This window comes from Coregonus lavaretus (assembly GCF_964263955.1).
Source record: "Coregonus lavaretus genome assembly, chromosome: 7".
Lineage (NCBI taxonomy): Eukaryota > Metazoa > Chordata > Actinopteri > Salmoniformes > Salmonidae > Coregonus > Coregonus lavaretus.
The window spans coordinates 43,225,004-43,369,182 of NC_139994.1; the positions used below are offsets into that span (position 1 = coordinate 43,225,004).

Consider the following 144,179-nt stretch of genomic DNA (forward strand, 5'->3'; position numbering starts at 1 on the left):
TCCTTCATATACAGTGGGGGGAAAAATTATTTAGTCAGCCACCAATTGTGCAAGTTCTCCCACTTAAAAAGATGAGAGAGGCCTGTAATTTTCATCATAGGTACACGTCAACTATGACAGACAAAATGAGAAAAAGAAATCCAGAAAATCACATTGTAGGATTTTTAATGAATTTATTTGCAAATTATGGTGGAAAATAAGTATTTGGTCACCTACAAACAAGCAAGATTTCTGGCTCTCACAGACCTGTAACTTCTTCTTTAAGAGGCTCCTCTGTCCTCCACTCGTTACCTGTATTAATGGCACCTGTTTGAACTTGTTATCAGTATAAAAGACACCTGTCCACAACCTCAAACAGTCACACTCCAAACTCCACTATGGCCAAGACCAAAGAGCTGTCAAAGGACACCAGAAACAAAATTGTAGACCTGCACCAGGCTGGGAAGACTGAATCTGCAATAGGTAAGCAGCTTGGTTTGAAGAAATCAACTGTGGGAGCAATTATTAGGAAATGGAAGACATACAAGACCACTGATAATCTCCCTCGATCTGGGGCTCCACGCAAGATCTCACCCCGTGGGGTCAAAATGATCACAAGAACGGTGAGCAAAAATCCCAGAACCACACGGGGGGACCTAGTGAATGACCTGCAGAGAGCTGGGACCAAAGTAACAAAGCCTACCATCAGTAACACACTACGCCGCCAGGGACTCAAATCCTGCAGTGCCAGACGTGTCCCCCTGCTTAAGCCAGTACATGTCCAGGCCCGTCTGAAGTTTGCTAGAGTGAATTTGGATGATCCAGAAGGGGATTGGGAGAATGTCATATGGTCAGATGAAACCAAAAGATATGTACCAAAAAATATGTAAGAGTGTATCGAGGGATATAGTGGGGGAAAAAAGTATTTAGTCAGCCACCAATTGTGCAAGTTCTCCCACTAAAAAAGATGAGAGAGGCCTGTAATTTTCATCATAGGTACATGTCAACTATGACAGACAAAATGAGAAAAAAAAAATCCAGAAAATCACATTGTAGGATTTTTAATGAATTTATTTGCAAGTTATGGTGGAAAATAAGTATTTGGTCAATAACAAAAGTTTCTCAATACTTTGTTATATACCCTTTGTTGGCAATGACACAGGTCAAATGTTTTCTGTAAGTCTTCACAAGGTTTTCACACACTGTTGCTGGTATTTTGGCCCATTCCTCCATGCAGATCTCCTCTAGAGCAGTGATGTTTTGGGGCTGTCGCTGGGCAACACGGACTTTCAACTCCCTCCAAAGATTTTCTATGGGGTTGAGATCTGGAGACTGGCTAGGCCACTCCAGGACCTTGAAATGCTTCTTACGAAGCCACTCCTTCGTTGCCCGGGCGGTGTGTTTGGGATCATTGTCATGCTGAAAGACCCAGCCACGTTTCATCTTCAATGCCCTTGCTGATGGAAGGAGGTTTTCACTCAAAATCTCACGATACATGGCCCCATTCATTCTTTCCTTTACACGGATCAGTCGTCCTGGTCCCTTTGCAGAAAAACAGCCCCAAAGCATGATGTTTCCACCCCCATGCTTCACAGTAGGTATGGTGTTCTTTGGATGCAACTCAGCATTCTTTGTCCTCCAAACACGACGAGTTGAGTTTTTACCAAAAAGTTATATTTTGGTTTCATCTGACCATATGACATTCTCCCAATCCTCTTCTGGATCATCCAAATGCACTCTAGCAAACTTCAGACGGGCCTGGACATGTACTGGCTTAAGCAGGGGGACACGTCTGGCACTGCAGGATTTGAGTCCCTGGCGGCGTAGTGTGTTACTGATGGTAGGCTTTGTTACTTTGGTCCCAGCTCTCTGCAGGTGATTCACTAGGTCCCTCCGTGTGGTTCTGGGATTTTTGCTCACCGTTCTTGTGATCATTTTGACCCCACGGGGTGAGAACTTGCGTGGAGCCCCAGATCGAGGGAGATTATCAGTGGTCTTGTATGTCTTCCATTTCCTAATAATTGCTCCCACAGTTGATTTCTTCAAACCAAGCTGCTTACCTATTGCAGATTCAGTCTTCCAAGCCTGGTGCAGGTCTACAATTTTGTTTCTGGTGTCCTTTGACAGCTCTTTGGTCTTGGCCATAGTGGAGTTTGGAGTGTGACTGTTTGAGGTTGTGGACAGGTGTCTTTTATACTGATAACAAGTTCAAACAGGTGCCATTAATACAGGTAACGAGTGGAGGACAGAGGAGCCTCTTAAAGAAGTTACAGGTCTGTGAGAGCCAGAAATCTTGCTTGTTTGTAGGTGACCAAATACTTATTTTCCACCATAATTAGCAAATAAATTCATTAAAAATCCTACAATGTGATTTTCTGGATTTTTTTTCTCAATTCGTCTGTCATAGTTGGCGTGTACCTATGATGAAAATGACAGGCCTCTCTCATCTTTTTAAGTGGGAGAACTTGCACAATTGGTGGCTGACTAAATACTTTTTTTCCCCACTGTAGCTATGAACTATAAACTTCTTTATACTTAAAATCATTATAAATAACTTTCACATCCTTATTATAAATTACCTTAACTTCATCAGTCAATGTCTCTCGGCTTTCCAGTGAGGGTGATCATACCACACTAGAAAGTCAGGACAGAGGTCAGAGGTCATTCAAATCCCTCAAAGAAGTGTTTCATTTCATAGTAGTCTAATCACCAAAAATAGTCAAACATTTCATACATTTCGTATCCCAGGTGTACAGTAAGTCCTCAGTACAGTTCTTATCAAAATAAATCACGTTTTGAAATAGAACTCACACAGAAAATGTGTGTGCCCCTTTAAGATACCTCGGCACTAACCCGTGAAAACCCACTAAACCAAATGAAATAGTCCACTCAGTAAGTCAAACACGTTTTAACACCACTACCAAATATTAATAACAAGTGTGTTGTGTATGGTTATTTGCAAACCATATGGTAAAAACAAACAAAAATGGCCAGGCCTTATTTAATTTGATAGCTCCCATTTACGACCTAATCCGGATATCTTAATACTTATAAAACTGCCGAATTTAACTAACAGCTCTTCCCAAGACCACATACACAGGAACATCTGAAAAAGAGATAATGAAACCCCATTCTCCTGGAAGAAAAAGTATACATGTTGTTAACATTAACTCTTAATCAGCAACAAGCATGACGACAATAATTCCACTGTCTTCCCTCCAATCATTAATCGTTTGTTTCAATTTAATTCCTCGTGAATACTCCAGAATAAGATTACATCAAATCTCTCACAAGATGAAAACCACCCAAGGTTCTCCGAGTTTGCAATGAGTATTTTTAATTGATTACCCTTTAGACTCCATTGTCTGTAATTCTCGCAAGGATTATCCAACCCCTAAATAGGCTCAATTTCTCCTCATGTCAAACTATCGTGGTATCGATACTGGATCAACGACATAGGTAATAGCTGTTTCTAAATGTAATACCTTTTCTATCGCAAATATAGTCAATTTCTCAGTGTAAGGAATCAGTGATATTTGATCCCAGGCATCTATTAAAAAGTAGTTTGAGACGTGGTCTCCTATGTCTCCCTTAACATACTGTAGGGGACTTCCATCAGTCCTGGAAAAAAGAATCCTACTCAAGACACCTCAGATAATACCGTGTTCCATTAAGGGGAATAGACACCTTATAAAATAAACAAACCCATAACCCCTTTCCTATACCTGAATGCGGCTGGTCTTCGTTCTAATCTTCGTCTTGATATTTATTCCCAAACTTTTCTTTTATCTATTTATATACTTGCTTACATACTTGTTTATATCTGGACGGCTAGTCTATATCTTAAATTCTCCTACCCAGATTTCTATTATTACTATTTCCTGTTTTAATAACCGTGGTTTAAATGTTGTTTTTTCTCCCTATCTATGCCCTCTTCTCCTAATTCTCACAAAGACAGTCAACGAGTTAAATCCACATTCATTGATTTGGAAATAGATCTGGCGAGTTTAATCAAACGGAATATGTTTTCCCTTGCGACATAATGAAATTCCTTTACTACATCACCTTAGCTCTACAATGATAATTAGTTTAATGGAAACCCTAAATTGGCTTTGTACTATGTTATAAGTTACGTAGATAATTTCCAGGCCTTATGGGCAGCTCTTTTCTTAACCTTATCTCTATCAAATGATCCATAAACGGCACCAAGTCAGAAAACGTTTAGTTATTGTTTCCCATCCCTGACGTATGTCTACATTTGGGTGCGCAAGTTAGTATATGACTATTATTCTAATTATTACTTTATCAAATCTCTAGTAATCGATTACACACACATAAAATTCATCACATTTTTATATATTCACAGAATCCATATAGAACATTAGAAATTCTTAGGGACTCACATCAACCAATCCATTCGCATATTTAATTATTCTCCATCGCCACAAATCAGCTTCTTCAAACATACTCCCAGCGGAACCAAAAAAACAACAACTTTAGTTTCCCGGACACTGCCCGTCCTGTCATGGGATCCTCAACGGTTCTCTAACCTTCTGGAAACCGCTACTTTCTAAAATAACATCCCACTCTCAATACCACCCCGTGATATTCTATGATGGGCAGTGATGTACGGAATCCCAAGAGAACGTCATATCAAAGCTTATTATCCAAATCTCAATCATCTTATCATACCCATTTCTATCTCTTCTTATCCAAACTTCAGATTAAGACTTATTTCCATATTCACACCACTCTCATATCACATTCACACAATGCTATTTCCAAACATATTTGTATAACCTGCAAGTATATTTTCTTCTATCAAAGGGAAGCCAAACTTGGAATGTCAATTCTATCACATTAACATTTTACTATAACTGATTTTAGGATTACATATTTTATTAGCCTGACTTCCATAAAATTCTATAAATAACCAATCATATATGTCACTATCATTGTCAAAGTTGTCCTCCGTGCTATAAGCTGGAGGGTGAATAGAGTTCGTTAACTGTGGATAAATTCCTTTCATATTGTCAGATCCTTTTATAGACCATGTGGGCTCACTCTTTTCATAAGGTAGACTATTTTTTTCCATTGCCAAATTACTTAATTTCTTAGCTGATTTTTACTTACGGCGGTATTATCAATTATATATTTTCCCGCTATCTGTAACTTATCCCTTTTAAAACTACCAGATATGGTTCCACATAGAAATATCCTAATTTACTTAACATCCTTTCGCGCTGTGTCTGATTTTCGATACTTTTAATAGAGACATGTTTTAAATGCATATTTGTCTGTAATAATCTTGTGATTTCCCTTTTTTCTCTTCGAGGCAAATCAAGCTCTGATTAATGTTTTAATTGTGATTGTCTTGCCATATTCAGTTCTACTGAGTTGGCTCCCCATTTTTTTATATTAGTTCATGCAATGTTAGTAATTAAATATTTGAATCAAATCCCGACCTTGATCTTTATTACAATTTTATTTGTCTATTTAGTCATTGGTGCCATGATTCAATATGTTTAATTGTAGCTGCTCGAGTCTTAATGCCATATGATTTATTGTTTTCTCTCTCTCCTGACCGTTTTGAATAATTCACAAAGGACTAATTCTGTCTTTGTAATGCTACAACACATTAAGGGACTCAAACCCAACTCTTTATAATGCTTTTACACATTAAGGGACTCAAACCCAACTCTTTATAATGCTTTTAAACATTAAGGGACTCAAACCCAACTCTTTATAATGCCTATCAAACATTAAGGGCCTCAAACCCACTCTTTTATCCTTTGTTTTTCCACTCATTAATCTGAACACACCCTAATTTGAATCACATCACCATGTCATTTTTAAAATGTAATATTCTCCTTATATCCCATTACATAACTCAATACCGCTCATCTTTCCCACTCAAAAAATATTGATTTTTAACGTTCTTTTCAGCTCAGCTTTTCCACAGATAAGCAGATTTTAACACAATCCGAAAAACATGAAAGTCTGCTTACCTGTTGGTTCGGCCGTCAACTGTATCCTGTTCATTAGACGTCAATTGTTATGATGAGTTCTCTGGTATCAAGAAATTCAGATAATTAAACAGTTAGATGGAGAGTTGATACAATGTATTTAATAATACGGTACCGGATTCAACATAGCAAGCTGCACGTGAGTTGCCCCTGCTATCAGAATGATAGACACAGAGATTTCACAGTTTATATATTGCAGTGCAAACAAGTTCTAACCAACTGTTGCCAACCATCTTTGGGTGACACTCCCAACTACAATGGTATCATCTTGCACCCCAGTCAGGACATTCCATCACGTACTCATTCTAAGATTAACACCAGTTGCCCCCCAGTCTTCCTTACACTCAGACTTTTTGGCACCCACCAGTGACATAAATAAATGGCTTGAACACATTCCCAAAACCCTGTATAAACACGTCATATCAAACATTACTCTTTTTTTAGTTTTTTACATTTGATTAATAAAATATTCAATCTGTTGTCTTCCTCAAATGAAGGGGATGATGACACAATATTTTTGTTGTTGTTGGGGGGGAAGATATATCAGCTTTAATATTGCAGATAGATCATAGGTTCTATCAATTTAATTGTTTGCATAATTTCTAATCCCTCTTTTAAAAATTCTTTTAAATCAAATCAAATCAAATTTTATTGGTCACATACACATGTTTAGCAGATGTTATTGCGGGTGTAGCAAAATGCTTGTGCTTCTAGCTCTGACAGTGCAGTAATATGTAGTGTCTAAACAGTTTAGACTTTGTTGATGTTTGCAAATGGTGTGTTAGAGGAAGTCTGTTAGGTGGCCTCCTGGGATTGGTTTATGGGAAAACACCCATATTATGTTACATAGGGCATAGGATATAAATACCATGGTTGAAACAAAGGACGGGTAGTAACAACATATCAGAGATTGGGCCGGTTGTTCTCCAGATGTCAGCAGAAGTCTGTAAATTGGCGCTGAAATCTTCAATGTAATAAAACTATTATAATCGAGGACAGTGTCAGTGGATTCCTTGTTCTCACAGCATAATTAGCATCATTAGTTACAACAGAATGGCGACGAGGACCTTTGGGATGTGTTGCGTCTCTCCAGCGTTCCATTCATGAGCGACGAAGTGACTCCCGCTCAAGACGCCGGCACATAAGGTGAGATTTCTCACAATTTTGTGCGCTGGTCGGTTTGTTTGCTTATGTGGGTGTGTGCGCTGGGGAGATGTACCGTTTGAAAGACTTATGTGTGCACTTTGCTGTTATTTGCTGTGGGATAAGAGTCCGTTCTAAACTTCTAAATTTGTTTGCGCTGGTAACAACGCAAACAGGGGGGAGTGTCTATAAGATTTGATAATACTGGACACAGGGATATTTTGCTTGAATAAAATTCAAAAAAGAATACAATGAAGGAATAAGGCCAAGGAAAAATGTATACAAATTAGGACGTCGTTGATCTATGGCAAGCCCTCAAACGAGGCGATCATTAGGATGGGCCGAAAATCCTGAAAACTCACTAGGTTGTTTTTAGGTCAGTTCCGGGGACTGGAGATTGTGGTAGATACATTCGGTTGCAAGTTACCACTCAACTTATAGTTGACGAGGTATATGTTCGATGTAACCTCTCATTTGAATATCTGCTAACTCGAGGTAGCATACATTTAGGAAGGAATAATGAGAAATAAGGAGCGACGGTAGCATGCTTTAGAGGTCCGTAGGCACGGATACAAGCCTCTTGAATTGTGTGTGTGTGGAAGAGAGCCTGGGTGTGTGTGGGAAAAAATATATAATAATAATAATAAAATAAAGACGTCTCTGTTGTGTTTAAACTGTGTGTCGACTCATGTTAGGATAAGATTTATGTTAGAGATATATACATATATATGTTTTGGTTGAGAACAGGGGTTTTTGTTTTTTGTAAGGAAATATGTAAGTTAAGGTTAAAATCTTATGAGTCTCCGTTGGTGAGAACGCTAATAATTGTTAACTATATATGAATCAAATCAAATCAAATTTTATTGGCCACATGCACCGAATACAACAGGTGCAGACATTACAGTGAAATGCTGGAAGGACGTTAAGGTTAAAATATTATGAGTCTCTATAAAAAAAGAGAATGTTTAATAACGGTTAGAAGAGCATGAGCCTACAGGGAGGGGTTTAAAGAGTGTATAGAGATGTTTTGTAATGGATAAGAAAATAACTATAAATCTGCAGATTAGGATAAGTGAAGTTAAGAAACTTCAAAGTAGGATTTGTGTTCTATGTTTTGTGTTGGTTTGTGAGTTCTGTTAAGTGTTACTGTTTGTCTGTATTGGGGAAATAACGGAGGGACAGCTGGTCTGTCTACTTTCTGTTGTTTAGCTTGGAGAGAGGTGCTTGGGAGCTCCTTTTACTCTGAAATCGCACTGGTGAATGAACTGCGCATGTGTGGGATTTTATGAGTTTAGAGTTACGTAGAGCAAATATGCCACTCCCCTGCCTGCACGGAGCTGCTGTGACATGCAGACAGAGAAGAAGGGGGAGACTTACACACAAATAAAGTATTCTGTTTGTTAAATCGGCTGTTGCTTAGCGATGAAACTATTTGATTGAGATCTATTGAATTGATAAATGAGAGATATGTTAACGGATTAAAAGTAAATAAAATAAAATGTTATTGAGCTATTTATGATATTCCTGAGTTAAGCTGTTTGCTTATTTCTTAGCACGAGTGTGAAAATAAGTATGACTAGAGGAGTATTGCATGGTTGAAATAACCCAGTGAGTGCATAAAATACTAAATTCTTGTCTGTTCCTTTGTTCTTCTGTCATATGAGAGACGAGAAGGAGGAGACAGAGAGAGAGAGGAGGTGCTGACAAGTGCGTCACGCGACAGTGTGGGCTGCAACGGATCCAGTCAAATTAAGGCCAGTACTGTTCTGTTTACAAAACTTACCTTCCCATAGAGGATATTTTGTGTGCCTAGCATATTTCATTTCAATTTGACAGGGACTTGGCAACAGACTGATCAATTCATGTAATTGAGAATTGCATATTGGAGTTTTTTGTGCATGAGTTGGTTTGATTAGAGTTGGGTTGGAAATCCAGCACTGACATTATTCTGTAAAATTAAGGTAATTGGGTGCTTATTAAGCAATTGGTTTGTGAGTGCTGTAGTGTTGCTGGATTACAGGTCTTTCTTTTTTGGATTGCTCTGAAGTTGAATACTTTCCTTTACTTTTCCTGATCGGATGTGGTAAGATTGCCACTAATTAATAATTTGGTAAAATAAATTAATTAATAAAAAATAAATGAATATATTGATTGATTAATTAATTAAGGGAGGGAACCATAAGCTACATAGTCTAAAATAATAAAATAATTCACAATAAAGGAATATAAAATAATTGTTACAATGGGGAAAAAGGACATCAAAACTATGAAAGTATTTACTCCTGTTGATGTAGTAGAAAATAGTAATCCTCTAGTTAATGGTATTGCAAGGTTATCTGGAAAATGGAATAAACGTTGGCCTGACATTGAACAACCATGGCCAGTGGAAGGGACTCTTAACCCTGACGTCATCAACATAATGAAAGTGCTTCTGTCAATTTATAAGGCAGATCAAAAGAAGGGGAAAAAAAGGGAACAACGTAAAGAAAAGAGACAAAGAGAGCTGGGTGTTCTTAAGCTGTTTGAAAATTAAGGACAAAAACGGATAAAAGATACCAACGATAAAAGAAACAGAGGTATAGAGAAAATGGTAAAAGAGGTGAAGGTGACAGAAAAACTAATGGCAGAAGTCAATACACCTTTCTCACATACGGATTCAGCAAAAAGACCCCCACCTTACGAGAAAGAAGTAGAGTTTAAGGACGTCTATCCTCAGCTTCCAATGATCATTCAGGAAGGTGATTATTGCATCAGAGATGAAGATGAACGAATAATAGAGAGAGGACAAGCAGAAACGACCATAAAGATGAATCCAAACTCCAAAAGTAAGAAGAAAACGAGATGTCTGGAAACTAAGGGTGGAGTGAGGTTCAGGAGGATGGAACTTGAAGATGATGATGATGATGATCAGAGTGATTCAGAAGAGATCATGGGTGGATATGACCCTGTGATCAGACGGAAGTTGGCCAGAGCGGAAAGAAGGGGTGATGGATGTTTGAAGGAGAAGGATACTAGATATTCGAGTTCTGATGAAAGTAAAGATGAAGACAGCGATAAAGATTTGGAGATTAAAGGTGCTTTATATTCAAGAGGATTTGATCCTACAATGATTAGCACAAAATAAATAGAAAGAGATATAGACCGATGCGTATCATGCCTGGATAAGGCGAATAATTTAGAAGAAGTAAGAGAACTGGAAGAACAACTCAAGAAGAAAAAACTGCTGAGAAAAGGATCCCAAGAATTGGAGAAGAAGTATACATTGAGGCCAAGGAAAGAGAGCACAAGTAAGAAGATGATGCCAGTGATAATTCGAAGACAGAACCTAGAGTATAAGCTTTTGCAGAATACCGATATGTCAGATATATTTGAGAAGCTGCCTACCCTTCAAGATGGAGCATATCCTTGGATTTCAAAATTGGAAGAAATTACGGTGGGAACACAGTCTGCCATAGGAGACATTAAGAGCATTTTGGCTAATCTCCTTGGGATTCCAGATATGGAAGAAATATTTCAGAGAGCTGGACTTGATAGATATGTGGGGACTGCGGTGAATGACCCTGAATTATTGGCTGCAAGTAGAAATCGGCTGTGGAGAGCACTGAAAGATACGTTTCCAACAAATGTGCATCCTGACAACATTCTGATTGACCCACTAGTACAACAAGAAAATCAGAGAGCCTATGTGTCAAGAGTTCATCAAGAGTGGAGAAATATTACCGGAAATGATCCAGATGTGAGTCAAATTGAGCAGTCAATTTTGAGAGCTAAACTGCAGATGGGACTGCCCTCACCAGTAAGGAGCAAACTGGCAGAGGTGGTTGGACTTGGAAGCATGACAAAAGGTGTCTATACAGATCATATAGCCCATCAAGTGAATCTGTACAGGAAAAAGGAACACAACCAGAAAGAACAGGACCAAGAAACTCTCAGAAAACTCAATCAAATACAACTGGTGGAGAATAAGAAGGAGAAGAAACAAGCTTTGGTTATGCAGAATCAGTGTGCACCAAATCAACAATCACTGCCACAGCTTCAACCGGACCAGTTCCAACCGCAATTGTACCAGCCACCAATAGCGGTACCAGTTGTTTCACATCCGCAGCCAGTCTCTGGACAGACACAGAATTGGAGAGGAAGAGGACGAGAAGACTTAGGAAGAGGAAGAGGAGGAAGATTTAAGCCATACTTCCAGCAATCTTCAGAAGTGTGTTATAATTGTGGACAGGTTGGTCACTTTGCCCGTGAGTGTAATGGGCCAGGAGGAAACATCAGAGGGAATTTCAGAGGAAGATACAGGGTCCCGGAGCAAGGATTTTAGGGGTGCCGAGAAGATCCGAAAGGGGGGTGTCAGCTGGTAGCATCAGGACCGGAAAAAGATCCAACAATTGAGGTGAAAATAAACAACCGACCATTGGAAGTGATGGCGGATAGCGGAGCTGCTTTTACCTGTGTTCGGCCTGAAGATGCTACACATCTCCCTATGTCCAATCAACTAATTAGGACAATCGGATTTGAGGGAGTGAAACAGCTGATTCCTCTTATGGAACCAATTGAGCTCTGCTATAATAATCAGAAAATTACAATACCCATACTGGTATCAGAACATACACCTATTGCATTGTTGGGAAGAGATGCATTGTGTAAGTTGAACTGTACAATAAAATGTACACCAGACGGCTGTCTGGTAGAAGTGCCAAAGGAAAAGGTTTGCCAATTGGTGATGATGACAGAGATGGATTCGTCTTTATTCTGGATTGGAAATCTCAGTGAAGATTTTTTGAAGCAGGCTAAGATATGGGAGAAATATATATTGTGGCAAATATGCCAGATGCGAGGCTTCCGGAATATCCATTTCATTGTACGCTCAAGTATTTCAAGAATGCTGCCCAATTGAATTCAGAGGAATGGTTGAGTCATCAAACAAAGAAAGTTCAACTCAGCTCATGTTGCATAATTTTAGGACCACAAGGAGCAGCTATGAAGATAAACACAGACGATTATCTGGATAAAGAATTGGAGATTGAGAAGAGTGTGCCACATGTGACCTTGTTGGTTTCTGAAGGCTATGAGCAGAAGCAAATAGGAGAAATGATGACAGAAGCAGAGAAAGCTGTTTTCGTACCGATGAAAGAGAATTTGGGGATTTGGAGGAGTGAAGATCAGCGATTTCTCAAAATAATGATTTAGGCTCAAGGACAAGGAGAGCCACAAGCTGTACGGATGACACATGAATCTATTTGCAGTGTGAAGATGGATTCAGACCCTATGAAAGAGGAGATGTTGCAACAAGTTCCAGAATGTTTGTGGTCTCAACACAGTACCGATATTGGACTTGTGAAATCAGCCCAATTGAGGTGAAAGTTGAACTTCGACGAGGAGCCAGACCTCCTTGGAAGAATCAGTATCCATTAAAAGATGAAGCAATCCAAGGGATTGAACCACAAATTGAAGGACTTTCAAAAGCAGGTGTTTTGAGGACAATAAAAAAATCCTTAGAGTAACAATCCTTTGTTGTCTTTGGAGAAACCATGAGGGGTTGATAGTAGCGCCTCTAGACCTATTAGGTCGGATGATTCAGGAAGCACATGGGTTAGCTCATGTTGCAAGGCGGGAGGTTAGGAGAAAGATCACAAAGGAGTATGGTTTTTGGGCACCATATTTGCTTGAACAGGTTGACTATGTCATAGGCAGGTGCACAATCTGTCTGAAAAATAATGTTTACAGGGGTGTGACTGTTATTCTTGGTTACATTCCTACACCAAGAGGTGCATAGGATGTCCAACTAAGCTAAAAGATGCTCAATCGGTTGCCAAGTTCTTGTGTAAAGAAGTCATAAGCAGGTGGGGACTTCCCGATCAAATATCCTCAGATAATGGGAAGGAATTTGTGGATAAATCAGTGAAATGGTTTTTGAAAAAGTTAGGAGAAAAGTCAGACTAAAAAAGTTACGAAAACTAGGGTTGAAGTAACTCTATGACAGTCAGCTCAGCTCCCATGTAAGTGCACGAGAGAGAACAGTGGTGAAGGGAAATTTAGTTCAGGAGAAGTATATTACAGTAGCCACTCCAACAGTAAATAATACACAGAGGACATCTGTCACTTTCCCACTGGAAATAATTAAGAGTGTTAATACATCAACTAAAGCAACTATTTTAACAGTAACTTTGAAAGAGATGAATGTTACGACGGCAATAACAAATGTAGGTAAATGTGACACAGACACCAACAACAACTTTTCTGAAACTAAAGGATGTAGTAAGAGTGACTCAGGAGTTTAGGATACGGATGGAGAGTGCTGTGAATGGTAGTAAGGATAGTGTTGAAATAGGAGAGCAGATGGTAGTAGAGAATGAGGTAGATTCATCTGAAATAGTGCAGAATACTATCATGGAGGTACAGGATGAGTTCTTTGATTTTAATGGAAGACAAGATGATATATCTAATCAATACCGCTCGTTAGGGAAGAGAGAAACTAAATGGAAGGCATATGGATTTGATTCTTCTGTTTTGCAAATTAAAGATGGATGGGCAGGTAGGAATCTATGGTTCCAGCAGTTAACTCATTCTGTAAGATCAGTGAGGAATCTTGAGGGTCCATGTCTGTTGAGAATTCCAGCACCAGGCACATGGGGTTCAATCTTAGAGACGGTGGCTCAACCTCTATCAAGTACGTGTTAATCTTATGCTTTATCATGGCTGTTGTATCAGCAACAATCATTAACAGATACAATAATGTCGTTGTCGAAGCATTTGTTTAGGCCTAGGTTTAAGTGTTATTGGTTAAATGAATTACCCTATGTGAATTTGTTAGATCTGAAGGAAAATCAGTTAACAGCGATTCCTGAAGCATTGGAGGTGAAACCCGTGAGGGCTAAAAGCTGTTTTTGTTCAAATAAAACATATGATGGAAAGGGTATGTTTATGGGAATATCAGATTGTGATATTTATATGATGACTTTGGGTAAGCATGAACATAAGGTTAGTAATGAGAAATATAATGTAACTTTTTATGTTCCAGTTAGTAAGAAGAGCAGGACTTTGATGGTGAAAGATCAGCTTTTGCCTGGTAATGTGACTATTGGGAATTTTAGAGATATTTGGTGGGTTTGTGGTGATAACGCATATATATTCTTACCCTATGGATGGACAGGATGTTGTTACATGTCGACGTTGAAGCTTCCATATGAGGTTTTTACCATTAAAAGAGGGGAAGCACCGGAAACAGATAAATCTGATTCTGAAAGAGAGAAATGTCATAGTCTGGAAGCCTACCATTGGAGGATAAGTCTTAGAGAGAAGTGGGGACTTGGACTTTTTCCATGGTATGGTGTAACATTTTTGGCAGATCACATTGACAATATTACCTATACTTTGCAGGGTTTTTGCAAATGAAACGATAAGAGGGTTTAACCTTCTGTCAAATACTCAAAGAGGTCACAGACTGACACTGTTGAAACATGACATGGCTCTTGACTATATTTTTGCAAAACAAGGTGGCTTATGTTTGGCTATGAACTTAACGGGGGATGATTGTTATACTTTGATTCCCGATAGTTCCGATAATATCACTAGTGTTATAGATGCATTTAAGAATATAAGGGATGCGTTTGGTAGATCTGAAGGAGCTGGATGGTCAGCGAAGGCTTGGTTGCAAGATCAGTTAGGCTCAGTGGGAGCAGTGATAGTTCAGATTTTAGTGGCAGCTCTTATAGCGCTGTGTGTGATGTTTTGCTTTTGTACTTTGTTATTGACTTTTGCGAAGGCTATGATATTGAGATGGGTTGGGGTTGTGATGCCTGGAGAAAACACTCAGATGCCGTTGTTAACTGTTACTGATCTAGATGGAGATGAACAAGTGGGACTGGATGGAGTATTGATGGATAGATATCCATTTTGAATATCCGATCATTTTTCACATGTTTTTACGTATTATTGTGATAGTTGGTATTTTGGGATGAATCAAAGGGGGGAAATGGAATGTGATTCATTTTATATATCAATTTTATATATCATTTTTGTATTATTGTTGATATTGATGTTTTAATTTGCATGTGTTGTTTTGCAAAAGATACTGTTTGGTCTTTTCTTTTCTTCCAGAAGCATATGGGGAAATGTTTAGAGGGGATTCAAATACTCAAACATGGACAATATGAATGGACTGGAGGAAGTGGAACAAGGAAGGTGTGGAAATGTTCAGATTCCATCATCGACGTTTCATTGAAAGTCGACACTGCTGAGGAGATGCAGTGTAGTGGACTACATTCCAGTGTCTGCAATGATATATAGACATATTTGCATGTATAATACATAATTTGTGTCATATTCTTTCTGTATTAATTTTTGAAGAATGATATTTGCTGTTGTTGGGTACATGTGGGGATCTCAGATGTTTTTGTTTATTTCGTGGATGCTTAGGGATATTGGGTCTAGGCAGGGACAGAGAGAATCCACAGGAGGATCCGATGGGTCGACCAGCCTGAATGTGGAAATGTTTTGATTGTATTTTGTTTTCTGAGGCTTTCATGTGTATTCAATTGTATCATAGTTTCAAATGCATTGATAAAGATTCATGAATTGATCTGGAGTACTTAGGGGGTCGCCTGGGGCAGAGGGGCTGTGAGAGAATTTTACTGTCTTGATTGATTGATGGATATTTGGAAAGAAAGCTGCCAGACAGGTTTTTCGCTCTCACACTCCATAAAGATTTGTTCATATTTCATAGAAATGTATTTACACTCCATAGAAAAATGTGTTTACTCTCCATACATTTTGGTTTATTGCTAAAGTTACTCAATAAGAAAAATTGTTATTTGTCATAATCCTATTCTTTTTGTTTTCGAGACTTAATTAGTCTCGAAGGGGGGAAATATGTAGTGTCTAAACAGTTTAGACTTTGTTGATGTTTGCAAATGGTGTGTTAGAGGAAGTCTGTTAGGTGGCCTCCTGGGATTGGTTTATGGGAAAACACCCATATTATGTTACATAGGGCATAGGATATAAATACCATGGTTGAAACAAAGGACGGGTAGTAACAACATATCAGAGATTGGTCCGGTTGTTCTCCAGATGTCTGCAGAAGTCTGTAAATTGGTGCTGAAATCTTCAATGTAATAAAACTATTATAATCGAGGACAGTGTCAGCGGATTCCTTGTTCTCACAGCATAATTAGCATCATTATTTAGTTACAACAAATATCTAACAAGTAATATCGAACAATTTCACAACATATACCCAATACACACAAATCTAAGTAAGGATAGAATTAAGAATATATACATACAGTGGGGAGAACAAGTATTTGATACACTGCCGATTTTGCAGGTTTTCCTACTTACAAAGCATGTAGAGGTCTGTAATTTTCATCATAGGTACACTTCAGCTGTGAGAGACGGAATCTAAAACAAAAATCCAGAAAATCACATTGTATGATTTTTAAGTAATTAATTTGCATTTTATTGCATGAAATAAGTATTTGATCACCTACCAACCAGTAAGAATTCCGGGTCTCACAGACCTGTTAGTTTTTCTTTAAGAAGCCCTCCTGTTCTCCACTCATTACTTGTATTAACTGCACCTGTTTGAACTCATTACCTGTATAAAAGACACCTGTCCACACACTCAATCAAACAGACTCCAACCTCTCCACAATGGCCAAGACCAGAGAGCTGTGTAAGGACATCAGGGATAAAATTGTAGACCTGCACAAGGCTGGGATGGCATGTCCAGGCCTGTCTGAAGTTTGCCAATGACCATCTGGATGATCCAGAGGAGGAATGGGAGAAGGTCCTGTGGTCTGATGAGACAAAAATAGAGCTTTTTGGTCTAAACTCCACTCGCCGTGTTTGGAGGAAGAAGAAGGATGAGTACAACCCCAAGAACACCATCCCAACCGTGAAGCATGGAGGTGGAAACATAATTATTTGGGGATGCTTTTCTGCAAAGGGGACAGGACGACTGCACCGTATTGAGGGGAGGATGGATGGGGCCATGTATCGCGAGATCTTGGCCAACAACCTCCTTCCCTCAGTAAGAGCATTGAAGATGGGTCGTGGCTGGGTCTTCCAGCATGACAACGACCCGAAACACACAGCCAGGGCAACTAAGGAGTGGCTCCGTAAGAAGCATCTCAAGGTCCTGGAGTGGCCTAGCCAGTCTCCAGACCTGAACCCAATAGAAAATATTTGGAGGGAGCTGAAAGTCTGTATTGCCCAGCGACAGCCCCGAAACCTGAAGGATCTGGAGAAGGTCTGTATGGAGGAATGGGCCTGATGCTCTCAATTGTGCATTTATAATTATTTCCCTCTACCCTACTATCCCTACCCTAATTGGAGTAAACTAACGGACAACAATACTTCTACTGCTACTTACAGCTATTGTTGTTTTATATGTCAGTTCATAGACCCGTTATTGGGACATCAAAAACTGACTTGAATTTTGTATGGTATTGCTGCTGTCAAACCTTTTGACTTTAAGTGAGACTGATACATTTTTCAATTTATACTTATCATTTTAAGCCATTTATGATTTTTAATGGGTGGCAGACACATTAATTATTTAATTTCTTCTTTAAGTAATTGTCTCTTCCAATTTTGTGGCAGTTGTGAGTTGGTTATAATTTTGTATTGAGCATACACCTCCATACACTGTTGTTAGATGCTTGTGTGACATCATTTTACTGTTGTTTACAATGTCCTTCATAAATATTATACCCTTCTTGTACATTTTTGGAGAGTTTTGCCATATTATTTGCTGTAATATTAGATCTGCCTTTTCTGAAGGATTAAATTTAAATTGTAGCCAACTCTGTATGACTTGTAAGGTTTTAATCTGCAAAAGGGCAAAGAGCCAACACTTAAACATAGGACTGGCCTCTCATAGTAGCTTGCTAAAAAAAACTATTTTGATCTAGATACAATGGAGGCTTTAAGAGAGAGTTTTAATGCCTTAATATTTAATAGTTTTAACCCTCAAAACTCATGTTCGTAATATAAATATGCTCGTTTAACTTTATCTGGTTTGCCATTCATAGTTTTTTCTCACATGATTTGAAAAAGGATTCTCCTGAAGTCGGTAGGCCGTGAATAAATATGTTAACTAGAGAATTAATCAGGGTAATCTACCCGTAAATTGATAGGTGTTTCCCGCCTCACAGTTTCAAGATTCTGTCTATTTTGCTAAGTTTTCGGTCAAAGTTAATATTTGTAAGATCACTCAACTTTTCCGGGATATGTACACCAAGCACATCGACTTCACCATCCGCCCATTTAATTGGGAGACCACACAGCAATTTAAAGTTTGTATGTTTTAGAGACCAAATCTGTAATATACAGTCGTGGTCAAAAGTTTTGAGAATGACACAAATACTAATTTTCACAAAGTCTGCTGCCTCAGTTTTGATTATGTCAATTTGCATATACTGCAGAATGTCATGAAGAGTGATCAGATGAAATGCAATTAATTGCAAAGTCCCTCTTTGCCATGAAAATTAACTTAATCCCCAAAGAACGTTTCCACTGCATTTCAGCCCTGCCACAAAAGGACCAGCTGCCATCATGTCAGTGATTCTCTCGTTAACACAGGTGAGAGTGTTGACGAGGACAAGGCTGGAGATCACTCTGTCATGCTGAAAGTACTAAGCTTTAAAAGGAGGATGAGGCTTGAAATCATTGGTCTTCCTCTGTTAACCATGGTTACCTGCAAGAAAACGTGCCGTCATCATTGCTTTGCACAAAAAGGGCTTCACAGGCAAGGATATTGCTGCTAGTAAGATTGCACCTAAATCAACCATTTATCGGATCATCAAGAACTTCAAAGAGAGAGGTTCAATTGTTGTGAAAAAGGCGTCAGGGCGCCCAAGAAAGTCCAGCAAGCACCAGGACCGTCTCCTAATGTTGATTCAGCTGCGGGATCGGGGCACCACCAGTGCAGAGCTTGCTCAGGAATGGCAGCAGGCAGGTGTGAGTGCATCTGCACGCACAGTGAGGCGAAGACTTTTGGAGGATGGCCTAGTGTCAAGAAGGGCAGCAAGGAAGCCACTTCTCTCCAGGAAAAACATCAGGGACAGACTGATATTCTGCAAAAGGTACAGGGATTGGACTGCTGAGGACTGGGGTAAAGTCATTTTCTCTGATAAATCCCCTTTCCGATTGTTTGGGGCATCCGGAAAACACCTTGTCCGGAGAAGACAAGGTGAGCGCTACCATCAGTCCTGTGTCATGCCAACAGTAAAGCATCCTGAGACCATTCATGTGTGGGGTTGCTTCTCAGCCAAGGGAGTGGGCTCACTCACAATATTGCCTAAGAACACAGCCATGAATAAAGAATGGTACCAACACATCCTCCGAGAGCAACTTCTCCCAACCATCCAAGAACAGTTTGGTGACGACCAATGCATTTTCCAGTATGGTGGAGCACCTTGCCATAAGGCAAAAGTGATAACTAAGTGGCTCGGGGAACAAAACATCGAAATTTTGGGTCCATGGCCAGGAAACTCCCCAGACCTTAATCCCATTGAGAACTTGTGGTTGACCCTCAAGACATAAACTTAATGTAATTGTCAATAAAAGCCTTTGACACTTATGGAATGCTTGTAATTATACTTCAGTATACCATAGTAACATCTAACAAAAATATATCATAACACTGAAGCAGCGAACTTTATGAAGACCAAGACTTGTGTCATTCTCCAAACATTTGACCATGACTGTAGTACACTTATCATAGTTGGGTTTTAGTCCAGAGAAACTGGAGGATTTATCCAGGTCCTCAATGAGGCCCTTCAAGGTTTAAGATTGAGGATTCAAGTGAAAACATGACTCATCGGTATACATTGATACTTTTGTCTCTGGTCGTTAAATTTTTGGTCCCATAATGTTAAACTAACAATTCAATGGCCATAATAAATAGGTATGCTAACAGAGGGCAACCTTGTGGTACGCCTCTTGACAATTCAAAGTTCTCAGAGAAGTAACCGTTATTTATTATTTAACATAAAGGATTGTTGTACATTACTTTTACCCATTTTATGAAAGTTGAAAAAATCTAGGCACTAATAAACAGATTCTTTCTTTTTTTAAAAATCTGTTATAAATATCATACCTGGTTTCCCTGCATTCTCATGGTTTTCCATTATTTCTGGTAGTTGTCTAATGTTGTCTCCAATATAGCTTTCTTTAAAGAATCCCATCTTTTTTATTCTATGAGCAATACATTTTGACAATATTTTTGGGTCACAACACTGAAGGGTGAGGGGCCTCCAATTTTTTTAAGAGACTGGGTCTGTGACAAGTACTGAGGATACGAAGAGGCAGGACGCAGACGCAGGAATCAACAATGTAAAGGTTTACTTAACACTGAGCAAGAGAACAACAAAGAGCGAGTACACGACATGACACTAACAATCACACACAACACAACACAACACTGAACAGTCCAGGGCTATATAGGGGTGGTGATGAGATGATGAGGTGCAGGTGATTAGGGTGCGTTGGGTTTCCATTCCGGTGTTGCCGAGGTGGTGCGCTCAGACCGGTGGCTCAGTAGACCGGCGAATCAGAGCGCCGGAGGGGAGCAACGGGAGGAGACGTGACAGGGTCTTTGTATTGCCCCCCTGGCTCCTGTTTCAGTTGGAGAAAGATTAGTCCCTCTTTTTGTGTGTCCGAGAGTTTGCCATTTATATATGAGTAACAAAGGATCTTATCGTGAATTACAAGAAACAGAAGGCTGAACATGCCCCCATTCACATCGACAGGGCTGTAGTGGAGCAGGTTGAGAGCTTCAAGTTCCTTGGTGTCCACATCAATAAGGACTGACACTCAAAAAAGTAGGGGTTCAACAAGGGTTATTCTAAGATCCTCAAAGTTCTTCAAAGAATTGTAGGGTTCTTGGCACTGAAAATTGCCCCCAAAGGGTTCTTCCAAGAACCCCATAGGAGGTGGGGTTCATCGAGGAACCTCCTTAGTTGGTGGGGGTTCTTGCAGGAACCTAACTGCCCAAGTGAAACATTTGGATTTGAAAGGACAGCAGGTGCAGGCACTTAACTGATTTTTTTTTTTTATAATTAGATCTCCTAAATTTAAGGGAAGGTTTGTCCCTTAAAAAATTGATATTGTTTTATGATATTTGTGTAAATATTTCTAAAACAGAAAATGGACACAATTCAATGGATATCAATCAACAAAGAGGTAAGAATATGTATGCTATAAGAATATGTTGAAGGCTAGCTGTATTGGGTGCAGATGAATGAACTGCTCACTTTTGTGTCTGTGTCTGCAGGTATACAGACGAGGAGGCATACAAAGGTATACCATCCTCCCCCCTTACCTCTTCAATGAAAATCCCATAAGCCTCTACATTATGGACAAGGTATGTGTATGAAAACCATTATCAAAACAGTTTTTTTCATTCACATTTACCACAAAAACCAAGGTATGAATAATGTTTTGTTAAACATCTGTATAATTACTATTTTTTGGATTCACAGACTTCACCCTCCCTGCACCTCTGATGAATATAACAGGAAACCTGTTCGATCACCATGCACTGCAAAATCATTATGGCTTTGGATATGGAGAACATCAACACAGTAACGTCAACACACTAGAGGATATACCCATTGGACTTGGGGCTCTGCTGGGAGGTTACCTCATATTTAGATTTTTATATTCTGCTTTGCCACTAAAATCGTAATAAAAATGTTATTGCTGTTATTGTTATGCATATTATTATTATTATTATTAATAATAATAGGGGGGGGGGGGGGGGGGGGGTCATAAATTAACCCCAAAAGGTTATTCAAAAAGTTATTTGAGGATCCATTAAGAGGGGTTATTTGAAGAACTTATAGGGGTTCCCCCACAGTTTCAATTTGAAGAACCCCTAAATGATCCTCCACAAACTTTTACTTTTTAGAGTGTATCATGGTCCAAACACACCAACACAGTTGTGAAGAGGGCACGACAATGCCTCTTCCCCCTCAGGAGGCTGAAAAGACTTGTCATGGGCCCCCAGATCCTCAAAACGTTATACAGCTGCACCACTGAGAGCATCTTGACTGGCTGCATCATTGCTTGGTATGGCAACTGCTTGGCATCCGACCACAAAGCGCTACATAGGGTCATACTCCCTGCCATCCAGGACCTTTATACCAGGCAGTGTCAGAGGAAGGCCCTAAAAAAAGACTCCAGCCACCCAAGTCATATACTGTTCTCTCTGCTACCGCCCCTGAACAGCTTCTATCCCCAAGCCATAAGACTGCTGAACAGTTAATCAAATGGCTACCCGGACTATTTACATTGACCCCCTTTATTATGTATTATTTTATCTTAATTTTTTGCACTGACTCTCTTGCACAGGCTCTATGCACACGCACTAGACTCTACCTACACACACACACTACATTCGCTCACACACACATGCATATTGACACCACACACACACTCACACATAGACACACTTTCACACTCTTCACATATGCTGCTGCTATTCTGTTTATTATATATCCTGATTTACCCCTACCTATATATACATACTGTATTACTGCAATTACCTCAACTACCTCGTTCCCCTGCACATTGACTCGGTACTGGTACTCCTTGTATACTTATGGGCTCATAAGTAAGCATTTCACGGTAAAGTCTACACCTGTTGTATTCAACGCGTGCAGTGGTGGAAAAAGTACTAAATTGTCATACTTGAGTAAATCTAAAGATACCTTAATAGAAAATCACTCAAGTAAAAGTGAAAGTCACCCAGTAAAATATTACTTGAGTAAAGGTCTAAAGGTATTTGGTATAAAATATGTAATTGATAAAATATACTTTAGTATGAAAAGTAAAAGTATAAGTCATTTCAAATTCCTTATATTAAGCAAACCTTTTTTTGAAGGGTATCCAGGAGCACACAACAAAACTCAGACATAATTTACAAACTAAGTATTTGTGTTTAGTGAGTCCACCAGATCAGAGGCAGTAGGGATGACCAGGGATGTTCTCTTGATAAGTGTGTGAATTGGACCATTTTCCTGTCCTGCTAAGCATTAAAATGTAACAAGTACTTTTGGGTGTCAGGGAAAATGTATGGCGTAAAAAGGACATTATTTTCTTTAGGAATGTAGTGAAGTAAAAGTAAAAGTAGTCAAAAATATACATGGTAGGGCCTCCCGAGTGGTGCAGCGGTCTAAGGCACTGCATCGCAGTGCTTGAGGCGTCACTACAGACCCGGGTTCGTTCCCAGGCTGTGTCACAACCGGCCGTGACCGGGAGTCCCATAGGGCGGCGCACAACTGGCCCAGCGTCGTCCGGGTTAGGGGAGGGTTTGGCCGGGGGGCTTTACTTGGCTCATTGTGCTCTAGTGACTCCTTGTGGTGGGCCGGGCGTCTGCAGGCTGACCTCGGTTGTCAGTTGAACAGTGTTTCCTCCGACACATTGGTGCGGCTGGCTTCCGGGTTAAGCTGGCGGGTGTTAAGGAGCGCGGTTTGGCGGGTCATGTTTTGGAGGACGCATGACTCAACCTTCGCCTCTCCCGAGCTCGCGGGAGTTGCAGCGATGAGACAAGATCGCAATTGGATATCACGAAATTGGTGAGAAAAAGGGGGTAAAAATAAAAAAATAATAAAAAAATATATATGGTAAAGTACAGATACCCCAAAAAACGACATAAGTAGTACTTAAACATATTTTTACTTAAGTACTTTACACCACTGCTCACTGGTACATATACATTCGCAGCACTCAAAATCAGAGAGGTCACAGAGGCAGCACATACTGTACATCAACCGGCCTCTCTAAAGACAACTCTCCAACAGCAATGATCCCCAAACTTCTCCCAGTCTGCTTTATAAAAGCACCATTTTCTGAATGGTACCCTATCTGGAATAGTAACATCCAAGTTCATTGTACACAAAATCGGGAAATTATCACTTCCAACAGTAGAATCATTAATTCCATTCCATTCACACATAGATGCAATAGAGTTAGAAGCCAGTGTGAGGTCCAGGCAGGATGTAACCCCTCTAATAACATCAACTCTTGTACCACATCCATCGTTAAGACATACTAGTGCTCTTGTTTCCATCATATCTTCCATAAACTATTATGTGCATTAAAGTCGCCGCACCATATCTCTCTAGAGCCCAATTCTCCATATATTTCATCAAACATCGCTACAGATAGTTGACGACAAGGGTTGTAAAAATGTTGTAACTTAATATTACTACCTGCACTGTAGATTTCCACCATCACACATTCATATTCAGATGGGACAGGTATATTACGATATACAAGACCGTCCCTTATGAACGTAGCAGACCCACCACCCTGTCCAGTTGATCTATCAGATCTGATTGAACAATAACCAGGAATAATAAAATCAAGATGTGCTCTAAGCCATGTTTCTTGAACACATATCACATCAGGTTTGATCTCTAAATCAATTACACTACCAGTCAAAGGTTTGGACACACCTACTGTTATGATGAGTTTCTCGGGTATCAAGTAATTCATCATGCAAGAAGATATTTAACACTTAGCTGGGGAGTTCATATAAATATTTAATAGGTACCATGGTTCGCATAACAAACAGACAGTGCTTTGCCTCTTGCCATTCCAAACTACTGAACAAAGAAACCCTCTCATTTATATACCCTCCGTTACACGTTTCTTCAACCACATCTGGTAACCATCAGTGGGCACTCCCTTCTCTGATGTTATTCCCCTGTACCCAAGTCAGTATATCATATCCATCAATCATTCTACGATAAACATCAGTAATCTTCCTTGACATAATGGAATGCAGACTCTGTGGCACCAAGCCACTTATCTACTAACTTTAACCTGGTTCACACAACACTATGACCTAACCTCATAACACCTACTCATTCAAGGGTTTTTCTTTATTTTTTACATTTTAGAATAATAGTGAAGACATCAAAACTATGAAATAACACACATGGAATCATGCAGTAACCAAAAAAGTGTTAAACTGTCACGATCGTCTAAGGAAGCGGACCAAGGCGCAGCGTGTTTAGCGAACATGTTGACTTTATTAAATTAAAGCAACCACGAAACAACAAAACAAATGACGATAGTGAAGTCCACAGTGACAATGACTGAACATGGAACAAAAACCCACAACCACAAGGTGAACACAGGCAGTTTAAATATGGCTCCCAATCAGAGATAACGAGCCGACAGCTGACACTCGTTACCTCCGATTGGGAGTCACTGACCAAACACGGAAAACAAAACCAATACCAAACACAACAAATGAACACACCCTATACCCAACACAACCAAATGAATACACCCTGGCTCAAACAACACAGTCCCGGAGCCAGAGCGTGACAGTACCCCCCCCTAAAGGCGCGAACTGCGACCGCGCCTCAATACGGGCTAAACAAGGGAGGGCTGGGCGGGCATACCTCCTCGGCGGTGGCTCTGGCTCCGGCCTTGATCCCCACCTCCTCTCCAACCCCCCAAAGTACCCCTGGTCCTGTCTAGCCCCGCTGGCCGGAGCCGGACTGACGACACGCGCCCCTGGCTTGGTGCGTGGAGGACGAACGGGCCTTACCAGGCTGACGACGCGCACCACTGCCTTGGCGCGGGGAGCAGGAATGGGCCGGACCGGGCTGACGAAGCGCACCCTTGACTTGGTGCGGAGAGCGGGACCGGGCCGGACAGGGCTGACGAAACGCACCACAGACTTGGTGCGAGTAGCAGGGACGAGCTGAACCAGGCTGACGACTCGCACCCTTGGCTTGGTGCGAGTAGCAGGAACGGGCTGGACCAGGCTGACGGCTCGCACCCTTGGCTTGGTGCGAGTAGCAGGGACGAGCTGAACCAGGCTGACGACTCGCACCCTTGGCTTGGTGCGAGTAGCAGGAACGGGCTGGACCAGGCCGACGACTCGTACCCCTGGCTTGGTGCGAGTAGCAGGAACGGGCTGGACCAGGCTGACGACTCGCACCCTTGGCTTGGTGCGAGTGGCAGGAACAGGCCGGACCGGGCTGGCGACGCGCACCGTAGGTTTGGTGCGAGTGGCCGGAACAGGCCGGGTCGGGCTGGCGACGCGCACCGTACACTTGGTGCGGGTGGCAGGAACAGGCCTGACCGGGCTGGCGACGCGCACCGTAGGTTTGGTGCGAGTGGCAGGAACAGGCCGGGTCGGGCTGGCGACGCGCACCGTAGACTTGGTGCGGGTGGCAGGAACAGGCCGGGCTGGGCTGGCGACGCACACCGTAGGCTTCGTACGTGGAGCAGGAACAGGCCGGGCTGGGCTGGCGACGCACACCGTAGGCTTCGTACGTGGAGCAGGAACAGGCTGGGCTGGGCTGGCGACGCACACCGTAGGTTTAGTGCGTGGAGCAGGGATAGGCCGGGCTGGGCTGGCGACGCACACCGTGGGCTTGATGCGTGGAGTAGGAACAGGTCGGGCTGGGCTGGCCACGCACACCGTAGGCTTTGTACGTGGAACAGGAACCGGCCGGGCTGGGCTGGCGACGCACACCGTAGGTTTTGTGCGTTGAGCAGGAACAGGCCGGGCTGGGCTGGCGACGCACACCTTAGGCTTAGTACGTGGAGCAGGAACAGGTCGGGCTGGGCTGGCCACGCACACCGTAGGCTTTGTACGTGGAACAGGAACCGGCCGGGCTGGACTGGCGACGCACACCGTGGGCTTGATGCGTGGAGTAGGAACAGGCCGGTCCGTACTGGGAACACACACCACTGGCCTTAACCGGGGATCAGGAACGGGCCGGACCGGACTGGTAACACACCTCAGTCTCTTACGCCGTGCCTCAACTATTTCCCTCCCTCTACTCGCCAATGGCTCCCGTAATCCGGTAGCCTTCTCTCCACGTCTCCCTGTGGCAGCCTCCTGCTGCCCAGCCGCCCAAGCCATGTGCCCCCCCCCAAAAACTTTTTGGGGTTGCCTCTCGTCCTTCCGACGATGACCCTGCTGACGCCGTTGCTCCTCTCTCGCCAGGGCCTTGATCCTCCCCCAAGGTCCCTTGCCCCCGAGCATGTCCTCCCAGGACCACGATTTGCCCACCTGGGCCATCGCCAGCCTCTCGATCTCCTTACCCGGCGCTTCCTCCCATGTCCAGTCTCCTTGCTCCTGGACACGCTGCTTGGTCCTTCTTTGGTGGGTTTTTCTGTCACGATCGTCTAAGGAAGCGGACCAAGGCGCAGCGTGTTTAGCGAACATGTTGACTTTATTAAATTAAAGCAACCACGAAACAACAAAACAAATGACGATAGTGAAGTCCACAGTGACAATGACTGAACATGGAACAAAAACCCACAACCACAAGGTGAACACAGGCAGTTTAAATATGGCTCCCAATCAGAGATAACGAGCCGACAGCTGACACTCGTTACCTCCGATTGGGAGTCACTGACCAAACACGGAAAACAAAACCAATACCAAACACAACAAATGAACACACCCTATACCCAACACAACCAAATGAATACACCCTGGCTCAAACAACACAGTCCCGGAGCCAGAGCGTGACATAAACAAATCAAAATGTATTTTATATTTGAGATTCTTCAAATAGCCACCCTTTGCCTTGATGACAGCTTTGCACACTCTTGGCATTCTCTCAACCAGCTTCATGAGGTAGTCACCTGGAATGCAATTCAATTAACAGGTGTGCCTTCTTAAAAGTTAATTTGTGGAATTTATTTCCTTCTTAATGCATTTCAGCCAATCAGTTGTGTTGTGACAAGGTAGGTAGGTAGGTAGATACAGAAGATAGCCCTATTTGGTAAAATACCAAGTCCATATAATGGCAAGAACAGCTCAAATAAGCAAAGAGAAATGACAGTCCATCATTACTTTAAGGCATGAAGGTCAGTCAATACAGAACATTAAGAACTTTAAAAGTTTCTTCAAGTGCAGTCGCAAAAACCATCAAGCGCTATGATGAAACTGGCTCTGATGAGGACCGCCACAGGAATGGAAGACCCAGAGTTACCTCTGCTGCAGAGGATAAGTTCATTAGAGTTAGGTGCATGTGACTAGGGTTGTGGTGGTCACAAAATTTCGTCAAGCAAATAACTGTCGGTCTCACAGTAATTGACCGTTAATTAACATAAACACATTTAGCATCACCTGGCTTCCACACATAGCCTACAAGCCACTGATGCAGACCTTTGGAACATCTACATTTTACAAGTATAATAAATCCATGTAATATAGCCTCCACCTTCACAATAAATCCATTTTTTATTTTAGACATGTCTAAAGAAGCATGGTATGAAGACAATGTAGTCTATTTCAGAAGAACAGAATAGCATACTCTGAGTTGTCCTTATGTTAGGTCCTGATCTGGCTATGCCAAATGGCTGTGGGCTACACTAGTTCATTTAACAGACAAGATTTGCTTAGAATTCCGTGGCATTATTTTATAGTATGAAGAATACAATTGAACAAAGCTGAATAAAGTGCGCACATGCGGCTATTCTGTGTTGAGCAGTTAACAAAGAAATAGGTATTCCTATATGCTTAATTTAGAGTTATTAATGTAACTTTTGTTATTCTACAAACGTTGGGGCTAAATGTTTAGATTTTTTATGCATTGTAAGGCTGCATGATGCAATTCTAATGATGATTTGAAAAAAGTCGCTTGAAAGGCATGAGCTCTGCTTAGTTTTTTTTGCGCAGGCTGTACACACTTCATCAGTCACTCATTCACAATTTGACAAGCACTTGATAATGCCTCGAATTTCACGGCGGCATCCCCTTTGTGTGACCATAATGCACCCTAAAAAAATCCATGCCTTTTGCGGCCAGTGGCCATTGTGCCCTTCTCCCTGAGTGCTGCGCGCTCGGCCGCACCTCTCACTCACATGGCTCTCCATCATGTGATCGGGTCTTTCTCACAGGCTACAAGGGAAGACAGACAAATCCGTGACGCAACTGCGGCATCCTTATCCAATTCCGAGGTGCATATTGAAGATATTGGAAGAACTGTCCACATTTACTTTTCGTCAGCCAACAAGATGAGTAGGCCTAGCGAACAGCAAAAGCACTAGCCTATGTCAATCTACTATCTCCCATAGTACAAAAGTCAACCTATTCTATTCTGTGCGAGAAATTAATATTCCAAACATAGTCTGGGACAGTTGTGGGATGCGATAGATCCCAAATTAATACAACCGCTAGCATCAAAAAACCTTTATTACGCAATGTGGCTGACTCAACAGATCAGAACATTTAGCTTAAAATGTTGATAAACTATGAGGCTATTTCTTTACATTATAAGCGCAGCAATGCGCACAAGGCAGTAAGCGCGAATGTTCCGGAAAACACCATTATCAAAAGTGACCGCAAATGCAATTATGCATGTAATGCTTTTATTAGAAAGGTGCATTTTTATGATGAAAAGGATCTTTCCCAAACCAGAAACTCACGCGCTGCTTATGTGTTACACCCTGGCTCTGGGACTCATTATGTTGAGCCAGGGTGTGTTCATTCTATGTGTTCTGTTTCTATGTTGGGTGTTCTAGTTCGTCATTTTCTATGTTTGACTGAGTGACTTCCAATCAGAGGCAACGAGTGTCAGCTGTTTGCTGGTTGTCTCTGATTGGGAGCCATATTTAACTGTCTGTGTTTCACTTTGGGTTTGTGGGTTTTTGTTCCGTGTTCGGTCATTGTCACCGTGGACTTCACGAGTCGTGTTTTGTTTTGTTTAGAAACTTAAACTAATTAAAGTCATGTTTGTTTCTCACGCTGCGCCTTGGTCTACTCATTACTACGACGATCGTGACAGAAAAACCCACCTTACCAGGACCAAGCAGCGTGTCCAGGAGCAGGCAGACTGGACATGGGAGGAAGCGCCGGGAAAGGAGATGGAGAGGCTGGCGATGGCCCAGGTGGGCAAATCGTGGTCCTGGGAGGACATGCTCGGGGGCAAAGGGCCATGGGCAAGGATTAAGGCCCTGGCGAGAGAGGAGCAGCGGCGTCAGCAGTATCATCGTCGGACGGTCGAGATGCAACCCCAAGAAATTTTTAGGGGGGGGCACACGGCATGGACGACGGGGCTGACGGAGGCAAAGATGGGGCGGATCCAGGAGGCCACCAGGCCAGGGGTACACCGCCCTGTACGTCCTGTGCGGATGCCTCACACAGAGTGTGTGAGGGTAGGCATTCAGCCAGGACGGGTTGTGGCCGCTCTTCACTCCAGGCCCCCTATCCGTCTCCACAGCCCGGTTCGGCCTGTCCCTGCTCCACGCACCAAGCCTACGGTGTGCATCGACAGCCCAGCCCGGCCTGTCCCTGCTCCACGCACCAAGCCTACGGTGTGCATCGCCAGCCCGGTCCGGCCTGTCCCTGCTCCACGCACCAAGCCTACGGTGTGCGTCGACAGCCCAGCCCGGCCTGTCCCTACTCCACGCACCAAGCCTACGGTGTGCGTCGCCAGCCCGGTCCGGCCTGTCCCTGCTCCACGCACCAAGCCTACGGTGTGCGTCGACAGCCCAGCCCGGCCTGTTCCTGCCACCCGCACCAAGCCTACGGTGTGCGTCGACAGCCCAGCCCGGCCTGTCCCTGCTCCACGCACCAAGCCTACGGTGTGCGTCGACAGCCCAGCCCGGCCTGTCCCTGCTCCACGCACTAAACCTACGGTGCGCGTCGCCAGCCCGGTCCGGCCTGTTCCTGCCACCCGCACCAAGTCTACGGTGCGCGTCGCCAGCCCGACCCGGCCTGTTCCTGCCACCCGCACCAAGTCTACGGTGCGCGTCGCCAGCCCGACCCGGCCTGTTCCTGCCACTCGCACCAAACCTACGGTGCGCGTCGCCAGCCCGGTCCGGCCTGTCCCTGCTCCACGCACCAAGCCTACGGTGTGCGTCGACAGCCCAGCCCGGCCTGTCCCTGCTCCACGCACCAAGCCTACGGTGTGCGTCGCCAGCCCAGTCCGGCCTGTCCCTGCTCCACGCACCAAGCCTACGGTGTGCGTCGCCAGCCCGGTCCGGCCTGTCCCTGCTCCACGCACCAAGCCTACGGTGTGCGTCGACAGCCCAGCCCGGCCTGTCCCTGCTCCACGCACCAAGCCTACGGTGTGCGTCGCCAGCCCGGTCCGGCCTGTCCCTGCTCCACGCACCAAGCCTACGGTGTGCGTCGACAGCCCAGCCCGGCCTGTTCCTGCCACCCGCACCAAGCCTACGGTGTGCGTCGACAGCCCAGCCCGGCCTGTCCCTGCTCCACGCACCAAGCCTACGGTGTGCGTCGACAGCCCAGCCCGGCCTGTCCCTGCTCCACGCACTAAACCTACGGTGCGCGTCGCCAGCCCGGTCCGGCCTGTTCCTGCCACCCGCACCAAGTCTACGGTGCGCGTCGCCAGCCCGGTCCGGCCTGTTCCTGCCACTCGCACTAAGCCAGGGGTGCGAGAAGTCAGCCTGGTAAGGCCCGTTCCTCCTCCACGCACCAAGCCAGGGGTGCGAGTCGACAGACTGGACCAGGGGCACTATGGGGGGTGTATTGGAGGGTGGTGGTCAAGGCCGGAGCCAGAACCGCCGCCGAGGAGGTATGCCCGCCCAGCCCTCCCCTGTTTTGTTTAGTTGAGGCGCGGTCGCAGTCCGCGCCTTTAGGGGGGGGTACTGTCACACCCTGGCTCTGGGACTCATTATGTTGAGCCAGGGTGTGTTCATTCTATGTGTTCTGTTTCTATGTTGGGTGTTCGTCATTTTCTATGTTTGACTGAGTGACTCCCAATCAGAGGCAACGAGTGTCAGCTGTTTGCTGGTTGTCTCTGATTGGGAGCCATATTTAACTGTCTGTGTTTCACTTTGGGTTTGTGGGTTTTTGTTCCGTGTTCGGTCATTGTCACCGTGGACTTCACGAGTCGTGTTTTGTTTTGTTTAGAAACTTTAACTAATTAAAGTCATGTTTGTTTCTCACGCTGCGCCTTGGTCTACTCATTACTACGACGATCGTGACATTATGTATGCCAGTTAGGCTCTACACCCCTTGTAAAGCGGATTAATATGCTTAATTTTAAGAAGTTATTTGGCCACTTTAGTTGTGATGCAAACCTTGTCAAAACATAAAGTCTATGGGCTAGGGTACATGAGGTGTGCAAATATGATTAGAAAAAGTAGCCAAAAAAAGGCATTATTTCTTATATTCGGCATCATTCACAAGTGATAATATATAACTCACAAGTGATAGGCTAATATTGTCACCCATCAGAATATTCTTGATTTAATCTTGTCTTTACATACACTAAATAATATTTGTGTGAAATGTGTTTTGATTTAGAATGGTCCATTATCATGCACCTATATCGAAACAGGGGCAGCTATGCACTTAAATAGTGAATGGAGGACGCTTTTCCCGTGGGCCATTTTCATGCCAGCCAGGTAGGCTATACTCCTGTTGTAAATATAAGCAATGTGCTTAATATTAGGAAAGTTGAGAAATAAATATAGTAGGCCTAGCCTATAGAAAGCTGATGGGATCCTCCTCTTTTTAGTAGAGGCCATCACTCTGTTTTCTCACGCAATTGCATAGCCTATAGAAATGTTGCGCAACATGAGCTCATGGGCTCTCATTAAGTGTTTAATTAGATTTTCAATAACATTTGCATTGATGTCAGAGTGATTAGAGGGACAATAGAGTGCTGAGTACCAGGCAGTTAGCAAGTTTAGTAGGCTACTAATGACCAGCAACAGCATCAGCGGTTGGAGAAGCCTAATTACCGTGACTAAACGGTCACATGGAATTTGACTGCCTTCATGACTCGTGACCACCAGTGTGGCGGTAATATGGTCACAGCAACAGCCCTACATGTGACCAATAAAATGTGATTTGCTTGCTTTTTCAGTTCTGCCCACAAATTTTATATAGGATTGAGGTCAGGGATTTGTGATGGCCACTCCAATAACTTGACTTTGTTGTCCATGAGCCATTTTGCCACAACTTTGGAAGTATGCTTGGTGTCATTGTCCATTTGGAAGACCCATTTGCGACCAAGCTTTAACTTCCTGACTGATGTCTTGAGATGTTGCTTCAATATATCCACATAATTTTCCTTCCTCATGATGCCATCTATTTTGTGAAGTGCACCAATCCCTCCTGTAGCAAAGCACCCTCACAGCATGATGCTGCCACCCCCGTGCTTCACGGTTGGGATGGTGTTCTTCGGCTTGCAAGCCTACCCCCTTTTTCCTCCAAACATAACGATGGTCATTATGGCCAAACAGTTCTATTTTTGTTTAATCAGACCAGAGGATATTTCTCAAAAAAGTACGATCTTTGTCCCCATGTGCAGTGGCAAACCGTAGTCTGGCTTTTTAATGGCGGTTTTGGAGCAGTGGCTTCTTCCTTTCTGAGCGGCCTTTCAGGTTATGTCGATATAGGACTTGTTTTACTGTGGATATAGATACTTTTGTACCTATTTCCTCCAACATCTTCACAAGGTCCTTTGCTGTTGTTCTGGGATTGATTTGCACTTTTCGTACCAAAGTACGTTCATCTCTAGGAGACAGAACGCGTCTCCTTCCTGAGCGGTATGACGGCTGCGTGGTCCCATGGTGTTTATACTTGCGTACTATTGTTTGTACAGATGAACGTGGTACCTTCAGGCATTTGGAAATTGCTCCCAAGGATGAACCAGACTTGTGGAGGTCTACAATTGTTTTTCTGAGGTCTTGGCTGATTTATTTTGATTTTCCCATGATGTCAAGCAAAGAGGCACTGAGTTTGAAGGTAGGCCTTGACATACATCCACAGGTACACCTCCAATTGACTCAAATTATGTCAATTAGCCCATCAGAAGCTTCTAAAGCTATGACATCATTGTCTGGATTTTTCCAAGCTGTTTAAAGGCACAGTCAACTTAGTGTATGTAAACTTCTGACCCACTGGAATTGTGATACAGTGAATTATAAGTGAAATATTCGATCTGTAAACAATTGTTGGAAAAATTACTTGTGTCATGCACAAAGTAGATGTCCTAACCGACTTGCCAAAACTATAGTTTGTTAACAAGAAATTTGTGGAGTGGTTGAAAAACAAATTGTAATGACTCCAACCTAAGTGTATGTAAACTTCCGACTTCAACTGTATATCTATTTGTCTTTTCTGTATTTATTCTTTCTTTATATTTGAAAAATGAGACTAATTAAAAATATATACAAGAATACTTCAAAAGTCCAGAGAGGACAAATTAATTAAAACAATTATTCCCTCGTTTTGTCCAGATCACAATAAACATTTCTCGTGATCACTACATAACAAAATATTATTTTATTTTTCGAATGGCAGCCAAGCATCGATTATCATGTAACCAGAATAAGACCCTAGACATTGATTTATTTATCAATATTTGCGCATAAAAGCATTTCCACCAACATTTCTCGCATAATATATTTTACCAACACAAAAAGAGCTCACCTTGTGTAGCATACTTTGTTTTTTTTTACATTTGGAAACATTACAGAAAAATGTTCTGTTTCCATCAGGCCTGTCATTAAATTTTTTATCTGACATGTAGGCTACTTTACTTACATAAAAATGTTGGATGGAAACCTGGTTTGTGTTTCCATCGCATTTTCAACAATACCAATAGTTTTGTCACAAAATCGGTTGCTTAAATAGCATGAGATTATTATGGATAAGAGCAATATTGTTTGTATTTATCAAACGGCAGCCAGGCACTGTTCATCATGTCAACAGAATAAGACCCTCAATATTTAAAGGAGCACCAAGTTCATCACGTGCATTTTCCCCACCCTGTGAAGTTCATCATAATTTATTTCATCGGTAGCCTATTAAACTGCATGGTTTCCCGAGTCGTAGTGACATATCATCGCTTGACTCCAAGTTTTGTCACGGTTTCGGCCGAGGCGGCCCCTTCTCCTTGTTCGGGCAGGCTTCGGCGGTCGTCGTCTCCGGAGTACTAGCTTTTACCGTTCGATGTTTCATGTTTGATTGGTTTTGTCTGTTTGTCACACCTGTTTAGTGTTTAGTCTCATTAGGCACCCTATTTAGTTCCCTTGTGTTAGGTCAGGTGTTGTGTGTAATTGTTCTACTGTCGTGTGGTTGTTTGGTCCTCTGGATTTTGTTCTCTCTTATTTCGTGTTGTTATAGAGAGTCCTGCACGTTGTGCACACTTACTTTGTACAGTTTAGTGTGCGTTTGTTTTCGCCTGTGGCCTGTTGCCGTGTTTGGCGTGTACTACGGACTTCACTAAAAGACCTTTGGATTTATATCTCTGTGTCCTGCGTGTGATTCCACATCCCACTACACTCCACCCCTGACAGAATTACACACCATCTCATGGAATCAGCAGGAGCACCCGCACCCACCGAGATCATGGAGGAGCGCCTTCGTGGTCAAGAAGATCGGATCAACCAAATCGGGTACGCCCTGGACCGGGTGATGAACACCCTCCATCGATGGGAGACCAGCGGGGTACCCACACCCCCACCTACCGCACCATCACCATCGGTCAGCCCGCCCGTACAGCTACCGGAACCCAGTGGGATTCGGCTCTCGCTCCCGAGGGCGTACGACGGCACCGCTGCCGGGTGTCAGGGGTTCCTGTTACAAGTGGAACTCTACCTTGCCACCGTACACCCGGCGCCCTCGGGACACGAGAGCGTTTCCGCCCTCATCTCCTGTCTCACCGGCAAGGCGTTGGAGTGGGCCAACGCCGAATGGAGGAGAATAGACGCCGCCACTATCACCTATGCGGAGTTCTCCCGCCGCTTCCGTGCGGTCTTCGACCATCCACCAGAGGGGAAGGCGGCGGGGGAGCGTCTATTCTACCTCCGGCAGGGGATGAGGAGCGCTCAAGAGTTTGCGCTGGAGTTCCGGACTCTAGCGGCAGATGCAGGGTGGAATGAGCGGGCCCTCATAGACCACTTTCGTTGCAGCCTCCGGGAGGACGTCCGCAGAGAGTTGGCGTGCAGGGATACTACACTCTCATTTGACCAGTTGGTGGACATGGCCATTCGGCTGGACACCCTGCTCGCTACCCGTGGACGTCCCAGGTGGGGGCCGCCTATTCCACCCTCCAGCGCCTCCGAGCCGAGCCCGATGGAGCTCGGAGGTGCTGGCGCTAGAGGAGGGAGAAGAAGGAGCCCGAGGGGGGCCGTCCCCTGCACCAACTGTGGCCGTGGAGGGCACACCGCGGCTAGGTGCTGGGGAGGGTCCCCTGGTGGAGGAGACGGCAGGCCACACAGTGGGGAGTCCTCCCAGGTGAGTAGGCGCCCCACTTACCCAGAGCTTTCTGTCGTACACATAACTATACCTGTTTGTTTTCCACAGGTTGCACCTCGTTCCCAGCATAAGGCGCTAGTAGATTCAGGCGCAGCTGGGAATTTTGTAGATCGTAAATTCTGTGTTGAGTTAGGGATTCCCCTCCTTCCGGTTGATAATCCTTTCCCTGTACATGCCCTAGATAGTCGTCCGTTGGGATCTGGGTTGATTAGGGAGGTCACAGCGCCACTTAGGATGAAGACGCAGGGGGGTCATGAGGAGACGATTCAACTCTATCTGATCGACTCTCCTGCATATCCGGTGGTACTGGGGCTTCCCTGGTTGATTACCCATGATCCTACGATTTCGTGGCGAGAGAAGGCTCTTAAAGGGTGGTCTGCTCAGTGTGAGGGGCTATGTCTGGGTGTTTCCGTAGGGGCGACCTCGGTGGAGAGTCCGAACCAGATGCCCGCACTGCACATTCCACCTGAGTATGAGGATTTGGCACTCGTGTTTAGCAAGACAAGAGCGGCACGGTTGCCGCCTCATAGACAGGGGGATTGTGCGATAGACCTCCAGGCAGGAGCTGCGCTCCCGCGGAGCCATGTGTATCCTTTGTCACAGGAGGAGAAGGCGGCAATGGAGACATACATTGCCGAGTCTCTGAGACAGGGATACATACGGCCCTCCACTTCTCCCGCGTCCTCGAGCTTCTTTTTTGTGAAGAAAAAGGATGGAGGTTTGCGTCCGTGTATTGATTACCGCGGTCTCAATCAGGTGACTGTGAAATATAGTTATCCACTCCCGCTGATTGCGACCATGACGGAGTCCTTACACGGGGCACGGTTCTTCACAAAATTGGACCTCAGGAGCGCATATAACTTGGTGCGCATTAGAGAGGGCGATGAGTGGAAGACAGCATTTAGTACTACCTCCGGTCATTACGAGTATCTCGTCATGCCATACGGGTTAATGAATGCTCCATCAGTCTTCCAATCTTTTGTAGATGAGATTTTCCGGGACATGCAGGCGCAGGGAGTAGTGGTGTACATAGACGATATTCTGGTGTACAGTTCTACTCGGGCCGAGCATGTAGCCCTGGTGCGCAGGGTATTGAGGAGATTGTTGGAGCATGACCTGTATGTCAAAGCCGAGAAATGTCTGTTCTTTCAGGAGTCGGTCTCCTTTTTGGGTTATCAGTTGTCTGCATCAGGGGTGAGGATGGAGGTTGACCGTGTGTCTGCCGTGCGTAATTGGCAAACCCCAACCACGGTTAAAGAGGTGCAGCAGTTCTTGGGTTTTGCGAATTACTACCGGAGGTTTATCCTGGGTTTTGGACAGGTGGCAGCTCCCATAACGTCCCTTCTGAAGGGGGGTCCTGTGCGCTTGCGGTGGTCAGCTGAGGCGGACAGGGCTTTTGGGAGACTGAAGGACCTGTTTACCTCGGCTCCAGTGCTGGCGCACCCGGATCCCACCTTACCATTCCAAGTGGAGGTGGACGCGTCTGAAGCCGGTATCGGGGCTGTTCTTTCACAACGGTCCGGCACACCACCTAAACTCCGCCCCTGTGCCTTTTATTCTAAGAAGCTCAGTCCGGCGGAGCGGAATTATGACGTAGGGGACAGGGAGCTGTTAGCCGTAGTACAGGCCCTAAAGGTGTGGAGGCATTGGCTTGAGGGGGCTCAACACCCTTTTCTCATTCTGACTGACCACCGTAACCTGGAATACATTCGGGCAGCTAGGAGACTGAATCCTCGCCAGGCTCGATGGACTATGTTTCTCGCCCGGTTTGTGTTTAAGATCACTTACATCCCTGGGTCCCAGAACGGGAAGGCAGATGCCCTGTCTCGGCGGTATGACACAGAGGAGAGGTGCGTGGAGCCCACTCCCATACTACCTGAGTCTTGTCTGGTTGCACCGGTGGTATGGGAGGTCGATGCGGAGATCGAGCGGGCATTACGCACCGACCCTAGCCCTCCACAGTGTCCGGTGGGTCGGACGTACGTCCCGCTCGAGGTCCGGGATCGGCTTATTTATTGGGCTCACACGTCACCCTCCTCTGGACATCCAGGTATTGGCCGGACAGTGCACTGCCTTAGTACAAAGTACTGGTGGCCAACGTTAGCCAGGGATGTGAGGATTTATGTCTCCTCCTGCTCAGTGTGTGCCCAGTGTAAGGCGCCCAGACACTTGCCCAGGGGTAAATTACAACCCCTGCCCGTTCCACAACGACCCTGGTCTCACCTCTCGGTGGATTTTGTTACCGACCTTCCCTCCTCACAGGGGAATACCACCATCCTGGTCGTTGTGGATCGGTTCTCGAAGGCCTGTCGTCTCCTTCCCATTCCGGGTCTTCCTACTGCCCTACAGACCGCTGAGGCTCTATTTACTCACGTCTTCCGGCATTACGGGGTACCCGAGGATATAGTGTCTGATCGAGGCCCCCAGTTTACCTCCAGAGTCTGGAGAGCGTTTATGGAACGGTTGGGGGTTTCGGTGAGCCTTACCTCGGGTTACCACCCGGAGAGTAATGGGCAGGTCGAACGTGTCAACCAGGATGTGGGTAGGTTTCTGAGGTCATATTGTCAGGGCCGGCCGGAGGAGTGGGCGAGATATGTGCCCTGGGCCGAGATGGCACAGAACTCTCTCCGCCACTCCTCCACTAAACTAACCCCTTTCCAGTGTGTGTTAGGGTACCAGCCGGTTCTGGCACCTTGGCATGAGAGCCAGATCGAGGCCCCTGCTGTGGATGAGTGGGTGCGGTGCTCGGAGGAGACGTGGAACGCTGCACACGTCCATCTGCAGCGAGCCATCCGTCGACAGAAGACGAGCGCCGACCTCCACTGCAGTGAGGGGCCAGTGTACGCACCTGGAGATCGAGTCTGGCTCTCAACCAGAAACCTGCCCCTCCGCCTGCCCTGCCGGAAGCTGGGTCGGCGGTTTGTGGGGCCTTTTAAAGTCCTGAGGAGGTTGAACGAGGTGTGTTACAGGTTACAACTGCCCATTGATTACAAAAATATTAACCCCTCGTTCCATGTGTCTCTCCTCAGGCCGGTGGTAGCTGGTCCACTCCAGGACTTTGAGATAGAAGAGACTCCTCCGCCCCCGTTGGACATCGAGGGGGCTCCGGCGTACACGGTTCGGGCCATCCTGGATTCGAGACGCCGGATGGGGGGTCTCCAATATCTCGTGGAGTGGGAGGGGTACGGCCCGGAGGAGCGGTGCTGGGTGCCGAGGAGGGACATCCTGGACCCGTCCCTTCTGACCGAATTCCATCGTGGTCATCCTGCGCGCCCTGCTCCGCGTCCTCCTGGTCGTCCCCGAGGCCGGGGGCGGCGCACGGCTATAGCCGCGCGTCAAGGGGGGGGTACTGTCACGGTTTCGGCCGAGGCGGCCCCTTCTCCTTGTTCGGGCAGGCTTCGGCGGTCGTCGTCTCCGGAGTACTAGCTGCCACCGTTCGATGTTTCATGTTTGATTGGTTTTGTCTGTTTGTCACACCTGTTTAGTGTTTAGTCTCATTAGGCACCCTATTTAGTTCCCTTGTGTTAGGTCAGGTGTTGTGTGTAATTGTTCTACTGTCGTGTGGTTGTTTGGTCCTCTGGATTTTGTTCTCTCTTATTTCGTGTTGTTATAGAGAGTCCTGCACGTTGTGCACACTTACTTTGTACAGTTTAGTGTGCGTTTGTTTTCGCCTGTGGCCTGTTGCCGTGTTTGGCGTGTACTACGGACTTCACTAAAAGACCTTTGGATTTATATCTCTGTGTCCTGCGTGTGATTCCACATCCCACTACACTCCACCCCTGACAAGTTTACTTCTATTTTATGGTTATTATATCAATATTTGCACATCATTAATTTTACAGACACAAAAAGATCCCACCATGTGGAACGAACAAATTATAAAATTGTACCGGCATATCTTGTTTCCATCAGCCCGGTCATGACTTTTTTTATGCGTCAGGAAGCCTAATTAATCTGCATGAAATGGTTGGATGGAAACCTGGTTATAGAGGCTCACTTTTCTACCATTAAATGAAATAAACCTGTTACTTGTTTAAATGGTACTGATTTATGTTTGATTGAAATGGGCACAAAAATGCTTCAGAAACACAAAGATAAGCTAATTGGTAGTTCAGAATGTATTTTATAGGCTACATGATTTATAGATTTTCCACATCAAATTATGGATACATACCTCAAATGTTATTCTTTCTACAAGATAGAACAACAGACAGCGAACGCAACGTTAAACTATGATATAAATTAGCTATCTATGGTCGGTAGGGAGAATTGATTCCCAAAAGTTCCATACTATTTGATATTACCTAACAGTTTGCATATTTGATCAAGTAAAAAAAGACTAATACATGTTTCTTCTTCTTCTTCTATGGGTTTTATGGCGGACTACATCCAAAAGTTGTATTGCCGCCACCAACTGGACGATTTGAAACCAAAAATTAAATTAAAATAACTAAATCCATACTTAATAGTGATTTTAACAATCCACCCTACTAAAAAAGATATATATAGTACATTAACAAAACAAACAAAACTCCCACTTCTTCCTTCTTTTAGTTCTCCATATCTCCCTTCTCAGGCTCTAGGCTTTTGCTAATATTCCATGTAACTCCTTTGCTGTGAAATCTTTCAGCCCCAGGAACCGCTCCGCTGCAATCACAATGATTTCAATCTTCCTAGATCTTTTCTCCAAAGTCCACCTTTTTAACATTGAAAATGTCAGGATCATCTTGGTGAAAGGCAACCCCTGCAGCTTGCATTGAAGTCCTATCCACCACCATGGACTCTTCAGGGGCACCATTCAAACCCTCAACCCTTTTAACCGCTGCTGCATAGGAAATGCTCTGTACAACCCTAACTTTGGCCACCTCATTTTCTTTCACCCTTGTCGGGCATTCAAAAGACGTGGCTTTATGGTTCCCACCACAATTGCAACATTTCACTTTTATAACACATTAAATGATATTTTCCACAACTTGGACATCTAGGTTTCTCCCTTCTGCAAACCCTTGACACATGACCAAAAGCTTTACAGTGATCACACTGTATTGGTCTTGGAATAAATGCTCTGACTTTGTAGTTTATATACCCCAACTGCACTTCAGTAGGGAGAGACTCCATATCAAAAAACAAAAGAACAGATAAACTTTTTCATCATTCACCACTCGATTCATCCAACGTGCATCAATCACTCCTGGAATATTTTTCATCTCTTTAACTCGACTTCCCACGAGACGCCAGATATTACCCCCTTGAGGGGTGCCCTGTTCCGAAGAGACACACGCCACGTCAAACTTTTCAAATCGGGAGATCCGCAACACACGTTCCTTCTACAAAAAATCAAAACAAACCCGCCTCTCGTGATCCTCACATCCTTCACTTTACCCATCACACTCTCCACCGGTTTGGATAGCTCAAAAGGATTCTTCAAGATTGGTATTTCGATAAGCTGCTCCTCATTAACAAACCTTACTCCTACAAGATATATAGGGACATTCTCCGCACTGTACCCTACTTCGCTCCTTTTTCCATTCTTTTGAACTATACTCCAATCCTCCTTGATTCTACCGCCATTAGATTCACAATCCACTTCATCATCCGCCTCCGCCATCTTTTCGAATCTGTCGTACCCTCAACTGTCATCTCATAATTTATCTTTAGACAATCACCAAAAAGCCTACCAGTATGCACATTTAGTAGCCAAATGAACGGCTCTCTTACCGATGCCTAATACATGTTTCCATACGTGTTTCAGTAGTTCAAATGATATTAGTTTAGAAGTGGCCCAACTCGGCGGAAATTCTGTCTCCCTCCAGTAGGTGGCGATGTTTTGCCCACCAAGCAAGCAGTTTTTATCTGGAGATCAATGAGTGCCGGATTTGATTAACAAAAAAATTAATGGCTTATTTGCTACGTGAGGTTTATTTGATCAAATAGACGTTTCGTAATGCTTAAGTTGCTACGTGTGTACTGATATAAGTAGGACACGTGACATCGACAAAAAACACTTTATATCGGCATTGTCTATTCATAGTATGAGGCTAGTAGCATAGCGTCTCTCTTCATTGAATACAGGCGGTTGACGTCTATGGAGGACTAAAAGTGCCACAATTAAATAAATAAATACACCATTAAATAATTACTTAAATGTGTCATTAATTAATTAAAATTAGAATTAAATACATAAATGTGTTATTAAATGTGTCATTAATTAATTCAAATACCGATTCATTTTATGTAAAATACATATATAATAATTTCACTATTTACATTTACATTTCATGGTCCTGCGTTGGAGTGCTTCCTGAATTACTTAAAACTGTCAAACTGATCCATCAAAAGTTGGTAGGCGGAACCTAACGCCTGATTGGTTACCCTCTGCATCAAGCCAAGACAAATCAATTCCGGCTAATGTCAGCAGGTCCTGCTTCTACATCCTCTGCTAAGTTTAAAATGTCTCTAACCAACTCCCTGGAAAGTTCACGGAGATCCTCCATTGTCTCTATCCAGGTTGGCCTACTCTACTTCAGACCAAAGCAATGGATCAGACTAGATTCGCGTTAGCCCCGCCCACTGACTTTGATGGGTCAGTTTGACAGTTTTAAGTAATTCATGAATCACTGCAATGCAGGATCATGAAATGTAAATGTAAATAGTGAAATAATTATATATGTATTTTACATAAAATGAATCGGTATTTGAATTAATTAATGATACATTTAATTACACATTTATGTATTTAATTCTAATTTGAATTAATTAATGACACATTTAAGTAATTATTTAATGGTGTATTTATTTATTTAATTGTGGCACTTTTAGTCCTCCATAGACGTCAACAAACCTTATCAAATATTTAAAAATAGATTACAATAATGAGATGTATCCACCATTCCAAAGAAAGGATAGGCGGGAGCTAGACAGTCCGCCGTACCGCTTTGTTGGACAACACCTTTTGTGGTCCTCTGTAGCTCAGCTGGTAGAGCACGGCGCTTGTAACGCCAAGGTAGTGGGTTCGATCCCCGGGATCACCCATACACAAAAATGTATGCACGCATGACTGTAAGTCGCTTTGGATAAAAGCGTCTGCTAAATGGCATATTATTATTATTATTATTACAACAACTCCCATTATTAGGGCGGAGAGACATGTATATTGTCAGTATATCCATAATATTTGGTTTAATTAAGCTTTTTATTGAAACATAAGTTCCGGGTAGCACGGTTTCCGTTTTGTCCGGGGAATGTTGATAGTGGGACACCATCTGCATTTGTGCAGAAATTAGCTCGCAAGCTAGCAGTCTCGTACACATTTTTACTTATTTCAAGCGTTTTATCCACAGAACTACACTAACTAACATAAATGAGTTGTAAAGGAGACTCCAATGACTCTCCTTCCAAACGCAAAGTTGTATATGTCTATAGTCCTCAATACATCGAGACATGCGACTCGCTATCAAAAGTCCCCAACCGGGTGAGTTGAATGGAAATGATAGCTAGCTATGGATGCTCGCCAGAGAGGCATTACTTTTGTCATTATTTACAAGTACTGAACGATTTTTTTTTATTCCGTTTCCCTAGGCAAGTATGGTACATTCACTCATAGAAGCTTATGGTTTACTTCAACACATGGGGTAAGTTAACGTTAGATGCTTGTCAAAAATAAGGGAATGAGCTAGTTAACTCTGGCAGGGCGTTGTTCACTTGCCCTCCACTCTCGCACTGGGGAAGTTTTAGTGATTTACTTGACTGTAGAGTGCTGACAAACAGTAAGCTGTATAATGCAGTGCACTGGTGTCATTTCTCCAAAATACGAAACACACAACTTTTACCCCCAGTCTAATGCTGGCCCACGCGCATTATATTCGCGTGCAGAACGCATGCGTCTGGACCAGAGCTAGTGCGCTGTCTATGTTGGCTAGCTAACATTAGTTAGCTAAACCATTCCCTTTATTTAACCAACTGAGCTTGGTGCTTGTTTTACCTACATTATATGGACGTTTAAGAAGTTATAGCTATTATTTTAGATTAGAATAAACCAACTAGTTAGCTAGCTAACGTTACCATCCTGCTCCAATGCCAGTACCACATTCTGAGCTCTTTCTACAGTTCTCGAACAATATGGATTAGAACTCTGTAAAGTAACTAAGTACAAACCTCTAGAACAGTCCATCAGTATCTATGTTCCATTCATTCTTTCAGTGTTGTGAAGCCCCGTGTTGCGACCATTGAGGAGATGGCCAAGTTCCACACAGACGCCTACCTGGAGCACCTCCACAAAATCAGCCAGGATGGAGACAACGATGACCCCCAGTCCGGGGACTTTGGCCTGGGTAAGAGGAGAGGGAAGAGCAGGCTCTCTGGAGCTAGGGAGAGAGAGGGTGGTCGAGAGAGAGTGAAAGAAAGAGGTGGGGTCGAGAGAGAGAGGGGGTCGGGGGAGAGAGAGGGGGTCGGGGGAGAGGGAGGGTCGAGAGAAAAAGGGGGAGAGAGAGAGAGAGAGAGAGAGAGAGAGAGAGAGAGAGAGAGAGAGGTAGTGAGGGAGCGAGAGAGTGTGGGGGTTCGAGAGAGGAGGGTTGAGAGGGGGGGTTCGAGAGAGGAGGGTCGAGGGGAGTGAGGGGGGTCGAGAGAGAGAGTGAGGGGGGGTCGAGAGAGAGAGTGAGGGGGGGGTCGAGAGAGAGAGTGAGGGGGGGTCGAGAGAGAGTGAGGGGGGGTCGAGAGAGAGAGTGAGGGGGGGTCGAGAGAGAGAGTGAGGGGGGGTCGAGAGAGAGTGAGGGGGGGATCGAGAGAGAGTGAGGGGGGGATCGAGAGAGAGAGAGGGGGGGTCGAGAGAGAGAGAGAGGGGGGGGTCGAGAGAGAGAGAGAGAGAGAGAGGGGGGGGTCGAGAGAGAGAGAGAGAGAGAGGGGGGGGGTCGAGAGAGAGGGGGGGGGTCGAGAGAGAGAGAGAGAGGGGGGGTCGAGAGAGAGAGAGGGGGGGTCGAGAGAGAGAGAGGGGGGGGGTCGAGAGAGGGGGGGGGTCGAGAGAGAGAGAGAGAGGGGGGAGGGAGGGAGAGGGGGGGGAGAGAGGGGGAGCGAGAGAGAGAGGGGGGGTCGAGAGAGAGAGAGGGGGGGTCGAGGGAGAGAGAGAGGGAGAGAGAGAGGGGGGGAGAGAGGGGGGGAGCGAGAGAGGGGGAGAGAGGGGGGGAGCGAGAGAGAGAGGGGGGGAGAGAGAGAGAGAGGGGGGAGCGAGAGAGAGAGAGAGAGGGGGGGAGCGAGAGAGAGAGAGAGAGAGCACCAGACAGCTAGGATCTGGGCCTTCAGTGTTGGGCAACCCTAAAAGAATACAGACTCTCAGAACAAAAAAGAACAACACATCAGACACCAACTTAATTAAATTGAGGAATCCATTGATTCAACAACTATTTAGAAAATTGGAACTCCCTAAACCAGGGATCATCAACTTCATTAAGCCGCGGGCCGATTTTTCTTGGGCGGATGGTCAAATAGTTTGACTAAAACATAATCATTTCAAACCTTGTTTACATTTATATACTATCGCGTGTCTCTCTATTATGCGTGGGAATACTTGGGAACAGATGTCTTAAATAAAAATCACTTGGAGATGATTTCCTGATGTTTTTAGTTTTTTATGTCCAACAATGAAAAAGCCCCCCAAAATAAATATAAATAACTTGCGCAAATAAAAGAACTATATAGACATATTAAAATTAATTCGGAACAAAAAGAAATCTATGAAAAACTGCAAGTTCTTGAATCGGCCATTAAAGACAACCAGAACCGTTGGATTCCCCAATAACACAAAAATAACTAATGGAAAACATACAGGCCCTGCGACCCAGAAAAGCTTGTGGTACTGATGGAATATTGAACGACATGATAAAATACACAGACCACAAATTTAGCACTATCTTACTCAAAGTATTTAACAAAGTTTTGAGTGTAGGCTATTTCCCTGACATTTTAAATGGAGACATTTGATCCAAACAATTAACATGGCATTTGTGTCAACAGCATCCTGGTAAAAATATTCTGCACCATCATGAACCGCTGATTACTGCACTTTCTAAGTGAACACAATATCCTGAGCAAAAGTGAAATTGGGATTCCTATGAAATTATCGAACATCAGATCACATTTATACCCTACACACACGAATTGATAAACGTGAAACAAAACAAATTTTCTTGTGCTTTGTGGATTTCTTAAAAACCTTTGATTCAATTTGGCATTGCATTAAGGCATTTTTCTCTAATTAATTGAAAATGGTGTGGGTGGGTGGAAAAACATACAAATGTCTTCAAATCAATATATAGAAATAACACATGTGCAGTCAAAATTGGAAATAAACATACACATTTATTTTCCCAAGGGCACGGAGTGAAACAGGGGAACAATTTCAGCTCAAGTCTTCTTAATATATAGACTAATGAATTGGCAAAAACGCTAGAACAATCAACAGCCCCGTCTCACTCTTAACAACACAGAAATAAAATGCCTCCTGTATGCAGATGACCTGGTGCTGCTGTCCCCCATAAAAGAGGGGTTACAGCAACAATTAGATAATCTGCAACAGTTCTGTCAGACCTGGGCCCAGACAGTCAATCACAAAAAGACACAAATGACGATATTCCAGAAAATATCCAGATGTCAGGGAAACCGATATCAATTTTTACTGGGCTCCACTCATATACAGTGCATTCGGAAAGTATTCAGACCTCTTGACTTTTTCCACATTTTGTTACATTACAGCCCTATTCTAAAATGGATTAAATAAATTGTTTTCCTATCAATCTACACACAATACACCCATAATGACAAAGCGAAAACAGGTTTTTAGATTTTTTTGCAAATTTATAAAAAATTGAAAATATACCTTATTTACATAAGTATTCAGACCCTTTGCTATGAGACTCAGTTGAGCTCAGGTGCATCCTTTCCATTGATCATCCTTGAGATGTTTCTACAACTTGATTGGAGTTCACCTGTGGTAAATTCAATTGATTGTACATGATTTGGAAAGGCACACACCTGTCTATATAAGGTCCCACAGTTGACAGTGCATGTCAGAGCAAAAACCAAGCCATGAGGTCGAAGGAATTGGTCGTAGAGCTCCGAGACAGGATTGTGTCGAGGCACTGAAGGTCCCCAAGAACAGCATTGAACGTCCCCAAGAACACCGTGGCCTCAATCATTCTTAAATGGAAGAAGTTTGTAACCACCAAGACTCTTCCTAGAGCTGGCCAAACTGAGCAATCGGGGGAGAAGGACCTTGGTCAGGGAGGTGACCAAGAACCCGATGGTCACTCTGACAGAGATCCAGAGTTCCTCTGTGGAGATGGGAGTACCTTCCAGAAGGACACCCATCTCTGCAGCCCTCCACCAATCAGGCCTTTATGGTAGAGTGTCCAGACAGAAGCCACTCCTCAGTAAAAGGCACATGACAGCCCGCTTGGAGTTTGCCAAAAAGGTACCTAAAGGACTCTCAGAGCATGAGAAACAAGGTTCTCTCGTCTGATGAAACCAAGATTGAACTCTTTGTCCTGAATGCCAAGCGTCTCATCTGGAGGAAACCTGGCACCATCCCTACGGTGAAGCCAAGAGTTTGCAAAGCTGTCATCAAGGCAGGGTGGCTAGTTGAAGAATCTCACGTATAAAATATATATTTTAATTTGTTTAACACTTTTTTTGGTTACTACATGATTCCATATGTGTTATTTCATAGTTTTGATGTCTTCACTATTATTCTACAATGTAAAAATAAAGATAAATCCTTGAATGAGTAGGTGTTTCCAAACTTTAGACTGGTAGTGTATGTAAATGTGATGTTTTTTTGTGTTTTTTTTATACATTTGCAAAAAATTGATAAAAACCAGTTTTTCCTTTGTCATTATGGGGTATTGTGTGTAGAAGGACGAGGGGAAAAAAACAATTTAATCAATTTTAGAATAAGGCTGTAACATAATGTGGAAAAAGTCGAGGGGTCTGAATACTTTCTGAATGCACTGTAAAAGAGACACACACCTACACATTTTTGGGAGATAAAATCAACTCCACAGGGAACATCAACATGGCTGTGAATGAACAAATAGAAAGCAAGGAGGGCTTTCAATGCCAGTAAAATATCTCTCAAATTAGACGTACCAATTAGGATCTGGCTAAAAATATTCTAATCAATAATAGAACCAATTGGACTATATGGCAGCGAAGTGTGGGGTCCTCTTACAAAACAAGTATTTGACAAATGGGACAAACACCCAATTGAAACCCTGCATGCTGAATTCTGTAAGAGCGTCCTTAGAGTACAGAGAAAAACTCCAAACAATGCATGCAGAGCAGAATTAGGCCAATTCCCTCTTCTGATTTAATATCCAAGAGGTGACCATAAAGTCCGCTCAGCCAGCTGGTCCTGAGGCTCAATTCACTAACCACTACCAACCCAACGAAGCCTCTGGACAGCACTCAGAAAATCTGTCCCAGCGTAATTATCACAAAGCAAAAATAAAAATATATCACCTATTGGAAAGAAATCACAAGAAAGTCGAAGTAAACTTCAATGTTATTTGGCTCTAAACAGACAGTACACTGTGACTGATAAAAAACAGAGGAAAAAACTAACTACGTACAGACTCGGTGAGCACAGCCTGGCCATAGAGACCGGTCGTCACAGGCAAACCTGACTGCCCAGAGAGGACAGGCTGTGCTGATTCTGCCCCCAGGAAGAGGTGGAGACAGAGCTGCGTTTTCTGTCAAACTGTGACCGATATTCATACATAAGAAATACATTCTTCCCCCAAATTATAAAACAATACAAATAATTAGAAAACCTAAATGATGAAGACAAACTTAAATACGTACTTGGTGAAAAACCAATATGTATTTAGCAGCCAAATTTGTGGCCTCCTGCCACATCCTGAGGGATCCTGAGGGAGCCAGTGAGAAGTATAGTGTGATTATTCATATTTGCCTATTCTTTATTATTGTTGTAATTGCTATTAATATGAGTGTAATTATTGCTTAATTACAAACCGTCTAGTATGTTCCTGTCTTTTGACCATCGTCGCTATATTTTTACTTTGACAATGTGTTTGCTTTCCATGTCAATTAAGTATATTGAATTGAGGGAGGTCGGGGGGAGGATGAGAGGTCGGGGGAGGGGGAGAGAGAGCGCAAGGTCGAGGGGGGGAGAGAGCGCAAGGTCGAGGGGGGGGGAGAGCGCAAGGTCGAGGGGGGGAGAGAACGCAAGGTCGAGGGGGGGAGAGAACGCAAGGTCGAGGGGGGAGAGAGCGCAAGGTCGAGTGGGGGAGAGATCGCAAGGTCGAGGGGGGAGAGAACGCAAGGTCGAGGGGGGAGGTCGGTCGGTCGAGCGTGAGAGATTTACATGGTTATCAAAACGTCACGCCAGGGTAAGCCTATACGAAACACATCCCTTATTTGAAGTGTTTCTAAAATCCCATATGGGAATAATGATTGGAACCATTTCCCTGTTTGACCGCTAGGTTTTATGGGTATTATGACACCTCCACTCTAGGGCTCTATAAGGAGGCTTGTGTCTTGTGACCGTAGTGTACGTGTAGGTATTTATGGCAGGACCAAATTGGAGAGATGTGTAGGAACATGTCCATGTAATGGTTTGTAGGTTAACAGTAAAACCTTGAAATCAGTGACTGAGGGAAATGGGAGGACTTTCATGCAATGGTGTTATGCTGGCAGTAGAGGGTGCTTTAACTCTGGATAAAAAAACGACCCCCCACCGGGCATAAGGTTTACAAGGCTGTTTTTGGCAACACATTAATATGGTTACATAATGAATTTACATTAGAAAACCTCCATTTATGCTTAAATATATAAATGACAGATTGACATTCCTTCTTCCTACTGTATTTCCTTTATTGTATTGATTCCCTGCGTCCTCTCTCCTTGTCTCCTCAAAGCCCATTGGAGCAGAAGATCTGATGTGTTTTGAGAGGGAGGCGAGGAGAGATTCAACCTAGGTCAGCATGTTATCAACAGTCTAGGGCTGTGGGTGGGAGACTGGAGAGATGCAACCCCTTTCTGTTGTTATTTAATGGGTTATCACTCCTCTTCTGCCAACCTTTCTATTATAAAAACGTCTTAATCTCACCTTATCTCCGTCTTTTCATCGATCCCTCCCTTCCCCACCTTTCCTTTTCATTGTTTCTCTTCTGCTTCCTTCTTCCTCCCTTTGTTTCTCCTCAACACCTCTGTCTGGTCCTCTCTCTCTCTCTCTCTGTCTTTGTCACACTCACTTATCCACCCTCTCACATTTTCCCCCTCTACTTTACTCTCGTCTTTTCTTATTTACTTTTCTACTTTTCTGTCTGTCATTTGCTTCTCTCTCTCTCTCTCTCTCTCTCGCCACCCCTCCTCCCTTCCCCTCTCCTTTCGCCAGGTTATGACTGCCCGGTGGTGGAGGGTATATATGACTATGCTGCAGCGGTGGGTGGTGCCACCCTGACGGCCGCCCAGTGCCTGCTGGACAAGAGGGGTGAGGTGGCAATCAACTGGGCAGGAGGCTGGCACCACGCCAAGAAGTAAGAGTGAACTGTGTGTGAATGGTGACCGGACAAGGACCAGGGTCACATGTTGATGAATGTGTTACCAAACCATTCCTAACAGGAGGACACAATGAATTATGTTAGACATATATGATGGTCTACACAGAAGGCCTCTAAGTCATTGAAAAGACTAGAATGCGTTAAGTATTTTCTGTCTTTCTGTCTCTCTCCTCTCACTTTCATTCTCTCTGTCTCTTCCTCTCTCTCTCGTTCAGGGATGAGGCATCAGGCTTCTGTTATGTGAATGATGCTGTGCTGGGGATTCTCAAGCTGAGAGAGAAATACGAGAGAGTTCTATATGTGGATGTGGACCTGCATCATGGAGACGGTACACACACACACACACCCTTTTCCCCGAACTCACATCTAAATGTGCGTTGATATTGTAAATATTGTGTAGATATTTTCACCAAATGAGTACTGTATGTGGATACAAATGTTTTGTCAAGGTTGCTAAATTATTTGGTTTGTCAATGAAATAAATCATTGTGTGTTTTTAGAGAATAATGTAATGTTTCTCAGGTGTGGAAGATGCCTTCAGTTTTACCTCCAAAGTGATGACTGTGTCTCTACACAAGTTTTCCCCCGGATTCTTCCCAGGTCAGTGGTGGCTCCTAATGCAGTACAAATGACCGTTCTACTACAGTTGGCAAACTTCCAATCTTCTGTGTGCGGGCCTCTCATTCTTTTATTTCAGTATTATTGTTTATCCTAGCACTGGTATGCTCACGTTTAGGATGTACATATCACCCTCCTTTTCATCATAAACTTCCTTTACCTGTAGGGACTTGTATACTATGGTCCTTCCTCATTGGGGGACCGCTTGCATTAAAACTTAAAACTGTAGAACTAAATCAGTGTCAAATCAGCTAACAATCTGAGAGATTGGTATAGTCCATGAACTGGAGTTTGAGAAACATTGATACATAATACACACACACACTGTCATAGTAACCCTACCATCCTGTTGTAGGTACAGGGGACCTGTGTGACACAGGGATGGGTAAAGGAAGATGGTATGCTGTCAACGTCCCTCTGGATGACGGCATCAAAGACGACAGATACTTCCACGTCTTCACCAGGTACATGGTTGTTAAAGCTAGTACATTTTTATTCATCCAGGTTTATTCACCCAGGTTATGACATACGATACATATCTCATCTTTTAATGGTTAACACTGTCAGAAACATCAGAGACATGCTGCATGTCCTCTGCTTTCTCAGTAACGGACATTTACAGACATAATAAGCTAGAATCGCATGTTAGTAGTTTTGTTGATACTCTGCAAACGTTTTTCTTGTTGCAGAACCGTGATATCGTCTTTGTAGATCTTGCATGTTATGTATGTATGTATGCTATGGAAACAAACATTTTCAAAGTCAAATGAAAACATTATCTGTTGTGTTCACTACATAGTCAAAACTGTAACCGTCTAATATTATGATTGTTGTGTTCATCTTTAACCTCTAATGTTTTGATGATTGTTGTGTCCATCCATAGTGTGATGCAGGAAGTGCAGGCGTTGTTTAACCCGGAAGCAGTAGTGATGCAGCTGGGAGCTGACACCATGGCCGGGGACCCCATGTGTTCCTTCAACATGACCCCTGTAGGGGTGGCCCAGTGTCTTCGCCATGTACTAGACTGGCACCTACCCACACTGCTGCTGGGAGGAGGTGGGTCTGACAACACACGCACACCAGGGTTTCTGTTAGCTGGTAATTGCCGGCTTTGTGACGTTAAAATAAATGAAAAGCTGATGAATAAAATAGTAGCCGGCCATCAAGGCAGGGTGGCTTCAGCACCATTTTCTCACTCCTGCCCGCTGCCTTACGTCCATGTTCATGCTACTGAGGAGAGAGAGAGCACGAGAGAGGAGCCTTGGGCTACTGTTGACTGTGATGATGGAAGCCTTTTTCATTAAAGTAAAATGAAAGTTAGAGAATATTCCTATAGTGAAAAGCCTACTACGGAACAAGTTTTAATATTGTAGTGGACAAAGATAAGAAGAACGTTGGCGCTGCCAACTTCAGGCTACTGTGCAACTCGCTATTCAGGTAGGATGCAATTTTTGAACTTTATAAATTTTTTCGTGTTTATAAACATTTGTTTTATCATTATTATTATTATTGTATACCATTATTATTATTGGAGGCTGAACTGTGAGGTGGACATTATTTCGTATTTATAAACATTTGTTTTATCATTATTATTGTATACCATTATTTTTATTGTAGGCCTATTTATTAATCCAAACCAGTTCTTTAAATATGCAAAATATGTTTTGTTTCATTTTGTGGAGACATTTTCGTTGGCTATATTACAGCCCTCTAACCAATTGTACTATTATGTGTGTTTTTTCGCATTATTTGTAATTTATTCTGTACATAATATTTCTGCCACCGTCTCTTATGACCAAAAAGAGCTTCTAGATATCAGGACAGCGATTACTCACCTCGTATTGGACTAAGATTTTTTTTCAACGAGTTGGACGCAAAGGATATCCTATAGACACCCGACAAGGCCCAAATCCCCGTCATTCGCATGAGAAAGAGACAGAGATATCGTGGACGTGGGTCGGGGTGCCTTGAAAGGATCCGACGGCGAGCGAGAAATCTGCCTCTTCCATCAATCCTATTAGCCAATGTTCAATCATTTGAAAATAAATTAGACGACCTAAGATTACGGTTATCCTACCAACGGGACATTAAAAACTGTAATATTTTATGTTTCACCGAGTCGTGGCTGAACGACGACATGGATAAGATACAGCTGGCGGGATATACGCTACATTCGGCAGGATAGAACGGCTGACTCCGGTATGACAAGGGGTGGCGGTCTGTGTATATTTGTAAACAACAGCTGGTGCATAAAATCTAATACTAAGGAAGTGTCAAGGTTTTGCTCGCCTGAGGTAGAGTATCTCATGATAAGCTGTAGACCACAGTATTTACCAAGAGAGTTTTCATCTATATTTTTCGTAGCTGTATATTTACCACCACAAACCGATGCAGGCACTAAGATTGCACTCAATGAGCTGTATAAGGCCATAAGTAAACAGGAAAACGCTCATCCAGAGGCAGCGCTCCTAGTGGCCGGGGACTTTAATGCAGGGAAACTTAAATCCGTTCTACCTAATTTCTACCGGCATGTTAAATGTGCAACCAGAGGGGAAAAAAACTCTAGAGGAGCGCTGCCTCTGGATGAAGCACCAGTGACTCGGTTAATAAGGAAGTGGTCAGATGTCGCAGATGCTAAGCAACAGGACTGTTTTGCTAGCACAGACTGGAATATATTCCGGGATTCTTCCAATAGCATTGAGTAGTACACCACATCAGTCACTGGCTTCATCAATAAGTGCATCGATGACGTCGTCCCTACAGTGACCGTACGTACATTCCCCAACCAGAAGCCATGGATTACAGGCAACATCCACACTGAGCTAAAGGGTAGAGCTGCCGCCTTCAAGGAGCAGGACTCTAACCCGGATGCTTATAAGAAATCCCGCTATGCCCTCCGACGAGCCATCAAACAGGCAAAGAGTCAATACAGGACTAAGATTGAATCGTACTACACCGGCTCTGACGCTCGTCGGATGTGGCAGGGCTTGCAAACTATTACAGACTACAAAGGGAGCTGCCCAGTGACACAAGCCTACCAGACGAGCTAAATCACTTCTATGCTAGCTTCGAGGCAAGCAACACTGAAGCATGCATGAGAGCATCAGCTGTTCCGGATGACTATGTGATCAAGCTCTCTGTAGCCGATGTGAGTAAGACTTTTAAGCAGTTCAACATTCACAAGGGGCCAGACGGATTACCAGGACGTGTACTCTGAGCATGCGCTGACCAACTGGCAAGTGTCTTCACTGACATTTTCAACATGTCCCTGACTGAGTCTGTAATACCAACATGTTTCAAGCAGACCACCATAGTCCCTGTGCCCAAGAACACTAAGATAACCTGCCTAAATGACTACTGACCCATAGCACTCACGTCTGTATCCATTAAGTGCTTTGAAAGGCTGGTCATGGCTCATATCAACACCATTATCCCAGAAACCCTAGACCCACTCCAATTTGCATACGCAATCTTTATTGCACTCCACACTGCCCTTTTCCACCTGGACAAGAGTTACACCTACGGTAGAATGCTATTCATTGACTACAGCTCAGCGTTCAACACCATAGTGCCCTCAAAGCTCATCACTAAGCTAAGGACCCTGGGACTAAACACCTCCCTCTGCAACTGGATCCTGGACTTCCTGACGGGCCGCCCCCAGGTGGTAAGGGTAGGTAACAACACATCTGCCACGCTGATCCTCAACACGGGGGCCCCTCAGGGGTGTGTGCTCAGTCCCCTCCTGTACTCCCTGTTCACCCATGACTGCATGGCCAGGCACGACTCCAACACCATCATTAAGTTTGCCGACGACACAACAGTGGTAGGCCTGATCACCGACAATGATGAGACAGCCTATTGGGAGGAGGTCAGAGACCTGGCCGTGTGGTGCCAGGATAACAACCTCTCCCTCAACGTGCTCAAGACAAAGGAGATGATTGTGGACTACAGGAAAAAAAAGAGGACTGAGTACGCCCCCATTCTCATCGACGGGGCTGTAGTGGAGCAGGTTGAGAGCTTCAAGTTCCTTGGTGTCCACATCACCAACAAACTATCATGGTCCAAACACACCAAGACAGTCGTGAAGAGGGCACGACAAAGCCTATTCCTCCTCAGGAGACTGAAAAGATTTGGCATGGGTCCTCAGATCCTCAAAGTTATACAGCTGCACCATCGAGAGCATCCTGACTGGTTGTATCACCGCCTGGTATGGTAACTGCTCAGCCCCCGACCGCAAGGCACTACAGAGGGTAGTGCGTACGGCCAAGTACATCACTGGGACCAAGCTTCCTGCCATCCAGGACCTCTATACCAGGCGGTGTCAGAGGAAGGCCCTAATAATTATCAAAGACTCCAGTCACCCTAGTCATAGACTGTTCTCTCTGCTACCGCACGGCAAGTGGTACCGGAGCGCCAAGTCTAGGTACAAAAGGCTTCTTAACAGCTTCTACCCCCAAGCCATAAGACTCCTGAACAGCTAATCATGGCCAATAATGCATTGCCCCACCCCACCCCAACCCCCTTTTTTACGCTGCTGCTACTCTGTTTATTATTTATGCATAGTCACTTTAACTCTACCAACATGTACATATTACCTCACTTACCTCAACTAACCGGTGCCCCCGCACATTGACTCTGTACCGGTACCCCCTGTATATAACCTCCCTACTGTTATTTTATTTTACTGCTGCTCTTTAATTATTTGCAAATTTAATTTTTTTCTTAAACTGCATTGTTGGTTATGGGCTTCTAAGTAAGCATTTCACTGTAATGCCTACACCTATTGTATTTGGCGCATGTGGCAAATAACATTTGATTTGATTCTTTTTTAATTGTGTGCTCCATATTTACAGTGGGGGAAAAAAGTATTTAGTCAGCCACCAATTGTGCAAGTTCTCCCACTTAAAAAGATGAGAGAGGCCTGTAATTTTCATCATAGGTACACGTCAACTATGACAGACAAAATGAGAAAAAAAATCCAGAAAATCACATTGTAGGATTTTTAATGAATTTATTTGCAAATTATGGTGGAAAATAAGTATTTTGTCAATAACAAAAGTTTCTCAATACTTTGTTATATACCCTTTGTTGGCACTGACACAGGTCAAACATTTTCTGTAAGTCTTCACAAGGTTTTCACACACTGTTGCTGGTATTTTGGCCCATTCCTCCATGCAGATCTCCTCTAGATCAGTGATGTTTTGGGTCTGTCGCTGGGCAACACGGACTTTCAACTCCCTCCAAAGATTTTCTATGGGTTTGAGATCTGGAGACTGGCTAGGCCACTCCAGGACCTTGAAATGCTTCTTACGAAGCCACTCCTTCGTTGCCCGGGCGGTGTGTTTGGGATCATTGTCATGCTGAAAGACCCAGCCACGTTTCATCTTCAATGCCCTTGCTGATGGAAGGAGGTTTTCACTCAAAATCTCACGATACATGGCCCCATTCATTCTTTCCTTTACACGGATCAGTCATCCTGGTCCCTTTGCAGAAAAACAGCCCCAAAGCATGATGTTTCCACCCCCATGCTTCACAGTAGGTATGGTGTTCTTTGGATGCAACTCAGCATTCTTTGTCCTCCAAACACGACGAGTTGAGTTTGTACCAAAAAGTTCTATTTTGGTTTCATCTGACATTCTCCCAATCCTCTTCTGGATCATCCAAATGCACTCTAGCAAACTTCAGACGGGCCTGGACATGTACTGGCTTAAGCAGGGGGACACGTCTGGCACTGCAGGATTTGAGTCCCTGGCGGCGTAGTGTGTTACTGATGGTAGGCTTTGTTACGTTGGTCCCAGCTCTCTGCAGGTCATTCACTAGGTCCCCCCGTGTGGTTCTGGGATTTTTGCTCACCGTTCTTGTGATCATTTTGACCCCACGGGGTGAGATCTTGCGTGGAGCCCCAGATCGAGGGAGATTATCAGTGGTCTTGTATGTCTTCCATTTCCTAATAATTTCTCCCACAGTTGATATATTCAAACCAAGCTGCTTACCTATTGCAGATTCAGTCTTCCCAGCCTGGTGCAGGTCTACAATTTTGTTTCTGGTGCCCTTTGACAGCTCTTTGGTCTTGGCCATAGTGGAGTTTGGAGTGTGACTGTTTGAGGTTGTGGACAGGTGTCTTTTATACTGATAACAAGTTCAAACAGGTGCCATTAATACAGGTAACGAGTGGAGGACAGAGGAGCATCTTAAAGAAGAAGTTACAGGTCTGTGAGAGCCAGAAATCTTGCTTGTTTGTAGGTGACCAAATACTTATTTTCCACCATAATTTGCAAATAAATTCATTAAAAATCCTACAATGTGATTTTCTGGATATTTTTTCTCAATTTGTCTGTCATAGTTGACGTGTACCTATGAAGAAAATTACAGGCCTCTCTCATCTTTTTAAGTGGGAGAACTTGCGCAATTGGTGGCTGACTAAATACTTTTTTTCCCCACTGTAGTTTAAGATAGGTTATAAGTAGGCCTGTTGTACAATAAATATCATTAGCCTATTGATGTCATTTGTTTGGTACAATAGGCACTAGCCTTTCTTGGTAATTGTTGCAATATAGGCTGTTAAACTTTTGTGAAGGTTTAAGACAGTTCGCAAGTGTTTTGTTTCATTCTGTTGAGCCATTTTCTTTGGCCAAATTAAGTTCCAACTGTAATGTTGTGTTATCCGCAATATAATATCCTGCTCGTATTTTGCCCTATAAACAATTTCTTGACTTACTTTTGATATTAACTTAATAAAGTTTTAAAACTTTAAAACGCCTATATCTGTATAACAGACGCAGTAGCCTATCTGACAAGGATAAATAAATGTGTGTCATAGCAGGCATATCTCGATCTCTCTCTGAGGCTAGTCCTAAGCTTCTCTTCCTTTTATATTTAAAATATTCATATCATACAGTGGATGCCTAAGCGCATAGGCCTATGCATGCAATGCCCTGATCCATTTAGTGCTCAAATCTCCAACAGCTCAACCGTGAGGTGGACAATTATTGTTTTAGGAAAGCAAAAACCAATAAAACAGTAGGCTATAAAGTTTTCCATATGCTACACTTCGAAAACAAGGAATAGTGTTTTTGTCTTTTGTTATAGACTGTTTTTAAGGACACGTAAATGTGGATCTTTTGGCCAATATCCCTGGCTGTGTGGGTGGACGCCTTAATGGATTACGCACCCAAGGCATATGGATGTAAATTTCTCAAATGTCAGATAAATGAGAATCTTCCCGTTCATTTGTCCGGTGCCAAAATTGTCCTCACGGAAACCCCCACACACACGGTCAGAAACCACAGCCTAGTGTCTACGCCACGTACTAGACTGGCACCTACCCACACTGCTGCTGGGAGGAGGCTGGTCTCACGTACGCATATACGCACGCGCGCACACACAAACACATCGACACACACAAACGTACCTACACACACACACACATCTGAAACCCCAGCTCCAGACCCCTCAGCCCTGTACCAGATGATAGCTGTTAATTACACCAGTACAATGAAGCCCTTTTACTCACTACAATACCTCTCTTTTTCCTCCCTCCTTCTCGCTCTCTATACTGCCTTTCTCTTTCACTCTCCTCCTCACTTATTTTCCTTTCTCACTCTCTCCATCTCTTCTCTCTCTCTCTCTAGGAGGGTATAACCTAGCCAATACGGCCCGTTGTTGGACCTACCTGACTGGGGCCGTACTGAGACAAACACTGGCCTCTGAGATACCTGACCATGAGGTAAGAGTAAACACAAACTCTATACATAGCCCCAAACACACAAAGCACCTCACACAGGCACGCACAAACACAAAGACACAGACACACACACACCTTGCGGTCAGTCTTCGCTGAGTCATTCCCTCTAATAAAAGATGGCCGCCGGTCCTCAATAAAGGGGTTTGTTTCCAGGTGAATCAGGAGGGATGGAGGGAGTAGGAGAGGAGAAAGGGGGGACAATACCACTCTGTCCCCTCCAGACCTGACAGAGAGGGTCTCTGTGCTTCTCTCGATCTCTCTCTGCCCTCCTTATCTTTTTTTTGTCTTCTTAGAAGGACCTTGTGTGTTTTATTCCGGGGGGGGGGGGGAGACTGGTTTCTTTTGGCGGAAGGGTTGGCGAATTCCCATATAATTACATCAGTAGAAAAAGAGAGCAAATGAGGGATAGAGCTACAAAGAAAGAGCGAGGGAGAGATTTGTGTTTTCCATGTACAGTGAGGGGTAGTTATCTTACTCTCCTGAGACAAAGAGGGTCTTTCTGTAGTGTGTATGTGTGGGCCATGATAAAGGCACCTCTTGTTTCTCCTCCACCATGTCGGGCTGTGACATCACGTGACCTTTAACCTCATTAAGAAGGGCTCACCTCAAACAAGTCTAACCAGCTGCTACAACACACACACAGCCACACAAATAAGTCTACCCTATTCTGACCCTCTTGCTCTGGCCATCAAAGAGTGGTACCCATTTTCCGTCAAACACATACTCTACACTGCCAGCTACCTCTTGTTATTGTGTGTCTACACTTCCACCCAAACAAAACACTATTTAACTCTGGCCTGCTGTGGCCCAGAGAGGACGAGGTAGAGGGGGACGGAGAGGGAGGGAGAAAGAGAAAAGGATGGAGAGGGTGAGCAGGAGAGAGAGAAAGAAATCCAGAGATAGAGAGATTTGTAGTAGCATCGTTGTGTGTGTGTGTGTGTGCCAGAGAGGAGTATTTATCCACGATGACCATGCAAAGTAAGGTTCTAAGGAGAAGGGAAAACAAAAAGCACTTTGTTGTACCTGAGACTCCGAGAGAGGCCAGAGCTCCCCCTCTCCTTCCCAACTGGCTGCAGCTTTTCTGGGCAGCAAGGATAGCCCCTAACCCCCCTGGAACAATGGAGTAAGGGCTAGGGGCTATTGGCCGGACACAAAAGGGCCTCCTTTCAGACCATCACAGAGAGAGAGACATACACACAGTGACATTGGGGGTGACTCTGGAGGTTCTGCAAAGTTAATATCTGATAGTGTGGGAAGGGTGGTTGTTGAAGAGCGTAGAAGAGATAGCGGACCCGATAAAGACTTAACTGTGAATACATGGTGAGTCAGATATCAGACGTCTCCCTAGTCTATTCTCTCTTCATCAATGGAGGAAGAGTAATAAAAAAATAACAGGAAGGAAGGGGCTTAGAAATATTCGATGGAACTCCAAGTTCTGTGTGGCTGTCGGTAGAGCATGGAGCTTGCAATGCCACGGATCGTGGATTCGATTCCCGCTGGGGTCATTCGTAAAATGTATACATGCATGACTGTAAGTCGCTTTGGATAAAAGCGTCTGCTAAATGGCATTTATTATTATTATTATTATATGCCCATGGACTCAGTACATAATCAGTCAATGACCATTGGCGTTGGCAAGACAGCCCAGGGACCATAGCCTGGGTGCCCGTCTGTTTCTGCTCTTTTGCCAACTCCTTATGGAATTGTCATGCAATGTTTGGCTTGACAATGACAATGGAATAGGCAAAAGCACAAACCGATCTGGGACCAGGCTAGTTGACCTGTATTGTCTGTTAACCCTAATGTCCTAATGTCTGAATGAATCTCTAACACCTAAAAATACTCATCAGGGTCAAAGATCATCTAGTCTAGATTAGCTGAGTCGGTTGGTTTTGAAAGTTGTGGGTTTCTCCCTAAATGGCACCCTATTCCATATGTAGTGCGCTACTTTTGACCAGATCCCATAGGGTGCCATTTGGGAGACAGCCTGTGGGTTTGTTCACGTTCAGTTCTTATCTTAGATTGAGGAAACTGTTTATTTTGGACCCAACCCACTCGAGTGGTTCTGTAGGCCTGAACCTGGCCTGCTTTTGGCCAGCTCAGTGTGTGTGTGTGTGTGGAACCGGTCTGTCTGTCTCCAGCCATTCAACATCTTTATTTCCTTTCTCTCTTTTTCTCTCTTTTTTTAATCTGTTTTCTCAGATTTGCACTGAGTGATTCCCAGCACAGCCCCGTGCAAAAACAAACACAGAACTCAAACTCCCCTCCTCCACCCCTCCCTCTCACCCTCTGTCCCTCCCTCCCTCCCTGCCTCACCGCAGTGAGAACTGTGTATGACCAAGGCCCCTCTGTGATACCCAAAACAGAGAGTTTTGGGTATTTTTTCCAGTGTTTTTCAATCTCTAGTACAGCGCTCTCCAACCCTGTTCCTGGAGAGCTACCGTCTTGTAGGTTTCCACTCCGACCCAAATCCAGCGCAGCTGATTCTAATAGTTAGCTGCTTGATAAGCTGAATCAGGTTAGTAACAACTGGGGTTGGAGAACCCTGCTCTAGTAAATAGGCTGTGTTCCAATATCCACACTAACAACATACTACTTAGTATTAAACCATGTATTGGGCATGCATTCTGAGTAGTATGCAAGTATGTACATTTGAACATAGGATAAGTACAATAGACTTAGCCTGTCCCGCCCCTGTACTTCCTGTTTTCTGCCTTGGTACTTCCTGTCCTCTCTGGCGTGTGTCCCTTCCATCTGCCCGTGGGGAAGTACTAGGCTTCCGGAATACTGGCCTCAATCACCGGAAAACTGAGCTGGGATGGGGAAGTGTGTGTGTGAGAGAGACAGTCAGTTCTAAATAGAACAGAAGAGGTACATCATAAATGTAGTGCACTATAAAGAAAATGGGGTGCCATTTGGGATGTGCCGCCAAGGACAATGAGAGGATCAGTAGGCCCTGACCTGGTGACTGACTGTATTGTTCTGTTTTATTATCTTCTGTAGAAGTCCAGGTCACCGGAGAGAGGGATGGATGGATGGACAGAGAGACAGGGGGGGGAGGGGGGGAGGGGAGGGGGGGGGGGGGGGGGGGGAGGGGGGGGGGTCATTTAGAATGGACAGTGAGAGAGAGAATGGGAGAGAGAGATATAGTGGCTACAAAGAAGAGCGTAACATTAGTTTTAGGACTGCAGAGAGGGGGAGGAGGGCGAAGGAAAGGGATGGAAATGGAGACGGAGAGGGAGAGTAAGGGAGAGGGAGAGACCTCAGTTGTAGGACTACAGAGAATGAGAGACGGAGAGACCTCAGTTGTAGGACTACAGAGAATGAGAGACGGAGAGACCTCAGTTGTAGGACTACAGAGAATGAGAGAGGGAGAGACCTCAGTTGTAGGACTGCAGAGAATGAGAGACGGAGAGACCTCAGTTGTAGGACTGCAGAGAATCAGAGACGGGCCTACGTGCGCTATGTGACTCTGTTGACATTTATTAGGAACTCATCGATTTGTTTTCCCAGAGCTTTTTCCACAACATTGACTCTATGTATCTGGAGTTGTAGGCATTTCTGAGATGTAGAGGAGAACAGGAACAATAAACAAGGGTTGGATTCCTTTTCTATTCTGGCCAAGGCTAGTCTCTCTCCAAACAACCAAACACAGACAGAAGGAGAGAAAGATGGAGAGGGAGAAGGGGAGAGAGAGAAAAAGACTGGGAGAGAGACAGGGAAGAGAGTGTGGTGTGGGGGATTTAGTTACACTATGGTACATTTATCTGGGCTATGATATGACATTTGAGCATGTTGGGTATTTTGACATGGAGCCTATGGGGATTGAGCTTACATTTACATTTTAGTCACTTAGCAGACGCTCTTATCCAGAGCGACTGACAGTTAGTGAGTGCATACATTTTTCATACTGGCCCCCCGTGGGAAAGGAACCCACAACCCTGGCGTTGCAAGCGCCATGCTCTACCAACTGAGCTACATGGAGCTCTCAGCCCTTTCGTCTTACCCTATCCCCATTTCTTATATACAGTGGGGGGGAAAAGTATTTAGTCAGCCACCAATTGTGCAAGTTCTCCCACTTAAAAAGATGAGAGAGGCCTGTAATTTTCATCATAGGTACACGTCAACTATGACAGACAAAATGAGAAAACAAAAATCCAGAAAATCACATTGTAGGATTTTTTATGAATTTATTTGCAAATTATGGTGGAAAATAAGTATTTGGTCAATAACAAAAGTTTCTCAATACTTTGTTATATACCCTTTGTTGGCAATGACACAGGTCAAACGTTTTCTGTAAGTCTTCACAAGGTTTTCACACACTGTTGCTGGTATTTTGGCCCATTCCTCCGGTGTGTTTGGGATCATTGTCATGCTGAAAGACCCAGCCACGTTTCATCTTCAATGCCCTTGCTGATGGAAGGAGGTTTTCACTCAAAATCTCACGATACATGGCCCCATTCATTCTTTCCTTTACACGGATCAGTCATCCTGGTCCCTTTGCAGAAAAACAGCCCCAAAGCATGATGTTTCCACCCCCATGCTTCACAGTAGGTATGGTGTTCTTTGGATGCAACTCAGCATTCTTTGTCCTCCAAACACGACGAGTTGAGTTTTTACCAAAAAGTTATATTTTGGTTTCATCTGACCATATGACATTCTCCCAATCCTCTTCTGGATCATCCAAATGCACTCTAGCAAACTTCAGACGGGCCTGGACATGTACTGGCTTACCTGGTGGCGTAGTGTGTTACTGATGGTAGGCTTTGTTACTTTGGTCCCAGCTCTCTGCAGGTCATTCACTAGGTCCCCCCGTGTGGTTCTGGGATTTTTGCTCACCGTTCTTGTGATCATTTTGACCCCACGGGGTGAGATCTTGCGTGGTCTTGTATGTCTTCCATTTCCTAATAATTGCTCCCACAGTTGATTTCTTCAAACCAAGCTGCTTACCTATTGCAGATTCAGTCTTCCCAGCCTGGTGCAGGTCTACAATTTTGTTTCTGGTGTCCTTTGACAGCTCTTTGGTCTTGGCCACAGTGGAGTTTGGAGTGTGACTGTTTGAGGTTGTGGACAGGTGTCTTTTATACTGATAACAAGTTCAAACAGGTGCCATTAATACAGGTAACGAGTGGAGGTCTGTGAGAGCCAGAAATCTTGCTTGTTTGTAGGTGACCAAATACTTATTTTCCACCATAATTTGCTAATAAATTCATTAAAAATCCTACAATGTGATTTTCTGGATTTTTTTTTCTCAATTTGTCTGTCATAGTTGACGTGTACCTATGATGAAAATTACAGGCCTCTCTCATCTTTTTAAGTGGGAGAATTTGCACAATTGGTGGCTGACTAAATACTTTTTTTCCCCGCTGTACTTGTATCTCTTCACCCAATCATTCTGTCCATCTTTTTGGTCTCTCGTCACCCTATTTTTCTGTCTATTGTCCCCCTCATTCAATCCCCTTCCCCTATTCCGATATCAGTGGGTTATGATCCAGTCCAAATTGTCAGTCAGTCCCCTATTCTGTCCTCCTTGACCTCACCCCATCCCTGTCCTCCTTGTCTCCACCCCCCCCACCCCCCCGCTCCAGTCTCCCCCAGTTCTTCCTCTCTAGTTTCCCTCCTCTTGATCTCTGTCCCCCTATCCCTCCCCCTTCTCTCCCCAGTCCCCCCTCATCTCAGTACTGTAGTTCCATTCCAACCCAAATATCCTGACAGCAGGAGACACACATATACACACACACACACACACAGCAGGAGACAGGACTGTACTACTATGAGAGCGTTAGGTTCATGGGAAAATTGGTCATCTGTGTGTTTCCTGTTTTTAGTAATCCCTTGCATGTTGAGTTGCATCAGGACTGGAGGGAGGTGTACCAGAGAAACTCAATGGGGGTAATTGGGAACAGACGTGCGCGCACACACACGAGGGTCTGCTAAATTACTCAAATGTAAACACACACACACACACACTGAAACAAACACACTGATACACACACACACACTCTGACTGAACCACTATGAAACCCCAAAACAGCTATTTGACAAAGACAAAGCACCCAGTGTATTTCAAATGAGCAGGAACATACACACACAGCTGTGCCAGAGTGGGAGTGTGTGTGAGCTTGTGTTAAAGTGTGTGTGTGTACACTCCATGTCTCCTGGCGTACCTATGTTGTTCCCATATAGAGACAACATAATGTATTGCTAATTGAAACATAATTGATCAATATTATCCCTACAGGGAAATGTTAATTTTCCAATTGATTTTTTTGTACCAGCGCTATGTCAGATTTACGTGACAGTTCCGGGGGGGGGGGGGGGGGGGGGGGTTGTCGTCTCATCAAGATAGCATCGCTTTGAAATGAAATCATCTCTTGCTGCTTCATCACGTCTTTCACTTGCAAAATTCCCTCAACGTGACGCTGTTGTGGTTAACTCACTCTGTGTTTCCTTTAGTTTGTCTTTCCTGAACCAGTTCTTACAAGTTAACGTGTTAACTTTACTCCCTTGTTTTGGTTTAAAGTGGTGTTTGTAGTGTTTGGCGTCTGTTCCTAGACCAGTTCTTCACAACTCTCTATGCTTGTTTGTGGATGTTATTTGTTTCCTAGACCAGTTCTGCACTGTGGCTAACGCATCTCTCTCTTGTTTGTTTGTTTTTAATTTCCTGGACCAGTTCTTACACGTTAACTCTCCGCTCTCAGCAGTTGGTTGTGTTTGGTTTCAAATCTGTTCCTAGACGAGTTCTTCTCATTGATTTAGCACTATTCTCTCGTTTAGTTTGTTTCCCGCACCACTTCTTACATTTGAACCCAAGTCTTGTTGTTTTTGGTTTTAAAGCTGTTCTACACTGTGGTTGTTTATGTTGTTGTTTACTTCAGTTCTTCACAGAGTACGGTCCTGACTACTCCTTGGAGATCAGTCCCAGCTGTCGACCGGACCGCAACGAGACCAAACACCTGGACAAGGTCATCTCCACCATCAAAGGTATCAGACGGCATAACCACAGCCTGAACACACACACTCACACCGCTCTCTAGCGTTAGCAATTATGTCACGACCACTACCAAGAAACATAACGGTCAGACACTCTTAGAGAAACCACTCACAAGCAACAAATGGTCAAACTTTGACCACTCTCTCTGTCACACACACCAAATGGTGTCATTTGCTGACTGTTGAGTCCAGATGGGACTGCTTTAGTTTAAAGACAGGGTTATTTTATTTAAATGTCCAGACCCTCAGAGTTGCTTTATCTTGGCCAGGTCGCAGTTGTAAATGAGAACTTGTTCTCAACTGGCTTACCTGGTTAAAGAAAGGTGGAAAAAAAGACAGACATTAAAGACCAGAGCTCTGTGTGTGTGTGTGTGTGTGTGTGTGTTGCACGGTATACCGAAACTTCTGTACTTTTTCTATGCTAGAACCTGAAAAACGGTTTGGTACTAGAATTTTAGTTACTTTCGGTACTTCTGTCAAGTGTTTCTCACGACATCTACTGATTGAGAGAGGATAAAATCTGTCTATCAGAGCAGCCGATGTCCCCTTATTGCGCTGTGCCTGCTCCACTTACTCATTGCTAGCTCTAGCCTGTCTTGAGGAACCACTGCACTCACTGGGAATCTGGGCTGCATCACCACTTATGCTGCGCATAAGTTAACATAAATTGAATAATGCAAAACAGCATGTAGTAATGTTGAAACTGTTAATTACTGTTCTCAAAACAATGTCCATTACAGGCTAGAACACTTTACAACGCAAGAAGATACCGGTAGCTTCCAGCTTTGTAGGCTAACTTTACTTGCTAGCTTACAGCTAAAGCAAGCATCAATTCACTACCCTAGTACTTTGTTTGTAATTAAGTTGCAAAATATGCTGATTTCAAAGCTGATTGTCACCAAAAACCACATTTATTGCCGAAAACGTTATTAATTAACTTATTCTCTCCTGTCTCTCTCACTGTGTGTGTATGTGAATGAAGTCATTAGGTCTTAAAGAGACAGCACGCACTTTAATAAAAGAAGAGATTGCTTCTATGCAAATGTTGTTAATCAGTACAATAAAATAAGTCCCAAATGGAAAGGAAACGGATTGTTTTTCATCTGTAGCCTCTTGAAATCAGCCAAAACAAGCTCAATAATTCAATGCATGCACACAGTCCTATTGAATATGCATTCACCTTTATTGTGAATTGGCCTAGGCTAAGTCTTGATTTACCCAGTTTATGAACAGAGATTTACCATTCAAATACATGATTACCATTATGTAGTTAGATTGGTAAAAACAAAGTCAAATTGATTGTATAATTGATTCATTAATGCATACATGGCAGTCTGAAAAATGGACATCAAACATTTCAAATGTAATAATATTGAACTCAAGATCTGTCTGGATCAAGTGCCATTCTGTGACATTGGCTAATATGCCTTTTTTTGCCATGATATCGTGATGGTGTAGAGTGTCGTCATACTCAACCTGGTATTGGTATCAAAGTCAGAATTCGGGTATCGTGACAACAAGTGTGTGTGTGTGCCCCCATATGGCCCCCACAGTTAACACAGCAGGGTGTGTTGTCAGCACCCCAAGGAGACAACTCTATCCCTCACCTAAAACTCATCCCCCAACCTCCACATATACACACACACTCCCTGACCCCCTCTTCTTTGGGAGGGCACAGGCCCAACAGTCGTCAGCCTGGTGTGTTCTGTTCTGGCTGTGGTGAAAACACGGATGTGTGTTTAATGTTTCCGGTTAATCAGAATGTCAAACACTCCTCTCTCTGTTATGACTGGAGAAATGGGGGTGATGGGTGGTGAAACATTAGAGCCAAATTCATCATACTGACAAACGCACTCAAATACTCAAATTGTCCAATTTTGATACTAAATCTGTATGTGTGGGTGAACAAGTTTCGATGTACACATATTTGTCATTGTCTGTGTATATGTGTACTAGAGTGTCGACACCTGTCTCACCTTCTAGCCTGTCGTTCACTCTGGATAGGGGTGTGTGTGTGTGGAATGTGTCGTGGTCTTTTGGTATATATGCTGCTGACAGCCACGCTACACTACTCCAGGGGGACCAGCAGTGGGTTGGTTGGTTGGGATAGACTCGGGGCTAGGGAGTAGAAGCAGGGTGATTTGTATTTGTATTTATTCCTGTTATACATTTTAAAAACATTACAATACATTCATAACAGATTTCACAACATATTAAGTGTGTGCCCTCAGGCCTCTACTCTACTACCACATACAGTGGGGGAAAAAAGTATTTAGTCAGCCACCAATTGTGCAAGTTCTCCCACTTAAAAAGATGAGAGAGGCCTGTAATTTTCATCATAGGTACACATCAACTATGACAGACAAAATGAGAAAAAAAAATCCAGAAAATCACATTGTAGGAGTTTTAATGAATTTATTTGCAAATTATGGTGGAAAAAAAGTATTTGGTCAATAACAAAAGTTTCTCAATACTTTGTTATATACCCTTTGTTGGCAATGACACAGGTCAAACATTTTCTGTAAGTCTTCACAAGGTTTTCACACACTGTTGCTGGTATTTTGGCCCATTCCTCCATGCAGATCTCCTCTAGAGCAGTGATGTTTTGGGGCTGTCGCTGGGCAACACAGACTTTCAACTCCCTCCAAAGATTTTCTATGGGGTTGAGATCTGGAGACTGGCTAGGCCACTCCAGGACCTTGAAATGCTTCTTACGAAGCCACTCCTTCATTGCCCGGGCGGTGTGTTTGGGATCATTGTCATGCTGAAAGACCCAGCCACGTTTCTTCTTCAATGCCCTTGCTGATGGAAGGAGGTTTTCACTCAAAATCTCACGATACATGGCCCCATTCATTCTTTCCTTTACACGGATCAGTCGTCCTGGTCCCTTTGCAGAAAAACAGCCCCAAAGCATGATGTTTCCACCCCCATGCTTCACAGTAGGTATGGTGTTCTTTGGATGCAACTCAGCATTCTTTGTCCTCCAAACACGACGAGTTGAGTTTTTACCAAAAAGTTCTATTTTGGTTTCATCTGACCATATGACATTCTCCCAATCCTCTTCTGGATCATCCAAATGCACTCTAGCAAACTTCAGATGGGCCTGGACATGTACTGGCTTAAGCAGGGGGACACGTCTGGCACTGCAGGATTTGAGTCCCTGGCGGCGTAGTGTGTTACTGATGGTAGGCTTTGTTACTTTGGTCCCAGCTCTCTGCAGGTCATTCACTAGGTCCCCCCGTGTGGTTCTGGGATTTTTGCTCACCGTTCTTGTGATCATTTTGACCCCACGGGGTGAGATCTTGCGTGGAGCCCCAGATCGAGGGAGATTATCAGTGGTCTTGTATGTCTTCCATTTCCTAATAATTGCTCACACAGTTGATTTCTTCAAACCAAGCTGCTTACCTATTGCAGATGCAGTCTTCCCAGCCTGGTGCAGGTCTACAATTTTGTTTCTGGTGTCCTTTGACAGCTCTTTGGTCTTGGCCATAGTGGAGTTTGGAGTGTGACTGTTTGAGGTTGTGGACAGGTGTCTTTTATACTGATAACAAGTTCAAACAGGTGCCATTAATACAGGTAACGAGTGGAGGACAGAGGAGCCTCTTAAAGAAGAAGTTACAGGTCTGTGAGAGCCAGAAATCTTGCTTGTTTGTAGGTGACCAAATACTTATTTTCCACCATAATTTGCAAATAAATTCATTAAAAATCCTACAATGTGATTTGCTGGATTTTTCCCCCCTCAATTTGTCTGTCATAGTTGACGTGTACCTATGATGGAAATTACAGGCCTCTCTCATCTTTTTAAGTGGGAGAACTTGCACAATTGGTGGCTGACTAAATACTTTTTTCCCCCACTGTATCTATAACACAAAATCCATGTGTACATGTGTGAATAGTGCGTATGTTATTGTGTGTTTGTATGCATGTGTCTATGTGTGTGTTGTTTCACAGTCCCCGCAGTTCTATAAGGTGTATTGTTATCTGTTTTTTAAATCTTAATTTTACTGCTGGCATGAGTTACTTGATGTGGAATACAGTTCCATGTAGTCATGGCTATATGTAGTACTGTGCGCCTCCCATAGTCTGTTCTTGACTTGGGGACTGTGAAGAGACCTCTGGTGGCATGTCTTGTGGGGTATGCATGGGTGTCCGAGTTGTGTGCCAGTAGTTCAAACAGAGAGCTCGGTTCATTCAACATGCCAATACCTCTCACAAATACAAGTAGTGATGAAGTCAATCTCTCCTCCACTCTGAGCCAGGAGAGATTGCCATGCATATTATTAATGTTAGCTCTCTGTGTACATCCAAGGGCCAGCCGTGCTGCCCTGTTCTGAGCCAATTGCAATTTTCCTAAATCCCTCTTTGTGGCACCTGACCACACGACTGAACAGTAATCCAGGTGTGACAAACCTAGGGTCTGTAGGACCTGCCTTGTTGATAGTGCTGTTAAGAATGCAGAGCAGTGCTTTATTATAGACAGACTTCTCCCCATCCTAGCTACTGTTGTATCAATATGTTTTGACCATGACAGTTTACAATCCAGGGTTACTCCAAGCAATTTAGTCTCCTCAACTTGCTCAATTTCCACATTATTCATTACAAGATTTAGTTGAGGTTTAGGGTTTAGTAAATGATTTGTCCCAAATACAATGCTTTTAGTTTTTGAAATATTTAGGACTAACTTATTCCTTGCCACCCATTCTGAAACGAACTGCAGCTCTTTGTTAAGTGTTGCTGGCATTTCAGTCGCTGTGGTAGCTGACGTGTATAGTGTTGACATCCGCATACATAGACACACTGGCTTTACTCAAAGCCAGTGGCATGTCGTTAGTAAAGATTGAAAAAAGTAATGGGGCCTAGACAGCTGCCCTGGGGAATTCCTGATTCTACCTGGATTTTGTTGGAAAGGCTTCCATTAAAGAACACCCTCTGTGTTCTGTTAGACAGGTAACTCTTTATCCACAATATAGCAGGGGGTGTAAAGCCATAACACATACGTTTTTCCAGCAACAGACTATGAGCGATAATGTCAAAAGTCGCACTGAAGTCTAACAAAGAAGCCCCCACAGTCTTTTTATCATCAATTTCTCTCAGCCAATCGTCAGTCATTTGCGTAATGCTGTGCTTGTTGAATGTCCTTCCCTATAAGTGTGCTGAAAGTCTGTAAAATAGCATTTTATCTGGTCCAACAAATGTTTTCCCAAAAGTTTACTAAGGGTTGGTAACAGGCTGATTGGTCGGCTATTTGAGCCAGTTAAAGGGGCTTTACTATTCTTAGGTAGGGGAATAACTTTTGCTTCCCTTCAGGCCTGAGGGCACACACTTTCTAGTAGGTTTAAATTGAAGATGTGGCAATATCGTCCGCTATTATCCTCAGTAATGTTCCATCCATCCCTGGTGGCTTGTCATTGTTGATCGACAATAATAATTTTAGTGATTAGTGGAGGTATGGGGGTGTCCCTGTCTTAACCCTGCCTTCAGGGCTGGCCCATCCCTGGTCTAGGGAGTAGTAGGAGGCCTATGCTAGGGAGTAGGAGGCTTAGGCTGGGGAATAGGAGCTAGCATATGGGGTCTAGGGACCAAAATGGAACCAGATCACTGACCTGTGGAAAACAACACAGTTCCATCAGCGGATGGAGCGGGGGAAGGAAGGATAGAGGGGTAAAATGAAAGGCAGACAGAATGTGCGGTCGGTCTAGTGTCACATCTGCTCCTTCAGTTCAAAGATCCCTTGTTTCCTTTCCTCTATCTCTCTTTTTTGTCTTTCTGATGGGAATTCAATCCATGCATTTAAATGAAGGTGATGTCCTTCCTCCATCCGTTCATTTCTTTTCTCTCTCACCTATTCCTTCTTTTTTCTGTGACTGGGGGGTTCAGGGGGTCTTGGTTTTACCCTGTGTATGTGACAATAAAACACACCCACCACCTCAACCATGTTGTGTGAGAGAGATTGTGTGAGAGAAACATACCACATACAGACAACTGTGGTACCAGTTGAGAGCAGGATGTGGTTGCTGGGCAGCTGTGCCAGAGTGTAGACTGGAAGCTAATGTTTACCAGAGTTCCCAATCTAGGGAAACCAATGATTACAACCATTGGTCCCAAACAATGGAAGCCATTTTAACTGTGTATGTCAGGCCTGGAAACAGACAGCACCGCACAGGCTTAGGTTATCACACCATGAGCCGGGAGCTTGAGTCTTGACACACGAATGCACACACACTGTGGCCTGGCAATGTGGTCTACTGCACTGGCATTTCAGCGTCTGTATCACCACCACTGCACAGAGGTACAGTTATCACAGCATCAGCCATCAACAGACACCTTGAGTCTTGCCGTTAAGGTTTATATTAGTTTTAATAGCTTTTATGTGGAGCGACCACGGGCAGTTATGAGCCCCGCGGGAAGGCTGAAGTAAAATGACTTGTTTGCGTGTGGTGTGTGTGTGACTGATTGCTCCGTAGAAGTTTCCTTCTGAATGTGATTGCGAACTTTAAATCACACTTTTAAATCAGCTGTCTGTCAATATGTCCTTGGTGGCCATTTGGGAAAGACTTCAACGACTAGGAGGGGATAAAACCGTTACCTTTGCCGTCTCCATTGGGCGCACTGCCAAATTACCGGCTGAGATTAATTCATTAAACAGGACGTTTTCATAAGAGTAAAACCGCATGACGGCAGCGGCAGGAACCGTCTCTCTCCGCTGTTTGTTTATCGGTTTATTTACGGCGTAGTCTCATGTTTACGAGGCTTCACATGAGTGGATTCTGCTATTTCAGCCACACCCGTTGCTGACAGGTGTATAAAATTGAGCGCACAGCCATGCAATCTCCATAGACAAACATTGGCAGTAGAATGGCCTTACTGAAGAGCTCAGTGACTTGCAACAGGGCACCGTTATAGGATGTCAGCTTTCCAACAAGTCAGTTTGTCAAATTTCTGCCCTGCTAGAGCTGCCCCGGTCAACTGTAAGTGCTATTATTGTGAAGTGGAAACGTCTAGGAGCAACAATGGCTCAGGCGTGAAGTGGTAGACCAAACAAGCTCACAGAACGGGACCGCCGAGTGCTGTAGCACGTAAAAATCGTCTGTCCTCTGTTGCAACACTCACTACCGAGTTACAAACTTCCTTTGGAAGCAACGTCAGCACAATAACTGTTCGTTGGCAGCTTCCTGAAATGGGTTTCCATGGCCGAGCAGCCGCACACAAGCCTAAGTTTACCATGTGCAATGCCAAGTGTCGGCTGGAGTGGTGTAAAGCTCACCGCCATTAGACTCTGGAGCAGTGGAATCGCGTTCTCTGGATCACGCTTTACCATCTGGCAGTCCGACTAATTAATCTGGGTTTGGCAGATGCCAGGAGAACGCTACCTGCCCCAATGCATAGTGCCAACTCTCTCGTCCCTCTGCAGCAGTGCATTCGGAAAGTATTCAGAGCCCTTGACATTTTCCAGATCTTGTTATGTTACAGCCTTATTCTAAAATGGATACAATAAAACATTTTCCTCATCAATCTACACACAATACCCCATAATGACAAAGCGAAAACTGGTTTTTAGAAATGTAAGCAAATGTATTTAAAAAATACAAAACATACCTTATTTACATAAGTATTCAGACCCTTTGCATCCTGTTTCCATTGATCATCCTTGAGTTGTTTCTACCACTTGATTGGAGTCCACCTTGGTACAGTTAATTGATTGGACTTGATTTGGAAAGGCACACACCTGTCTATGTAAGGTCCCACTGTTGACAGTGTATGTCAGAGCAAAAACCAAACCATGAGGTTGGTAGAGCTCCGAGACAGGATTGTGTCGAGCAGGGGCGCAACTTTGGTTTTAGAAGTGGGGGGGGACTTTATTTTTTTAATCCAGTCGGATAAACACTCCAAACAGCCACCTCGACCGCTCGGAGGCGTCCCCATGGTCCTAAAGCACACCGTTGCCTCGTTTTGTATAACATTCAAATGATAAAACTGGGGGGGTGGCTAAAATGCAATTTCAGAATGTGGGGGGGACAAGTGAAATTTGCTCCCCTGGTGTCGATGCACAATCGGGGGAGAAGGGCCTTAGTCAGGGAGGTGACCAAGAACCCGATGGTCACTAAGACAGAGCTCCAGAGTTCCTCTGTGGAGATGGAAGAACCTTCCAGAAGGACAACCATCTCTGCAGCACTCCACCAGTCAGGCCTTTATGGAAGAGTGGCCAGACGAAAGCCACTCCTCAGTTAAAGGCACATGACAGCCCGCTTGGAGTTTGCCAAAAGGCACCTAAAGGACTCTCAGACCATGAAAAATAAGGTTATCTGGTTCTCTGATTAAACCAAGATTGAACTCTTTGGCCTGAATGCCAAGCGTCATGTCTGGAGGAACCTGGCACCATCCCTACGGTGAAGCATGGTGGTGGCAGAATCATGCTGTGGGGATGTTTTTCAGCGGCAGGGACTGGGAGACTAGTCAGGATCGAAGGAACGATGAAAGGAGCAAAGTACAGAGAGATCCTTGATGAAAAAATGCTTCAGAGCGCTCAGGACCAAAGACTGGGGCGAAGGTTCACCTTCCAACAGGACAACGACCCTAAGCACACAGCCAAGAAAACGCAGGAGTGGCTTCGGGACAAGTTTCTGAATGTCCTTGAGTGGCCCAGCAAGAGCCCGGACTTGAACCCGATTTTGAATGTCTCTGGCGAGACCTGAAAATAGCTATACAGCGACGCTCCCCATCCAACCTGACAGAGCTTGAGAGGATCTTCAGAGAAGAATGGAAGAAACTCTCCAAATACAGGTGTGCCAAGCTTGTAGCGTCATACCGAAGAAGACTCGAGGCTGGAATCACTGTCAAATACTTATGTAAATGTGAAATTTCCTTAGTTTTTATTTTATTTTTGCAAAAATGTCTAAACACCTGTTTTTGCTTTGTCATTATGGGGTATTGTGTGTAGGTTGATGAAGGACATTTTTTTTTTTTTTCAATAAATTTTAGAATAAGGCTGTAACGTAACAAAATGTGGAAAAAGTCAAGATGTCTGAATACTTTCCGAGTGCACTGTATGGTGAGCAATATGTTTGGAACATCAAATCGTTAAAAAATCACAGGATCAAATCGCAATGCATATAGAATCGCAATACATATTGTATCGGCACCTAATTATATTGATAATGTCGTGAGGTCCCTAGCAATTCCCTGCCCTAGCAGGCAGCAGCCGTACACGGCCAAGGGTGGGAGATACGTTGTTTTTTTGTTTGGTTTTTTTGTGAGGGCTCCGACAGCTTTCTCATTAATGTTCCAGGAGATGATAAAAGTGTGTGTGTGTGTTTGATGACATGACAAACGCTTCGCTCCCAGAGAGTTGTCGAAGACGAGCTGCGATTGATTAACACACTCGGGTAGTAAATACCGCTGCTCACTGCTCGTCACTTTACCGGAATTTCCAAGCTACATCTGGAGGACATTTACGAGACTCTGAGCTTGGTTTAAAAATAGAGGGATAGAAAACATGGTTGCTTTTTGCCAAGCGCTGATTGGAATGGATGCTTGGCAATGCAAACACAGACACTGCAATGCAAACCCCCTAGTCTGTTGGCTCAGGCTGGCTTTTAAGCATATGCAGCAGGACAGGTTATAATGAAGGGTTTACCAAACACACACACACTGCAATGCAAACAGGAAACCTAGCCATGGCTCTATAAAATGGTTGTTTGTCAAAAAACTATATATACAGTGCCTTCAGAAAGTATTCACAACCCTTAACTTTTTCCACGTATTGTTATGTTACAGCCTGCATTTAACATTGATTAAATTGAGATTTTGTGTCACTGACCTACACATAATACCCTATAATGTCAAAGTAGAATTACGTTTTAGATTTTTTAAAACTAATTAATAAAAAAGGAAAAGCTTAAATGTCTTGAATCAATAAGTCTCAACCCCTTTGTTATGCCAAGCCTAAATAAGTTCATGAGGAAAATGTGCTTACATGGACTCTTTCTGTGTGCAATAATGATTTTTAACATGATTTTTGAATGACTAACTAATCTCTGTACACCACACATACAATTATCTGTAAGGTCCCTCAGTCGAGCAGTGAATTTCAAACACAGATTCAAGACCAGGGAGGTTTATATATATATATTTTTTGTGTTTCTTTTTTTTTTAGGGGGTAGATCAGCTTTAATATTGCAAATAGATTGTAACTTCCATCAATGTAATTGTCTGCATCACTTTCAATCCCCCATTAGTTTTTTTTCCCTCGCAAATATATATATTCATATATATACATATATACATATACATACAGTGAGGGAAAAAAGTATTTGATCCCCTGCTGATTTTGTACGTTTGCCCACTGACAAAGAAATGATCAGTCTATAATTTTAATGGTAGGTTTATTTGAACAGTGAGAGACAGAATAACAACAAAAAAATCCAGATAAACGCATGTCAAAAATGTTATAAATTGATTTGCATTTTAATGAGGGAAATAAGTATTTGACCCACTCTCAATCAGAAATATTTCTGGCTCCCAGGTGTCTTTTATACAGGTAACGAGCTGAGATTAGGAGCACACTCTTAAAGGGAGTGCTCCTAATCTCAGTTTGTTACCTGTATAAAAGACACCTGTCCACAGAAGCAATCAATCAATCAGATTCCAAACTCTCCACCATGGCCAAGACTAAAGAGCTCTCCAAGGATGTCAGGGACAAGATTGTAGACCTACACAAGGCTGGAATGGGCTACAAGACCATTGCCAAGCAGCTTGGTGAGAAGGTGACAACAGTTGGTGCGATTATTCGCAAATGGAAGAAACACAAAAGAACTGTCAATCTCCCTCGGCCTGGGGCTCCATGCAAGATCTCACCATTGCAACTCATCATTGGAGTTGCAATGATCATGAGAACGGTGAGGAATCAGCCCAGAACTACACGGGAGAATCTTGTCAATGATCTCAAGGCAGCTGGGACCATGGGCTCCTGAGTGGCGCAGTGGTCTAAGGCACTGCATCGCAGCGCTAACTGTGCCACTAGAGATCCTGGTTCGTATCCAGGCTCTGTCGCAGCCGGCCGCGACCGGGAGACTCATGGGCGGCGCACAATTGGCCCAGCGTTGTCCAGGGTAGGGGAGGGAATGGCCGGCCGGGATGTAGCTCAGTTGATAGAGCATGGCGTTTGCAACGCCAGGGTTGTGGGTTCGATTCCCACGGGGGGCCAGTATAAAAAAAAAAATTAGAATATGTATTCACTAACTGTAAGTCGCTCTGGATAAGAGCGTCTGCTAAATGACTAAAATGTAAATGTCACCAAGAAAACAATTGGTAACACACTACGCTGTGAAGAACTGAAATCCTACAGCGCCCGCAAGGTCCCCCTGCTCAAGAAAGCACATATACAGGCCCGTCTGAAGTTTGCCAATGAACATCTGAATGATTCAGAGGAGAACTGGGTGAAAATGTTGTGGTCAGATGAGACCAAAATCGAGCTCTTTGGCATCAACTCAACTCGCCGTGTTTGGAGGAGGAGGAATGCTGCCTATGACCCCAAGAACACCATCCCCACCGTCAAACATGGAGGTGGAAACATTATGCTTTGGGGGTATTTTTCTGCTAATGGACAGGACAACTTCACCGCATCAAAGGAACGATGGACCGGGCCATGTACCGTCAAATCTTGGGTGAGAACCTCCTTCCCTCAGCCAGGGCATTGCAAATGGGTCGTGGATGGGTATTCCAGCATGACAATGACCCAAAACACACGGCCAAGGCAACAAAGGAGTGGCTCAAGAAGAAGCATGTTAAGGTCCTGGAGTGGCCTAGCCAGTCTCCAGACCTTAATCCCATAGAAAATCTGTGGAGGGAGCTGAAGGTTCGAGTTGCCAAACGTCAGCCTCGAAACCTTAATGACTTGGAGAAGATCTGCAAAGAGGAGTGGAACAAAATCCTTCCTGAGATGTGTGCAAATCTGGTGGCCAACTACAAGAAACGTCTGACCTCTGTGATTGCCAACAAGGGTTTTGCCCCCAAGTACTAAGTTATGTTTTGCAGAGGGGTCAAATACTTATTTCCCTCATTAAAATGCAAATCAATTTATAACATTTTCGACATGCGTTTTTCTGGATTTTTTTGTTGTTATTTTGTCTCTCACTGTTCAAATAAACCTACCATTAAAATTATAGACTGATCATGTCTTTGTCAGTGGGCAAACGTACAAAATCAGCAGGGGATCAAATACTTTTTTCACTCACTGTACATACATACATATACATATACACACATACACACATACATATACACACATACATACATGCATACATACACATACATACACACATACAGTGGGGAGAACAAGTATTTGATACACTACCGATTTTGCAGGTTTTCCTACTTACAAAGCATGTAGAGGTCTGTAATTTTTATCATAGGTACACTTCAACTGTGAGAGACGGAATCTAAAACAAAAATCCAGAAAATCACATTGTATGATTTTTAAGTAATTAATTTGCATTTTATTGCATGACATAAGTATTTGATCACCTACCAACCAGTAAGAATTCCGGCTCTCACAGACCTGTTAGTTTTTCTTTAAGAAGCTCTCCTGTTCTCCACTCATTACCTGTATTAACTGCACCTGTTTGAACTCGTTACCTGTATAAAAGACACCTGTCCACACACTCAATCAGACAGACTCCAACCTCTCCACAATGGCCAAGACCAGAGATCTGTGTAAGGACATCAGGGATAAAATTGTAGACCTGCACAAGGCTGGGATGGGCTACAGGACAATAAGCAAGCAGCTTGGTGAGAAGGCAACAACTGTTGGCGCAATTATTAGAAAATGGAAGAAGTTCAAGATGACGGTCAATCACCCTCGGTCTGGGGCTCCATGCAAGATCTCACCTTGTGGGGATTCAATGATCATGAGGAAGGTGAGGGATCAGCCCAGAACTACATGGCAGGACCTGGTCAATGACCTGAAGAGAGCTGGGACTACAGTCTCAAAGAAAACCATTAGTAACACACTACGCCGTCATGGATTAAAATCCTGCAGCGCACGCAAGGTCCCCCTGCTCAAGCCAGCGCAAGTCCAGGCCCGTCTGAAGTTTGCCTATTACCATCTGGATGATCCAGAGGAGGAATGGGAGAAGGTCATGTTGTCTGATGAGACAAAAATAGAGCTTTTTGGTCTAAACTCCACTCGCCGTGTTTGGAGGAAGAAGAAGGATGAGTACAACCCCAAGAACACCATCCCAACCGTGAAGCATGGAGGTGGAAAAATAATTCTTTGGGGATGCTTTTCTGCAAAGGGGACAGGACGACTGCACCGTATTGAGGGGAGGATGGATGGGGCCATGTATCGCAAGATCTTGGCCAACAACCTCCTTCCCTCAGTAAGAGCATTGAAGATGGGTCGTGGCTGGGTCTTCCAGCATGACAACGCCCCAAAACACACAGCCAGGGCAACTAAGGAGTGGCTCCGTAAGAAGCATCTCAAGGTCCTGGAGTGGCCTAGCCATTCTCCAGACCTGAACCCAATAGAAAATCTTTGGAGGGAGCTGAAAGTCCGTATTGCCAAGCGACAGCCCCGAAACCTGAAGGATCTGGAGAAGGTCTGTATGGAGGAGTGGGCCAAAATCCCTGCTGCAGTGTGTGCAAACCTGGTCAAGATGTATGATCTCTGTAATTGCAAACAAAGGTTTCTGTACCAAATATAAAGTTCTGCTTTTCTCATGACTTATGTCATGCAATAAAATGCAAATTAATTACTTAATGATTTATACAATGTGATTTTCTGGATTTTTGTTTAGATTCCGTCTCTCACAGTTGAAGTGTACCTATGATAAAATTACAGACCTCTACATGCTTTGTAAGTAGGAAAACCTGCAAAATCGGCAGTGTATCAAATACTTGTTCTCCCCACTGTACATACATACACATACACATCCTTTTTATAAATATATTTCCCTTTATTATCTTCCAACCCCACCACCCCTTCCCTAATTGGAGTAAACTAGTGAACAACAACGCTTAGGCCTCTACTTCCAGCTTGTACATACTATATACATTTTATGGACACAGTCAATTTTACAATAATTCTATTTTGTTTGGTTTTACTCCTGAACTTCCTCTACCCTCAACCTCTCCGATCATTTTCATGATGTCCATCCGGATTGCTTCTATATGCCATACCATATCTTTCTAACTGTGCTCTTTCACAAAAGCTCTCAACCTATAACCTATATACTTATTATGCTTATTATGGACACAGTATGCTTACATTATTAGTTATCTTGTTGTTATTGCTTGTTGTTAGATGTTATTAGTCCCATCCAGGGAGGTAAAAAAAAAAAAAATAAGCAGACATTTGAATATCCCTTTGAGCATGGTGAAGTTACTAATTACACTTTGGATGGGGTATCAATTCACCCAGTCACAACAAAGATACAGGCGTCCTTCCGAACTCAATTGCCGGAGAGGAAAGAAACCACTCAGGGATTTCACCATGAGGCCAATGGTGACTTTGAAACAGTTAGAGTTTAATGGCTATGATAGGAAAAAACTGAGGATGGATCAACAACATTAGTTACTCCACAATACTAACCTAAATTACAGAAAAAAAATAAAAGGAAACCTGTACAGAATTAAAAATATTCCAAAACATACATCCTGTTTGCAACAAAGCACTAAAGTAGAACTGCAAAAAATGTGGCAAAGAAATTAACTTTATGTCCTGAATACAAAGCTATGTTTGGGGTAAATACAACACATCACTGAGACTACTCTTTTTATATTTTCAAGCATGGTGGTGGCTGCATCATGTTATGGGTATGCTTGTCATCGGCAAGGACTAGGGATTGTTTTTGGATAAAAAGAAACGGAATAGAGCTAAGCACAAGCAAAATCTTTGAGGAAAACCTGGTTGTCTGCTTTCCAACAGACACTGGGGGACAAATTCACCTTTCAGCAAGACAATAACCTAAAACTCAAGGCCAAATATATTCTGGAATTGCTCACCAACATTGAATGTTTCTGAGTGGCCTAGTTAGTTTTCACTTAAATCGGCTTAAATCTATGGCAAGAATTGAAAATTGTCAGAGTTTGAAGAATTTTTAAAAGAATCATGTGCAAATATTGCACAATCCAGGTGTGCAAAGCACTTAGGGACTCACAGCTGTGATCGCTGCCGAAGGTGATTCTAACGTGTATTGAGTCAGGGGTGTGAATACTTATGTAAATTAGCTATTTCTGTATTTAGTTTTCAATAAATGTGCTAACATTTCTAAACCATGTTTTCACTTTGGGGTATTGTGTAGATGGGTGAGAGAAAAAAATTTATGTAATCAATTTTGAATTCAGGCAGTAACACAACAAAATGTGGAATAAGCCAAGGGGTAGGAATACTTTCTGAAGGCACTGTATGAGTGTATGACTGTCATTCTCGCAGCTTTTGTTAGTTAAATGTGAAACAGCCTGTTGTTTATAATATGAAATAAAAGCAGCATTGTCTGCATAGACACTGACCTGTCTGACCTTCCCCTTTTTAGTCAACACATAGTCACCATCATCACTATGCAATCACAGACATGCATCTCTCTGAAACATGATATTGAAAACTACAGAAAGGTTGTAAAGTGTGCAGTTTGTTATTCATTGGTTGGAAATAAGTGCTCTATCACCATGTTATGCAAGTGAAGTGTTACGTTTGTGAATTTACATATGCTGGTTCGTCATTTGCATATCTGCTCTTGCTGAGGAAGTACAACTGATGCATTTTGATAAAAACCCTCCGTCTGGGGAACTGCTGCAGTGTAGAGAGACACACAGTGCAGTGTAGACACACACACACACACACACACACAGAGAGCGAGCAAGATAATGTAGTGTAGACAGACAAAACACAAATCATACGTTGCATCTGGAATGTAGTGTTTTTCAACCCTGGTACTGCATGCCCACAGTGTCCACACAAACTGAAGATAAATATAAACGCAAATGCAAAGTGTTGGTCCCATGTTTCATGAGCTGAAATAAAATATTTCTCAAATGTTGTGTACAAATTTGTTTACATCCCTGTTATTGAGCATTTCTCCTCTGCCAAGATAATCCATCCACCTAACAGGTGTGGCATATCAAGAAGCTGATTAAACACCATGGTCATTACACAGGTGTACCATGTGCTGGGGACAGTTAAAGGCCTCGAAAATGTGCAGTTTTATCACACAACACAGGGAGCATGCAATCGGCATGCTGACTGCCGGAATGTCCACCAGAGCTGTTAACAGAGAATTTAATGTTAATTTCTCTACCATAAGCTGCCTCCAATGTCGTTTTATAGAATTTGGCAGTACGTCCAACCGCCCTCACAACTGCAGAACACGTACAGTGTATTCGCACTGTATCTACACACAATAACCCAAAATGACAAAGCAAAAACTGGTTTTTATATATTTTTTGCACAAAAATTCAAAATTAAAACCCTTTACTCAGTACTTTGTTGAAGCACCTTTGTCAGCGATTACATCCTCAAGTCTTCCTTAGTATGATGCTACAAGCTTGGCACACCTGTATTTGGGGAGTTTCTCCCATTCTTCTCTGCAAATCCTCTCAAGCTCTGTCAGGTTGGATGGGGAGCGTCAACCCACAGCTATTTTCAGGTCTCTCCAGAGATGTTCGATCAGGTTCAAGTCCGGGCTCTGGCTGGAACACTCAAGGACATTCAGAGACTTGTCCCGAAGCCACTCCTGCGTTGTCTTGGCTGTGCGCTTAGGATCATTGTCCTGTTAGACTGGGGCGAAGGTTCACCTTCCGAGGTCCTGAGCGCTCTGTAGCAGGTTTTCATCAAGGATCGTGCCGTACTTTGCTCTGTTCAGCTTACCCTCAATCCTGACTAGTCACCCAGTCTCTGCCGCTGAAAAAAATCCCGAAAGCATGATGCTGCCACCATGCTTCACCGTAGGGAAGGTGCCAGGTTCCTCCAGACTTGACGCTTGGCATTCAGGCCAAAAAGTACAATCTTGGTTTCATCAGACCAGATAATCTTGTTTCGCATGGTCAGAGAATCCTTTAGGTGCCTTTTGGCAAACTCCAAGCGGGCTGTCATGTGCCTTTTACTTAGGAGTGGCTTCCATCTGGCCACTCTACCATAACGGCCTGATTGGTGGAGTGCTGCAGAGATGGTTGTCCTTCTGGAAGTTTCTGCCATCTCCACAGAGGAACTCTGGAGCTCTGTCAGAGTGATCATTGGGTTCTTGGTCACCTCCCTGACCAAGGCCCTTCTCCCCCGATTGCTCAGTTTGGCCGGGCAGCCAGCTCTAGAAAGAGTCTTGGTTGTTCCAAACTTCTTCCATTTAAGAATGATGAAGTCCGCTGTGTTCTTGGGGACCTTCAATGCTGCAGAAATGTTTTGGTACCCTTCCCCAGATCTGTGCCTCGACACAATCCTCTCGGAGCTCTATGGACAATTCCTTCGACCTCATGGCTTGGTTTTTGCTCTGACATGCACTGTCAACTGTGGGACCTTATATAGACAGGTGTGTGCCTTTCCAAATCATGTCCAATCAATTGAATTTACCACAGGTGGACTCCAATCAAGTTGTAGAAACGTCTCAAGGATGATCAATGGGAACAGGATGAACCTGAGCTCCATTTCGAGTCTCATATCAAAGGGTCTGAATACTTTCGTAAATAAGGTATTCCTGTTTTCGCTTTGTCATTATAGGGTATTATAGGGTATATAGGGTGATGAAGATTTGTATTTATTTAATCCATTTTAGAATAAGGCTGTAATGTAACAAAATGTGGAAAAAGTCTAGGGGTCTGAATACTTTCTGAATGCACTGTATAACCACGCCAGCCCAGGACCTCCACATCCGACTTCACCTGTGGGATCGTCGGAGACCAGACACCCGGACAGCTAATGAAACTGTGGGTTTGCACAACCGAAGAATTTCTGCACAAACTGCCAGAAACCGTCTCAGGGAAGCTCATCTGCGTGCTCGTCGTCCTCACCAGGGTCGTAACTGACTTCAGTGGGCAAATGCTCACCTTCGATGGCTACTGGCACGCTGGAGAAGTGTGCTCTTCACGGATGAATTCCGGGTTTCAACTGTACCGGGCAGATGGCAGACAGCGTGTATAGCGCTGTGTGGGCGAGTGGTTTTCTGACGTCAACGTTGTGAACAGAGTGCCCCATGGTGGAGTTATGGTATGGGCAGGCATAAGCTACGGACAACAAAAACAATTGCATTTTATCGATGGCAATTTGAATGCACAGAGATACCGTTACGAGATCCTGAGGCCCATTGTCGTCCCATTCATCCGCCGCCATCGCCTCATGTTTCAGCATGACTAATGCACGGCCCCATGTCACAAGGATCTGTACACAATTCCTGCTAGCTGAAAATGTCTCAGTTCTTCCGTGGCCTGCATACACACCAGACATGTCACCCATTGAGCGTGTTTGGGATGCTCTGGATCAACGTGTACGACAGCGGGTTCCAGTAACTTTGCACAGCCAGGAGGAGTGGGACAACATTCCACAGGCCACAATCAACAGCCTGATCAACTCTATGTGAAGGAGATGTGTCGTGCTGCATGAGGAAAATGGTGGTCACACCAGATACTGACTGGTTTTCTGATCCACGCCCCTACCTGTTTTTGTTAATGTATCTGTGACCAACAAATGCATATCTGTATTCCCAGTCATGTAAAATCCATAGATTAGAGCCTAATGAATTTATTTCAATTGACTTATTTCTTTATATGAACTGTAACTCAGTACAATCTTTAAAGTATCCACATTCTTTCTATATCTCTCTCTTTCTTCCTCATTACGACACAGACAGTGAATCGCTGAACGAACATACATTACATTTAGACAAGTGAACTCATAGTCACCGCTAGGCTACTCCTCCCGCACACAAACACACACCTCCCTCTTCTTTATCTAAAACAGGCTAACAGGAGGCTAACTCTCCTAGCCTTTCATCTACAGATAAATCTGATGTATCACTGACAGCCCTTCTGTCCACACTTAGCGTCAATGCTAACGCTGTTACTGATGACAGGGCTGAGGTGTGTGTGTGTGTGTGTGCTCTGTTTGTATGGACACTGTGTGAGATAGAATTTTGAGATAAATGAATGCTTAATTTTTTCTGTGTGTTTGATTGTGTTTTGACTTTGTGTGTGTGTCGTGAGTGATGTTTTCATTGCGCTTATTTCTAAGTATCTACGATTAATTTAACCTTGTTTTTCCCTTCCTCCATCCCTCCCCTCTGTTGTTTACAGGGAATTTGAAGAATGTGGTTTAAGAGCGGAGTCTCGTTTCCAATCAGGGCCTCCTGGGGTAATGAACACGCACACACACACGCCAGGCTGATGAAGACCGTATGTTGGAGCTCCATCCTTTGCCAACGGCGAGGAGAGGGAGATGTTGGAGTGTGTGGGGGTGTGTGTGGAGCAGGAGCGATGTTGGAAAACATAACTTGAATGTTTCTAGGGGGACGTTTTATTGTAGGGGACGAGGAGGAGGGTAGGGTGCTGATGTTGCCGGTTTGCTGTTGGTCTGTTTCCGTTTGTCTTTGTATAATGTTTTTAAACTGTGGGGAGGAGATTCGGGTTCGACTAGCCATGGACCAGACAGAGAATTTCTGCTCCAAAAAATGGCTTCCAGGGCCCGTATTCACAAAGCGTTGTGAGTGCTGATCTAGGATCAGAATTTGAAGATTATTTTAGCCTTTTAGATCATAATGAATAAGATTGCATGGCCCAGAATTACTACCTTGTTCCTTTTTGCTTCTAAATTGTCAGTCTAGAACCTATGCTATGGGTGGTTTGTAATATTAGACTTAAATGTGTACATATTTAGGCGTGGGAAACATGAAGGGCGGGCAGGGGTGGTATGGGGATATGTTAGGTAAGATTTGTGCTAAACGAGTAAAGCAGACATGTCAGGGGCTCGTGTTACCTCTTTAGCTGCTTCCCTGGTGCTGTATGTTAACACCCCCCTGGGGTGAGTTTCCCAAAAACATAAAGATCATCTTCAGCATTAAGGTAATCTTACACCCATATAGAGCATCCCGACAAGAATGTTGATGTTTTATGATCTTAGTGCTAAAAATGATCTTTACTACATGAGTGCAGTACTTGTCGGGAGCTTTATATGGTTGTTTTTTTACACTGAACAAAAATATAAACGCAACAATTTCAAATATTTTACTGAGTTACAGTTCATATAAGGAATCAGTCAATTGAAATAAATTCATTAGACCCTAATCTATGGATTTCACATGACAGAGCAGGGGCTCCACCCACTGTGGAGCCAGGCCCTGCCAATCAGAATGAGTTTTTCCCCACAAAAGGGCTTTATTGCAGACAGAAATACTCCTCAGTTTCATCAGCTGTCCGGGTGGCTGGTGTCAGACGTTGAAGAAGCCGGATGTGGAGGTCCTGGGCTGGCGTGGTTACACGTGGTCTGCGGTTGTGAGGCCGGTTGGACGTACTGTACTGCCAAGTTCTCTAAATTGATGTTGGAGGCGGCTTATGGTAGAGAAATTAACATTCAATTCTCTGACAACAGCTCTGGTGGACATTCCTGCAGTCAGCATGCCAATTGCATCTGTGGCATTGTGTTGCATGACAACGCTGCAAATATGTGGCCTTTAATTGTCCCCAGCACAAGGTGCACCTGTGTAATGATCATGCGGTTTAATCAGCTTCTTGATATGCCACACCTGTCAGGTGGATGGATTATTTTGGCGATGTAGAAATGCTCACTAACAGGGATGTAAACAAATGTGTTCACAAAATTTGTGAGAAATAAGCTTTTTGTGCGTATGGAACATTTCTGGGACATTTTATTTCAGCTCATGAAACATGGGACCAACACTTTACATGTTGCGTTTATATTTTTGTTCAGTGGCATGTCAATCTGATCTCCTGTCTAATGAAATATTTTACACAGAAGCATGGGGCAAAATTGATTTCAGTCCTGTTCAAACTGCATGTTTTACATTCAACTGTAAGTACATTCGGAGTGTAGAACAGTTTTGTATCATTTTGCTTTTGGTTTCACAAAAGTACAACTTTTTTTATGGTTCACCTTTGCCTTCTATATGGTGTAAATAACATTTTATTAAAAAATATATAATACAAACTGAGTGTGTTGTGGTTGTCAAATTGTCTGTCTTTTTTCAATTACAACATGAGCTTCAATCAGATCCAGTATAGGAAACTCCCCAAATGTAGGCCTGTGTCCCAAATGACACCATGTTCACTATAGTGCACTACTTTTACTTTTGACTAGAGCCCTATGGGAATAGGGTGCCATTTTGGATGCAGCCTAGGGGTGGGGAATCAGTGGGTTCCATGTGTGGAACAGAAGTTCTGTAATGTTCTGGGTGATCTTTATGGATTTCATTTAAACATCATGACCACAACCAGAACACACACACACACTCAATCTCACACACCGACAAACACACACACGTTATGGATTCTGTGGTCAGCGTTGTGGTTTTCCTCAGAGTGCATGTGAAACAGACTGAGTTTCACTTGTTTATGGGTTAGGAGGAAAGACTAAACTGATTGAAACCATCTCGTAAACAGCTCCATGACAGTATATTGCACAAAGACTCAGTAGAAACTGATGAATTTAGACATGAGAGTAGGGTAGTTCTGTCTTCCACCTCCTCCCCAAACCCCACTTATTATGACATTGCATGGAGACCAGAACAAGACAACTTCAGGGCCTAGGGGGCTGGATTCACAAAATATTTGAGAATGTCTTAAATAACTGTTTCCTTAATTGTTTCTCTATTTAAAACTTATTGAGAATTCCTCAGATTTCTTAAAGACATTTTAGAAAATCTGGCATGGTATTTTTAGATTGGCAATTTGACCAAATAAAGGGGGCCAAGGCCAGAGGGCCAAATTATCAGTCCTTTGCCAACCAAAAATAAATTTCTCAATCCACCTTATTTAATGGGCTTTTTCTCATTTGGGGAAAAGTCCGTCCTCCACCCCTCTCTCCTCCATGACCCAGAAACCGATAAGTGGTCAGGTCATGGACAATTTGTTAGTAGGTACCTTTCATCAAGTTGTCATTTGCTGAAGAGTTTTGAAATCTGCCACACCCCCTTTGAATCAGCTTTTGTTTTGTTGGAGGAGAAAAGCATACACAAGTTTAAAAACAATATGTTACTTATTTATCATTGTGTCTTTAAAATGTCCTGCACAACTAACTTAATTTGTTTTAATCACTTTACACATTTATTTTGGGCTCCAAAATAATTTAACATAATTTAACAGATTAAGTGCAGTGATGTCTAGAAGGGATGCCACTAATGTCAAAGTGATGTCAACTTGCATATTCAAGTCACATCCGAAATCATTTTGGCATTTTAGCTAACGCTAACATTTTTCCAAACCTACTACCTTAATTCTCCTAACCTGCTGCTTAAGTTCTCCTAACCTTCTATGAAAAGTCACTTCTGACAATGGGGCATTCCATCTTGTCAAAACCATGACACGCGAGTGGAGGAGTCTCTTTCATGCAAGCACATTTTCGTCCACGTTCCCTCTCCTCGCCCATCACCTCGCCCATCACCTCGATTACCTTTGACCTTTTTCAAAAGGAAGCGAGAGAGGACGAAGGAGTTGCGCAAATCCAATTGAGAAAATGCATGGCTACCAGACACACCCTATCTGCCTGACAGCTTCACTAAAGAAACTCTCAGAGCCTATAGAGTATAGATTAGAACGTTTCCTCTCCCCCCAGCCTGAAATCAAACTCCCATCTCTCTATTCTCCATTCATGCTGTTGAATAGCACACCTGCCTGCCATGTCCTGTATGGCGATTAGACTGCATTAGGACTTCCCAACGACATTTTATGCAAAACATAATGTTTCCCTCCATAGGATGTAATCATTGATTTGAAGACGACATCAGTTGACCTTTTAGATGAATGATCAATTGTTTTGTCATTATTAGATACCTGTTTGCTTTAGGGCTTAGGCAATAATATAACTAGGCTTGCAAAAATGATCTCAAAGTTGAGATGTTGAACATTTCAAGCTGACGTTAATGTACTTTTACGTCGGTCGGTCTGTTTTTACCCGTTTTGTCTAGTTTTACATTCAAGAGGGAAATTGAAAACCTTTCGTCTCATTTGCATAACGTTTTCCGACCGGGGAGAAAGAGGACTCCCTGTACTTCCATACATCATGCTCGAGCCTCATCTACATGAGAACTGTCCCCGCGCACTGGCGGGACTTGATCACAATAAAGACAGATGCTCGCGAGCCTTTATGTGGTTAACTGAAAAGGAATTAAGGCGCGTGGTGTTTTAAAAGAAGGTGCCTTGGCTTGGCTTGTTTTCTTTTCTCTGACAATATTGAGATTAATTGTTAAGAATCAATGCATGAATGAACAGAGGATCTTAAAAAAGGTTGTGCAATCAATAGGTCTAGGTTGATATGACAACCTCGAATTTTGGGAAATGTTTAGGTCTATATCCCCTGTCATTCTTTTATTTTAGGATGACATTTTGGAGTTATTTGACCTATAGTTGTAACAGAGGACATTTAAATATAAAATAGGCCTACCTAATTGATGAGATAGCATCAGCGGGGTCTGTCTAGGTGGGCTAGTGTGTGTTTGTTTATGCGCGTGTGTGTTGGCCCACACTGTTTTCTATTTTGGTGTCTGAGTCCTGTGAACATTTTATTTTGTGCAAATCGTCAGTTATTGTTTCAAGTGCATTGAGGGGTGTTGGGGCTATGCATTCCCTCGTGAATGATAATCAGTGAGATGGCTGTTGAGAATAGAATAGGCCCTAGAATAGAATAGAACACTATTTGATCTGTGATTGTAGAGAAAGGCGCTCGCTCTTGAGAATAAAGAACATCTGCCTCAGTAGAGCGCTTTCATGACGGGCACACGGAAACTGTGGAAATTTAACCGAACCGTTTGTTGGGCGATAGCCGTTGTGCGTCAGTCCAATTCTCTTTATACTCTTGGCCGGGATTTTGATGCTGTCCAGCCACAAACGCACTTCGCCGGCGGCTTCTTGAGGGTCAAGTGTGTGAGAGAGAGAGAATAATCCTTTAGATTCAGTAACAGCACCATTGAGGGAACTCTGCCGGAGTCGTCCAGTCTAGAGAGAGAGATTGAGAGTGAAGGCGAGACGCTGCACGGGGACAATGTCCTGCTCCATAACCGTTTACTTTATGGCTACAGTTTAACAGGATCTAACGGATGCATTGCTAAATATAGACAACTATTGATAAACGTTTTAATTGACAACAAACAGTTACTGGTGTGGTTTTGCGAGTTGGAGTTGATTTGGGTGCATTTGACTTCTCACCAATCCTCTCCACACACGTGCTGCGCTGAACGTGGTTTTCTAAAAGGTTTGTTCTTGCCTATATACATTTTCTGTTAAAGCTATTTGGAAGTTATGCGTTAGGCCAATGTTTATTTGACATTGCCCATGGTTTTCTTTGCTCTTTGTTTTATTTCGCAGAGCAATAAGGCAGAGCGTGCACTTATTTGCCAAGCACTTGTCAATTAACTTTTCCTAATGTATTTATTTTATTTTTACAGTTTTCCGATATACATTCTGAAGTTAGCCTACACCCTCAAATTAAATACATTTTATGCACTATTTGAATGATGACTTATAACACTACTCAATAACATTAATCTCCAAAAAGCCTGGTTTTGACAGTTATTGAGTCAATTTGACCAAATCTGCAAATGGGGCCAATTTTTTTGGGTCACAAACATTAGTAGGTCTATATGTGTTATGAAAAGTAGGTTATAAGCTAATGTAATTTTATAGGCTGATTTTAAATATCCTTTCTGCATTGTTTCCTCCATCCCAAAGATAAATGTGTTGATTCAATTAAAACGAGGCTATGCTGAGCCTCAGCATATGGTCAAGGTGTGAATGCAGATTGACGTTTCAATTTTCTCGTCACGCATGGTAATTGTGTAATTGACACCCCCGTTGTTGTGTAGAGGGTAGAAGCATACTATGCTCTCTTTCAGGTCCAACCCACAAGTCCACCGGGAGACCGATATGATTAATCAAATTACTGAAAACCTGTTCCAAGTAACTTCTATTGTAATTGTCTGACATCATAATGTGATTACATTTTAGTCATTTAGCAGACGCTCTTATCCAGAGAGACTTACATGAGCAATTAGGGTTAAGTGCCTTGCTTAAGGGTACATCAACAGATTTTTCACCTAGTCGGCTCGGGGATTAGAACCAGCGACCTTTCGGTTACTGGCATAACGCCGCCCTAGTTTATATAGGCTAAATAAACTAGCCTTGCTAATTGAATAGCCTACCTTTGTATCAATCAACAGTTTCAGTCTTATTGGCAATAGGTTAAGAAGCAGTTTAGTGAGAGAGACCTACCACTTCAATAGGCTCTGTTGGAATATTTTCAAAACGCAATTCTTCCTTCTTTGAGGAAGGCCTAATCACTGATATAGATGGAAGGATATTTGAACATGGTCCAGTGTCTCGCCTTCCTCCTGTCTCTGTCTTCCCGTCAGCATCAGTGTAATAGAAAGCTGTTGTGTTGAGGGACCATGTGCAGTCAGTCTGCCTCTGACAGTAATCAGCCAATGAATAATGAACACAAAGGACCAGAGAACACACACACAGTGGTGAATACCAAACAGCTGTCAATGGCAGGCTACAGAAGATGACGGGTGTGTATGTCTGTCCTATAGGCCCAGTGCAGCTGTATGCCTGCCTGTAGCAATTATCCTCTCCCTAAATATGGGCTGGGGCAGGAAGGGGGTTGGAGGAGTGTGTCTCGGGAAGGGGGGGGGGTCCAGTGGATCAGCACATATAATTAAGCGATTAACTGCCTAAAATGACAGCCTCATGACTACACGTGTGTGTGTGTCCCTCTTTCACACCCACATACACACTCCTTTTCTCAGGGCGATATGTATGTTATCATGTGACTCGGACCTCAAAGAGTCTGTTGTCTTTTAACCCTATTATAAACCCCAGGCAACCAACCAGACAGTCAGTCAGTCAGCTCTCTCTGAGCCTCTATGGCATTTTCATGGTTCATTTATTTAATTTACTTAGTCTGTATCCCAAGTTCCCAAACCTTGGTTGGTTCTGGTCTAAAGTAGTGCATTATAAAGGGCCTAGGGTGCCATTTGGGATACAGCCCTTCTCTCTGCAATGTAAAGAACAATAACTAAAAAAATATTTTGTTTGTTCGTGTGACCCACCAATTAAATAAGACAATAATTTTTAGCTGGGACGCAGTCTCCAGTCTCAATCCAATATTTGGATTAGGATACTTAGTGGGTCGTCTAGTGATAAAAATTGACTTCAGGCTGTTAAAGCAAAGCAAGTGAGTCTTATCATCACTGTGATCCAGCCGCTATTATGTCATATCTCTTATCAGAACCTTGTATGTTTTTAGTACTCTTATCTCTTTCGCCTTGTGTAGTGTCCCTGTTTGATGACGTTATTGTAACACCATCTTTTCCTCTTCCTCATTCCCAGGCATCCCCGGGTGATGACCTCACTGCTGTTCTCCAGCCCCACCCACGTCGTCATGAAGGACCGCGAGCTGCCGTCATCCTCCCTCACCCTCCTTCACTACCCCGGGACGGCGGTACCCGTCAAGACACCCGGGGGTGGCCCCTTACCCCCCTCCTCCACCACCCTCCACACCTCCACCTCTCCATCCCTCTCCAAACCCCAGCCATTCTGCCTGCAGACCCTCCAGACCGGCCCTCACCTCCTCGCCAGCATGCAGCTCCAGAAACTCAACTCCCACTACCAGAGTCTGGCTGGAGGTATAGGTGGTGGCGTAGACTCGGGGCCCACCTCAGGACCTCAGAGGGGGTTTGGGGCCTCGACACTGGGCTCGGCGGGGCAGCTGGTGGGGGGTACCCCTGGAGGTGTTGTTGGGAGGAACCAGGGCTGTGGGGGGATTATTGACTCTGACCCGGTGGATGAGGAGGTGCTGATGTCGTTGGTCGTAGAGCTGGGGTTGGACCAGGCTAACGAGCTGCCTGAACTCTGGCTGGGACAGAACGAGTTTGACTTCATAGCGGATGTACCTGCCAGATGCTGACCCGCCCAAATGGAGGGATGAAAGGAGGGGATCTGTGTTCTTTCCTGTTCATTACTCTCTAGGTTGGATTGACAGAAACTCTGATGTCCCGGCTGGGTGCTCACCCAAACACACGAAACAATACATATTTTTTTTCTTTTGGGGTCACCCTCTCTGTTTTTCTCTGAAGGACAAGTTATGGACACAAACTGACCCAACAAGCATGCTGTTCTCTTGTTTTTCCTCTGTATCCCCCTCTAAATTTCAAAATTTTGAAGGAGAAAGGGTAGACACAGGGTCTTATGTTTTTGTGTGTGTCTGTGTCTCACAGAAAATGCTATAATGTTACTGAGGGAACCTGTGCATTCCAGTGAATCCTCTTTTTACTTTGCAGAACGCAAATTACTCTGAAGCAGAGGGTTTAGGGTTGCAAACGCCCACATTTCCAATAGAGACCAAAGAGGACAAAACCTTTTAGGCAAAGGACAACTGCTTGGCAGGGCCCACCCTATCTATATGTAATAGTAGGGAAAACACTGAGGGATAGAAATAGCCATTCAGAGACAAAAGCCTTTTACCTAAGCCTCAGGCCTGTCTGTCAATTTCACTGTACGTCCCATGGGCCTCCTTACACACACTCACACACCGGCAGAAGGATGGATAGATGGTATTATGATCCGGTAATGTAGTAGCAGCCGTGAAACTGGCACTTGTCACTTATTCAGTTACCCCAACATTTTAGGAGAGTTCAGAGGGTTTGGATGGGACACCAGGGTGTGTGTGTGTGCCTGTGACATAAGACAGACATGACAGGAGGCATCAGAAGCCTGTGTAGTCTCCGTGAACCGGTGTAACCTGACCTGTATGGTGCTGACAGTGTCTGTATCTAAATAAATGAATGAGTCTCAACGTCCGTGGTCTTTGTGTACCTGGTAACTCTGTAGGTGAAATGAATCATAGTTTCCCCCCCCCTCTGTCTTTCTCTCTGTCTGTATTGTAAGTCTCTTCATCTTTCTCTTCTCTCTCTCCACCCCCTGTCCCCGTCTCTCTCCCCTGTGCTCCCAGATACATTACTACCTACTCTGCTGTTGTACCGTCAAAGTCAATGAGTACGTCCCAAATGGCTCTCTATATAGTGCATTACTTTTGAACAGGGCTCTATGGGCCCTGTTCAAAAGTAGTGCAGTGTGTGTGTGTGTGTATACATACACTACCAGTCAAAAGTTTGGACACACCTACTCATTTAAGGGTTTTTCTTTATTTTTACTATTTTTTACATTGTAGATTAATAGTGAAGACATCAAAACTATGAAATAACACATGGAATCATGCAGTAACCAAAATTGTGCAATGTGTGTTACACAAATCAAAATATATTGTATATTTGAGATTCTTCAAATAACCACCCTTTGCCTTGATGACAGCTTTGCACACTCTGCATTCTCTCAACCAGCTTCACCTGGAATTCTTTTCCAACAGTCTTGAAGGAGTTCCCACATATGCTGAGCACTTGTTGGCTGCTTTTCCTTCACTCTGCGGTCCAACTCATCCCAAACCATCTCAATTGGGTTGAGGTTGGGGGATTGTGGAGGCCAGGTCATCTGATGCAGCACTCCATCACTCTCCTCCTTGGTAAAATAGCCCTTATACAGCCTGGAGGTGTGTTGCGTCATTGTCCTGTTGAAAAACAAATGATGGGATGGCGTATTGCTGCAGAATGCTGGGGTAGCCATGCTGGTTAAATGTGCCTTGAATTCTAAATAAATCGCACAGTGTCACCAGCAAAGCACCCCCACACCATAACACCACCTCCTCCATGCTTTACGGTGGGAAATACACATGCGGAGATCATCCATTCACCCACACCGCGTCTCACAAAGACACGGCGGTTGGAACCATAAATCTCAAATTTTGACTCCAGACCAAAGGACAAATTTCCACCGGTCTAATGTCCATTGCTCGTGTTTCTTGGCCCAGGCAAGTCTCTTCTTATTGGTGTCCTTTAGTAGTGGTTTCTTTGCAGCAATTCTACCATGAAGGCCTGATTCACACAGTCCCCTCTGAACAGTTGATGTTGAGATGTCTGTTACTTGAACTCTGTGAAGCATTTATTTGGGCTGCAATTTCTGAGGCTGATAACTATAAAGAACTTATCCTCTGCAGCAAAGGTAACTCTGGGTCTTCCATTCCTGTGGAAGTCCTCATGAGAGCCAGTTTCTTCATAGCACTTGATGGTTTTTGCGACTGCACTTGAAGAAACTTTCAAAGTTCTTGAAATGTTCTGTATTGACTGACCTTCATGTCTTAAAGTAATGATGGACTGTCGTTTCTCTTTGCTTATTTGAGCTGTTCTTGCCATAATATGGACTTGGTCTTTTACCAAATAAGGCTATCTTCTGTATCCCCCCTACCTTGTCACAACACAACTGATTGGCTGAAACGCATTAAGAAGGAAAGAAATTCCACAAATTAACTTTTAAGAAGGCACACCTGTTAATTTAAATGCATTCCAGGTGACTACCTCATGAAGCTGGTTGAGAGTGTGCAAAGCTGTCAAGGCAAATGGTGGCTATTTGAAGAATCTCAAATATAAAATATATTTTGAATTGTTTAACACTTTTTTGCTTACTACATGATTCCATATGTGCTATTTCATAGTTTTGATGTCTTCACTATTATTCTACAATGTAGAAAATAGTAAAAATAAAGAAAACCCCTGGAATGAATAGGTGTGTCCAAACTTTTGACTGGTACTGTATGCATATATATATATATATATATATATATATATTTATGTGTATGTGTGTGTGTATATATATATATATATATGTATATATATATATGTGTATGTATGGAATAGTGTGCCATATAGGACACACACAATCTATTACTTCATGAGGGTTTAGGTTACATTTAATGTGGCGGTTAAAGAAGGGTGACTTTTTTTGTTGTATTTTTTTGGGGGGGGTCGGGGGGTGGGTCAAATTGTGAGAACTGAAGGCTAATTAATGATAAACTAATGATTGAGTATTTGAATCATTTTTTTTTTACAGTACCTGTTCAGAAGACTGTTGATAAGAGATTTCCTCTTAATAAAGATAATAAAGAAGAAAAGTTCCCATTGACTAAGTTCCCAGGTTCCTAGTCTGAGTCACATGGCATCAACATGCTTTTTTCACCATGTGATAAGTTGGTGTTTTTACCATGCGAGTTAGTCAGTCAGTAGGCTACATATCTAAACAGGGTCCTTATTGTTTTGTAGTTTTAGTTGCTGGGATCACTTGATTGTAAGAGAGCACGAGTGTGTGTGTGTCTGTGTGTGCGTGCATGCTTGCATGGGAAAGTATTCCTGTATGTTACCCTTTAAGTCTTACGTTTTGACTCCAAGGAAATGCAAGATAACTATGTTAAACACCAACTTATTTCCTAATCAGAAACCATTTGAGCTTACAGACTAGTAAGAACATTTACTTTCATTAAATGTTGTTTGTTTTGCTTTCCTTATGACATTTCAGATCTTTTTGTGATTGTTTTATTTTTGTTTTAGCTCGAGAAACACTTCTTGCTATTGATTTTATAAAGGAACAAAATAATGTTGGAGAAAAAAGTATATTAATTACTAATGAATCACTTGTCTAGTAGATACTGCACTGATTATATGGTCCTAAGTTTCTCTTTTTAAATCACACCTTTTGAATTGAGGCCTTATTTTAGAAAGGGAGAGGGCCCTATGTTTATTTATATCTCTCTTTTCTTTTTCTTTTTGAAATGACTGATGGAATCATAACTGAGGTTGATTTTTGTTTTAGCACTTTCTCTCTTTGCATCTCATTTGTATCTTTATTAAAATATGTACTAGATCATATTTGAATGCTTGTATATTTGTTACTTCTCTGCATTTGGGGGAAAATAAAGAATACCAACCTGACTCGTCTTTACATTTGTCATTACTCCGACCAGATTCAACATTTGTACGTTATTTTAGTTCATTCAGTCATAAACCCTTGATTGCTGAAAACGGTTCACATTTTATTAGAACATGTCGCCATCTAGTGGTGACTTCTAAAAAATCAACAGGTCACGCAAGTCTTATAATAAAAGGAAGATGGGCGGTTGGCCTATAGCAACAAAACACAGAATATTCATAGGCATGATTTGAGAAAAATCTGTCAAATTTATAAAAACACACTATTGATAGGCTACAACAGACATACACTGTTGCATGTTTATTGAGGGCCAGGGGTCAAGCATAATGCGGTGCCTTTGTTGTGTAAGTCCTTAACTTGTGTAACTATGTGAAGATAAATTGAGTATACACTTAAAATATATGAAAGCAAGCTGCCAGAGAGAAGGACGCCACTAGTGACATTTGGCATGGGAATTGGGAACACATGCGCCTCAGAACGGCTTTATTATCTCGCGCAGCATAAGCTGAAAGGCTCTGTCACGCGCTGACATTTCCTGAAAGAGATGGCAAAAGGACATCTGAGAGGCTCGGAGAAGACAAAAACACATAGGCTACAGTACATACCAACATTTATTTGTTTATTAGGATGAAGACATGTAGGCTAGACTTGCGAATCAAGATCATCAATATTATGAAAAGTTGTTCAACTGTGTATGCGTTGCTTAGGCCTATTACATTTTGAGAATATAGTAGTGAACGGAGTAAGCGGGAAGCAAACCCAGACCTCCGGCGTGATAGGCAAACATCCTACACATCACGCCAATAGGGTTAATACACTTGGTGAGAATTGTAACATGGCTCATATAGCGAGGATCGCTACTCTATGATTAATTTGAAATATATTAAATATTTACAATCATATAAGAATCAGTGAGAGCCATATCAGTATTTGTACCATTCAATACAATAAAAATACTGACTTTATTATGTGTAACTGGCCTGCTAAAATAACCATCTTCCATATTTTTAACAAGTTCAAGGAACATCCAGTTGCAGTTATTCTCCTCGACACAAGAGAGCGGACCATATAAATTCCGCTCTGTTTGTCCCTCGTCATGCACAGTACTTGGTGTTATTTTCTAAGGCCTGAAAGTGGGAGGTCCTTTTCCCCGCAGACTCCAACATGGTGAGCTGTGTTTCCGAACGATTCTCTCCAGAATCATCGTCAAACATCACTTTTTCTGAATATAATATCGCACATAAAACTGTGATGATTTGAAAATACATACGTTTTGCGATGGTTAATCCCTGTATTGAAATAAGAACTTATGTTTTGGTCTATGAAACTATATTCGAAAAACTGACTTATTTGGCATTCGGAGCCAACGGCTAGCTAGTTAGCGTCAATGCTGCCCATTTGAACCAAATGTTTCTGCTACCACAGCTTTTATGTTAAAGTCTATTTCTAAAGTGTATACCTGTCCGTGGCAATTGAGCACAAACCTTTTGCAGAGAGAATTGGGTAAAAATAAACCCGGTTTATTGTGCTTTTATCGAGTAGGCCCCAGTCGAAATACCATGTAGGAAATGGCTAGCTTGGATGCTAAACTCTGCTAGCCAGACAGGTCACATGGTGTCTCGAATGAAACTGAGCTGTCTGTCGTTGTTGAGCTGTTGCTTGAAAGTTTAACTACATTCTAGCTAGTTGACAGTTATTTTTGTGGTTACTAGGCACGAGGACCGAAGAAGCACTTGAAGCGCGTTGCAGCGCCCAAGCATTGGATGCTTGACAAGCTCACCGGAGTGTTCGTAAGTACAATTTACTTCATACCTAAATGGTGTTAAAACCACAATGTTACCAGCTAGTTGCAGATTATTAGCAAAATGGAGGGGCATTCATATCTATGGCCGCGTCGCATAGAAACGACTAGTTCCTGCATATATGTCTGGCAGCAAAAAATTTGCGGTAACGCTTAACTCTGTGCATAACGTGGATTTGTCTTTCTGAATATTCTCTGGTGTATGGCGAACCACCTGCAACTGAACAGACATAAAAAAAATAAAAAAAACACACGAAGAAAGTATAGGCAAGAACAAGTTCGTTGCTTCTGACCCTTTCTATTAGCCAAGGTATAACTGTTACTATTGAATAATTCAAATATCGCCGTTTTAATGCATAGCTATCTTCCTGTGTAGTTGTCTGCCGTCCCTACATTGTCTATAGCGGTCATTGTTTACTGCTCATATAGCAGTTAAAATACCACGTCCTATTTTCTCCTCTGTAGGCGCCTCGTCCCTCCACTGGTCCCCACAAGCTGAGGGAGTGCCTGCCCCTCATCATCTTCCTCAGGAACCGTCTGAAGTACGCCCTGACCGGAGACGAGGTCAAGAAGATCTGCATGCAGAGGTTCATCAAGATTGACGGCAAGGTCCGCACTGATGTCACCTACCCCACTGGCTTCATGGGTGAGTTGGGTTTGATGAGGGGTGGGTGAGGAAGGGATGGGGTGAGTATGTTTTGAGTGAGGAAGGGAGAGGAGTATAGTTTGCAGTGATGTCACCTTCCCAATTGGCTTCATGGGTGAGTCTGACTAGGGGATAGGGGGATGCAAGGTGTGGGTGGGTAGGTGAAGGATAATGGGAATGGAGTGAGGGGATGGGAAGGACTGGAGGGTGCATTTGGGGTGAGAAGGGGGAGGGAACTGTTCCACTCCATGCATGCTTTCACCTAGCCAGTGACTAGAGCAGGAAATAAAGAGCAATGAAGAAAATCTTTGGTTTTGATCAATGAGCTGAAAAAAATCTCACCAATACCTCTAAGAAGTTCTGAGCTCTAACTGAAAGTAGGGATGCATTTTCTATAGGACATGTAGGTTATAGGACATGTAGCCCCTTGTTGCTGTGAAATTACATTTGTAAATGTTTCCAGTTGTAGTTGGGCTGTTGTGATGGGCACATCACATTGGCTGTAAGGCACTGAACTGACTGAAAGCTTCTGCTATAAATGTCTATAGAATTTTGCACTTGGGAGATGCCATGCTTAGTGATTGGAGTGAGTTTCATTTTGTTGTAGTTAGTCTCGGCTTTGGGGGCGGAGGCTTATGGTGATATCTTGATCACGCTTGTCAAATTATTCCTCACTTGTTTTCTAATTTGGTGTTCATGGCTTCTGGTTAGATAAGTGCACCTCACACCTGATGGATGGACATCTGTGAACCCACTTCAAGGAATTTAATCTCTTTTGGATCTTCACCCATAACCCCCTTGGGGCTCAGGCATACTTGTACACACACCAGTAGACATTCACTCTCATATACTCAAACATTTTCTCAGGCACACACCCCACCAGACTTTCATGCACACACCATCTTGCACGCACACACACTTCCATAGCACCTTTATTCCTGCCAAGAGAGTAATGATGGTGTTGTGATTAATTTCCCAGGCCAGGTGAAGCCTCACAGTATGTAAATGCAGACCATGTAACACCTCTCCTTCAAGGCTAGCTCACACACTACTGTTAGAAAAACAATACAGTGGGATGTTAGCCGAGCCATTAATCTACAATGGAGTGGCTTTGTCACTGGACCATGCCCTCTCCCTCATTGGTGCACCACAAGGCTAGATCACACACCTTGATGGCAAAACGGTGTGAGATGTTTCCCTCTGATACCCAATGGAGTCTAGAGGAATTGTATAGTGCCCCTCCACCAGTCTTAAGATTTACCAGTCTTTAGCTAGCTAGCTGATGTACAATGGAATTAGTTGTATTGTGCTTTTTAGTTGTATTGTGCAGGTAGCCTAGCGGTTAGACTGTTGGACCAGTAACCGAAAGGTCGCTAGTTCGAATCCCGCGCCGACAAGGTGAAAAGGGAACTTGATGTTCCATGGTCGCTGTTGATAATGGCAGACCCTGGCCGTCGCCCCACTCTCCGATGATATCTCAGGAGTGGGATATGTAAAAACAAATGTCCAATTCACCCGTATTAATACGAACTTGTACATGTGTGAAATAGGACAAATCTAAGCACCTACCTAATTATTACTATTATGAAGGGACTATATATTGTTGGGTTGACTGTCATTCTGACTACAGGTATCTGAATTGCACGGTGTCATTTTGTTCCCAGTTATGAGAATTTGATCCTGACTGACAGATTGTGTATTGAATTTGATCTAATGCTGACTTTTGTTTTAGCTCTGCTTTGACAGACAATGTTGTGATGTAGTGTTGGCCTGTTCTGGATTTGATCATTGACACGAACTGGTGTGGTCTGTCTGTAGATGTGATCAGCATTGAGAAAACTGGAGAGCATTTCCGTCTGATCTATGATGTGAAGGGACGTTTCACCGTTCACCGCATCACCGCTGAGGAGGCCCAGGTACTACACACACGTTGTCACACATGCTTGGGAGTCTAGTAATTCACAGCTCAGGCCTAACTTTTTAAACCAAGCAGTACAATATAATGTTCTGTATGGAGGGAGCGATGAAGACAGTCTTTGGTTTTGACCAACGATCTGAAAAAACACTCACCAATACCTCTAAGAAGTTCTGAGCTCCAACCAAAAGAATTGAATGAATCCTAATGTGAAACGGTTACAAATTCAACCTTTTGTGTAAATGCCTAGCGCGATTTCAGTTGGAGTACTTATGCTTGTTTATCATATTAGGATTTAGGCTCCAAAACCAAGCTGTGAATAACTGCTGACATGTAAAACATTTTTGGACTATCAACAGTGGACTAATGAAAAAAAAGAGGTTCTAGTGGATTTTCCTTTTAATTAAGCATTTATATTTCAGAGACTAGGTTTGGGAAGCCCTGCAATAACAATCACTCACTTTCTCCTCTCTCCTCTCCCATCCCCCTCATCACCTCCCCCTCTCCTTCCCTCCAGTACAAACTGTGCAAGGTGAAGAAGAACCTCATTGGCACCAAGGGAGTCCCCCACCTGGTGACCCACGACGCACGCACGATCCGCTACCCCGACCCCCTCATCAAGGTCAACGACACAGTCCGCATCGACCTCGCCACCGGCAAGATCACAGAACACATCAAGTTTGACACAGGTAACATCACAGTTAACAATATATACTTTTAAAGTGATTGAAAGGGAAATTAATACCTGTGAGGAAAGCGGTCTTTAAGGTTAGTGTGTTAAGATTTTTGAAAGTGTTACATATAAAATCTATTAAGGGAGTGGGTAGTAATGTCTATGGCTTGTGTCTTGAAAAATTATTAGGAAAGCAGGATAAGTTACAGTGCAGCTTGTTCAGTGCTGTTATGTTCCCCCTGCACACATCAACTTGTTTCCTACTATTCCTATCTGTCTTGCATCCCACGGCTTGCAGGGACGCTTGGTCTCAGACACTGTTAGACAGGCATAGTAACTAAATTTAAGATTTTGTGTAGTCTTGCTTATCCCATGGTAGAGGGTGACATTTTCTTCAACGGTGAATGTAGAACTGGATGTTTGACTCATTTTGACATGTTGTAGGAAAAATTAATTGTGAAATGCAAGTCTGTTCATTCAGACCATTGGATCCACTAAGCACCATCTTTGAAACTTTTTGCAGATTTGACTGATGCAAAGCAACAATACTACATTTTAGTCATTTAGCAGAGTGCATACATATTTTTTTTTCGTACTGGCCCCCCGTGGGAAACTAATGCACAACCCTGGCGTTGCAAGCGCCATGCTATACCAACTGAGCTACCCAATCAAACTTGGCATACTTTTGAAGCGCAGTCTTTATCCTCATCTCTCTCCCCTCTTCTTCCCTCTTCTCCCTGTAGGTAACCTGTGCATGGTGACCGGCGGTGCCAATTTGGGACGTATCGGTATCATCACCAACAGGGAGAGGCATCCTGGCTCGTTTGATGTGGTGCACGTCAAGGATAGCGCTGGAAACATCTTCGCCACCAGGCTTGGAAACATCTTCATCATTGGCAAAGTAAGCAGAGGAGACTCGTACACGCATACTCAAACACATACCTGCACATCCACATACACACATGAACTACAGACACCCTGACAACACTGCTCATCCCCTCCATTTCTTGACACTCATGTAGTTGCTCAGTACTCATGTGTGATTGTACGGAGGTAGAACAAAGCCAATGCTATGTCTTCGGTACCAGTGTGTTATTGTCTGCTGGTTCTATCCTCAATCGCTGGCACACTTGACAATGATGAACAGTAGGTTTACCAACCATCCCAAACCATCTAGGCTGCAGACAACCATTGTGGAGGGACACAATGACACATTGGTCCTTACCCTGTAAGCAGTCAATGGACAAGGTATGACAGCTATCCATGCTTTGGTTTAGTTTCCCTGGCACTGTTTCTACATGCTAATGTTCACGTATTTGTGACACAAATCCCATTTAAGTCATGGGACCAATGTAAGCATTTTTCGCACATGTTCAAATCATCTAGAAGTGACGTTGAGCTTCACAATACATTTTTGATCAGGGTTCTCCAACCTTAGCATGAGAGCTACTTTATTATTTTCTAGCTTTCAAATAGGCACGTTCTCCTCTTCCCTGTGTCCATAATATACAAGAGAAAGTAGTGCACTGTTTTCTGACATTATACCTGGTAAGATAATGGTTAATAAACAACAAAGGGGTGGCCCTATAAAATCAGACCCACCCCCCAATTCTGTTTTATATTCCCAAATGATGTTCTGACTTTTCACTCTTAAAATGACAATTGTTAATAGAAACAACAAACAATGTGTCCGGAAGAAAACAAACCATATTTAGATTTGAGTGTAATTCCCCTTTAATTGCACATCTGGCCATTTAATTGTGCATCTAGCGAGTGAGTAATGTGCCGGTCTAGCGACGGTTCTGTACTGCGGCTGCTCGTTTCATGGCAAAATTGGCAAATAATAGATACACATGATAAACTTAATCATGATATACTTCTGCCAGGTAAGCAGTTAACATTAAATGAATAACATTGCATTTAACATATATTTGAGAAGGTTTTGGGGAAAGTATATCTGTCAACCCACAATACTGTTATCACATCAACTGGTTACACACAGAGCGATAAAAGGGCCCACCACACAGACAGACCGGGGCAATATTGCTGGAAATTAATTGGCAGATATTGTTAGGTTTGGATTTTGAAGAAAATCGTGGCTAACCAGGGATGGGATAATGTTGCGTTGATTAGATAGTCGCTGGGAGCTTGCGGTGTCTGATACTGATGAGATTTGTTTGACAGTTTGCGGTGGAACATGTGAAAATTGCATGTACTTTCAGAATTGTTTGGCAAGCTACTCATAGGTGGGCTGTAAGCTACTGGTAGCTTGCGATCGACCTGTTGGATAGCCTGCTTTTAGGTACTTCTAGATGATTTGGACATGATGCTCGAAAAATGCTAATATAGGTCCCATGACTTAAATTGGATATGTGCCACAAATGCTAAAATGTTAGCATTTGGGGACTGCCATGACAACTAAGCCAAAGCATGGATTCATACCTTGTCTGTAGACTGCTGACAGGGTAAGGAAACGTGTAATTTGGGTGAAATATCCCTTTAACACAAGTACATACTACAGCCTGATTAATTTATCGGTCCCACGCATTATCGGCAGGTTTTGGTCTTTTTAGACTAACATCAGTATTTGTCACAGCTAAGATGAAATGTTCAATTTTCCTAAGAACCAAGGTTAATTTTTATTGAAAATTATATTTTATCCACTTACATTTGACCACTTCCTGTGCCATGTTTGTAGATTCCCTCTTTACCACCTTTCTTTTGTAACATCTTCTGTTTTCCCTCCTCTTTCTCCCCACCCCCCCATATCTCCAGGGCAACAAGCCGTGGGTGTCCCTGCCCCGTGGAAAGGGTATCCGTCTCACAATCGCTGAGGAGAGAGACAAGAGAATCGCTGCCAAGGCCGGCAGCAGCTAAGTCCTATATGTAGGTCTAAGCATTTTGGCTTTGAAATAAAAACAATGTTATTTACAACAAAATCCAACCGCTGACTTGACTATTGTTTTCCATGTTGATGTTAGTAAATTATTTGGTTTGTAAATTATTTGAAAGACTAGGGAAATGTGTTTTGATGGAAAATTTGTCAGTTCCTTGTCAACTAGTGAGAGGCCTGTTATTTACACTGCCTAGTAACCTCCCGAGTGGCGCAGTGGTCTAAGGCTGTGCCACTAGAGATCCTGGTTCGAATCCAGGCTCTGCTGCAGCCGGCCGCAACCGGGAGACCAATGGGGCGGCGCACAATTGGCCCAGGGTAGGGGAGGGAATGGCCGGCAGGGAGGTAGCTCAGTTGGTAGAGCATGGTGTTTGCAACGCCAGGGTTGTGGGTTCGATTCCCACGGGGGGCCAGTATGAAAATAAAAAAGAATAATGTATGCACCAACTGTAAGTCGCTCTGGATAAGAGCGTCTGCTAAATGACGTAAATGTAGTGCTTATGTGATCATAACCTCACTGAACATTACAGTATGTGCTAAGCATGTTGTGATCATTTACATTTAAACACTTTGTGTATTCACATTCACTAAAACCAGGTTGTGTGTATATGGGCATTCAATCTTCGATCAACATTGTCATGCACTGGAAAGTGTGGTTTGGGCAATGTTGGACATATGGCATGTTATTGCTGCTGGTCATTATGGGACGTCTTCCAGTTTTCACCTTGCAGAAGACTATGAAGAGGGCTGCAATCAGCAATGGTAGGGTTCAAGCTATGGCCCCACAGCGCCACCATCAGGAGAAATTGGACTCATCGCTCTAGGGTGAGCTACACTGGGAAAATATATACATTATTTTTACATTTTTAGTCATTTAGCAGACTCTCTTATCCAGAGAGACTTAGTGAGTGCATACATTTTCATACTGGCCCCCCGTGGGAAACGAACCCACAACCCTGGCGTTGCAAGCGCCATGCTCTACCAACTGAGCTACAGGGGACTTGCATTTAAAAGATTATACTGCGTTGGAGTTTAAATAAAGAAATGGGTCAATTGAAGAGTTCATAAGGATCTAATCTATGGATTTCACATGACTGATAATACACAACTGGGGGGGTAGGGGTTGTGGATCAGAAAACCAGTCGGTGTCTGGGGCTCCCGAGTGGCGCAGCAGTCTAAGGCACGGCATCTAAGTGCTTGAGGCGTCACTACAGACCCCCTGGTTCGTTTCCAGGCTGTATCACAACCGGCCGTGATTGGGAGTCCCATAGGGCGGCACACAATTGGCCCAGCGTTGTCGGGGTTTGGCCTGTGTAGGCCATCATTGTAAATAAGGATTTGTTCTTAACTGACTTGCCTAGTTAAATACAAATATATAAAAAAATAGTGTGTTACCATATGCCTCTCCTTCGCATAGTGGATCAGGTTGTTGATTGTAGCCTGCGGAATGTTGTCCCACTCCTTCAATCACTGTGCGAAGTTGCTGGATATTGGCGGGAGCTGGAACATGCTGTCATACAGGTCGATCCAGAGCATCCCAAACATGCTCAATGGGTAACATGTCTGAGTATGCAGGCCAAGGAAGAACTAGGTTATTTTCAGTTTTCTGGAATTGTGTACAGATCCTTGCGACATGGGGCCGTGCAATATGCTGAAACATGAGGTGATGGTGGTGGATGAATGGTGCAACTGGGCCTGAGGATCTTGTTAAGTATCTCTGTGCATTGAAATTACCATCGATAAAATGCGATTGTGTTCGTTGTCTGTAGCTTATGCCTGCCCATCCATAACCCCACCGCCACCATGGGGCACTCTGTTCACAACGTTGACATCAGCAAACCGCTCGTCCACACGACGCCATCTGCCCGGTACAGTTGAAACCGGGATTCATCTGTGAAGAGTGCACTTCTCCAGCGTGCCAGTGGCCATTGAAGGTGAGCATTTGCCCACTGAAGTCGGTTATGAAGCCGAACTGCAGTCCGGTCAAGACCCAGGCGAGGACGACAAGCACACAGATGAGCTTCCGTGAGACGGTTTCTGACAGTTTGTTCAGAAATGTTTCAGTTGTGCAAACCCACAGTTTCATCAGCTGTCCGAGTGGCTGGGCTCAGACGATCCCCCAGGTCAAGCAACTACTTACTGGACAAAAAACGATGTAACATGATTTCCGTGTTAATATGGGATAATTACAATTTCTCTCTTGTATTCTAAGCTGAAAATGTAGACAATAGTACACTTCACTGACATTTTTAACCTCTCCCTGAGCGAGTCTGTAATACCAACATGTTTCAAGCAGACCACCATAGTCCCTGTGCCCAAGAAAGCGAAGGTAACCTGCCTAAATTACTACCGCCCATAGCACTCACGTCGGTAGCCATGAAGTGCTTTGAAAGGCTGGTCATAGCTCACATCAACACCATCATCCCGGAAACCCTAGACCCACTCCAATTCGCATACCGCCCCAACAGATCCACAGATGACACAATCTCTCCACACTGCCCTTTCCCACCAGGACAAAAGGAACACCTATGTGAGTATGCTGTTCATTGACTACAGCTCAGCGTTCAACACCATTGTGCCCACAAAGCTCATCACTAAACTAAGGACCCTGGGACTAAACACCTCCCCCTGCAACTGGATTATGGACTTCCTGACGGGACGCCACCAGGTGGTAAGGGTAGGCAACAACACGTCTGCCACGCTGATCCTCAACACGGGGGCCCTTCAGGGGTGCGTGCTTAGTCCCCTCCTGTACTCCCTGTTCACCCACGACTGCGTGGCCAAGCACGACTCCAACACCATCATTAAGTTTGCTGACGACACAACAGTGGTAGGCCTGATCACCGACAACAATGAGACAGCCTATAGGGAGGAGGCAGAATGGTGCCAGGACAACATCCCCTCCCTCAACGTGAGCAAGACAAAGGAGCTGATCGTGGACTACAGAAAAAGGAGGGCCGAACACGCCCCCATTCACATCGACGGGGCTGTAATGGAGCGGGTCGAGAGTTTCAAGTTCCTTGGTGTCCACATCACCAACAAACTATCATGGTCCAAACACCAAGAAAGTCATGAAGAGGGCACGACAACGCCTTTTCCCCTTCAGGAGACTGAAAAGATTTGGCATGGGTCCCCAGATCCTCAAAAAGTTCTACAACTGCACCATCGAGAGCATCCTAACCGGTTGCATCACTGCCTGGTATGGCAACTGCTCGGCATCCGACCGTAAGGTGCTACAAAGGGTAGTGCGTACAGCCCAGTACATCACTGGGGGCAAGCTTCCTGCCATCCAGGACCTATATACTAGGCGTGTCAGAGAAAGGCCCAAAAAATTGTCAAAGTCTCCAGTCACCCAAGTCATAGACTGTTGTCTCTGCTACCGCACGGCAAGCAGTACCGGATCTCCAAGTATAAGGCCAAAAGGCTCCTTAACAGCTTCTACCCCCAAGCCATAAGACTGCTGAACAATTAATAAAATGGCCACCCGGACTATTTACATTGACCCCCCCTGCTACTCTCTGTTTATTATCTATAGTCACTTTATCCCTACCTACATGTACAAATTACCTCGACTAACCTGTAGCCCCGCACATTGACTCGGTACCGGTACCCACTGTATATAGCCTCGTTATTTTATTGTGTTACTTTTTATTTAATTTTTAACTTTATTTAATTTAGCAAATATTTTCTTAACTCTATTTTTTGAACTGCATTGTTGGTTAAGGGCTTGGAAGTAACCATTTCACGGTAAGGTCTATACCTGTTGTATTCGGCGCATGTGACAAATATTATTTTATTTTATTTGATCAGCCAGTGTCGCACTTCCGCATCTGTGGTGAAAGATGGCAAAGCTAGAGAGGTGTTTGTCAGACCATGAGACATCCCAAAAATCGGTCTTCTCAAGTAAACGTCTGTAGCATCCGAACGGTTTGACCTAAAAACTATAATAACTGCTCTATGGAAAGGGGAGACTCCATTTTGCTCTATGAGCCCCACAAGTGTCACGGGATTCTTCTGAAGATAACCGGTACCGGTCTTTTAAAAAAAAATACGAATGGAAGTATGAAGGTAGTTTTGTGCCTACCCAAAAAAGGGGTTAAATATGTTTGAATATATATATATATATATATACAGTGGGGGGAAAAAGTATTTAGTCAGCCACCAATTGTGCAAGTTCTCCCACTTAAAAAGATGAGAGAGGCCTGTAATTTTCATCATAGGTACACGTCAACTATGACAGACAAAATGAGGAAAAAACATCCAGAAAATCACATTGTAGGATTTTTTATGAATTTATTTGCAAATTATGGTGGAAAATAAGTATTTGGTCAATAACAAAAGTTTCTCAATACTTTGTTATATACCCTTTGTTGGCAATGACACAGGTCAAACGTTTTCTGTAAGTCTTCACAAGGTTTTCACACACTGTTGCTGGTATTTTGGCCCATTCCTCCATGCAGATCTCCTCTAGAGCAGTGATGTTTTGGGGCTGTTGCTGGGCAACACAGACTTTCAACTCCCTCCAAAGATTTTCTATGGGGTTGAGATCTGGAGACTGGCTAGGCCACTCCAGGACCTTGAAATGCTTCTTACGAAGCCACTCCTTTGTTGCCCGGGCGGTGTGTTTGTGATCATTGTCATGCTGAAAGACCCAGCCACGTTTCATCTTCAATGCCCTTGCTGATGGAAGGAGGTTTTCACTCAAAATCTCATGATACATGGCCCCATTCATTCTTTCCTTTACACGGATCAGTCGTCCTGGTCCCTTTGCAGAAAAACAGCCCCAAAGCATGATGTTTCCACCCCCATGCTTCACAGTAGGTATGGTGTTCTTTGGATGCAACTCAGCATTCTTTGTCCTCCAAACACGACGAGTTGAGTTTTTACCAAAAATTTCTATTTTGGTTTCATCTGACCATATGACATTCTCCCAATCCTCTTCTGGATCATCCAAATGCACTCTAGCAAACTTCAGACGGGCCTGGAAATAGAAATAGAAATATGCCATTTAGCAGACGCTTTTATCCAAAGCGACTTACAGTCATGCGTGCATACATTTTTGTGTATGGGTGGTCCCGGGGATCGAACCCACTACCTTGGCGTTACAAGCGCCGTGCTCTACCAGTTGAGCTACAGAGGACCACTGTACTGGCTTAAGCAGGGGGACACGTCTGGCACTGCAGGATTTGAGTCCCTGGCGGCGTAGTGTGTTACTGATGGTAGGCTTTGTTACTTTGGTCCCAGCTCTCTGCAGGTCATTCACTAGGTCCCCCCGTGTGGTTCTGGGATTTTTGCTCACCGTTCTTGTGATCATTTTGACCCCACGGGGTGAGATCTTGCGTGGAGCCCCAGATCGAGGGAGATTATCAGTGGTCTTGTATGTCTTCCATTTCCTAATAATTGCTCCCACAGTTGATTTCTTCAAACCAAGCTGCTTACCTATTGCAGATTCAGTCTTCCCAGCCTGGTGCAGGTCTACAATTTTGTTTCTGGTGTCCTTTGACAGCTCTTTGGTCTTGGCCACAGTGGAGTTTGGAGTGTGACTGTTTGAGGTTGTGGACAGGTGTCTTTTATACTGATAACAAGTTCAAACAGGTGCCATTAATACAGGTAACGAGTGGAGGTCTGTGAGAGCCAGAAATCTTGCTTGTTTGTAGGTGACCAAATACTTATTTTCCACCATAATTTGCAAATAAATTCATTAAAAATCCTACAATGTGATTTTCTGGATATTTTTTTCTCAATTTGTCTGTCATAGTTGACGTGTACCTATGATGAAAATTACAGGCCTCTCTCATCTTTTTAAGTGGGAGAATTTGCACAATTGGTGGCTGACTAAATACTTTTTTTCCCCGCTGTACTTGTATCTCTTCACCCAATCATTCTGTCCATCTTTTTGGTCTCTCGTCACCCTATTTTTCTGTCTATTGTCCCCCTCATTCAATCCCCTTCCCCTATTCCGATATCAGTGGGTTATGATCCAGTCCAAACTGTCAGTCAGTCCCCTATTCTGTCCTCCTTGTCTCCACCCCCCCCCCCCCCCCCCCCCCCCCCGCTCCAGTTTCCCCCAGTTCTTCCTCTCTAGTTTCCCTCCTCTTGATCTCTGTCCCCCTATCCCTCCCCCTTCTCTCCCCAGTCCCCCCTCATCTCAGTACTGTAGTTCCATTCCAACCCAAATATCCTGACAGCAGGAGACACACATATACACACACACACACACACACAGCAGGAGACAGGACTGTACACTGTTGGTTACTACATGATTCCACATGTGTTTTTTCATAGTTTTGATGTCATCACTATTATTCTACAATGTAGAAAATAGTAAAAATAAAGAAAAACTGTTGAATGAGTAGGTGTGTCCAAACTTTTGACTAGTACTGTATATATATATATATATATATATATATATATATATTTCCTGATTTTTTTTAAACATCTCATAGATTTAGGACAGACACTTCAAAACCTTGTTTCTTATGATTTATTTTTTGACTGTCCTTTTTGCCATTTATGAACGTGTTGTTCAATGTGCTTTAGTAGTAAAGGGCAAAATCAATATTTTATCAAATTATTATTATTATATATACCTATAGGGGTCCTAAAATTCAAAATCAATAGCTAAATGATCCATAGTATGACCATCTTAAAAAATTCCATATGTCAGTTTCCATCCGACGCAAGGCGCTACAGAGGGTAGTGCGTACGGCCCAGTACATCACTGGGGCCAAGCTCCCTGCCATCCAGGACCTCTATACCAGGCGGTGTCAGAGGAAGGACCTACAAATTGTCAAAGACTCCAGCCACCAAAGTCATAGACTGTTCTCTCTGCTACCGCACGGCAAGCGGTACCGATGCACCAAGTCTGGAACCAACAGGACCCTGAACAGTTTGTACCCCCAAGCCATAAGACTGCTAAATAGTTAGTTAAATAGTTAACCAAATAGCTACCCGGACTATCTGCATTGACCCTTTTTGCACCAACTTTTTTTTTGACTTATCATTATCATGGTGCCTAATCACTTTATTCCTAGTTATACAGTGGGGAAAAAAAGTATTTAGTCAGCCACCAATTGTGCAAGTTCTCCCACTTAAAAAGATGAGAGAGGCCTGTAATTTTCATCATAGGTACACGTCAACTATGACAGACAAATTGAGAAAACAAATTCCAGAAAATCACATTGTAGGATTTTTAATGAATTTATTTGCAAATTATGGTGGAAAATAAGTATTTGGTCACCTACAAACAAGCAAGATTTCTGGCTCTCACAGACCTGTAACTTCTTCTTTAAGAGGCTCTTCTGTCCTCCACTTGTTACCTGTATTAATGGCACCTGTTTGAACTTGTTATCAGTATAAAAGACACCTGTCCACAACCTCAAACAGTCACACTCCAAACTCCACTATGGCCAAGACCAAAGAGCTGTCAAAGGACACCAGAAACAAAATTGTAGACCTGCACCAGGCTGGGAAGACTGAATCTGCAATAGGTAAGCAGCTTGGTTTGAAGAAATCAACTGTGGGAGCAAATATTAGGAAATGGAAGACATACAAGACCACTGATAATCTCCCTCGATCTGGGGCTCCACGCAAGATCTCACCCCGTGGGGTCAAAATGATCACAAGAACGGTGAGCAAAAATCCCAGAACCACACGGGGGGACCTAGTGAATGACCTGCAGAGAGCTGGGACCAAAGTAACAAAGCCTACCATCAGTAACACACTACGCCGCCAGTGACTCAAATCATGCAGTGCCAGACGTGTCCCCCTGCTTAAGCCAGTACATGTCCAGGCCCGTCTGAAGTTTGCTAGAGTGCATTTGGATGATCCAGAAGAGGATTGGGAGAATGTCATATGAAACCAAAATAGAACTTTTTGGTAAAAACTCTACTTGTCGTGTTTGGAGGACAAAGAATGCTGAGTTGCATCCAAAGAACACCATACCTACTGTGAAGCATGGGGGTGGAAACATCATGCTTTGGGGCTGTTTTTCTGCAAAGGGACCAGGACGACTGATTCGTGTAAAGGAAAGAATGAATGGGGCCATGTATCGTGAGATTTTGAGTGAAAACCTCCTTCCATCAGCAAGGGCATTGAAGATGAAACGTGGCTGGGTCTTTCAGCATGACAATGATCCCAAAACACCGCCCGGGCAACGAAGGAGTGGCTTCGTAAGAAGCATTTCAAGGTCCTGGAGTGGCCTAGCCAGTCTCCAGATCTCAACCCCATAGAAAATCTTTGGAGGGAGTTGAAAGTCCGTGTTGCCCAGCGACAGCCCCAAAACATCACTGCTCTAGAGGAGATCTGCATGGAGGAATGGGCCAAAATACCAGCAACAGTGTATGAAAACCTTGTGAAGACATACAGAAAACATTTGACCTGTGTCATTGCCAACAAAGGGTATATAACAAAGTATTGAGAAACTTTTGTTATTGACCAAATACTTATTTTCCACCATAATTTGCAAATAAATTCATAAAAAATCCTACAATGTGATTTTCTGGATTTTTTTTCCTCATTTTGTCTGTCATAGTTGACGTGTACCTATGATGAAATTTACAGGCCTCTCTCATCTTTTTAAGTGGGAGAACTTGCACAATTGGTGGCTGACTAAATACTTTTTTGCCCCACTGTATGTACATATCTACGTCAATTACCTCGTACTCCTGCACATCGACTCGGTACTGGTACCCCATGTATATAGCCAAGTTATTGTTACTCATTCTGTATTTATTATTACTTTTATTATTATGAGTTTTACTTTTCTATTATTTCTCTATTTTCTTTCTCTCTGCATTGTTGGGAAGGGCCTGTAAGTAAGCATTTCACTGTTAGTCTACACCTGTTGTTTACGAAGCATGTAACAAATAAAATGTGGTTTGAGTTGGTAAAAGCATTACTGTTGATAGCTCCTGTGAATTTGCTTTCACCCATCCAGTGTTTTATACATCAGTGCATAAATGACAGGAGATGAAGAGGGAGCCACTATTAAAATACATCCTGTGTAAGTGTGTGACCGCATGAGCCCATCCTCCCCCTCCTTTCCCTGTTCAGGTTGCTTGGTCACCTCATCCCTTCCTCTCTTTATCCCTCCCTCCCTCTCTTTCCCTCCCTCTATCTCTCCCTCCATCTCCTGTTCAGGTGGCTGGTCACCAGTGTTGGAAAAAGTACCCAATTGTCCTACTTGAGTAAAAGTAAAAATACCATAACAAACAATGACTCAAGTAAAAGTGAAAGTCACCCAGTAAAATACTACTTGAGTAAAAGTGTAAAAGTATTTGGTTTTAAATATACTTAAGTATCAAAAGTAAAAGAAGTATAAATAATTTGAAATTCCTTATATTAAGCAAAGCAGACAGACACATTTTCTAGATTTCTATTTTATTTACAGATAGCCAGGGGCTCAATCCAACACTCAGACATCATTTCCAAACGAAGCATGTGTTTAGTGAGTCCGCCAGATCAGAGGCAGTAGGGATGACCAGGGATGTTCTCTTGATATGTGTGTGAATTAGACCATTTTCCTGTCCTGCTAAGCATTCAAAATGTAATGAGTACTTTTGGGTGTCAGGGAAAATGTATGGAATAAAAAGTACATAATGTTCTTAAGGAATGTAGTGAAGTAAAAGTTGTCAAATATATAAATAGTAACGTAAAATACAGATACCACAAAAAATGACTTAAGTAGTACTTGAAAGTATTTTTACTTAAGTACTTTACACCACTGCTGGTCACCTCATCCCTCCATCTCTTCATCCCTCCCTCCATCCCCTGTTCCTGACGCCTCCAGAAGGCCATATGGGCACTGCTGAGAGACGGCCTGTTCCTCCCACTGTACTTGGCCTGCCCTGTACACTCACCTAGAGAAGTAAGTGTGTGTGTGTGTCACTGTGTGTGTTTGTGTGAGAGTTTGTGTCATGGTCTGTGTGTGTGTGTGAGAGAGAGTGTGGCGCCCTGTTTCTCCCACAGTACTTAGCCTGTAGACTCAACTCGCCACCAAGCACCACTACAACACACCCTGCAGGAGAGAAAGAGTGTGTGTGTGTAAGGGAGAGTGTGTGTGTGTGTGTGGTGTGTGGTGGTGATGGTGGGGACGGGGGTATGGATGGCAGGACAGGACAACATGACTGTGACTGTATGCTCTCTGACACACCGCTACAGCAACGTCCTTGGCTGGTTTATGTTAGGGACAAGAAGTGTGTGTGTTCAGGCTTGTAGATTGATGTTTACGAGGTTGTTTGCAGAAATATGTGTGCATTTGTTTGAATGAAATCTATTTATATTTTATTAGCTTTGTCTAGTCATAATTGTATTCCTGTGAGTGACTTTTCATTCAATTCCAGCATTTCTTTACCTGACACCTACTTCATATTACTGACAGTTGAACCATTTGAATGTTCTTATCACAGGTTCTGATCTGCTTTCAGTAACTTTATTGACATTGTTTCCTGGGACGAGCATGTTTCATGAAGGATAAGTGCTACACGGAAATCTCCTCCTCTCTTTTGAGATGCTGTCACGAACGTCATTTGAAGAAACGGGCCAAGGCGCAGCGTGGAATGCGTACATCTTTTATTAGAGTACTTACACAACGAACAAAACAACAAACGATACGTGAAGGCCGGGCTGGCGACGCGCACCATTGGCTTGGTGCGGGGAGCAGGAACAGGCCGGGCCGGGCCGGGCTGGCGACGTGCACCATAGGCTTGGTGCGGGGAGCAGGAACAGGCCGGGCTGGCGACGCGCACCATAGACTTGGTGCGGGGAGCAGGCACAGGCCGAGCCGGGCTGGTGACGCGCACCATAGGCTTGGTGCGAGGGGCAGGAACAGGCCGGGCCGGGCTGGCGACGCGCACCATTGGCTTGGTGCGAGGGGCAGGAACAGGCCGGGCCGGGCTGGCGACGTGCATCACAGGCTTGGTGCGAGGGACAGGAACAGGCCGGACTGCACTGGGAACACACACCACTGGCCTTATACGGGGATCAGGAACGGGCCGGACCGGACTGGCAACACACTTCAGTACCTCTCGCCGTGCCTCTACACTTTCCTTCCCTCTAATCACCAATGGCTCCCGTAACCCGGTGGCCTTCTCTCCTTGTCCACAAACTCGCCCCTCATCTGCCTCCAGCAGCCCCGTCGTCCACGGTGTGAGCCCCCCCCTAAAAATGTATTGGGCTTGTCTCTCCCCCGTGGATATGGCCTCCATGGCTCTCGCCAGACTCTCCATCCTCTGCTCCCAAGTCCAACCTCTCTCCTCTTCACGCTGCTTGACCCAGTCGAGGTGGTATCTTCTGTCACAATCGTCATTTGAAGAAACGGGCCAAGGCGCAGCGTGGAATGCGTACATCTTTTATTAGAGTACTTACACAACGAACAAAACAACAAACGATACGTGAAGTCCTCGGTTTAACAAACAAACCAACACGGAACAAGATACCACACCACACAAATGCCAAACGACTACCTAAGTATGGTTACCAATCAGAGACAACAAGCAACAGCTGATTCACGTTGCCTCTGATTGAGAACCACCCCGGCCAACATAGAAACACATCAACTAGATCCTGAACATAGAAACACAAAACATAGACTCTACACACCCTGGCTCAACATAACAGAGTCCCCAGAGCCAGGGCGTGACAGATGCAGACCTGTACAGTCGTGGTCAAAAGTTTTGAGAATGACACAAGTATTGGTCTTCACAAAGTTTGCTGCTTCAGTGTTTTTAGATATTTTTGTCAGATGTTACTATGGTATACTGAAGTATAATTACAAGCATTTCATAAGTTTCAAAGGCTTTTATTGACAATTACATAAAGTTTATGCAAAGAGTCAATATTTGCAGTGTTAACCCTTCTTTTTCAAGACCTCTGCAATCCGCCCTGGCATGCTGTCAATTAACTTCTGGGCCACATCCTGACTGATGGCAGCCCATTCTTGCATAATCAATGCTTGGAGTTTGTCCACCCGCCTCTTGAGGATTGACCACAAGTTCTCAATGGGATTAAGGTCTGGGGAGTTTCCTGGCCATGGACCCAAAATGTCAATGTTTTGTTCCCCGAGCCACTTAGTTATCACTTTTGCCTTATGGCAAGGTGCTCCATCATGCTGGAAAAGGCATTGTTCGTCACCAAACTGTTCTTGGATGGTTGGGAGAAGTTGCTCTCGGAGGATGTGTTGGTACCATTCTTTATTCATGGCTGTGTTCTTAGGCAAAATTGTGAGTGAGCCCACTCCCTTGGCTGAGAAGCAACCCCACACATGAATGGTCTCAGGATGCTTTACTGTTGGCATGACACAGGACTGATGGTAGCGCTCACCTTGTCTTCTCCGGACAAGCTTTTTTCTGGATGCCCCAATCAATCGGAAAGGGGATTCATCAGAGAAAATGACTTTACCCCAGTCCTCAGCAGTCCAATCCCTGTACCTTTTGCAGAATATCAGTCTGTCCCTGATGTTTTTCCTGGAGAGAAGTGGCTTCCTCGCTGCCCTTCTTGACACCAGGCCATCCTCCAAAAGTCTTCGCCTCACTGTGCGTGCAGATGCACTCACACCTGCCTACTGCCATTCCTGAGCAAGCTCTGCACTGGTGGTGCCCCGATCCCACAGCTGAATCAACTTTAGGAGATGGTCCTGGCGCTTGCTGGACTTTCTTGGGCGCCCTGAAGCCTTCTTCACAACAATTGAACCTCTCTCCTTGAAGTTCTTGATGATCCGATAAATGGTTGATTTAGGTGCAGTCTTACTAGCAGCAATATCCTTGCCTGTGAAGCCCTTTTTGTGCAAAGCAATGATGATGACACGTGTTTCCTTCCAGGTAACCATGGTTAACAGAGGAAAAACAATGATTTCAAGCACCACCCTCCTTTTAAAGGAGGGTGCATCTCCAGCCTTGTCCTCATCAACACTCTCACCTGTGTTAACGAGAGAATCACTGACATGATGTCAGCTGGTCCGTTTGTGGCAGGGCTGAAATGCAGTGGAAATATTTTTTGGGGATTAAGTTCATTTTCATGGCAAAGAGGGACTTTGCAATTAATTGCAATTCATCTGATCACTCTCCATAACATTCTGGAGTATATGCAAATTGGCATCATAAAAACTGAGGCAGCAGACTTTGTGAACATTTATATTTGTGTCATTCTCAAAACTTTTGACCACAACTGTACACACACACACACACACACACACACACACCACACACACACACACACACACACTGTTTGAATGGTGCAATGTGAGCTTGGCCAGGCTCCTGCGTGGTTCTGGTCCTGGCTGCATCCGCCCTTGAACAGAAAGAAAACAATCACTTTGATGTGAACAGAATATAACTAGGCTACACCAGAGACCCAGTTGGCTTTAGACCAGACCTGGGTTCAAATACCATTTGAAATCTATCAAATACTTTGAGCATTTCCTCTTGCCTGCCTGGAATCCCAGGTGGGTGGGGTTTACAGGCTTGATACTATTCTATTGGTCCATTAAGCCAGGCAAGCTCAATCAAGCACAGATAAAGTATTTGAAATTATTTCAAATAGTATTTGAACCCAGGTCTGCTTAAGAGCGGTATATTTGGCAGAACATAATGCTAGGAATAATGGGCCATACAAGAAAGATATAAATAAATAACTTAAACTAAAAGCAAAATAATACTTTGAATGAGAGAGAGGAAGAGGACGAACAGGAGGATGGAGGGATTCTGGAAGTTTCCTAACTCTGGTCCTTGAGTACTCCCAACAGTACATATTTTTTATGTGGCCCCGGACAAGCACATCTGATTCTACTTGTCAACTAATCATCAAGCCCTGAGGTGCATTCAGTTCGCTTGAACATTTTCTATGTTGTGGAACGATTTGTATCGAACGACACGTTTCCCAAAAACGTTATTGTACTTTCTTGAACAGACTTTGAAGTACGTTTGCTCCCGTTTGGTGGGTTTGGCGTGGTGTGGCTTGAAGCAAAAAGGGCAGTGGCCATGCTGAAAGCATTCCCCAACCCACAAACCAACCCCTCCCCGTTTTTCAACAGGTTGTTCAGTACAGCACCATTTCCGTTCAATCAGTGAAGTGGGTTGGGTAGGCCGAGAAACAATGAGGGGATTCTATTAAGGTGGCCCGGGTAGGCGTAGTTTGCATCGGGTGAAAAGTGATCGCATTTGTTTTAGAAGCGGGCTGCCTCCCGGGCATGAGCCGGCAGCCCCATTCTGGCCGACAGTGCAGTCTACTCAAAACAAAAGTGACGTGGGTTAGCACGTGGAGTAATGAGTAGGATCTGTGTTTTCACATGCAAAAGTGATTGCTTTGGATAAAAACACTTTATCTGCCTACCCAATGAAAATTCGAACATATATTTTATATTTCTGAATGATGGATCATGCTGCCTTGTTGACAACATAACTAAGCGGTGCAGATTGTTGTTCGATTTGAGCAGGGCGCTCCTCCCGACTGGCTTCGCCCTATCACGTGACGGGCCATAGGTCGGTTCAACCCGGGTCATCTTAATAGAACGCTGCCAATGAACACAATCATGGAAGGAGGGAGAGAGAGAGGGAGTGGAGGAAAGAAAGGAGGGAAGGAAGGTAGGAGTTGGCGACAGATGTTTCCAATCAATTGCTTCCATCATGTGATGGACGGACGGACAGACTGTGTGTGTGGAACTCAAATCAGCAGCCATGAAAATCATCCTCCCGATAAGATTAGTGTACATGACATGGTGCTGTATCAGTTAGCCTACCTTCTCTTTCCAATAACTATCTCTCTCTCTCTCTCTCTCCACCTCTATCTACCTCTCTCTCTGTCTCTCTCTGTCTCTCTCGCCACCTCTTTACCTCTCTCTCTCTCTTCCTCTTTCTCCCTCCCTTTTTCTGAGTCACCTATATCTCCCTCCCCACCCCCTTTCCTCTCGCAATTGCGCTAGGGCTAGTTAGCAACTTCCTTCAAACTGCACGCAGAGACATTGCCAAAATCCCGAAGTATCCCTTTAGCATGTATCTGTCCAAACATTCCATCCTACAGTAAACAAGCATGTGACAGATGCATATCTCTCACTCTCTCGCTCACTCGCGCTCGCTCTCTCTCTCTCTCTCTCGCTCCCCCCCCTCTCTCTCTCTCTCTCTCTCTCTCTCTCTCTCTCTCTCTCTCTCTCTCTCTCTCTCTCTCTCTCTCTCTCTCTCTCTATCTCTCTCCCTCAGTCCCGTCTAACCAAGACACAGACTGCACGAGTGGGCCAAGTCCATGGTTGGGTGGGGTGGCTATGGCTGGGGGAGGCTGGGACTGGGGGGGTGTTGAGGGGGACCAGATGTGCTCCTTTAGTATAGGAGGGGTGCGTTCACAGTTGATGGAGAGGAAAAGGGAGTAGAGACTTGAGAGTTGACGTTGAGAGAAAGGGAGGACTGTGGGTCAGAGAGATTGAGGGAGACAAAGAGAGAGAGGGGAGGAGGGGGGTGACACAGAGAGAAAGGTTCTCTCCGTGGACAGTTGCTGAAGTGTGTGCCCTGAACATGGGTGTATTATTTCCAACTTCTCTCTGTGCTTGTCTAACAACAGCTGTGAAAACTCCCCTCTGCCCCATCCTGCTTATGATTCTATCACAGAGAGAGAGAGAGAGAGAGAGAGAGAGAGAGAGAGAGAGAGAGAGAGAGAGAGAGAGAGAGAGAGAAAAAAAGGAGAGAGTTGGAGAGAGAGTCAGAGCGAGAGCAACAAGGAGAGAGTTGGAGAGAGAGTCAGAGGGAGCGAGAATGAGAGAGACTGGGGTTATATTGGTGTTTGGGTTAATTTATAAGGGTTAGTGTGTGTGCATGTGTGTGGACAGGAATGTGATAAGAGTGAAATGGCATCCACAGATGTGGTCTGTAAAAGCAAAGGAGAACAACAAAAAAGTGCTCCAATGCAGATCACGTGTGATTGTGTTTGTCACACAAAATTGCACATGGTTCACATGCTGCATACAAGATGCAATATAGATGGATAGGCTGCCTCTGTTTATAATTGGCATAAGTTAAAAGGTGATAAAAACAAGTTTCTAGAATCACAGGAGGCTGGTGAGGGGAGGATGGATCATAATTGTGAATGGAATGGTATCAAACACATGGTAACCATGATGTGTCTGATACCATTCCATTCACTTCGTTCCAGCCATTACTATGAGCCCATCCTCCACAATTAAGGTGCCACCAGCCACCTGTGTCAGTCAAATAGGCTAGCCTACATAAGTCTCAATTTCCAGAGTATCTGTGCAAAGTGCAGGTCGGTGTGACGTCTTGACCGCTGTCTTCAGATCAGATCAGAACAGAGGGGTTGAGGTTTGATTCCTCCTCCTCCCCGCAGCAGGTTTCGCTTTGGGAAGACCAGAGACAAGCCTATTAACAGCCTACTGTTGCGCGGATGCGGAGAGCACCGCGCGGGGACAGTCAATCGCAATGCAAAATATGAATGCACTGTAGGCTACTACTCGGAACTCCTACTACGGTTCTTCAACAACAACAATAACAGAGTTTTCCGCACGGACAGCACGCTTCTTTACTGCTAAAGGACGATTTTTTCGGTTGGGTTTGCGCGTTTGGAGTGAAAATGCCCTTCTGCAAGCGCACAATAGTTCCCAAGGATGTCTGTAAAAACGACGCGAAGAGGCAAACTGCGATTTTCGGGGACTTGGTAGACGTTTGCGGGTTCACTCTGTGTTCGGTGCTCCGACAGCTCTCGGATTTATCCCGGCACTCCGTCAGCATCTTGGAAGAGCTCGAGGGCGAGCTCGTGTCTATCTGTCACCGGTCGGGCACGCTCGAGGGCAAGGTGATCCGTTTACAGCGACACATCGCTGCGCTCGCCAGTAAGCCACCGCCAAAGAGTAAGAAAAAATCACACTGTATAATTTTCTATCACTTGTGTGGTGTGGCCGGAGTGAGTCTTGCAACTCACTGAGGTCAACTTGAAGTTGAATGTGTGGGAGAGGTATTCAAAATCGCCAGTTTGAGGTAACTTGGAGGGGGTGAGGGAATAGAGGAATGTCAATTTATTGTAAAAAGGTGGATGACATCAATGCGTGCGTTCCTTATGGCTGCTTTTCACCTACCACTCTGCAGACTTCAATGACTGTTTGCAAAGTAGGCCGAAATACCAGTGTGTTGAGAACAACATTAGCGTGAGCAACAACGTGGAATTGGCGGTTTTAAAATAAAAGTTCCCCTTTGAAATGTATGCAAACGGTTAAAAATAGTGGAATCATGTCACAATTGTATTAGATAAGGCTAAACAAGGTTGGAATGTTATTATATAAATTAAACAAAAGACAATTTTACAAAATACAAAATCAGTTGAAATCCCACTGTGCCTGTGTAGACTTCAGAAATGCAATGGGGGCATACGTTTGTTGCAATGTACAGCCTTACCTATGGTTTTTTGGTCCATGAAATGGGGTATCAGCCTACTCTGTGACATCCACAGATTACAATTCTAAAGAGTTTACACAAATATTGGCGTCATAGCTCTTATTGCGGGACTCTGAAACCACTGTGAAATTAGCAGCATTGAGCTCACCAGTCAACCTATATGTATTGAACATTCATATTGCAATGTACAGCCTTACCTATGGATCTTGCGTCCATGAAATGGCTTATCAGCCTACTCAGTGACACACACATAACACAACTATGTAGAGTGTACACAAATATTAGCGTCGTAGCGCTTATTGAAGGAATTTAAATGAATTTACTGTTGTGTTGAATATCAGTTGGAAAGACAAAACACCTTAAAAACATTTCTTTGCTTACCCTGTTTGCTTCCAGTGGGAAATAAAATGCCTTTCCACACTAGACTTTAGTTGAAAAGCCAACTGCTTCAAAGATGTAATGTAAACAATGATTGACTGGCATAACGACCTAGATTATCCTAATGGTGCCTTTACACATTTAAATCATCTCAAGGCCGCGTTGACGTGCCAAAATATGCATCAGGTCAATCGCTTGGCCTGACGAATAATAAATATAAATACAGTAAAGTACACACACTAAAGGGTAAAAAAATAAGTTTGAAGCAAAATTGTGTTTTGTAGACAGTAGGCCAGGGCATTCAAGGAGTTGCCTCCCCCTTGCCCCACTAAATTTAAAGTCCCATTATAAGAGCTACGATGCTAATGTTTGTGTAAACTCTTTAGAATTGTAGTCTGTGGGTGTCACTGAGTAGGCTGATACCCCATTTCATGGACCCAAGATCCATAGGTAAGGCTGTACATTGCAATATAAGTATGCCCCCAATGCAATTCTGAAGTCTATAATTTTTTCGTCATCAAATTAACTAATTATTGTCTTTTGTTGAATTTATATAACAACATTCCAACCTTTGTTTAGCATGATCTAGTCCAACTGTGCCATGATTCAACTATTTTCATCCGTTTGCATCAGTTTCAATTGGGGACTTTTATTTTGAAGGCGATCCGCCGATTCCACTATTGTTGCTCACGCTAATGTTGTTCATGACACACGTGGCCTAAGGACTCTTCCTCTCTCCCTCCCTCCCTCGTTGAACATATTTTGACTTGTGTTTTTAACCATCTACTCCAATTCCATTCATGTTACAAAACAGTAATGACTTTATTTGTGAAGATATGGATAGAAAGGTATGGATGTAAAGGTGTAGTATCCATCCCATGGCGCGGCCACTTGAAACACTGCGCGAGCCACTGCCACAATGTTATGTCACAGTGCCAACTGGCTACTTTGTCGCCAACTCACTTGATTGCGACACGCGCTATATGCATAGTTACGAATATCGACAGAGCACATGATTACAGATTTAGATTTCACACCGGATAATGATATCTTCGAAAACGTGACAATGACAGAGTTACAGATAGACGGTACGCTAATTCAAATAGAAAGAGGCGCACGCCTATGTTTGGAGGTGAGGTGAAGATGACATGAGAGACAGCGTCCCAAATGGCACCCCATGGACCCTGGTCAAAAGTAGTGCACTATAGGGAATAGGGTGACATTTGGGATGCAACGCATGACAGCTGTTCTGTCTGAAGTTGAGAAACATGTTTTTGTCTCTGCCCTCTTGGTTTGAGGACAACCAAACCAAAATGAGGTGACAGGCATCTCTTAGAGACTAGAGAGACAGAACATATTGCCCAGAACATAACAAAATATTTCCTATGAGAAAGATATTGGAAGTTCAACAGCTCTCCAAAGACAAACTACCAGTTTAAATGTTATGATATTGTAATAACATGACATAACACAACAATGATAATGTAACATAACATGATAAAGAAAAAAACGTTGTTTCCTGTGAGAAAGCGATTGCAAGTTCAGCAGCCCTCAGTTGGAGAGTGGAACCTCAGTCATGATGGAGTCAGAGAGAAACTCGGGCTACAGTTTTTATGTGATGCTGCTGGTGTAATAACAGGACTACCACAGTACAGAAGTACCACGGCAAGTCAATGGCAACACACCTATGACTCAGTTGTTATGTCAGTTGTTATGGCAGATAAGAGTTGTGCTGAAGACCCAAATATGCAACATTGACTGGAGGTCTGTGACATACACTATATATACAAAAGTATGTGGACAACCCTTCAAATTAGTGGATTTGGCTATTTCAGCCACATCGTTGCTGACAGGTGTATAAAACCGAGCACACAGCCATGCAATGCCCATATACAAACATTGGCAGTAGAATGGCCTTACTGAACAGCTCAGTGACTTTCAACGTGGCACTGTCATAGGATGCCACCTTTCTAACATGTCAGTTCGTCAAATGTCTGCCCTAGAGCTGCCCCGGTCAACTGTAAGGGCTGTTATTGTGAAGTGGAAACGTCTAGGAACAACAACGACTCAGCCGCGAAGTGGTAGTCCACACAAGCTCACAGAACACATAGCACGCAAAAAATCTTCTGTCCTCGGTTGCAACACTCACTACTGAGTTTCAAACTGCCTCTGGAAGCAATGTCAGCGCAATAACTGTTCGTCGGGAGCTCCATGAAATGGGTTTCCATGGCCGAGCAGCTACACACAAGCCTAAGATCACCATGCGCAATGCCAAGTGTTTTTCATGGTTCGGGCTAGGCCCCTTAGTTCCAGTGAAGGGAAATCTTAACGCTGCAGCATACAATGACATGATTCTGTGCTTCCAACTTTGTGGCAACAGTTTGGGGAAGGCCCTTTCCTGTTTCAGCATGACAATGCCCCCGTGCACAAAGCGAGGTCGTTTCTTGTAGTTGGCCATCAGGTTTGTACACATCTCAGGAGGGATTTTGTTCCACTCCTCTTTGCAGATCTTCTCCGTCATTAAGGTTTCGAGGCTGACGTTTGGCAACTCGAACCTTCAGCTCCATCCACAGATTTTCTATGAGATTAAGGTCTGGAGACTGGCTAGGCCACTTAATTTGCTTCTTCTTGAGCCACTCCTTTGTTGCCTTGGCCATGTGTTTTGGGTCATTGTCATGCTGGAATACCCATCCACGACCCATTTCAATGCCCTGGCTGAGGGAAGGAGGTTCTCTCCCAAGATTTGACGGTACATGGCCCCGTCCATCGTCCCTTTGATGCGGTGAAGTTGTCCTGTCCCCTTAGCAGAAAAACACCCCCAATGCATAATGTTTCCACCTCCATGTTTGACGGTGGGGATGGTGTTCTTGGGGTCATAGGCAGCATTCCTCCTCCTCCAAACACGGCGATTTGAGTTGATGTCAAAGAGCTCGATTTTGGTCTCATCTGCCCACAACACTTTCACCCAGTTCTCCTCTGAATCATACAGATGTTAATTGGCAAACTTCAGACGTTCCTGTATATGTGCTTTCTTGAGCAGGGGGACCTTGCGGGCGCTGCAGGATTTCAGTCCTTCACGGCGTAGTGTGTTACCAATTGTTTTCTTGGTGACTATGGTCCCAGCTGCCTTGAGATCATTGACAAGATCCTCCCGTGTAGTTCTGGGCTGATTCCTCACCGTTCTCATGATCATTGCAACTCCACGAGGTGAGATCTTGCATGGAGCCCCAGGCCAAGGGAGATTGACAGTTCTTTTGTGTTTCTTCCATTTGCGAATAATCACACCAACTGTTGTCACCTTCTCACCAAGCTGCTTGGCGATGGTCTTGTAGCCCATTCCAGCCTTGTGTAGGTCTACAATCTTGTCCCTGACATCCTTGGAGAGCTCTTTGGTCTTGGCCATGGTGGAGAGTTTGGAATCTGATTGATTGATTGCTTCTGTGGACAGGTGTCTTTTATACAGGTAACAAGCTGAGATTAGGAGCACTCCCTTTAAGAGTGTGCTCCTAATCTCAGCTCGTTACCTGTATGAAAGACACCTGGGAGCCAGAAATCTTTCTGATTGAGAGGGGGTCAAATACTTATTTCCCTCATTAAAATGCAAATCAATTTATAACATTTTTGACATGTGTTTTTCTGGATGTTTTTGTTGTTATTCTGTCTCTCACTGTTCAAATAAACCTACCATTAAAATTATAGACTGATCATTTCTTTGTCAGTAGGCAAACGTACAAAATCAGCAGGGGATCAAATACTTTTTTCCCTCACTGTAAAACTGGGTGTCAAATGAAAGCTAAGAAACTATATCTTTGGGAAATGAAGGCATAGATACATTTTTCAACCATTTTCCATCTGGATAAACAGATAGAAAAGGGGTCTTAGAAAACATTACCAGAAAAAGTCTTAAAAGGTATTAGATATACCACTTCTATTTAGTTTTAGAGAAATTGTTTACCTTTCTGTAAGTTTAAAAATATTGCCTTGTACCTTTAAAAATATTACCTTTTTGCCTTACCAAAAACCCACATATCTTTAAGATATTTTTTAATTTCTCTCCCTCATGAGGTAATGGTAGACCTATCAATTAGTTGTAGTGATTTTACTGATATCAATTTTGTTCATGAAGTGATTAAAACTCATAATTCCGTTACAAAATTTGGTCGCGGAATTACCAAAAAATCAGTAATGGAATTACTGCAACTGAATTGGCTACAATGGGCAATCATAATAGTCACAAACCACAGTTTGGTCACCTGCTACTGCCCTCCCTTCCACTGGCATACTGTTATGTTCAGCTCATATGTTTTTTCGTTGTCTTTCTGTCGTCTGGTGGTCAAACCAAGTGTTAAAACAGTGTAAGTCTGGACAACCCCTCCCTCTCTCTCTCCCTAACTCTCTCTGGCTCTCTCTCTCCAGTTAATGTCACCTATCCCAGCTCTTACTGACACCTACCCATGAGCCCCCTCTCTTTCCATTTACTGTAACCAGCATCCTCACCCACTGAGCACTGACTGACACCGGACGTCCATGGACGTTGAAAAGTTGTTGACATTTGGTCAGTCCACCCTTGCCTTGATGTTAACGTCCACAGACGGACCGAACTGGTCCAAATCTGAACCTATCATAGACGTATGTTTTACAAGTTTGGGTAGTACAGTACAGTACAGTACATTAAAGAATAGTATATTACAGTAGAGTACAGTATATTGTACTGTACAGTACTGAACTATACTCTACTTTACTGTACTGTACTGTACTGTACTGAATTCTACTGTACTGTACTCTACTGTACTCTACTGCACTGCACTGTACTGAACTCTACTCTGCTGTGCTTTGCTGTGGTGTATTGTACTGCACTGTACTGTGCTTTGCTGAGCAGTGTTGTGATGTCCAAACTTGTGAAACATGAGGAGAATGACATTCATATCCATAATTATGCATTTCTGTGGAGTACAGATCAGGGACCCAAGATGTAATTCCGTTACCGGGTGTAAATCCACTTAACTTATTGTAGTTCAATAACCAAAATAGATTTCTTCAAACTCAAGGGTGCCTTGTCATAGCTGACACCCCATTCTTTCTGCAGACATCTTTTAATCTTAATTTCGAGCAGATATTTAACAGAGGTTTTGGAAAATGTGGTCGCATAAAAATCTTAGGAAGATTTGAACGTAATTCCGTTAACAAAGTTTGCATCTGCACAGTTTTTTCACTAAATTAGTTTTTGTAAATGTTTCAGTGGAAATTGTCAAACGTAGTCCTTGTGCATAGACTTGTATGGTTTGTTAATCTTTGAAATCAATGGTTTTTGTTTGGCATACATTGAAAATTGAAAAAACGGAGTCAACGCGTAATTCCATTACTTTGGAATTGCCCTTAAGCTACATGGCATGATGTCACTAGACCTTTGTTTACCCAGTCACATAATTGGGAATTAGAATAGGATCTCTATGGTCAGAGATGACAGAAAATAATCTGTTATCTCCATGGAGATAAAACCAAGTGTTATAGCTTGTCTATGGTTAGATTATCTCTTCCTTCATGCTGTTATTGCTCACAACAGTAAAACAGTCCTACACACAATTCACTCAGGTTTTTGGGGGGTTTAGTGTTACCAAATGCGTGTGAGCCCTACTGTTGCCTTGGAACCTGGAATTGAAATAGATTTTTGGGGGGTTTGTATCATTTGATTTACACAACATGCCTACCACTTTGAAGATGCAAACAATTTTTTATTGTGAAACAAACAAGAAATAAGACCAAAAAACAGAACTTGAGTTTGCATAACTATTCACAACCCCCCCCCCCCCCCCCCCCCCAAAGTCAATACTTTGTAGAGCCACCTTTTGCAGCAATTACAGCTGCAAGTCTCTTGGGGTATGTCTCTATAAGCTTGGCACATCTAGCCACTGGGATTTTTGTCAATTTTTCAAGGCAAAACTGCTCCAGCTCCTTCAAGTTGGATGGGTTCCGCTGGTGTACAGCAACCTTTAAGTCATACCACAGATTCTCAATTGGATTGAGGTCTGGGCTTTGACTAGGCCATTCCAAGACATTTAAATGTTTCCCCTTAAATCACTCAAGTGTTGCTTTAGCAGTATGCTTAGGGTCATTGTCCTGCTGGAAGGTGAACCTCCGTCCCAGTCTCAAATCTCTAGAAGACTGAAACAGGTTTCCCTCAAGAATTTCCCTGTATTTAGTGCCATCCATCATTCCTTCAATTCTGACCAGTTTCCCAGTCCCTGCCGATGAAAAACATCCCCACAGCATGATGCTGCCACCACCATGCTTCACTGTGGGGATGGTGTTCTCGGGTTGATGAGAGGTGTTGGGTTTGCGCCAGACATAGCGTTTTCCTTGATGGCCAAAAAGCTCAATTTTAGTCTCATCTGACCAGAGTACCTTCTTCCATATGTTTGGGGAGTCTCCCACATGCCTTTTGGCGAACACCAAACGTGTTTGCTTATTTTTTTATTTAAGCAATGGCTTTTTTTCTGGCCACTCTTCCGTAAAGCCCAGCTTTGTGGAGTGTACGGCTTAAAGTGGTCCTATGGACAGATACTCCAATCTCCGCTGTGGAGCTTTGCAGCTCCTTCAGGGTTATCTTTGGCCTCTTTGTTGCCTCTCTGATTAATGCCCTCCTTGCCTGGTCCGTGAGTTTTGGTGGGCGGCCCTCTCTTGGCAGGTTTGTTGTGGTGCCATATTCTTTCCATTTTTTAAATAATGGATTTAATGGTGCTCTGTGGGATGTTCAAAGTGTCAGATATTTTTTCATAACCCAACCCTGATCTGTACTTCTCCACAACTTTGTCCCTGAACTGTTTGGAGAGATCCTTGGTCTTCATGGTGCCGCTTGCTTGGTGCTGCCCCTTTCTTAGTGGTGTTGCAGACTCTGGGGTCTTTCAGAACAGGTGTATATATACTGAGATCATGTGACAGATCATGTGACACTTAGATTGCACACAGGTGGACTTTATTTAACTAATTGTGTGACTTCTGAAGGTAATCGGTTGCGCCAGATGTTATTTAGGGTCTTCATAGCAAAGGGGGTGAATACATATGCACGCAACACTTTTCCGTTATTTAATTTTTAGAATTAGTTGAAACAAGTAATTTTTTTTCATTTCACTTCACCAATTTGGACTATTTTGTGTATGTCCATTACATGAAATCCAAATAAAAATCTATTTAAATGACAGGTTGTAATGCAACAAAATAGGAAAAACGCCAAGGGGGATGAATACTTTTGCAAGGCACTGTATAGGCCTAGAAACACCTCAGTCCCCTGTCTTATACTGAGCATAGAGTGAGAGAGGAAGGAGGGAAAGAGCAGAGAGAGAGAGGGGGTGAGAGAAGGGAGAGAGGGGGGAGAGTGGGGGGAGAGAGTGGGGCGAGAGTGATCAAGAGGCCACAACATGTCGTAGTTTCTGTTGCATAGTAAACTGAAGATGAGTAGCAGTTTCCTTTATCAGTTTCCTTTTCCTTATCTTAGTAGTTCCCTGCTCTGTCGCTCTTTGACCTCAGTGTGTGTGTGTGCTGTGTTTTATCACTGGAAGCTGTTAGTCAGTTGTCAAGTGTGAAAGCTAGAACCGAAGAGCTTGTCCTTCCTGTGGAATTCTCAGACCTCTCTCTATCTTCTCTCTCTCTCTATCTTCTCTCTCTCTCTCTATCTTCTCTCTCTCTCGCTCTCTTTCTCTCTAGAGCAGAAAGTCAGAGTGAGTTTAAGTCAGGAGACCCAGGCAGACCCTTTAGTGGAGCTAAGGACTATCCCACCCTGACCTCCCTCTTCTCCCTCTATCCTTCTCTTCTTCTCTCCCTCTCCCCTCTCCTCCCTGTTTTCTTTCAGGGAAAATACCCACCTTGGTCTTCTGCCCCCTCTCTGCTTTCCTCTCCTCTCTCATTCCTTCATCCTCCTCCTCCATCTTTCCCAGAAATCCCAGAAATTCCCACGCAGGCTGGACCTGAAACCTCAGAGAGTAATCCTCTGCCTGTCACGCCCTGACTCAGGGGACGCTTATATGTTGAGTCAGGGTGTGTATATTCCTTGTTGTGCTTGTTCTATGTATGAGGATCTAGTATGTCTAGTTCTATGTTGGCCGGTGTGGTTCCCAATCAGAGGCAGCTGTCGCTCGTTGTCTCTGATTGGGGACCATACTTAAGCAGCCTATTGGCACTGTCTAGTTGTGGGATCTTGTTCCGTGTAAGGTTTGTTGTTCTGTACTACCTTGGACTTCACGTTTCGTTTCCTTTGTTGTTTTGTCGTGTTGTTTATTACGTTAATAAACATGTACGCATATCACGCTGCGCCTTGGTCTGACCCGTCATTCAACGAACGTGACACTGCCTCTCTATGATTATTTGGATGGTCAGATAGAATGGCGATCAGATCACTCTACCTGTGTCTCTGTTCTGTGTGGTCCCAATGAGTCAGGGTTGGAAACAGCAGCAGCAGCAGCTAACTACCGTGAAGACCTGGCCAAACACAGCCATGTTGCTTTTGGATGCTTCAGAATGTTTTTTTCTCTCTCTCTTGATGATTTAATGGGCGCTTGTTTGGGTTGCTGTCTCATTGTGAAGTGTAATTTGGCACTCAATGGATTTATGATTATTAAAGAGAGAAATTAGGATTATGGGTGTGGGAGAGAGGGGGGGGGGTAAGGAGAGCGAGAGAGAGATGTAATGGGGAAGAGTGAGATAGGGGATATAGGGTGAGATGGGGAATAGAAAGAAAGAGAGGGAAAGAGAATTGGAGTGCATGTTAGGTTAGAGAGGGGAGAAAAGAGAGGAAGAAAGATGGAGTGAGTGTTGGGATAGAGAGAGAGGGAAAAGGAGAAGGATAAAGAGAGGGGGAGTGAGTGTTGGGACAAAGGAGGAGGGGGATCATGAGGGGGAGATAAATTCAGGTGAAAAACGCAGAAGAAAAACTATTAACAACTTCCTGCCCTGGCTGCGAACCTTTTCTCTCTAGCTTCGTAACTTCAACTTTTCTCTTTCTTTTAAATCATGTTATTTCCCCCCCTCTGTTGCACTTTTAGGCTCGGCACGTTGCCCCGGCCACAGTCCAGCTGTGGACAATGCCAAAACAAAGCCAGAGCAAGTGTTCTGTGGAGCAAACTTCTGCCAGAGTTCTGTGGGGGTGTCTCTGTCTCTATGTTTCTGTTCTACAGTGCATTGTTCTGTGTTCTGTTCTCACCAGAGACTGTTGTGTGAGACACACACACACACTGAGCTTGCTTGTTTTTTATTTATTTGTAATAATTTGTTTAATTTTAGTTTAAAAAAATGTGGGGGGTAGATCAGCTTAATATTGCAGATAGATTGTAACTTCCATCAATGTAATTGTCTGCATCACTTCCAATCCCCCATGTTCTTTATATATATATATATATATATATATATATATATATATATATATATATATATATATATATATATATATACATACATACATACATACATACATACATACATACATACATACATACATACATACATACATACATACATACACATACATATCCTTTAAAAATATATATATATTCCCCTTTATTACTTTCCAACCCCACCACCCTTTCCCTACTTGGAGTAAACTAGTGAACAACAATGCTTAGGCCTCTACTTCCAGCTTATGCCTACTATCTACATTTTATGGAGACAGTCAATTTTACAATAATTATATTTTGTTTTTTCTCCTGAACTTCCTCTACTCTCAACCTCTCCGATCATTTTCAGTTCTGTGTTCTGTTCTGTTTCAGTTCTGTGTTCTGTTGTGTGAGACACACACACACACACACACACACACACACACACACACACACACACACACACACTGAGCTTGCTTGTTGCAATAATCTTACTCACAAAGATCAGGGAGAAAAGGAATAGAAAGCAGAGATGGAAAGCGATTTGTCAGTCTGTGTGAAAGCAGCTGTTGTGCAATAAGTTGGGAGTGTTGCTGACTGTCATCCTAATGCTTCCCTAGAGCCACTCTCTGTTGGCTGTGCGTGTGAGTGTGCGCGCGTGCATCCCATCTCTTCCCATGGAAAGATATTACTGTCTGAAAATACAACAGAGAGAAGCAGGACACAACTAGGGCTGTGTCCTAAATGGCACCCTATTCCCTACTTTTGGCTATCGGCCCTGGTCAAAAATAGTGCACTGTATAGGGAATAGGGTACCATTTGGGTTGAAACGACTTAGGATCTAATGGAATTAGAGCTCATTGTGAGGTCAGCAGTTCCCTGAAGTAGGAAGGAGGAGACAATTTACAAATTCCTTGGGAGGAGAGGGGAAGGGTTGAGGAGGGAGGAGAGGGGAAGGGGTGAGGAGAGGGGAAGGGGGGAGGAGGGGGGAGAGGGAAGGGGAGGAGGAGGGGGGAGAGGGAAGGGGAGGAGAGGATTCCAAAGAAATCAAATGTACATTTCAATGGTGATTCACCATCAGATTATAGCTAAGGGTGTATCCGAAATGTCATCATATTCCTTATGAATTGCATTAAAATGAGAACTTAACACACCTGGCACACCTGGTCAAATAAAGAAATTGAACGAACGAATGACTGTGAGACAGAGAGTAAGAATGAGAGAAAGCCTGTTCTGCTATGTTCCCGTGTGTGGAATGGTGTACTGTAGGCTGGGCTACATGTGCTGAACAGCACTGGAGTTTCCGCTGGCCTGTTGAGCTGTTGGCTCCAAACTCATCTCTCTGGGCCGATCTTTTCAGGCAGGAAACCAGCAGCCATCCAGCTCTTTAGGACTGCAGTTATCCTCTGTGCACCTATCCTCGGTTATTCTCTGCAGATCTTTTAGCCGTCCCAGTTCACTAGTTCACTGTAGTGCTGCTTACTTCTCCTCCACTCCTCTACTCCTTTCTGCTTACACTGCACAGGGCATCTGTACACTGTTTACACTGTCCTCAGAGCTCAGATTCCTATCGAATGGAGAGAGGGAGAGGGAGAGAGAGACACACACAGATAAGATAGAAGTCAGAAAGAGAAAGGGGGGAGTGGAGAAAGAGAGAGTATGAGGGAGAGAGGAGAGGGCTCACTTCCGTTTAGTCAGACAGACAGACAGACAGACAGACAGACGGTAATCATTAAAGTGATACATCAGGATCTTGGCAATGATGCCCTTTATCCACTTTCCCAATCAGATGAACTGTCTCTGTGTCCAGTCTGAAGGAAGTTATAGGTAGTTTCGCAAGCCAACGCTAACTAGCGCATGCTAGCAGATACCCATAGACTTCCAGTTATTGTGCTAACGCTAGTTAGCAATTGCGCTAGGGCTAGTTAGCAACTTCCTTCAAACTGCACGCAGAGACATTGCCAAAATCCCGAAGTATCCCTTTAGCATGTATCTGTCCAAACATTCCATCCTACAGTAAACAAGCATGTGACAGATGCATATCTCTCACTCTCTCGCTCACTCGCGCTCGCTCTCTCTCTCTCTCTCTCGCTCCCCCCCCCTCTCTCTCTCTCTCTCTCTCTCTCTCTCTCTCTCTCTCTCTATCCAAACGTAAAAGTTTATTATTAATGTGTAGACCAATGTCTAAATGTGTTGACATGATAGCTCAGCTGAATCGAACACAGCTTGTTTCCAAAGCTAAGCAGGGTACATAGAGGTATGCATCTGGATGGTAGACTTGTTCTCACTGAAGTGGTAGACTTGTTCTCAATTTTTCCTCCCCTCCTCTCTTTTCATCTTTTAGATCTGTCACTCCTCACATTATCAACAGATTGCAGCTAAAATGTTAAAACCTCTGAAGGAAGTAAATGTAGTCAGACACTTCAGATGAACTGAACAAACATATCTAAGATGGGTGTTTGTGTGTGTTGTTCAAAGCCCAGACCTTGCCAGCTGTGTGTGTGTGTGTGTGTGAGAGAGAGAGAGAGAGAGAGAGAGTTCTAAATGGAACAGAAGGGGTATATCACAAATGTAGTGCACTATAAAGGAAATGGGGTGCCATTTGGGATGTGACACCAAGGACAATGAGAGGATCAGTGGGCCCTGACCTGGTGACTGACTGTATTGTTCTGTTTTATTATCTTCTGTAGACGTCCAGGCCACTGGAGAGAGGGATGGATGGACAGAGAGACGGGGGGGGGGGGGACGGGGGGGGGGGTATTTAGAATGGACAGCGAGAGAGAGAGAAGAGACCAGTCACCAATCTAAATATCATCATCTACTGACTTCCACTCACACAAAGACTTGGACACACTGTATAGAGGCAGGCCCACAACCTGGGTTGCCATGGCAAAAACCCACAGACACCCACAGCTCCCTCTGTATTGATGGAATGTGTGTGTGCATCTTTGTGTGTGTGTGTGAGAGAGAGTTATGTGCATGTGAGAATGTGTGGGTCTGTTCCCGTTACCCTTAGCTGCCCTCTTCAGCCCATGTTTGCTCCGACCCTGTTTGAACTTGGGACTCACTGTGACGTAGTTTGGTTGAGAGTGCAGTACATTGGGCACTAAAGTGGCAGGCTAGTTCAGACTTACTGACACTGAACTCTCCCCATTGCTCGCCCTCGCTGCCTCTCCTCCTGCCTCCTCACTCCCATTTCCATGGAGATGGATAGAATTGTTATAGAGATGGATTATGGTGCATTGTGGGAGCGCCCATAGGAAGTTGGTACTCCTGACCTCCCAAGGGGACTGACTCCATCCCCCATGCTCCTCGGCTGCTCTTCCTCTCCTTCCCCCTCATCCTAGTTGTCCTCCTTTCACTCTTTGTCTATCCCCTCCTCCACTTCCTCTTCCCATTCATCCTACTCAAATCAAATCAAATCAAAAATGTTTTTCCACATGTGCCGAATACAACAGGTGTAGACCTTACAGTGAAATGCTTACTTACGAGCCCTTATCCAACAATGCTGTTTTAAGTAAAAAATTAAATAACAGTAGGGAGGCTAAATACAGGGGGTACCGGTATAGAGTCAATGTGCGGGGGCACCGGTTAGTTGAGGTAATTGAGGTAATATGTACATGTGGGTAGAGTTAAAGTGACTATGCATAGATAATAAACAGAGTAGCAGCAGCGTAAAAGAGGGGGTGGGGTGGGGGGTGGACAATGCAAATGGTCCTGGTAGCCATGATTAGCTGTTCAGGAGTCAATGGCTTGGGGGTAGAAGCTGTTAAGAAGCCTTTTGGACCTAGACTTGGTGCTCTGGTACCGCTTGCCGTGCAGTAGCAGAGAGAACAGTCTATGACTAGGGTGGCTGGAGTCTTTGACAGTTTATAGGGCCTTCCTCTGACACTTCCGGGTACAGTATGAAAATGTATGCACTCACTAACTGTAAGTCGCTCTGGATAAGAGCGTCTGCTAAATGACTAAAATGTAAATGTGAAGAGGTTCTGGATGGCAGGAAGCTTGGCCCCAGTGATGTACTGGGCCGTACACACTACCCTCTGTTGGAGGCAGAGCAGTTGCCATACCAGGCGGTGATGCAACCAGTCAGGATGCTCTTGATGGTGCAGCTGTATAACTTTTTCAGGATCTGAGGACCCATGCCAAGTCTTTTCAGTCTCCTGAAGGGGAATAGGCTTTGTCGTGCACTCTTCACGACTGTCTTGGTGTGGTTTGGACCATGACAGTTTGATGGTGATGTGGACACCAAGGAATTCGAAGCTCTCAACCTGTTCCACTACAGCCCCGTCGATGAGAATGGGGGCGTGCTCAGTCCTATTTATTTTCCTGTAGTCCACAATCATCTCCTTTGTCTTGATCACGTTGAGGGAGAGGTTGTTATCCTGGCAGCACACGGCCAGGTCTCTGACCTCCTCCCTATAGGCTGCCTCATCGTTGTCGGTAATCAGGCATATCACTGTTGTGTCATCGGCAAACTTAATGATGGTGTTGGAGTCGTGCCTGGCCATGCAGTCGTGGGTGAACAGGGAGTACAGGAGGGGACTGAGCACGCACCCCTGAGGGGCCCCTGTGTTGAGGATCAACGTGGCAGATGTGTTGTACCTACCCTTACCACCTGGGGGCGGCCCGTCAGGAAGTCCAGGATCCAGTTGCAGAGGGAGGTGTTTAGTCCCAGGGTCCTTAGATTAGTGATGAGCTTTGAGGGCACTATGGTGTTGAACGCTGAGCTGTAGTCAATGAATAGCATTCTCACTTGGTGGTCCTCTTGTCTTGGTGGGAAAGGGCAGAGTGGAGTGCAATAGAGATTGCATCATCTGTGGATCTGTTGGGGCGGTATGCAAATTGGAGTGGGTCTAGGGTTTCTGGGATAATGGTGTTGGTGTGAGCCATGACCAGCCTTTCAAAGCACTTCATGGCTACAGACATGACTACTACGGGTCGGTAGTCATTTAGGCAGGTTATCTTAGTGTTCTTGGGCACAGGGACTATGGCGGTCTGCTTGAAACATGTTGGTATTACAGACTCAGTCAGGGACATGTTGAAAATATCAGTGAAGACACTTGCGAGTTGGTCAGCACATGCTCAGAGTACACATCCTTGTAATCCATCTGGCCCTGGGGCCTTGTGAATGTTGACCTGCTTAAAAGTCTTACTCACATCGGCTACGGAGAGCGTGATCACATAGTCATACGGAACAGCTGATGCTCTCAAGCATGCTTCAGTGTTGCCTGCCTCGAAGCGAGCATAGAAGGGATTTAGCTTGTCTGGTAGGCTCGTGTCACTGGGTAGCTCGCGGCTGTGCTTCCCTTTGTAGTCTGTAATAGTTTGCAAGCCCTGCCACATCCGACGAGAGCCATTGTAGTACGATTCAATCTTAGTCCTGTATTGACTCTTTGCCTGTTTGATGGTTCGTCGGAGGGCATAGCGGGATTTCTTATAAGTGTCCGAGTTAGAGTCCCGCTCCTTGAAAGCGGCAGCTCTACCTTTTAGCTCAGTGCGGATGTTGCCTGTAACCCATGGCTTCTGGTTGGGGAATGTACGTACGGTCACTGTGGGGACGACGTCATCGATGCACTTATTGATGAAGCCAGTGACTGACGTGGTGTACTCTTCAATTCCATCGGAAGAATCCCGGAACATATTCCAGTCTGTGCTTGCAAAACAGTCCTGTAGCTTAGCATCTGCGTCATCTGACCACTTCCTTATTAACCGAGTCACTGGTGCTTCCTGCTTTAGTTTTAGCTTATAAGCAGGAATCAGGAGGATAGAAGTATGGTCAGATTTGGTCCGATTTTTTTCTCTGGTTGCACATTTAACATGTTGGTAGAAATTAGGTAGAACGGATTTAAGTTTCCCTGCATTAAAGTTGGATTAGCGTTTTCCTGTTTGCTTATGGCATTATACAGCTCAATGAGAACAATCTTAGTGCTAGCATCGGTTTGTGGTGGTAAATAGACAGCTATGAAAAAATATAGAAGAAAACTCTCTTAGTAAATAGTGTGGTCTACAGCTTATCATGAGATACTCTACCTCAGGCGAGCAAATCTTTACTTCCTTAGTATTAGATTTCGTGCACCAGCTGTTGTTTACAAATATACACAGACCGCCACCCTTTGTCTTACCGGAGTCAGCCGTTCTATCCTGCCGATGTAGCATATATCCCACCAGCTATATGGTATCCATGTTGGCGTTCAGCCACGACTCGATGAAACATAAGATATTACAGGTTTTAATGTCCCGTTGGAAGGAAGTCCTTGATCTTAGGTCGTCCATTTTTTTTCTCCAATGATTGTACGTTGGCTAATAGGACTGATGGAAGAGGCAGATTTTTCGCTCGCCGTCGGATCCTTACAAGGCACCCCGACCTACGTCCATAATATCTCTGTCTCTTTCTCATGCGAATGACAGGGATTTGGGCCTTGTCGGGTGTCTGTAGAATATCCTTCGCGTCCGACTCAATTAAGAAAAAATCTTCCTCCATTACGAGGTGAGTAATCGCTGTCCTGATACCCAGAAGCTCTTTTTGGTCATAAGAGACGGTGGCAGAAACATTATGTACAAAATAAATTACAAATAACGCAAAAAAAACACACACAATAGCACACCTACTTTTTCTTCTCCTTTTCCTCCTTCCCTTCTCCTCTGTCTATGGTAATAGTAGTGTATTTTAAGGGAATATGGTTTCATTTGAGACTCTTTTGAAGCACAGAGCTGTATCTATGGTATTTCTCTCTAACACTCTCTCTTTGTGGTGGGGTGCTTCTATCGATATTTGGCAGAGAATGGACCGTTCTAATTGGACAATGACCTGATGTCAAGATGCACAAACTGTCCTGGGCCCAGAGGTGCTGTAATGGTGGACCGATCACTTCCAGGTGGAGGGAGAGAGAAAGGGAACAGATACAATTAATTATGGGAAACATAGGAAGTGGCTCCAAATCCAAATTGTTTTCTGCTTTAAATGCAGAGAGAAATGACTCACAGAAATGAAAGTTAAAAGGAGACAAGGAAAGGACAGTAGGAAAGGATGCTATTTTAGTGTATTGGGACGTAGCCCAGGCCTCCGAGTCAGGGGAGCCATAGCCTGTGGGAAAAACGAAAGTATGTGTTGGCAGCAGGGGCAGGTTGTTGTGGTGAGGGGAGTGTGTGGGTGGGTGGGTGTGTCGGCAGGGGGCTACACGCTAGGACACAATAACAGAACAAACAGTTCTGCCACCCACTGCATGCATGCTGGCGCCTTGATGAGCTCTGTGTGTCTGTGTGTGTGTGTGTTCGGTGCCCTGCCCTGCCCCTGCCAAGTTTAAGTCTGGCAGGCGCGTGACTGAAGTGTGTAGGCCTGGTGTTAGTAAACATAGGGTATGTGTGTATCAGAGTATGTGTCTATATGCCTGTGTGTATATATCTGTGTGAGTGTGTGTGTTTGTTAACAGCTCAATGCACAACACAGTCACATGGAATGTCTGTACTTGCTATAACTACCTTTGGTGGTGAATTAAGGATGCCTACTCCCACCTTTCATTAGTAGCCTAGCTATATGGTACGAAGGCAGATGTTCTATAAAACTTTGTGGGTGTGCATTTTCTCCCTTATCATTTGGCATGTGATCGTTTGGCAACCTATAAGAGACTTGAAAAAGAAAAGGAAAGCCGCACAATCTAGGAGCTCAGATGCAATAATTGAATATCCTAATAACCAACGTTTCGACAGACAAGCTGTCTTCATCAGGGTATAATGACAAACACTGCGGGTCACTAGTTTATATAGTGTCAAAGGACACACACAGGTGTCTGTAATCATGGCCGGGTGTGGCCTAATAGCATTGGTTAATTCACAGATAAAAACAACATACAAAAAACATGGATAGCATATGATCATAGATACTTGGCTACATAGGCCCACAAGCATTTACAATGAATAGCAAAATCACAAGAATGGCTTCAGATCAAAGTCTACGTTGAGACCGAAGGGAGCAAGGGTCTTTAAATTAAAGATCCAAGCAGCCTCTCGTTTTAACAATAAGTTGTCGAGGTCACCCCCTCTCTTTGGGAGGGTGACATGTTCGATGCCGATATAACGTAGGGAAGAAATCGAGTGGTTCGCTTCCAAAAAGTGGGCAGCGACTGGGTGAGGATAATGTTCTATACACTGATCTTTACAGGAAACCTACTGATCGTAACAGTTTGTTGAGGGCTGATAGTTGTCACCGCTTCCCTTGAAAAACAGTTTGCCCTACAGCCAATTCTGTCGAATCAAAATAATTTGTAAAAAACAATCAGATTTCGACCGAAATATGGCTGAGACGCAAAGAAAATTCAAGGAGTGGGGGTACAAAAATTGTCAGATTAATACTGCCATTGATAAAATTCAAAACAAATCGAGACCTGAACTCTTTCAAGGACAGTCTCGTAAAAATAAGCATTATTGCGTTCTAACAACACGCTATTCAAAATGCTCTGAACAAATTAAGGGAATCGTTCTCAAACATTGGCACATTCTAAGATCCGATGACAGGATTGGTAATGTGTTTTCAGACCCTCCCTTGGTTGTATTCTTGCGGGGCAGAAATATCAGAGATCAATTGGTAAGCTCTGATTTACCACCCCTAAATATCCCTGCACAACATCTATTTGCGCCTCTACTAAGGCAGTTATTTATCTTATAACTTGTCCTTGTGGTAAAAATGATGTGGGTAAAACAAAGCGCAAATTAAAAGTACGAATCTCGGAGCATCGTAGCACCATTAGGTGCAAAAACTCGACATACCCAGTCGCTGCCCACTTTTTGGAAGCAAACCACTCGATTTCTTCCCTACGTTATATCGGCATCGAACATGTCACCCTCCCTAGGTGACCTCGACAACTTATTGTTAAAATGAGAGGCTGCCTGGATCTTTAATTTAAAGACCCTTGCTCCCTTCGGTCTCAACGTAGACTTTGATCTGAAGCCATTCTTGAGATTTTGCTATTCATTGTAAATGTTTGTGGGCCTATGTAGCCAAGTATCTATGATCATATGCTATCCATGTTTTTTGTATGTTGTTTTTATCTGTGAATTAACCAATGCTATTAGGCCACACCTGGCCATGATTACAGACACCTGCGTGTGTCCTTTGACACTATGACCCGCAGTGTTTGTCATTATACCCTGATGAAGACAGCTTGTCGAAACGTTGGTTATTAGGATATTAAATTATTGCATCTGAGCTCCTAGATTGTGCGGCTTTCCTTTTCTTTTTCAAGTGTTTTACGCCGTCAGCCAGCACCTCGCTTAAATAGGTGTGTGTTTATTTCGCCTTTATATTAACTTATAAGAGACTAACATGGCAGGCTTTTCTGAAAAATATGTTTTTATATAGAAAGAAAATCTGGGCCCTATTTACATGTTATGCAGTTTTTATGAAAGTAGTTAGACAGTCGATAGTATGTTTCCTTATCTTCCGCATTGAAATACAATCACTAGATTATGGAATTGTTGACTTGAATAGGGATGGCCATTCTAGTGATTGTATTTCTGTGTTTTTCCATCTGCAACACTAGGAGAAGTAGAACAGGGACAGACAGACAGGAGAGTGGGCAGACATCTGTAACTTTCTAATTGTGTGTGTGGAGCAGGGAGTGAAGTTTTCTTCACTGTTCTTTCTGTTAGGTAATTATATTGTTTCTAAATCATTCTATATTTCAATATTGACAATGTTGCACCTGCTGCTTCTACTGTGGACTCAGATGAAACTGTAATTATAATGTAAAGCATGTGTTTGTTTGTGGCTTCTGGTGGTGTGTGGGTTTGTGTTTCTGTTCTTAATTGTACAGTAAGTAATTTGTGAGTGTATAGACTCAGGTCTATATTGTGTGTGTGGCTCCCTGTTACTGTGTTGGTAGGTACATAGCCCTTGCTGTGAATTATGTGTCACTGTGTGTATGGTGTGAGCCCTGGCTAGAGCGGTGTGCGTGTGTGTGTCGTAAGTCAAGAGGGCTGAGGCAGCAGAATCCACTGCAGTCTGGAGGGATGTGATGATGATGATGAGAGGAAGGGAGGGGGTAAACGCACACACACACACACACACACACTTAGACACAGGCGCATGAGGAAACAAACACACACATTTGAATGAGGTGGAAGTGGCACTCACATAAATACACACACACAGACAAACACATGAAAGGGGCATACACACAGACACACACACACATACCTCGTGGGTCTATGAATCGTCGCTGGAGCTGTCACTGTCGCCTGATCCTAGGACGGAGAGGAAGAGAGGGGGAGAAAGGAGGAGTGCAAACAAGAGGAGAGAGGGAGAAAAAGAGAAGGAAAGACAGATAAGGAAAGGAGGAAGAGAGGAATAGTGCAGATCGGAGGAGAAAGCTAAATAAAGAAGGGAGATAAGAGGAGTGTGGACGAAGCAGGGTGACATTTATTGGGATGAGTCTTGTCTTTGAGGCAGAACTGAGCGATTTCTGCTAGACGGTCCAGCTACAAAGTCAAAATTGTCTATATTTAAAAATGCAAGGTTAGGGTTAAGGTTAGAATTAGGTTTAAAATCAGATTGTATGACTTTGTGGCTGTGCTAGCTAGTGGCCACTCTGCAGAGCTGCCTCCAGAACAAGATTGATGAGAAAAAACGCTAACTTGCGTGGACGAATAGAGATATTGATAGACAGAGCGAGGAGAGAGGAGTGTGGACAGAGATATTGATAGACAGAGCAAGGTCATAGCAGGAGTGTGGTTGGAGAAAGAGATTGATAGACAGAGCGAGGGAGGAGCGGAGTGATGCGGTGGAAGAGAAGGAGGTCTCCAGGACAGGGGAGGCAGGAGGAGGAGAAAGGCTCTGACACAACATTCACCATGCCCTTCTTTAGTAGAGGTAAGAACATGTGTGTTTGTGTACATGTGTGTGTGTTTGAGCGTACTTATGAGTTTTCTATTCCCTTGTATTTGTATGTGTATACAGTGGGGTCCATAATTATTGGCACCCTTGATAAAGATGAGCAAAAAATACTGTATAAAATAAATGATACAAATATTGAGCTACATTGTATGCAAAAAAAGAAAAGGCGGAAATAATTTTACACTAATACAATTGCTCAAAGAAATAGATTTTGTTCAACAAGTAATACTTAATTAATTTTTTCAGTACTCCAGCACCCTACCCTTGCAAGGATAATGACACTAAGCCTTTTTCTAAAATGTTGTATGAGATTGGAGAACACATTGGGCGGGATCTTAGAACATTCCTCCATACATAATCTTTCCAGATCCTTGATATCCTTCGTATGCACTTATGCCCTCTTCAATTCAAGGCACAGGTTTTCAATGTGGTTCAAGTCCGGAGACTGAGATGGCCATTGCAAAATGTTGATTTTGTGGTCAATTAATCATTTATTTGTGCTTGGGGTTATTGTCTTGCTAGAAGACCCACTTGCGGCCAAGTGTTAGCCTCCTGGCAGAGGCAGCCAGGCTTTTGGCTAAAATGTCCTGGTACTTGGTAAAGTTAATGATGCCTTTGACTTTAAAGGATGGCTGAACCAAATGTTTTGGCTTGCTCATTAAGAAATGTTAGCGGCCATGACTGAAGCCAAACGAGAGTTGTCTTGGGGGTGTGGTTTGATGTGGGATTTTCTTGGGTGTGTCTTTGCCATTCAATCACAGCAAACAAGGGCAGTAGTGAGTAGTGACCGCGAGGTTAGCTAAGCTTGCTTTGATATGGAGAGAAGTTTTGAAGTTGAGGACTTCTCCCCTCCAGACTTCTCCCCTTTCTCTGTCAAATCACAATTATGCCAAGATAGCAAGAACCAGTGTCTGGA

The 144,179-nt window shown here is 43.8% G+C and overlaps 3 protein-coding genes and 1 pseudogene across 4 annotated transcripts in view; all 4 read left to right on the plus strand.

The window, feature by feature from the left end:
- The first annotated feature begins 43,619 nt into the window (after window positions 1-43,619).
- On the plus strand, window positions 43,620-86,495 carry hdac8 (histone deacetylase 8). Its single transcript, XM_084165498.1, has 11 exons — window positions 43,620-43,849; window positions 43,957-44,009; window positions 44,578-44,708; window positions 50,783-50,924; window positions 51,164-51,276; window positions 51,471-51,548; window positions 51,922-52,030; window positions 52,450-52,622; window positions 59,198-59,292; window positions 66,189-66,294; window positions 85,576-86,495. The coding sequence occupies exons 1-11, from the start codon at window positions 43,739-43,741 to the stop codon at window positions 85,596-85,598; spliced, it is 1,134 nt and encodes a 377-aa protein (XP_084021624.1). The 5' UTR covers window positions 43,620-43,738; the 3' UTR covers window positions 85,599-86,495.
- A 3,946-nt stretch (window positions 86,496-90,441) lies between these two features.
- LOC311132679 (cbp/p300-interacting transactivator 1-like) lies at window positions 90,442-94,298 on the plus strand. Its single transcript, XM_084165948.1, has 2 exons — window positions 90,442-90,700; window positions 92,836-94,298. Exon 2 carries the CDS (start codon window positions 92,849-92,851, stop codon window positions 93,410-93,412), a length of 564 nt encoding a protein of 187 aa, XP_084022074.1. The 5' UTR covers window positions 90,442-90,700; window positions 92,836-92,848; the 3' UTR covers window positions 93,413-94,298.
- Window positions 94,299-98,471: 4,173 nt separating this feature from the next.
- Window positions 98,472-105,296, plus strand: LOC311132652 (small ribosomal subunit protein eS4-like). Its single transcript, XM_084165915.1, has 6 exons — window positions 98,472-99,107; window positions 99,584-99,764; window positions 101,583-101,680; window positions 102,197-102,368; window positions 103,096-103,253; window positions 105,128-105,296. Exons 1-6 carry the CDS (start codon window positions 99,081-99,083, stop codon window positions 105,227-105,229), a joined length of 738 nt encoding a protein of 245 aa, XP_084022041.1. The 5' UTR covers window positions 98,472-99,080; the 3' UTR covers window positions 105,230-105,296.
- Window positions 105,297-121,814: 16,518 nt separating this feature from the next.
- Window positions 121,815-144,179, plus strand: part of LOC311132387 (NHS-like protein 2) — a 112,620-nt pseudogene continuing 90,255 nt past the window's right edge. The window contains exon 1 of the transcript in view: window positions 121,815-122,091. The product of the transcript in view is annotated as an NHS-like protein 2 (transcript). The remainder of the gene's footprint in view (window positions 122,092-144,179) is intronic.

Bases quoted from the DNA above. Each gene is read 5' to 3' on its own strand.
- LOC311132679 (XM_084165948.1), top strand. From the start codon at position 92,849: ATGACCTCACTGCTGTTCTCCAGCCCCACCCACGTCGTCATGAAGGAC.
- hdac8 (XM_084165498.1), top strand. From the start codon at position 43,739: ATGAGTTGTAAAGGAGACTCCAATGACTCTCCTTCCAAACGCAAAGTT. The intron at 44,709-50,782 runs GTAAGAGGAGAG...TCCTTTCGCCAG, and splicing joins GTCCGGGGACTTTGGCCTGG to GTTATGACTGCCCGGTGGTG. The intron at 66,295-85,575 runs GTATCAGACGGC...TGTTGTTTACAG, and splicing joins GGTCATCTCCACCATCAAAG to GGAATTTGAAGAATGTGGTT.
- LOC311132652 (XM_084165915.1), top strand. From the start codon at position 99,081: ATGCTTGACAAGCTCACCGGAGTGTTC. The intron at 99,108-99,583 runs GTAAGTACAATT...TCTCCTCTGTAG, and splicing joins ACAAGCTCACCGGAGTGTTC to GCGCCTCGTCCCTCCACTGG. The intron at 103,254-105,127 runs GTAAGCAGAGGA...CCATATCTCCAG, and splicing joins ACATCTTCATCATTGGCAAA to GGCAACAAGCCGTGGGTGTC.